This window comes from Eschscholzia californica, unplaced genomic scaffold, assembly GCF_041429995.1.
Source record: "Eschscholzia californica isolate CP2 unplaced genomic scaffold, dmEscCali1.0.p SCAF_3, whole genome shotgun sequence".
NCBI classification, from domain to species: domain Eukaryota; kingdom Viridiplantae; phylum Streptophyta; class Magnoliopsida; order Ranunculales; family Papaveraceae; genus Eschscholzia; species Eschscholzia californica.
The window spans coordinates 43,053,915-43,195,618 of NW_028238420.1; the positions used below are offsets into that span (position 1 = coordinate 43,053,915).

Consider the following 141,704-nt stretch of genomic DNA (forward strand, 5'->3'; position numbering starts at 1 on the left):
GGGGAATGGGAATCACAACCTCACCTCCCCGCTGGGTTTGCTATTACACCTTTTTTAGGGAATCACATTCCCGAGCCCACACCATTCCCGCAAGCCAAACAATGATCTGGAATGTGATTACCAGGAATCACATTCCATTCCCACGCTATTCTCGGGCGTCAAACATGACCTAAGAGTATAAATTGTCAAACAGCAATCTAAGAGTGTATATGTTCTCCAATCTCATCTCTAGGTCCCTAAAATATCTCGTGCCAAATTTATTTGTAGGGAGTGGCCTATAGAAGTTTCCATAGATGATAATTAGTTTATTTCTTTAGGATTCCTATTCAGTTTTTAAAGTCAACAAAAGACCCCATAGAAAGAGATGGTCCGAGACTCGTTAGGAAAAGGGTTCCTATTCTGTTTGGGCTTCCTAAATTCAAGTCGGTCTTCTGGATAACTAACAGGACTCTATAAATAGCAAACGCTCCTGTTCAATAATCATCCATCCATTCACTTGTACGGAGAGAAAGAGAGATTCAAGAGCCAGATAAAGAAAGAGAGATTCTTCAAGGGAAGAAGAGAGAGATGGCTAATCGTATAAGTAGTATTCCGTTTGGGTATTTACTCGTTGTAGCATTCGTGTTACAATTCGTAGTTGGGCAGAGTAGTGGTACTACACATACAGTTGGAGAAGACTTGGGATGGACTATCCCTTCTACATCTGATTATTATTCTACTTGGGCTTCCTCCAAGAACTTTGTCGTCGGAGACACTCTACTATTCAACTTTCCAGGAGTCCACACTGTTGCTGAAGTTTCAAACGCTGCTTATGATGCTTGCAACACTAAGTCTATCCCAATCGGTGGTTCGATTTTAAGTACTAGTCCTTCGACTATTCGTCTCAACACAGCCGGTGCTCACTTCTACATATGTACTGTTGGTGAACTCACACCCTTCGTACTGTCTGATAAGACGAATAGTCGAAGGTGGTGGAAGGTGGTGGTGGAAGGTGGTGGTGGAAGGTGGTGTAACTGTGGTATATCCCATATATCCAATATATCATATATATCATATATTCAATATATATCCCATATTAAGAGAATATATTCTATATTATGTATATATGCTATATTGAGAGAATATATCCTATATTCAACAATATCTCATATATCATATATATCAATATATTCAATATATATCCCATATTGAGAGAATATATTCTATATTATGTATATATGATATATTGAGAGAATATATCCCATATTCAACACTCCCCCTCAAGATGGAGCATAGATGTCAATCATGCCCAACTTGTCAATCGCTTTGTTAAATATTCGTCCGCAAACTCCTTTTGTAAGAATATCTGCAAGTTGATCTTCTGATTTTACGAATGGAAGACATATGAACCCTTTGTCAATATTTTCTCTGATAAAGAACCGATCCACTTCAACATGTTTCATACGGTCATGTTGAATTGGATTATGTGCAATCATAATTGCCGCTTTATTGTCACAGTGCAGATCCATTGCTTTCACAAGCTTAAATCCAAGATCCTTCAATATATTTCGTATCCATAGTAATTCACACACCCCTTGAGCCACACCCCATAACTCAGATTCTGCACTTGATTTAGCAACAACTTTTTGCTTCTTAGCTCTAAATGTTACCATATTCCCACATACAAACGTAAAATACCCAGAGGTTGACCTCCTGTCTGTTATATCTCCTGCCCAATCTGCATCGGTGTATCCCATTACTTCCATATCACCACCTTTCCGGAATAAGAGACCTTTTCCCGGAGATTTCTTCAAGTACCTTAGTATTCGAAAGACTGCCTTCATATGTTCTTCACTTGGATTATGCATGAATTGACTCACGACGCTAATGGAATATGCAATATCCGGTCTAGTATGAGAAAGGTAAATTAGTCTCCCCACTAAGCGTTGGTACCTTCCTTTGTCACATGGAACTTGATCTGAAAATATTCCCAAGTGATGATTTGCTTCAATCGGTGTATCTACCGGTTTGCAATCAAGCATCCCAGTTTCAATAAGAAGATCTAATATATACTTTCGTTGGGACATGAAAATACCTTGACTTGATCTTGCAACTTCAATGCCTAAGAAGTATTTTAACTGCCCCAAATCCTTCATCTCAAATTCCTGCGACAAATAGTTTTTCAGAGCCTCCATTTCCACTGAGTCATTTCCAGTAACAACCATATCATCAACATAAACAATAAGAGCAGTAAGTTTGCCTAACTTTTGTTTTATAAACAAAGTATGATCAGAATTACTTTGTTTATATCCAAATGCCTTCATGCTCTTTGTAAATCGTCCAAACCAAGCTCGTGGTGACTGTTTAAACCCGTACAATGCCTTCTTTAATTTGCATACTTTTCCTACTTCATAATTCGTGACTCCAGGTGGTAACTCCATGTATACTTCTTCTTCTAAGTCTCCATTGAGAAATGCATTCTTCACGTCAAACTGTTGTAATGGCCAACCTTGATTGGCTGCAAGAGAAATGAGTACACGAATAGTGTTTATCTTTGCCACCGGGGCGAAGGTCTTTTCATAATCCACACCATACGTCTGGGTATACCCTTTGGCAACAAGTCTGGCTTTGTACCTGTCAACACTTCCATCTGGATTCGTCTTTACTGTAAAGATCCAACGACACCCAACAATACGATATCCGTGGGGTTTATCAACAAGTTCCCAAGTGGAATTCTTCTGTAATGCATTCATCTCTTCATTCATAGCTTTCTTCCATCGTGGATCTGATAATGCTTCCTGCAAATTACTAGAAATAGATACAGAGGATAATTGATTCATGGTGCATGTAAATGACTTAGACAACCTATTGGTGGACACATAATCAGAAATTGGGTATTTGGCTTTAGAATTAATATCTGGTTTATAAGTAAATTTTGGAATACCTTTAGTAGATCTTTCTGAACGTCTAGGTTCAACATCATTAACAGTGATAGGATCAAATAATACCTGAGGTTCGACATTCGGAGGCATGTCTTCGGTAGATGGTGTTAGAAAGTTGGAGTCACAGGCAACTTCTACTATTTCAGCTTGATCTCCCCCTGTTGTCTGATCCTCTCCATTCTCATTAAATTCATCTTCACTACCCTGATCCCCCCCTGTAATCTGATCTGGTTCACTCCCCTTTCCATCATCACCTAGATTACTAGGCCTATTGAAATTACTTGTCAAATCCTCTAGTTCCTGAAATATATCCCCAATAATGGGGAAGTTTCCTTCACTATCATTTTGTTTCTCCCCCTGAAGGGAAGATCCCATAAAATATGCATCTAATTCTCGAAACGAAACATCTAATGAGATATATACTTTCCCCTCCTCAGGGTCATAACAACGATAACCCTTTTGAAAATCAGCATATCCAAGAAACACACACTTTCGAGCACAATGATCTAATTTTCCTCGTTGGTGTTTAGGTATATGAACAAAGACAACACACCCAAAAACACGTGGTTCTAGGTTTGGCATTGCAGGGATGGTGATAAGGTCATGGAGTTTTTTGAAAGGGGTCTGAAATTCAATGACCCTAGATGGTGTGCGGTTTATCACATAGGCAGCAGATTTTAACGCCTCTCCCCAATAATTTAATGGCATATTCATTCCGAAAAGAGACGCACGAACAACTTCTAACAGTTGTCTATTCATTCGTTCAGCTAACCCATTTTGTTGTGGGGTATAAGCGTTAGAAGTTTGATGTCGAATGCCATTATTTATCAGGAACTTCGCCATGTCATTACTAGTAAATTCTCCTCCGTTATCAGATTGATACACTTGTATCCTCCTTTGGAATTGGGTCAAAACCATCTGAAAAAATATTTTAAATACTTCAAAGACTTCACTTTTATGAGTGAGTAGCGATACCCACGTCATACGAGTACACTCATCGATAAAAGTCACAAAGTAACGAGCTCCGGACAAAGAAGGAATACGTGCAGGACCCCATACATCAGAGTGAATAATACTAAAAGGTTCTGAACTTTTATTGAAACTTGGAGAATATGTAATACGGTGACTTTTAGCAAGTTCACAAATATCACACTTAAATTCTGAAACACTATACTTCGAAAATAACGATGAATTTAATTTCTGAAGATATCTGAAGGAGAGATGACCCAATCGCCGATGCCATAACCAAACATTAGCTTTTGCTTCTTCAATTCCCCCAACTTTATTCACCTGATGAATCCTCTGCTCTCCACTACTAGACAGGTCCAAATAGTAGAGATTGCCCTTTCTAACACCACAACCAAGAACCTGCCGCGTCACTATGTCCTGAAAAATACAGAATTGAGGCCAAAACGTCACAGTACATGCAAGTGCAGCAGTGATCCTACTGACTGATAGGATATTATACTCTAGCGCGGGAACAATGAGGACAGAGTTTAATGTCAGATTTTCAGATATGTCAGTGGAACCTTCCCCAATTACAGGAGAGGAACCACCATTAGCTGTGTATATAGAGGTTTGGGTTGAAGGTATAATGGATGATAATATGCTAGTGTCATTTACCATGTGATCTGATGCAGCAGTATCAATTAACCAAGTATTATTCAAAGAATTTACAGATAAAACACTACCTTTAATTTTCATACCTGACTGGGCAACATTCACTGATGGAGGAATTATAGCAGAATCCTTCTTCGCAGATATGTTTTTCCTAGGTCGCTTTGTAAAATCCCACCATTCCGGATACCCAATGACTTCATAACACTTCTGTTTTGTGTGTCCCTTCTCTCCACAGTGGGTACACTCAAGATCAAGGCATAAGGGTCTAGCCTCATTGTGAGAATTCCAGGAACCTTGAGGTTGTCCCTTTTTATAGTTGACTGCCATAACTGAAGACTCAGTTACAAGTGTCTGGGTTCCCATCACCTGTTTGTGAACTGACACCCTTCGTACTATCTGATAAGACTGTTCCAAAGTAAGTGGAGGGTCTTTTCGAAGAATCTCACCACGCACCTGATCATACATACTATCTAATCCAGAAAGGAACATGTGAACTCTAAGACGTCCTACATATTGTTGTAAGATGGCGATAGACTCAACACTTTTTCCTTTCACATTGTTGCGTTGGTCAATTTCTTGAAAAATTGCTGCTAATTCATCATAATAGGTCGCAATAGATCGACCAGCTTGTTTTGTTGAGAAACACTTCCTATGTAACTCAAAGATTTGAGTTTCATCAGATGTGTCTGTATACATAGCTTCAAGAGAGTCCCAAACTTCTTTCGCAGTTTCCAAACAAACATACCTGTTCATTAGTGTTGTGGACATTGAGTCACACAACCATCCCTTCACCTTATCATTCTCCGAGTACCAATTTTCATATTCTTCATTTCCTTCTGCAGGTTTCGCTTTAGTGCCACTAATATACCCCCACATCTTCCGACCATTAATACGCATCTTCATGACCTTTGACCAAAGGGTGTAATTATTCTCATTCAGGGTATTACCTAATGGAAAGGGTGCATCGATGTGGTTATGAACAACGTGAGGGTTTGATAGTACCATTGTTGCATCATCATTGGAACCCATTGAGCTTTCAATTTCAAGATTCGCAGCGGAATTCAATTCAATTCAATTCGAAATAACCAGGTTCAATTACCGAACCTGCTCTCGATACCAAGTAGAAACTAATAAGTAGAAACTAATACAAATTAATAATAGATTGAGATAAACTCTTTTCTTTTTAATTAATTCTTGTGTATACAATAGGAGATGTTCTTCCCCTTATATAATTACAAAAGTTACATATATAGAATATATTATATAACGTATTTAGTATATCCCATATATCCCATATATCATATATATCATATATTCAATATATATCCCATATTAAGAGAATATATTCTATATTATGTATATATGCTATATTGAGAGAATATATCCTATATTCAACAATATCTCATATATCATATATATCAATATATTCAATATATATCCCATATTGAGAGAATATATTCTATATTATGTATATATGATATATTGAGAGAATATATCCCATATTCAACACTGCACAGATTGGCCCAGGTCAAGGCTACTTCTGAGAGCATTCGCGTCTAAGTTAAAGCGCTCTAGGGTGTCTATACTAAAACATTGGGAAGTTCCGTAGTCATCCCACTTTATTGCCAAAGGCGCACCTTTTAGACAACTAGAAGTTTGAAAAATGACTTGAAGCAAACATAAAAAAGAATAGCATTGTTTTATTTCTGAAGCAAAACTAATGACGAATTAGGCATCTACACATGAATATGAACAAATTAACTAAAAGAAATACAGATGACTAAAAAAAGTGACTTATATATCCGATAAAAAAAACTCTATAGAACTTGTTGTAGTTATCTTCGGACATGGGAAAATGCTCGAGATGTCGAAACTATTGGGGGTGAAAACTTTGGGATGACGGTTTTGACACTCAAAGAGTCAAAGTGACTTATATATCACAGTTAAGTGAGTTATGTTAAAGGCGTTCCCGTAAAACAGAAGTTATCATGTTCTTGTAATCTTCAACCAATAGAAAGAATGAAAAGAAAAAAAAAAAATCAGCGAAAAAACCAAATAGAAAGTGTTGAAAGAGATGTTACCTAGTTTATTATGTCCTCACAATCGTTAAAGGCGCCTCTGAAAACTGCCTTTAACCCTTCCCTACACATGAACTCCTCCCGAATTTATCTCTAGGGAGGCAACTATAGAAATTTCCATAAACGTTACCTAGTTTATTATGTCTTCACGTAAGTATAGGAATTAGAAAGAGATGGTCCCAAACTCATTAGGAAAGGGTTTTCTATTATGTTTTGACTTTCTAAATTCAATTAGTATTAGGATTCTAATGTTTGTATAAATACCAAACTCCCTTCTCCTGTTCCATTCATTCACTTCTAAACACAGAGAGAAAGAGACACTCAAGAGCTACAGAGAGAAATAGAGATTCAAGAACAAGAGATGGCTTGTCGGATGAGTATTCTGTTTGGGTATTTGATCTTTGTAGCATCTTTGGTGCAATGTGCAATTGGGCATACACATACAGTCGGAGAGGAGATGGGATGGACTATACCTTCAACATCTGATGCTTATTCTACTTGGGCTTCCACTAAGAACTTTGTCGTCGGAGACACTCTACTATTCAACTTTCCAGGAGTCCACACTGTTGCTGAAGTTTCAAAGGCTGCTTATGATGCTTGCAACACTAAGTCTATCCCAATTGGTGGTTCAATTTTAAGTACTAGTCCTTCGACTATTCGTCTCAACACAGCCGGTGCTCACTTCTACATATGTACTGTTGGTGAACATTGTATGTTTGGCCAAAAGCTATTCATTAATGTTAACGGTATCAACCGCACCACTACTTCCACTCCTCCACCCACCACTGCCACTCCTCCACACTACACTGCGGCCACTCCTCCACGCTCCACCATTGCCACTCCTCCACCCTCCACCATTGTTACTCCACCTTCCTCCGTGGGAACTCCACTTTCCTCCATGACAACTCCACCTTCAATAGAGACAACTAATACTATTTCGGTGCCACCAACTGAAGGACCCAATAGTATTGACACACGTGGGAATTTTGGATCATCATCATCATCACTTGCCATTGCTAAAATTTCTCTGTCTTTGTTATTTAGTGCAACATTAGTTTTGTTTCTATAGATTTTTATATTGTGCAATTGATTTCTTGTTTATGTCTCTCTCTATCTTCTCTAGTTGATGATTGAGAAGGAGAGAGAGATTTTCTGTACTTGAATATATGAACTTGTGCAGAAGGTTTGTTTTTCTACAACTGATCTCTCAGTCAATTGAAGTACATAACTTGAAAAACACAAATTAATGTTGTAAAATCTGTTTTCCAGTAGTATTAATTACCGCTGCAAGATTAAGGTGGGTCGGTTGCTAATCAGTTTTGGCTCAACGGAAGCGGAACTAATCAAAATTTTGGCCACAAACATGTTTATGAAATCATTATAGTACTGATCTTACCAAACACTTCAATTTCATTTCAAATGAGAAAATCAAACTCGGGTTCTAATTATTTATAACAGAAAGCTAAAAATGTACTCAATTTTCACAAACCCAAGCAACGTTTTGAGAAATTATTCAAAAGATTCAGATCTTCACCATTATCCACTTCAGTCATCTTCTTCATTTGTTCTAGTATCCATTCCCTCTGCAACTATATTCTTCACTTCTTCCTTTTTATGCTTTAAATCCATATGAAAATGTTCTCCTATATACCATACCTAGCCGTTCCGTTATAGATTCCTCTATGATCTGCAACAAAAACTAAATTTGAGGGTGTTTCAGAAGACAATGAAATGTAGAATTCAATTTCTGAGGTGTTTTTCGAATCCAACTTGCCTGAAATCTGACTACTCTGTTCCATCAGCTTTTTCATTTTCTATAGTCTTCACCATTTTCGCAATTTTAAGCGTCACCTCTTTCTTTCTATCCTTAAAACTCACATTAAAGACTTGTCCTATACATATTTCAATAAATAACACATTCTCTATAGTCAGACTTGAACGATAAAAAACACTAACGTAAAACAAAAAAAACATACCTAACCGCTCTATCATATAATCCGCTACGATCTGCAACAAAGACAAGATTCAAAACTTTTAGAGGACAAGGAAAATGGACCTTCACAATCGAAAAAACCACCGGCAACAAGGGAAAAAAACTTTGAATGAACTAAAATGGCACCCACGTCGCAAAGCTCTACTCTTTTTAAGATATTATAAAGTGCTCCATCTATCTCTTCACTGCTAGGTTCTTGGTTATGATTCACAACTGCTTCGCCCTTCCCTGGATTTCATAAAATTGGTTTCATCATTTAGAATACATAGTTAGACTCCATGAGTATCATGCTTAGGGAAAACCAGTCTCGATCGAGCCAGATCTAGATGTGTCAGACTCCAACGAGTCAGACTATTCAGAGAAACAAACAAACAAACATCGCCTTAGGTTTGCGTTTGTAGTCTTGAAACAAAAATGTGTATACCTTTATTGTTTTCAGGAGCAGCTGGAGAGTTGCTGCCTGGTGACTTGCTGCCTGGTGACTTGCTACTAGAAGCCATTCCTTGATTGTCCGTTCCAGCTTGTTGTGCAACACCAGGATAACTACTCGCACGGATAATTGCACAACTAGGTTTAAAGCTCGTAGCATATTCTCCAGAACCATCTCATAATTACCGAATTTTCTCTTTGTACACTTTATTGGCAAAAAATAAAGTCACAAGCAGAATTCTACTGTTATATAACTATAAACTTCGATTACAAAGAAACAAACACAAACTAATCAAAGAATTAGATAGACTCAATTCTACCTGTGAGGTTGCTGTTATTTCTTTGGGACATTCAAGAAATTCGAGCAACTTCTCTCTGATCTCCTGAAAATAGATGAACTAATTATGTAACCAACCATTAAGACTTTAAGGGTAATTAATATATGAGAAGTAAGAGTGAAGTTTGCATGATAATGATATTAACAAACCTTTTCAGTGTCCGAATTAGAAAACGGGATATCGAGCAAATTACATAATCGGAACAAAGTCTCTTTTTCGCATTTGCTAAGCTTTTTCATTGTGTTTTCTCTTTCCTGCAAAAATTTTTGGCTTCTTAATTTAGTTCTAATTGTATGAAGTTTTGATTCAAATTAGAATGAAATCATATCTATAATAGTAACTTAGTACACGAGTAGTTATGAGTTATCGTACCTCATCGTTAACCCAAACAAAGCCTGAAAATTTGTATAAATTGTTCTTTACTGCGTAAAGCTGCAAAAAAGAAAAACCTAATGTTGTTGGTAATGACAAGATCCCATTTCTAAGTATGAAGATCATAACTTTTTTTTTACCTCCAATTCTTTCTCTCCAAAAAGAAGAGTGTGAAGTATGCGTAAGAGGACTTCATCGATCTTTCTGTTTGATAGATTCCAATTAACTGAAATATTCACAAGATTGACGAAAATTTAACCTAAATTCTTATACTGAAGAAGAATTTGATTTGATTGAACAAAAAGTAAGTAATTCAATGGAAGAAGATAAAGAGAGAGAGAGATGTTACCATTTCGAATATCTTTTAGTTGTTTCCCTCGACCCTGCAGATATAATTAATCGAAAAATGGAGCAATATTAGTTGATGAAGCAAGAACTTTAGTTGATGAAAATTGATGAACCAATTCTGTTATTTCTTAGGGTTTTAGTTTACCTTGACAATAACGACATTATCGTCATCATCATTTCCATCATAGTCTTCATCAGGCTCTTCTGTTTCAGAAATTCCTCTGTTTTTCTCCTCTGATTTCTTGCTTTCTTCTTCCTCTTCATCATCATCTTCTTCTTCTTTTCCATTTTTAACCTCTTTATCTTTTCCATCAGAATCTCCCATTTCCTCCTCTTCAGGTTTCTTCTTGGTTTCTTCATTTTCCTCTGAACTTTTAGCCTCTTTATCTTCTTCCTTCTTCTCCTCATCTTCAGATTTCTTCAGTTTCTCCATTTTCTTGCCCCTTCTTTCATCTTCTTTATCTTCAACTTCTGTAATTTTAACCTCAGAATTCTCTTCATTTTCCGATTTAGGACCTGAATTTGATTCTTCTCTACTTTTACTAGCCATGATTTTTGCACAGAAGAACTAAAACCCTAAATTTCGAACCCTAGATTTTGGAATCGAGTTACAGTGTTAAGCTTTGTAGAGAAATGTGAACTACTACTCTCTGATTCTAACAGAAAAAAATGAGCTCTAGTTCTATTCAGTTAACAAGTATTTATAGGCGGTTATTCTTGTTATTTTGTTTCTCTTTGTAACTCAAACGAAGTCGTATGTGATGCCTGATCTTACTCCACGTGTATTAACAAATAGTATTAAAAGTACAAGAAAGCCCTTCTCTAATACACGTATCACCAAAATAAGAAAGGTTGTAGGTTAACACAATAGCTCGCGAAAGATGTTAGTATTCATATTTTCAGTGGCATAAACTGTAGTTTTTGTATTCTAAATCGTTCTCAGAGATTCAAGGATTTCAATTTTCGCGGTGGGAGAAAGAGAGAAAGATTTTAGAGAGAGAAGGAGAGATTTTAGAGGGAGAAGAGAGAGAGAGAGAGAGAGAGAAATCGATTTTGGAGACAGAGAGAAAGAGTTGACGGAGTGAACATGACGAAAAGTTAATCTTCTCCACAATGCGGTGATCCTGATGATGGATTCTGAAGAGAGCGTCTTCAAAGACGGTGGAATTGTTAGGGATTGATCAATCTGCCTTGATTCAGAAGGATTTTTCTGGAATTGTTAGGAGACCTTTAAAACGACCATGGATAATCTTTACAAGAAATCTCCGCTGGTCAAATGTTATCGTTGCTATGAAACTGGGCACTATTCTAATGCTTATCCATCTCGAGGGAAAGTCAATCTCGTCGAAAAACAAACGAACAATGATTCCGTCGACGATAATGTTAAACCGGTGGTAACCAATCCCATAATGGTGATCGTTTTATATTGGTTACTTGGAAGATTTTATTCACTCATTACCTGAAGGAACTCTCAGCAGGAGAACTTATTTGTTACAAGGAGACTCTAATGCAGAAGGTGTGTACTATTGTTATTGACAATGGATGCGTAGAAAATTTGATTTCTGCAAAACTTATCGATTACTTGGAAATTCACACTACCTAAACCACACCCTTACTTTCAAAACCGCGTGGATACAATCAGGCACCGCTACACGTGTCGACCAAATGTATCAAATCTCTCTTTCTATTGGGTTTGAATACTTGGACGACATCACCTGCGACGTCACAAACATGGATATGTGTCACCTTATCTTCAGACGTCCTTGGTAGTCAAACGTGGATGCTATTTACCGCAGTTGTGTTAATACTTACGATTTTTTTAAATAAGAAACTGGTTACGTTGTTGTCGCCCCTTGAGGAAGGCTCTGGAGAACTAAGCTCCCTTCAAAATCGGTTCGCGACGAACCTCTTGAGAGAACTAAGCTAGTGGGCCTCACGACGAAGTGATCTAAAGGGCCTCATAGCCCAGTCTATTAGGTTTAGGTTTGAGAGTTTCTATAATTGAGTATTTCCTATTAAGTGTAGGTTTAGGAGTTTCTACGTTTGTGTGTTTTCTATATTTAAGAATCCTAGTTTGAGTCTATCTAGAAGAGTCTAATAAGTTTCTATAAAAGTACGTCAAGTCTGTCACTGTTATTCACCTTTCAGAGAATAATTAATAAAGTTATCGTATTTCCCTTTATTTTATTAGTTCTTCAATTCAGTTTTAATCTTCATTTCAATTTCCGCTGCGTCTAGATCAAAATTATTGCAATACTTGAGTCTTACGCCGAAATTACCTAAGTTAATCATGCACCCCGATTAGCTGATTTGTGCACTTCTGGATCATAATGAGTGTAAACTTGGTGTAACAATGGTGAAGAAAAATAGTACTCGTATTAGTTAATAGGACAGCCTTCTTATCTATATATATTACATTCTCACACTATAGTTATAGTATATCTACATTCCTTATAGGAATCCAAACCAACATAAGCATTTGAGGGAGTGATTTTGAAGATAACACTAAATGTAAAAAAGAAAGGTACTCGAGTAATAAAAAATATAATACCTAAGTCGTCTCTAGTCCCACTCATTCCAGTAGAAAAAGACACGTGTTAAGATAAAAAGATTGAAACGTGAGGGGGTATGAGAATAGTCTCACATGGAAAAATTGTACTATAGTAATCAAGAATATGATGCGGAAATTGTTGCTTATCCTGTCGAAAAGGGATTCAGATGGCCTGACAAGGTCAAATTGCTGACGTCATGTGAAATTTGGCCTTGTCGGGCCACTCAGACCACTTTTTGTCGGGCCAAATATCATTGCTGAAATAATATCAAAGCCTCTCCACTAATTACTGTTCGGTCTCAGTAGTATTATTTTTTTTTCATAGCTCTTGTTAATCCTTCAAGGTTACTCGGACAATGATAAGTTAGCCAAAGAATCAACTACTTCTAAGCTCGATATGTTGTTTTTTATGCAGACCTGGTCGAGGGAAGAGAAGAATCATTGTTTGGAGAAAACTGGAATATCATTCAAGTACTCGAGTTCTGATCATCTCGCTCACACGATGTGTTAGTTATTTGTTTCTGCAAAACTTTATCAATTATTACTTAGTCAAGGTTATCGCGACTTTGATCACATAACTTCTACCTTAATGTCATTATGTTTGTCGATTTTCTGCACAACAAAAATGATTCTTGTTTACCTAATGGTGTAATCAAAATCTTGTTGAAATTATTGAGCAACTCCAATCTCCATTTAACCTTGATGGTTTGGAACTATCAGAGAAGAATGAGATAACCTTGACCAGATGTTAACTGGGTGTGATTCATTTCATCCTGAACTCTAATCAATTGTCTACTACCATCGGCTCACAGTGGCGAGGTCAAAAAATTCTAGAAGAAAATTTTTAGAAGAAACTTCTGTATTGACTTGTGATATTTTAATCGAATGCATATCTACAATTATCCTCGACGAGGTCTTATTAATTAAATTGTTGATTCTTCTTAAAAGGAAATGAAAAACCCTGCCTGATAATAAATCAGATACATTCAATCGACGAATTAAACAAATTTGATAGTTTTCTTTTAATTCCATTGACTTGTTTGCATTTAATAAGTCCCTTGTGTTGTAATATTGTCTTAAAGTTTCTTAGAGCATTATGCTCACATATGACCTACAATTTGAACTTGTAATCTTTTCTTTCCTCTATTTTATCCAACCACGACATTGGCTAAAGTCAGACGGATTAAACTTTTGTATTTTCTCGAAGAGAATATTTTGTAAGAAAAAAATGATTTCAAGGTCGACAAACACCTAAGAGTATAAATAGCCAAAAATAAAACTACGAGTATATGTGCTCACTGATCTTGATTTTTAGGTCCCCTAGAATATCTCCTGCCAAATTTATTTGTGGAGAGGGGCCTATAGAAGTTTCCATAGATGTTAAGTACTAGTTTGTTCCTTTAGGATTCCTGTTCTGTTTTGTTTGTAAAGTCAATAAAAGACCCTATAGAAAGATATGGTCCGAGACTTGGTAGGAAAAGGGTTCCTATTCTGTTTGGACTTCCTAAATTCAACCCATTCTTACTGGGTAACAAGACTCTATAAATAGCAAACGCCCCTCAATCTCCTGTTCAATAATCATCTATCCATTCACTTCTACAAAAAGAAAGAGAGATTTAAGAGGGAAGAAGAGAGAGATGGCTAGTCGTATACGCGTTCTGTTTGGGTATTTACTCGTTGTAGCAGTCATGTTACAATTCGTAGTTGGGCAGAGTAGTGGTACTACACATACAGTTGGAGAGGAGATGGGATGGACAATACCTTCAACATCTGATGCTTATTCTACTTGGGCTTCCTCCAAGACCTTCATCGTCGGAGACACTATACTATTCAACTTTCCAGGAGTCCACACTGTTGCTGAAGTTTCAAAGGCTGCTTATGATGCTTGCAACACTAAGTCTATCCCAATCGGTGGTTCGATTTTAAGTACTAGTCCTTCGACTATTCATCTCAACACAGCCGGTGCTCACTTCTACATATGTACTGTTGGGGAACATTGTATGTTTGGCCAAAAGCTATTCGTTAATGTTAATGGTACCAACCGCAGCACTACCAGCACTCCTCCACCCACCACCGCTGCTCCACTACCCACCGTTGCCACTCCTCCACGCTCCACCACTGCTACTCCACCTTCCTCCACGGAAACTCCACCTTCCTCCGCAACAACTCCACCAACAAATTCTCCTTCAATAAACACACCTAATATTATTTCGATGACACCAATTGAAGGACCCAGTACTAGTACACATGGGAACTCGGGGTCCTCATCTGTTGCTAAAATATCGTTGGCTTTATTGTTTAGTGCAGCATTAGAATTTTTTCTATAGATTTTTATTTTGTTAATTGTTTTAGATCAGAGGCCAAAGGCTCTTAAGTTGACAATTGGGTTTTATCTGTGATTTGTTAGTAATGAATAAAATTTGTTTTGATTGATTCATCTGTTAAGATCAGTAGTAAACATTCCTATATTTCATTAGATCCACTCCAACTTCGATCATATGCGCGCAGATATATGAGAGGATGATATAAGTACATCAGGGCCATGAATGTACAAAATTTGAAACAAACATACAATTGTCGTCAGACGTCTTTGCATAAGATAATTGATCAAAACAATTTTTATCGTTGTCACACGCCATCCTTCTTTCACTTAGTCCAAACACTTGGACGAAGTTTTTGTTATCCCCACACATCAAAGATGAACCCGCCATCGGAGAAGAAGGTTTCTCCGCCTGGTAGAAAGAGAGTGAGAGGGCTAGTATTAGCGTGTCCCCATAACTTAACGGGCATCTTCGTATCTCCAAAACTGCCCGTTAAATGGTTAAAAACAACACAAGGGATAACATTGTAGTTTGTGAGAATAGTCCTACATGGGAGAATGGGTAACTAGCAACCAAGAATATAAGATATAGGTCCTCTCCACTCATAGCCAATTGATTTTGAGTTGGTTGTGAATGACTCAAAGTGACTTACATATTCGACATAAATAAAACTCTCTTAAAAACTTGTACTAGTAGTTGTCTTTGGACTCGCAAAAATGCTTGAGATGCCCGAACTTTTGGCGTGGAAATGTTCAGACGGTCGGGTTTTACGCCAAAAATGCCAGCCTCCCTATCACGGTTGTTTGACTTGTCACAATCGATTTTGACACTTGAATTTTTCACTAAATTAAATCCTCTGATATCTTATAATAGTAACCAATTTGACTAATATGATTTTCAACCCAATTAAGCCACTGAGGCAAGTCTCATCCGGTTACTAGGGGGAGAATTAACCATCAAAGACTTTTTCAAACCATAAATTTTAAATTTCCCTATTCTATACCAATTTTCACTCCCCAAATATCTCATTTATCTTATTTATATTCTTCTTAATTTCTATGCATTTTCACTTCTTTCGACTCCTCAAATCTTCTAATCATTTCCTACATTTTATTGGCTTCATTAGCAAAATGGTGAGAAGAAATAAGTTTTGATCATTTTGAGCTTGTTTTGATGCCTCATTCATGCATAAAACAAAGAAGAAGATTGATATTATATATTATGACACTTATCTTACACCTTCCCTTAACCTGCAAAAAAAAAAATCATCCTTTTATAGATATGAAGAACCATATTTTCAGTAAAATTAGTTCTCCTTTGATTATATACTCTTGGTTATAAATAAAGAATAAATATAAACTTGTCATGCTGCAAAAAGTTTAGATTTAAGATATTTGCACATTTTTTACACATATTTTTGTTTTCTAGGGTTTCTAATTATTGTATTTGTCCATTAAAAGTTGTAGAGTATTTTCATTAACAACTCATTATTTTCTTTTTTTCTAATATTGCAGGGAAGTTTTAATAATGCTTTTATATTTGGTGTCCTTCACTTGATATTTGCTTGCTTTAATGCGATTGTTGGTGCTATACCGGAAACTTTTAATCTGATAGATTTTGGAGCTAGAGGTGATGGCCTTAAAGATGATACCCAAGTAAAAAAAATTATGAACTTTTTATCATTATAATAAACAAATTAGTATTTTTTTTTGTTGAAGAGACAAATTAGTACTTAGTAAGGGTTTGTTTATTTTTCAGGCATTTATAGAAGGGTGGAATGCTGTATGCCAAGCACAGGGTCCAACCGCAACTCTAGTTATACCCGCTGGGAAAACATTTTTCCTAAGTCCCCAAAAGTTTAGTGGACCATGCAAACCTGAAACCATATTTTTTCAGGTGCAAATAATATTTAACGAAAGTATTTGAAAAAAATCAAACTAATAACACGTGACGATTAATCAGTAATGTATTTTCTCCTCTACTTTTGTATCGACTTAATGTGCTCTTATGGTTTTTATCTCTCTTAATAGTTAATTCCTTTAATTATACACTATAATTTTTTTTTTTTTATTGTATTTTAGTTTTAAGTTTCATCTTTTTAACTTCTCTTTTTCTTTTATAGATTGATGGAACAATTGTAGCACCAAATAGGCCAGCAGCATGGACGGGACTAGATGCAGGCAGATGGATCGTATTTGAGAAAGTAAATGGTATAAATGTACAGGGCAAGGGGACCCTTGATGGTCGCGGTAAAGGTTGGTGGGACCAGTCGTGCAGATACCATCCACAACTAACGGTACATACTTATATAATTTAGTTGTTAAGTTTGTTATCCAACTCAAAACTAATTGATAAAAAAAACATAATATTGGATGATAATATGCATTTCTTCGTTAACTTGGGTCCTACCTAAATTTTGTTTGAGCCAAATTTTTATTGGATCCAAATCTGATGGAATCTATTTTCTTTTTAATATTGACTACTAAAATAGTCATTACAAAGGTATTGATACATCGATGAGATGTAATAAACACGATAATTGTCGAAATACTGCTGGCCTAAAGTCCCACGGAATGAAATGGCCTAAGAGCATCTCCAATGCAAGACTCAATCTTAAAATCTTAAGTGTCACCTAGGATTTTAGAGTTTTTTTGAGAAAAAACCTCTCCAATGCAAAACTCAATTGAGATCTTAAGATGATGTGGAAGCATTAAGTTTTTTAGAGTCTTAAGTGTCCTAGTCATCAAATTTAATTTTTAGACCAATAAAAAGTCTTTCTTTCTCAACCACTTTTTTCTATTAAATGTATGTGTGACATGTGTATCTATTAGAGTTTTTTAGAGTGTTGCATTGGAGAAGGACTTGAATTAGAGACACTCAAGTTAGCCACATAGGAAAGAGAATCTCAATTGAGACTCAACACATAAGCCAATTAGAGTTTTTTTTTAGTTTTGCATTGGAGATGCTCTAAAGCCCACGTAAACTACTTTATTTATACCCAAATTCAATATTCTTGGATCTCCGTATTGCAAAGTATATGCACTTACCAACTGGGCTACTAGTTGTAGGCCTCATGGAATCTACTTATAAATTGAATTGTGATCCTCTTAGAATTTTGTATTTTAGGAGTTGTTAAATAGCCATGGGAAATCTAAATAAAATCATTTTTTTTTTCTGAAATTTCAATTTCTAACCGATCAATGTTGTTAATCTAAGATTTTTATTTTATTTTTCAGGGATGCACCAAACTGGCACCAACTGTAAGTTTAAAAGAGTAATTTTTTTATTTAGTTGTGATAATCAATGATTTCCTTGTAAACCAGTCTTATGTCGATAGGAGAAAAAATGTGATAGCCCTTATTGGGGATTAAACACCATTTTGCAGTGACTCGCTTTAACGTCGCAAGACCCTAAGTGGAAAAGCAGACTCTAGTATCACTAGCTGCTTAGAAGACTCGACCGCACAATCCCTTAACATTTCTAATGTTGTCTCTTCAGTCTCCACTTCTAATGGGTACTTCCGTACTTGGGTGGATTTTCCTTAGAGAATTTTATGTAGTCTCGATCTTTTTATATGTTCTGACAATATAGTCTGTTTGATTTGTATGGATGGATGGACGGGATGGGTGCAGTCGATAAGTTTCTTATCACTAGATAACGGTAAATTGCAAGACATTCGAATTGTGAACAGCCCACAAGCACACATTCTCCTAATGGGTATCAACGGGTTCGATGTTGATAACGTCCATATCAACTCTCCAGAGACAAGCCCCAATACCGATGGCTTACACTTGCAGGATGTCCACCATGTCACCATCACCAATAGTGAATTCCACTGCGGTACTGTCTAAATTAAATAGATTCAAGATCATTTTAAATCAGCTATTCACACGAATCACACAAAATAAGTATTCTGATATTTGACTTCATGAATCAAATCGATCTTGTATACAGGTGATGACTGCATCTCAATTGGAGACCATTGTAATGATATTAAGGTTGACCACGTAGATTGTGGACCAGGTCACGGTGTAAGGTTAGTTGACGATAAAAATATCATTGAAATTCAACGAATGGCTATTCTCATTAACTTACCAAGAAAAATGAAAGAGATGAAATATCGTTGATTGGTAATTGACAGCATCGGAAGCTTAGGATCCTCAGGGAATGAAGTACAAGTAGAAGACATTCATGTCTCTAATGTTAACTTCCACGGAACCACCAATGGAGTTCGGATCAAGACTTACCAGGTAAAAAACTACATCGAAACAAGGTAACGAGGCAACCTCAAAGAACATTATTCTCCTGGTGGCTAGATAACCCTTTCTCCATTGTGGGACTATTCTCACAATCTATTAGTACATGTTTCATAACCTAGCTCTATGATTAACAGAAACACATGCTTTATCTCTTCTAAATTATTTTTAATTATTTATGAAGGTTGGAAGAGGATATGCCCGAGGCTTCTCATTTTCTAACATCAACTTCACTGCGGTCCAAAACCCAATAATGATCGATCAGTATTATTGCTCAGTAGCTGGTGCTTGCAAAGCCGAGGTATTCAACAACATTCTTTATTTATATATTATCTCATTTAGTCCTTTAATAAACTTTCTAAATACTAATTGACTTCCAAATTTTTTCGATGAAGAAAACGGGCGTTCACATTAGCAATGTGACATACGATGGATTGACAGGTACATCAAGTTCACCATCAGCCATTAACTTGAACTGTAGTAATGTGGTTGCTTGTACAGATTTGAAATTCAACTCGATACAATTAACATCAGCAGACCCAAAAGTTCAACTTAGTTCCAACTGCATTAATGCTCATGGAACCACAATTGGAGTGATTAAACCGGGCATTACCTGTCTTCAGAAATAGATGATTAAAAAGCAATGCTCGATATCATTTTTATGATTAAATTTAATATATGTTTGTTAAGCCCATTTAGGGGGCTTACAATTTTGTTTATATTAGTTTTTAATTTTTCGGACTACAATAATTCTTTCGGTTGTATTTGAGTGAGCAGTTATCATTTTTGTAAGGATTTTTTCGTATTCGGCTTATAAATAAAATCAATAAGACCCTCTAATATGCTATTTACTTTTGATTTATTTTATTTAAGGTTATTGACAAATCTTTTACTTAATATTGTTTCAAAAGAGGTACACATTTAAAAGGTTAAAATATTAGAAGCTTAGATTCTTGAGATAGTGAGACATTTTACTATGAAAGTGTTTTTTTAAGGTTTCCTGTTTTTGTGGAAATTGGAACCATTGGGTTGATTTTGAATTGACACTGTCCAATTTGAGAATTTTCAAAAGGACAGTTTGAATATTTAGATATGGAGTCTTAGGTAGTACTTGTTTTTCTTTTTCTCAATCTAAAACATGAGTGGAAGTCTAATTCGAGTATGGTTTAGATATGGAGTCTTGGGTACACATTAGATTCTGCATCTGTTCGTGTAAAATGATTCAGATTTCGACGATAAATGAAAAACTCTTTACTCATGAATTAAGCATTCATGCCCTTTGTTCAAATTTGACTGAATAACTTTCAACTTTGTACTTCATCAAAAAAAAAAAAAAACTTTCAACTTTGTAAGCTTAATTGAGCTATTCAGATTAGAAAATCATGATTCATGACCATGGGGGTGAAGCTTGAAGAGGTCAAATATCCATCACAAAATAGAATTTGATTAAGTTATTAATGGTGGTCTTGATGACTTTTTAATGATTTATTGACAGTTGACTTTATCATAATGAATATTCATTATCCTGATTTGCCTATCAACTGATTAGGTTGGTTTTGGGAGCATAATTTTCTAGTTAAACCAAATAGATTCTTTTCTCTAAAGGAATATTTAATGAAGTCAAAGTACACGTTTAGGTCACCATACAATAATTTAAATTTTACTCAAACCATTAGAAATTGGGAGCGGCTTAAAAGCACCCAAAAAATTGTTGTTAGCACTCCGGAAGGTCAATCTCTTTTGACCACAAACGGTTGTTAGCCCCTGATTATAAAGTACACGGATTGACCTGCCCGGAAAAGTCTAATAAGGTTCGGACTCTGACCAGTCTGACCCCCTTGCTTTGGGATTCAGATTCGGACTGGTCAGCCCAAGCCCGTGCTTAAGGTCCAGAGAAAGAGCTCAGACTGACCAGTCTGAACTCCTCGGATTGGCCAGTTTGAGTTGCTACCATGCTTGTCTTGGGGTTGCTATCATATTTAACCCTAACTTTGCTTCAAGACAAATTATAACCTAATTTGATTGTTCAATATTACATCCAATTTGGTTGTTCAATGTTAAATTTGGATATAATTTGTGGTTTTGGGTTTGATGTTTTGGAATTACTTGTTTTGGGACTTTTTATTTCAGATCTTCACGAAGAAGAAGCAGTTGGTGATAATATGAAGGGGAAGAAGAAGATGATGGTGAATGATTGTTGTTTTAGCCTTTCATGGTGGTTTGATGCTTTAGGATTTGATGGTGGTTCCTTGAAGTGATGATGGTGATGATACGAAGGAGGGGGAGCTGAAGGATATATCATTTTGGTCTGAAGGAGATGTCCTTCCGAAGGAGTGTTCTTCGACGAAAATGACAATGCGCTCAATTTGTCGAATAGGATTACGACGACTTTATCCAAAGGATCATCTAGTCCGGTCGAATTAGGGGTCGTAACGCTCAGCTAGAAGCCTACTACGATTGTCTGATCACTTTGGTAATTCACGACTAATATCGATCAGATCATACAACGGGTTACACTAAAGAGTGGTGACTTGATCGGAGAGAATTGACTAGAGAGAACTAGACAAAAAGTTGAATTAGATCCAGTTTAATGGGCCCAAAAGGTTCGAAAAGAATCTGGACAAAGATAGGAAGAATCGGGACCATAAGAAGAGAGCGGCCAGGCCCAGCCCACTAATGAAGCTGCCTTGGCCGACCACATTAAGGAGTCCCAGATGGGACAGAAATCCCATCTGGACATAGAAAAGGTTTCTGAGTCTTATCTTTTCTGAAGATCTTATTTGAATCCTAATTGGAATATGATTCCTACTCTAGGATTTTCTATATAAAGACTCGTATTAGAACATAAAAGGTGTGGAATTCTCTCAAGAGAAAATCTATCTCTACAACATCAAGGAGAAAGCAGATTTTAGAGAAAAAAACTCACAACTTATCTGTCTATTCAAGAAGAACAGTTATTCTTCTCAACCTTCCATCAAAATCGTAGCTGACGTAAGACCATAAGTCCATCAAATTGTAGAATTATTCCATCAAATTGGAATATAATTTCAGATTTAGTTCAAGGAAAAGCGATTATAAATCTAAATCTCGTGTTTCTTACTTTTATTTTCTTCTAATAGTAACATAAGACCATCAAATTGTAGAGAAAGTAAATTAACTCAAAAGGAATTTAATTTTTCTTACTCTTATTGAAAACATTCGCGGAATAGTATTTACCCTAAACATAAAGATGTCAAAACAATCTTGTGAAAGTATTAGGTTAGAAAAATACTACATCAACTTAATTGTTTTGCAAAAAGAAATTCCCTTACCGAAGGTATAATATTTTTTTTAGAGTTAATTCCTATATGGCTCCCTACTTTGTGACCAGCTTCCTTTATGGTCCCCTTTTTATCGTAAATTCAAATATGACCCTCTTTTTTGAGGTAAATGTCCTGATTACCCTTCTTATTAATATTTTTTCAACATAAAAAAAAAACAACTTGAATTCCACCTCACTTCCTACTCCCCCACACATATCTCTCCACATGATCTCTCTCTCTCCAACTCACCTCTTTCTCTCTCTCCAACTCATCTCTCTCTCTCTCCAAGTCACTCCTTCTTCTCCGGCCGGCGACCTTAAAAAAAAAAAAAAATTTTACCTCTTCTCTCTCTCTCTCTAGAAACTCCGGCGAAGGGGAAACCCCTTCGCCGGAGTTTCTAGAGAGAGAGATGAGGGTAAATTTTTTTTTTTTAAGGTCGCCGGCCGAAAAAATTTTCGACCGGCGACCTTCGTCGGAGAAGGAGTGACTTGGAGAGAGAGAGAGAGATGAGCTGGAGAGAGAGAGATGAGTTGGAGAGAGGGAGAGAGGTGAGTTGGAGAGAGAGGTGACGTGGAGAGAGATGAGTGGTGGAGAAGGAAGTGAGGAGGAATTTAGGTTTTGTTTTTTATTTTATTTTATTTTGAAAATACATTAATCGGAGGGGTAGTTATGACATTTGTCTGAAAATAGGAGACCATATTTGAATTTACGAAAAAAAGAGGGCCATAAAGGAAGCTGGTCACAAAGTAGGGGGCCATATAAGAATTAACTCTTTTTTTTGTGGAGGGATGAAATGAACAGTAAAATGCCCAAAATATCCTCATGGAGATAGTGTTGCACTTTAGGAAGTGAAAGTAACTTTCTTTGTAACATCATAATGTAGGGCTCAAACCTATCAATTATTTATTGCTCTTATAATTGCATTAAGCTTCTTTTTAGACTTTCTGCTTTGTATTCAATCCCTAATGTCAACACCAATACAATTGGGGGATTATGGACTTTGACTCCCAAATCTATCAAGAGAATGAATGTTGCTAAGTCAAGAGAAATAAATGGTTTGGTATTTCTTTTGTTGAAAGGGTTTGGCACTTTGTTTTTTTTTTTTTGTTGAACAGTTTGGCACTTCGTTAATATCCAACTTTCATTATCGTTTCCATATGAAATATTTAATTCGCTCACAAATCGGTTGGCACATAGATGAGACAAGTCAACTTTTTACCTAGCCATTTTTCACTTATTCATGTCAAAAGTAAAACTTTATCTTGAGAAGATTAAAAAAATAACAAGTCCATACGGGGGGGGGGAAGAGTAGAATAAGATAATTTATCTTTACATGCCTTATAATGTCCTCATTATTTTTAGAACCATACCATATTTTCCATTCTCTCTCTACTCATCTAATTATAAATACACAGAGAGAAAGTCCATAACAAAAACCATGTGGGCATAGAAACTCATATTTGGTTCATTCCCAAACAAACAAACCTCCTTACATAATAGAAGAGAGAGAAACAAAGAAGAAAAAGAAAGAGGAAAGAGAGAAAGAAAGGGTCATGGCTGGTCTTCAAAGATCTGCAATTTCATTTAGAAGACAAGGTTCATCAGGATTAGTATGGGAAGACAGATTTGTATCCGGAGAATTAAAGAAAAAAGAAGAATTGGATCAACAACAAAAAACTCAACAAGGAGGAGAAGGAGAAGTCATAGAATTTAGAGAATTAAGAACAAGTAGAAGTGTCGGATCGGCCGGAACTACCCGAATGATGGAACGTAATCGATCGACAGGCGGTGGTGGAACCGATGCCCGCGATAGACATCGAAGTACCGGAAGAGTTTCGCCGACGAAAGACCCACCTTCTCCTAAGGTACCTGTATGTGGATTTTGTTCTGTTTTTGGCAAACCCCATAATACTAGTAGATCCAAAACAAGTAAACGTAAACAATAAGATTCAGTCCCGTGTCGCATCTAGGAAAAAAAAGGTTAAATGAATTTCGTTTTCCTTTGTTCTGTTTCTTGAGTTATTTATAAATTGGTGCTTCAAAATTTAAATCATCAAAAGAGAACACAACATGTATGTATATTAGTAGGGTTTGTTAATTTTATTTTTAGAGAAAGAGATTGTGATTTTGTAGTTTTGGGTTGGTTGTTTTTTTTTCCCCTTTTTCTTGTTTTTTTTTTTCATGTTGTTTTGATAATTTTGGGCACAGTTTTTGAGGTTGATATTGTTTGTACAAATTTTAAGAATCCTATTTCTTGGAAAATCCTTTTGTTTCTTTTTCATATGTGAGTAATTCTTGTGAATGATTTATTATCTTCTTTTTAGGTTGTTCATGTTTTTTATCATTATCTCTGATCGGTTCACCAAATTATATAATCCCCTTTACAATTTAATTAAAAAGCGATCCAATCGATGTTAGCCAATTGTGGAACTAGGTCTTTATGCACTCCTACTTTTGGCAAATTTGATCAAGTCAATATACAAAAAGTACACATTAGTATAAGGTAATTATGGTAAACGTATAAAACATACTTTTCCACTTAAACAAATTAGTATAATTTTGTAGGTGACATGACAATAGGTGGCCGTCACTGATTTTTGTTTCTTCCATTAAATTATCTAACCGTTCTAATAAATAAGTGTATATTACTTTATTTTAAGTTTTCTATGAGTTGGTTATAGGTGGAAGTGTGGAACAATCTCGGCCGACCTATTTATTCTTATTAAATTCTTAAGAAACGGATATATTTGTATTGATTGAGTATATATTTTACAAATTAGTAATATAAAAAGAAATAACTCAACTGAGAGTTACTGTACAAAATTAATAGATTTTTTTTTATTTCGCATTAGAGATGCTCGACAAACAAATCCTTTTGAGCCATGCTTATCCTAGTAAAGGCAACTTGAGTAATGTCACAAGGTGGCTTAAACACAACGCAGTAACTCCCTTACGATTGATAACTAGAAAATTTGTCAGTATATAAGGTCTTGTTTCAGTGGTACTGCACTCACCCCAAAAATATGAAGGTCACGAAACGTAGAACTGATAAATTTATTGATTTGTGTTGGAAATGGCAAATTGATTTTCGGAATAGTTTTATCACCTGTAAGATAGTTTCATGGGCGTTTAAGTATATTCCATCTTTGCAACAAAATATATATTCCATCTTTATAATGTATCCAAATTTTTGATGAATCAATGACAATGGTCTACTCTTTTTTTGTTGTTGAACTTATGATAATGGTCTACTCACTTGTCTAATCCTATATTTAGAACAATGAAGTAACTAATTTTTTTGGTGAAAATTTTCTCAAAGAAATACTTGAGCTATACAATTTAAACAAATGAATTCAATAAGAAAATGTGTACAGGCACTCTAAAATGTGGGTTTATGGCAGAAAACACAACCTGAAATGGCTAACCACTGACGTATTGAATGAGATTTTAGGTTTCCAAACACATAATCTAACCCACTAGCTATGTGTTAGGCTGTTAGCCACGACCCATGAAGCAGGAGCAGCGGCACGCCAAGTATGCGGATGTCAAAGAATAATTAACTCACTGCCATTAGCAGGATTTCGGAGGTTTCGGTTGGCTAAGCAGATGAAGGTCCAATATACCCCTCGCCTTCACACGCCGTTTTATGAGTATTGGGGGTTATTTTGGTCAAATTACATATTTTGATATAAATACTCGCAATGACAATAAAAGCAACCATTTGGAGGTATGACTGATTTTGGTGGTATCGGTGGTGCTGCTGAGGATGAGCAACTCACCTTATAAGCGGAACTGGATATAGAACGAGATCTGTTTGTCAAAATACTTTAAAAAACAATAAAAATACCTTACATTTTTTAAAATCCTTAACAAAAATTTGTCTTTTCTCTAAATACTACTTATTTCCTTGATTCAAATCCACCACAACAACAACATCAAATTCTCTTCTACCATTCTACTTTCTACATTGTCATCTTAAGTTCTTCCATTCGAGAACATTTCTACATTCTGCAAAAGTATCGTGCTTTAGTATTATTATGTCTTTGCTATTTTTATAGAATGTAAAAATGATCTGATTCATGGAGATCAAGGCTAACAACAAAGCATTACAAAGATGTAATCATAATACATCATAGTAAATTACTAGTATGAATAATTTATACATTCTGTGGCAGAGACATTATTACATTTGTAATTTATACTCAAATTATTTGTGCAATATAAGTAAAAAGACAAATATAAAAGTAAAAGAAAGGGTGTGGCTAGCATGCCACACCTCAACCCCCCAAAGCACAAACCGTCTGCCACCACTAAAGCACTCCCGTTACGTCTATAGGCAGCCCATATGTCTCTAGGAACCCCTGTAGTCTCTTCGCATCCGAAAATGTTTTGAATGTACACACTATTTTTTTTTATATGTACGCCCATCTCCCCACTTCGGAAAAAAAAAAACGAGGATATAAGGTGTGTACATACACACTTTCCTTGCAGGCGACTGCTAAGGGCTTTCTTTCTTGTCAGAATGGTGGTGGTGGTTAAGTGGGTTCCCTTTTAGAATCTTTACCTCCAAAACACTTTGACTTGGTCTATATATTTGGACTAAATTTTGGTCTATATTATTTTTTTTAATATGTTCAGCATATTTCCTGAAGTTCTTTTTTATCGTCAATCACTACCATTTTTAGTGTAGATGAAGACTTGTTAAAGAATTGAGATTTGGTGAAAACCCAAAACTGTAACTTTTTGAAATTATTTCTGATGTCTCCGAAATATCTTTTATTTTTCAAACTTATGGAGATCTGAACTGAGATACGTGAAGTTAGTCCAAAACTAATTACGCTTGTTCATCGACCCAACACGCCAGCACCATTGGGATGAGCAGTACGAGAAACTAGCATTGGACGATTCCCATCTTTATCACAAAGAAATTATTATTCGAACTAAAAAAAAAAATCTCTATTTTCTCCACCATTGTTTTCTCTGCCAGTTTCTTTTCTTGTATTTGTAATGTGTCAGACTACACCATAACTTAGCTTGAACACACCCACCACCAATCCATCTAAGGGGGGGGGGTAGTGGTTGGGGACATTGGGGGACATTTTCATGTCCCCCAATGTCCGTGTTATTGGTTGGGGACATTTGAAATGTCCCCAAATGTCCGTGTTATTGGTTGGGGACATTTCAAATGTCTCCAAATGTCCCCAAATGTCCGTGTTATTGGTTGGAGACATTTCAAATGTCTCCAAATGTCTGTGTTATTCGTTCGGGACACGAAATTAGGGACATTTCAAGACAAATTGTTTTTGGGGACATTTGGAGACATTTTAGTGTAAATTTGGAGAGCTTTTGGAGAGAAAATGTCTCTCAAAATATGGAAGACACTTGGGGACATTTGAGTGAGGAAGATAATAAAAATAATTATTATTACCAAATCATATTATAATAATATTATCTTATTATTATATTACTACATTATTGTATTATTATTATTATTACTATTACTATTATTATTATTATTACTATTATTATTATTATTATTATTATTATTATTATTATTATTATTAATATTATTATTATTATTATTATTATTATTATTATTATTATTATTATATTATTATTATTATTATATATTTGAGTAAGGAAGGTAATAAAAATAATAATTATTATCAAATCATATTATTATAATATTATCTTATTATTATATTACTATATTATTGTATTATTATTACATTATATTATATTATATTATATTACATTATATTATATTATATTATATTATATAATATTATATTATATTATATTATATTATATTATATTATATTATATTATATTATATTACATTACATTACATTATATTATATTATATTATATTATATTATATTATATTATATTATATTATATTATTATATTATATATTATTATTATTATTATTATTATATTAATATTTAACTATATTAAATAATAAATATTTACCAATTGTCCATCAATGTCCACAGATATCTACAGATGTCTACGAAAGTCGAAAAATATATATTTGGAAATATTAATTAATTTTTTTTTATTTCATATGGTAAGACAGTAATAATATTAAAAATAATAAATATCAACTAAATATCTATCAATGTCCACAGATATTAACGGATGTCTACGAAAGTCGAAAAATATATTTTCAAAGTAGTAGGGCAAATTTATTTCGTATGATTAGTAAAATAATGATTACATTAAAATAATAAATGTCTACCAACTGCCATCAATGTCCTCAGATATCCACAGATGTCCACAAAAGTCGAAAAATAAATTATTGAAACATGAGTACAGATATATTATTTCATATGGTTTGACAATAATGATAATATTAAAATAATAAATGTCTATCAATTATCCTTCAATGATGAGATAATAATAATAATAATAATAATAATAATAATAATAATAATAATAATAATAATAATAATAATAATAATAATAATAATAATATCCACTACACATTTTGTCCATGGATTCAATATGTTGAAATGTCCCCAGGACATTTTGTCCATGAACCAAATGTCTTGAAATGTCTCTGAGACATTTTGTCTATGAATCAAATGTCCTGAAATGTCCATAAAGACATTTTGTCTACGGACAAATGTCCCGAAATGTCTTGAAATGTCTCTGGAACATTTTGTCTCTGAGTGTCCTCCAATGTCCTGAACCACTACCCCCCTAAATATTTGGATTGCTTGATAGAGAGAAAGGGAGATATATAGTATTAAAGATAGTGATAAAGATGGAAAGAAGGGGAGGGGTTCTAAGGCACAAGCATAAGCCAAGTTTATTATATTTGGACCACTACTGTTTGATTTGTCCATTTCAATCATTAACCATGGATGGACGTCTAGGGCTGTGATTGATTGAGTACTGGGTTGATTTTCTCAATATAAATGTCACAACCACAACAACAAACGAGATACTAATGACTGTGTAGTCACCCTTCCAATAAAACAAAAAAAGAGATATATAGATATATACCTTGTTACAAATGGTCATATGTAAACTGTCTCTATTTCTCATTATTGACAACGGCTTACTTATTTGCCGTCGGTAGTCGTCAAAAATCTTTATTTTCAAAGTGAACCCTAACTTTTTTTAATTATCAATATCATCTTAATTTGTATACAAGTTCTCCACCACCAAAAAAAGTTAACGCGGTTATCTCATTACAGTCCTCGATGAAACTGACCGCCATCACTATCACCCCTACTTCAATCGGAATTCCTTTTTTTAGAAGTACTCCACTATTCCTCTACCTACGTTTCTAGATATCAGACTATCTTATCTTTATATTCCCTTTCTTTCTCTGTTTCATGTGGAAACATTAAATTGGACGAAGACGATATATGTATATAGAAATTGTCATAATAATATACATGTCAAAATTCAAATCTCTTGTGCGCAATCTACCACATACAAGTATACCACTCTATCACACTTTTGTTGTGTGCTAACATATTTTTCTCCTAACTTCATATAACAAGAATTTGACTCTTCGTAATAGAAGTTCCTCTATAAAACCATGGCTCTAAGCATCTACTTCATGAAAGATTAATAAACTTGTTTTCGATTTTATCAGATCTCTTAAGTTTTATGTCGATCCAACTATTAATCAAAAGGATATTAAGCTCATTGAAAGAGTTGAAATGACACCAATAAAATGGCAAAAAAAAAAAAAAAGAAAAAAAAAATCTTTTATATTTCCCTTGTCCATAGTCTTTTGACAACTGTAAACAAAAAACAGAAATTGTTAATGGAAGATAGTGACATTGGAAATGAAATGGATTTGGAAAATAACAAATAATATTAAAGAATTATAAAACATTCTACATTTAATTATTAATAGAAAATGTACATAGCATTAGATACAATTAAATGAATGGCTTTTATGAAAATTCCATTAAGGGTCCCATAACTACCAATAATCGCGATATCGACTAGACAAAAGTAAATTGGAATAATATCATTTTGATATAGGAGACAAGCTGGGTTATATATGAAACTGATTGAACTCTTAACATCTAATGGGTTTAGTTATGTAACTCCGCCTTATATTTGTACTCATCGTCTAAATACAATTACTAATTCAAAACAAGAACGATGTGATTTCAATATCTTCAAGCTTTAGTTGGATATCAATATTTCCAATAACCTGACTTGTTGAATAACTATAAAACAAGATCCTTAGTTTACAACAAGAATTATTTTTGGTTTGAAGGAAACATCCCAAAAATTACTTGTAGGCCATCTATTTGGAGAAATAAAGTTCTCTTTCAAGCAATCACTGTTAGAACTATAGTGGTTAACAGTATAGTGACTACAACTCCCAAATACCAAATACAATGTTACAAATTTCTTGTTCACATATATATAGGAAAATTGAAGCATCTCTTTAACCTAGAAGATGGATAAGTAATATGTTAGGGATTAAGAATTTTTGGAGAGATATTAATCTAACATTTAATATGGATTTCAAAAATTGTAGCGAAATTGAAACGAATTATTGGAAGTTCTAATCATGGAAATCCACATCAGAGTACTGTGTAGAGTCCGTCTGAAGTTTCTTGTTCCCTAACACTATTGATAGTTCATTTTGTTGGGGTCCCTCCTTATAATTAAAGGACTCCTAGTTGGAATAGGATCTCCCTTATTCTTTGTTTGGGGAAAAAATAGAAGTTTCTATTTTTTCAAGCCTAAAAAGGAATTCCTATTTCTATTGGTAAACCTCCCTATTTATCATTATAAAAGGGAATGAAAGGGAAGAGATTATACACAACAACTTCCAGAACAAAGAGAAGTCAGAGAAAGAGAGATTTCTGAAGTGGTTCTTTTAAGAGAGATTGAAAGAGCAGAATATTGGTTTGAAGAAAAGAAGATTATTAATCTTGTGAAGCAATTTAGTTTGTGGTTATCTTCTTCAACCTTTAGGAATCTAGGATTTGTTCAAATCCTAAGGAGTAGGAAATATCTATTTCTTTGTTTCTTTGTTCAGTTTATCCACCATAGGTTTGGTGAAGAGTTGTCCAAGAGTGTTTCTACACATCTTGAAGAATTGTGTAACCCATTATTTAATTATAGTGGAAGATTTCTGGACTAGGTCCCGTGGTTTTTTACCTTCTAGTTTGGAGGGGTTTTTTGCCACGTTAAATAATCTTGGCGTCTCTACTTTTACTTTCACATCGTTTATCTTCATATTCCTGAACAAGTTAATTAGGTTATTTTTCCTAACAAGTGGTACCAGAGCTAAGGTTAGATTTATTGTTCAGAAATATGGAAGTGAATACTAATCGCATGATTAGTTTAGATGGAGAAAACTATTTGATGTGGAAAGCAAAAATGGAAGATTTGTTATACTGCAAAGACCTAGCTGCACCCATTGAAAATCACGGTACAAAACCGATGAAGATAGATGAAGAAGACTGGAAGGTATTAGATCGTAAGGTTGTTGGATTTATTCGACAATGGGTAGAACCCAGTGTTTTTCATCATGTATCAACGGAGACTTCCGCTTATAGTCTATGGAGGAAATTAGAAGAATTATATGATCAAAAGACAGCTGCCAAAAAGGCTTACTTGTTCAGAAAGCTAGGAAAATTACAATATAAAGAAGGAACCTCAATTGCTCAACACTTGAATGAGATGAAAAGTCTAGTAAATCAGCTTTCTGCAATGAAGTTAGTTTTGGATGATGAGTTGCAGGCCTTACTTCTTCTAAATTCTTTACCAGATAGTTGGGAGACATTGGTGGCGTCTCTTAGCAATTCTGCTCCTGATGGCATAATGCGTATGAATCACGTAACATGTAGTTTGTTGAATGAAGAAACAAGAAGGAAATCATCGTCAGACGAGTCTCATTCAGAGGCACTTGTTACAGAAAGACGGGGGAGAGGTAAAAGTAGAAAACCTCATAACCGTGATAAGTCAAGGGGGGATCAAAACCAAAGAAAGAAGTTAGATGTTTTGGTTGTGGAAAAATGGGTCATTACAAGAGTAATTGCAGGAAACCAAAGAAGGAAAATAAAAAGGATGATGAAAAATAAGATAATCTTGCGACAGTTGCCTCAGGTGATGACATTATCTTACTCTCAGGTTGTGGAGACACTTGCTTAAGTATGGCTGAGTCAGAACCAGAAACAACATGGTTGGTTGACTCAGGTGCCTCGTATCATGCTATTCCATGTAAGGATTTCTTTAACTCTTACAGAACTGGTGACCTTGGCAAAGTCAGGATGGGAAACTTAGGTTTCTCAAAAATCGTAGGAATTGGAGAAGTGAAAATCGAGACGAGCACAGGGAGTACATTGATTCTTAAGAATGTGAGGCATATACCAGATCTTCGATATAACCTAATCTCTACCGGAGTATTAGATGATGAAGGGTACCACAGTCACTTTGGTGATGGAAAGTGGAAGCTCACAAAAGGGTCAATGGGGATAGCAAGAGGGAAGAAGTGTTGTACTTTATACAGGACTCAAGTAAAACTGTGTAAAGGAGAATTGAATGCAGTTGAAAAAGATTCTTCCACTGATCTTTGGCATAGAAGACTCGGGCACATGAGCGAGAAAGGACTTCAAATCCTTGCTAAACGACAAGACTTACCGAACATAAAAGGTATAAATTTAAACACTTGTTCTCATTGTTTAGTAGGAAAGCAACATAGAGTTTCCTTTCAAAGGAATGCATCTGAAAGAAAATCCAGTGTTTTGGAGCTCGTTTATTCTGACGTTTGTGGACCTTTAAAGGTCAAAACACTTGGTGGTGCTTTGTATTTCGTTACTTTTATAGATGATGCTTCCAGGAAAGTTTGGGCATATGCCATAAAAACCAAAGATCAGGTACTTGCAGTTTTCAAGAATTTCCACAACATGGTAGAACGGGAGACAGGAAAATCATTGAAGTGCATTCGCACTGACAATGGAGGAGAATACATCAGGTCGTTTGAAGAGTATTGCAAAACCCATGGTATTCGACATGAACAGACAGTTCCCAAAACTCCACAACAAAATGGTGTAGCAGAACGCATGAATCGCACTATTGTGGAGAGGATCAGATGTATGGTCTCAGAAGCTAAGTTGCCTAAAAGCTTCTGGGGTGAAGCAATGCGTACTGCATGTTATCTGATTAATTTATCACCTTCAGCACCATTAGATGGAGATGTAGCTGAGAGAGTGTGGGCTGGGAAAGAAGTCAGTTATGAACACTTAAGGGTGTTTGGTTGCAGGGTTTTTGTGCATATACCTAAAGATCAAAGAGCAAAGCTTGATGATAAAGCCAAGCAATGCATCTTTTTAGGGTATGCAGATGAGAAATTCGGATACAGGTCATGGGATCCAGTCGATAAGAAGATTATTAGAAGTAGAGATGTGGTCTTTCTTGAAGATCAAACTATTGAGGACTTCGGGAAAGTTGAGAAGCATGAGAATCATAGTAATGATCTCATTGATTTAGATCCACATATCTCTTCTAAGGTTATGCATGATAATGCAGATGAAGAACAAAATCATGAAGATGAAGCTCATGAAGATGTTCCTATGGGTGATGATGTTGAGCAAAGAACAGAAGTTCAACATGAACCACCAGTTGAATTGAGAAGATCAACTAGAGAGAGAGCACCATCTACCAAGTATCCTCCACACGAGTATGTGATGGTTACAGATAGTGGAGAACCACAGTGTTATGAAGAAGCCCTAGATGATGAACACAAGAAGGAGTGGTTGAAAGCTATGCAAGATGAGATTGAATCATTGCATAAGAACAACACTGTTAAGTTGGTTGAAAAACCTAAGAATAAGAAGATTCTTAAAAATAAGTGGGTTTTCAAAATCAAAACCGAAGAAAGAAATTCACAACCACGGTATAAGGCACGCCTAGTGGTGAAAGGATTTGGACAAAAGAAGGGTATTGATTTTGATGAGATTTTCTCCCCGGTGGTGAAGATGTCCTCTATACGGTTAGTATTGGGATTGACTGCAAGTATGAACCTAGAAATTGAACAACTAGATGTCAAGACCTCTTTCCTTCATGGTGACTTGGAGGAAGATGTGTATATGGAACAACCAACAGGGTTTGAAGTTAAAGGTAAGGAACACTTGGTTTGTAAGTTAGAGAAGAGTTTATATGGGCTGAAACAAGCACCAAGGCAGTGGTACAAAAAGTTTGAATCATTCATGAAGGATCAAGGGTATCACAGGACGGCTTCAGATCATTGTGTTTTCGTTCATAAATTTCCTGATGGAGATTTGATTATACTTCTACTTTATGTTGATGATATGTTGATTGTTGGTCAGGATGCTAATAAAATTAGCAGGTTAAAGAAGGAACTAAACAAGTATTTCGATATGAAAGACTTGGGTCCAGCAAAACAAATTCTTGGCATGCATATCTCTCGTGATAGAAAAGCTGGAAAACTTTGGCTATCACAAAAAAGATACATCGAGAAAGTTCTAGAAAGGTTCAATATGGACAAAACAAAACCAGTGAGTTGTCCATTAGCCAGTCACTTTAAGTTGACTCGTGATCAGTGTCCATCAATTAGAAGTGAGAAAGAAGAAATGGACAAAATTCCTTATGCTTCAGCTGTAGGAAGCTTGATGTATGCAATGGTGTGTACAAGACCGGACATTGCATTTGCAGTTGGAGTAGTAAGCAGATTTCTTGCTAATCCAGGCAAAGAGCATTGGTTAGCAGTGAAGTGGATTCTGAAGTATCTTAGAGGTACGTCTAAAGCTCGTATATGTTTTGGTAATGATAAGCCAGTATTAGTCGGTTACACAGATGCAGACATGGCAGGAGATGTAGACTCTTAAAGGTCCACATCAGGCTACTTATTTACATTTTCAGGGGGAGCTGTGTCATGGAAATCTAAATTACAAAAGTGTGTAGCTTTATCTACTACAGAGGCAGAATATATTGCCATTACAGAATGTTGCAAGGAGATGTTATGGATGAAGAGACTGTTAGAAGAACTTGGTATGAAACAAGATAATTATGTTATTCATTGCGACAGTCAGAGTGCCATCCATCTCAGTAAGAATTCTAGTTTCCATTCAAAGTCCAAGCATATAAATGTGAGATACCAATGGATCCAAGATGTTCTTGAAGACAAGGTGTTGAAGATCGAGAAAATCCATACTGACGACAATGGTTCAGATATGATGACAAAATCATTACCCAAAGGCAAACATGAGCTATGTAGCAGTGTTGCAGCTTTGGGGATGGTAGGTCCCTCTTCATAAGTCGGGAGGGGGAGTTTGTTGGGGTCCCTCTTTATAATTAAAGGACTCCTAGTTGGAATAGGATCTCCCTTATTCCTTGTTTGGGGAAAAAATAGAAGTTTCTATTTTTTCAAGCCTAAAAAGGAATTCCTATTTCTATTGGTAAACCTCCCTATTTATCATTATAAAAGGGAATGAAAGGGAAGAGATTATACACAACAACTTCCAGAACAAAGAGAAGTCAGAGAAAGAGAGATTTCTGAAGTGGTTCTTTCAAGAGAGATTGAAAGAGCAGAATATTGGTTTGAAGAAAAGAAGATTATTAATCTTGTGAAGCAATTTAGTTTGTGGTTATCTTCTTCAACCTTTAGGAATCTAGGATTTGTTCAAATCCTAAGGAGTAGGAAATATCTATTTCTTTGTTTCTTTGTTCAGTTTATCCACCATAGGTTTGGTGAAGAGTTGTCCAAGAGTGTTTCTACACATCTTGAAGAATTGTGTAACCCATTATTTAATTATAGTGGAAGATTTCTGGACTAGGTCCCGTGGTTTTTTACCTTCTAGTTTGGATGGGTTTTTTGCCACGTTAAATAATCTTGGCGTCTCTACTTTTACTTTCACATCGTTTATCTTCATATTCCTGAACAAGTTAATTAGGTTATTTTTCCTAACACATTTCCAAATATCGTGCCCACAATTTAGTTTCATTATTAGTACAGTAGGTAAAAACCAGATGTGGCTTTCCATGATCGTATTTATTCTATTTTAAAAATGTTCTATTCCATACTATGTCTCCAAATTTTAATATATTGTTTCATAATGGCATCCTATACTCTGTTTTTTTAATGAATTCCTATACTAGTATTATTAGTCTATTATTGGCTCAAATTACTCTAAGGTTAAGTATTATAGGCCACTCACATATTTCACCTCAAAAACGTCCGAGTGCTCCTCCGTTTCAAAAAAATTAAATTCAATTTGAATATATCTTTTGTATTTTAGTGTTTATGGATTATATAGTTGTAGCATGGATTGAGATACACAACCATAATTTTAAATTTGTCCTTCAAATTAAGAACTCATCAACTCCATGTCAAGTAATGAAAAGAGAGTATGGAGCAATCCTGCTAGCTTTTGAATGGGTAAAGTTCTACTTTTACAGAGTAATTACAGAAACAAACTTCCAATTACCCCTATCATTAGGGGAAAAAGCATCAATCCGAAATCTAGAGCAATTTTTCTAGCTATCAAAGAGCTTCTGCACATCTTTTTAATCTATTCTTTTTCTTTTACTGCACGGATATATGTACATGCTAGGAGAGAGAAGAATGTTATAAGTTGGTATTTAACACCGGCCCACGTAATACCACATTTTTTTGCAAAAAATAATATCAGAATAATTTACCGTCTTTTAACTTTGATGTATCAGTCCGCAATTCAAATTACATAATAATAATAAAATAAAGTTTGTTTTGGCACAAAAAAAAAACTTTTGGGTTCCTAGTCGAAAAATTTACACCTAAACACACATTTAGTCCACCCCAATATTAATATAGGATTTTAAGTCAAAATAATAATTATAATGGATATTTAGTCCAAATTGACCCATCTCTATAGAAAAAACAGATCTCTATAGAAAAAACAGATCTCTATCATTTCTATTTAATCATGATACCCATTATAACCTTTCATATAAGAAAAAACCCACTTTTGAAAACCAATCCCCAAAAATTCTCTTTCTTTTTTTTCTCAGATTTTTTCGATTGATTTCAAACTTACTATCTGTTTCGTAATATACGCGTTATTTAGTATCAATTACTTATATTTCTACAACAAAACACATTTAGTATAGTTAAAGTATGTCTAGATGTCAAAGTTACAGCGCTTTTCTGTTTATTGATTCTTGTTTTGTTTTATAAATAACGTGTTATTTATTGTTAAAGTTTCATACTTTATTTCATTTTTTTTATATATGTCATGCATGACACAGTATCTATCAACAATGTTTCTTTTAAAATGAAAAATGACTAAAATCTTATTTTCTGAGAAATTAAATTTTAATCCATTTTTTATTTTTATTTTGGGCTTAAAACACGCAGACCTAAAAAAAAATTTGAACTCTCAAAGCAAAGGGGTTAGCATATCTTATTTTGTTGAGGTAGAATGTCTTTTTCTCTTTGTTTGCTAAAATTTTTTTTTGAAACCATTGAAACCATATTTCATTCATAAGTGATAAAATCACAAGTTACATGGATATAATTCTTATTTCTCTCGGTTCAGCAACATGAGAGTTACATAAGTAAATTCTCAGAATTTCGAATGTAAAGTGCCTCATGAAGTGAGAGAAATTGGACTAGACACTGACGAAATAAGAAAGAAGAAAGAAGAAAGATGAAAGGATCCTAAAGATCACAGATGAAAAGACCCTATAGGTCAACAAAATAACTGATAATACAAAAATAAAGAAAATACTAATTTTATATTCCCGTCGCTTTCGCCGAAAAATCGTCATTGTCGCCGAAAAACCGTGAAAACCGCTGTCATCATCGGAAAACTGCCACCACCATGGAAAAACCGCCATAGGGATACAACCTACACTTGCATTATATGGGGAGGATTATTTTTGGAGTAGGAGGAAGCATTCTTTCTCAGAAACACCAGAATGAACTTTCTTTGCCACCCAATCTTTCATATATCACCCAAAGTTTTACAAGCAGTAGATTTCTTACTTTTCTCAAAACTCTTCCGACCAACCACAACCTTAATACCACCGCCACCATTATTCCCGGTAGAAATTCCACCTTTTGGAACAATTGGAAACCTCAATCGTCTATCCCAATTCTAATCACTCTCTTCCTTATGTAAATCATTAGATTCAACAGACTTTTAAGGGTAAATAGAATCGGTCGGATCACACTGACTGAAAACTGATAAGAAATTAGGGCATCAAGAGATTGGCAAGGAAGTAGAATCGAGAAGATTACTGATGTCTACCATGATGAAAAGAGAGTGAATAGAGTGAAATTAGGGCAAATGCATTTACAAATAATGTTCCTTACCACTTTATTAGAAACAAAGAAAGGAATCCGGCGAAGGGAAGACCCTTCGCCGGAGAAGCAATGAAAACTCTCTGATTCTTCTCTTTAGAACGGTAGGCTAATAGTTCACATCAATAATTAGGGCTAAAATTATTGATGTGAAATAAGAATTGGTTACAAAATTACTAAAATGTATCCTAACTAGAAGGGGGACTTGTAGGGTTGGGTTGGCTAATAGGTTGGAAGAGGATAATACTATCTAGGTACCTATGTTTGGTTTCTAGAGGCATAAAGTGAACAATAATATGCCCTAAAATTGCTAATGAGTTCAAGCAACCACTAACCCTAACTAGGGGAAATAGAAGTGTAGAACAAAAATATTGTACTGATAATGCCAGGCATTTAGTTAACTATTTTCTTATATTCAGACAGGTGGCAATAGCTTTCTTTAAAGGGATATAAGATGGCAAGTATTCTTTAAAGGTTCAAACCTCCATAATTGGATATGGGTACACAATGCAGTTATGTTCTTAAGATCTTATCTTGTGGAACTTAGTGAGATTCAATCTAACGGCTCATCTTTTTCATATATGATGTGTAACTCAACAGATGGAATGTCACTTTAGTCTTTTGTTTTCCCCTAACTCAATTAGATTCTAATATATGAATAAATCAACAATAGTTTTCTAATACGACTCTGATATAAGAGACTAATCGTATCAGACAACCACTAACGTGTAACTAAACGGTTAGGAGTACTATTTGATAAATGTTTTGTTGTCCCCAATTTTATTGGATTGTAATATATGAATAACTAACAATATTTTCTAGTACAACTCCCAGGTAAGAGACTCGTTGCATCAGAGTATCAATGACAAACAGATGTATTCAACGTTCATCTCAAACTCAACATGTTAATTAGTCAATAATCATTCAATTCTACCGATAAATACAAAAATACGGCTAATTAGTAAAAATAAAATATGTCAAACCAACTTGCAACTATCACTATCACTAAAACAAACAAATAGAAAATATTATACAAATAAATCCAATATTTTGACAAGAATCCCACCATTTTGTTTTCCTTGACTAGAGGCAATTGCACATGTAATGTTCCTCATTTATATTATTACTATTCAAACTTCCTCTAACCTATACACAATATCTTATTCTTATGGCCATGTGTGGGGGTACTTAGCCCTTACTCCTTCACATTTACCCCACACTCATTTATATAACTTAGTAAATGAAGAAACCCATCCTCTTCAATTTCTTCTATCTAACACCTTCATAAATGGATCCCCAAAAACTCCATAGAAGAAAAACATCCATGAATTTCTACAGTACAGGAGGTGGAGGTGGTGGAGGTGATAGTGGCGCTGTCCCATCCACAACCATGACCACCGCCGGAAACCGAACACCCACGGTAGCACCAAAGGTAAAGAAACAAACATTGTCATTGCGTATTTGGAATACATTGAGCAGGAAACAGAACAAAGGGCAAAATGAGATCAATGTCAACAATCTTACAAATAGTAGAAGTTTAGTTGTACCTGAAATCCCAGCAGAAGAAAGGGATAAAGAAATGATTGAGCCAAGGAAATCCGTTTCACACACCGAACCAATCAAGTCGAAAAACTTGGTCTCGGAAAGCATCGACGTTATCAAATCACCGGCAAGAAAGTCAGTACCGGATCCCAAAATGATCGAACCAGCTAGGAAGTCGGTATCGGATCCTAAAATGGTCGAACCAGCTAGGAAATCGGTATCTCAAGAGCCGGGTAGGAAATCAGGGTCGCACGAACCGGCTAGGAAGTCAGTGTCACACGAGCCAGCAGCTAGAAAATCAGTGTCACAAGAGCCGGCTTGGATATCACTGTCTCAAGAGCCTGCTAGAACATCAGTGTCATACGAGCCGGCTAGGAAATCAGTGTCTCAAGAGCCCGCTAGAAAATCGGTGTCATACGAGCCTGCTAGGAAATCTGTCTCACAAGCTGAAATTATTGAGTCTAGGAAGTCAGTCTCACACGTCGAAATGAACGTTAAATCGGTAACGACGTTTTTAAACGTGAAAGTAATGGCCGTCGATATGCCGGGGTTTATGCAAGTTCATGCTTTCAAATGTGCTAAAAGAAGTTACGAATGTTTAGACAATTTTAGTTCTAAGCACATGGCTTATAACATGAAGAAGGTATATACTAGCTATCTACTCTTTAACAATAAATATTTTTACTATGCTTTTTCTATTTTTATTATATTTTTTACTTTTTTAATATATATGTTTTTCACTTTTACATAGTTGATTCGTTTAGTTGTCTACTGTAAAAAGCTTAATTGAGTATCAAAACAGAACGGAACATGCTTATGGAGAAAAAAAAATCATTACTGAAAAATCTCATCATGTGATGAACATGTTAAGGAATAATATATCTAATTTTTTTAAAAGATATATATATATATAATTAGAATCTTTGTTAGAAATGAACCTTTGTAGAGTTAATCACGATCGTTCGTTTATGAGCGACTGTAATTTGGCTTGCATTTAATCTATTATTCCTCGATGTATTTACCATTTGTTAGATTTTAACTTCATTTTTATCATTTTGTAGGAGTTCGATCGGGTTTACGGGCCTGCCTGGCATTGCATTGTTGGATCAAGTTTCGGATCATTTGTGACACATTCGACTGGTTGCTTCATTTATTTTTCTATTGAAAACTTGTTTATTTTGATATTTAAGACTAAAGTTCAAAAAGCATTAGAGTGATTAGGGTAATTTTATTGATCAATTTGAGTAATTAGTTATTGTAGTCATTATTTATTCTACACTCAAATTTATAGGAAAATGTTCATCCTCCTTTATATCCATTCATGCTATTTTATAGGCCCAAAATTACAAGAAGCCCAGTTATGATTTTGTGCCACTTTGATTCCATCTATAATGCAAATATTTTCTTTCTTTTTCTATGGGGTTGTAATCCAGATTTGTTGGAGAAAAATATCTAAACTTGCTTATTAATTGTTTATGAGAAATTTGGTTTCAGTTGACTCAAATTATTAGGTTAACTCACTAGAAAAAGAGTATAAATTTGAGCTCTAATTTCTATTTAGTTGATATATCACCAAATGTGTCTCTTGAGAAATTGGCTTTGAATTTTTATAGAATTAAGGGAGTGGATATATCCTAATAGGGTTTTCTATAATTTAATAAATACAAAACCCTAGAAGATAATGATCAAGGAATCATATTTTGAAGTAAGAACAGAAATAGTTACCTATTATCAAGATTGGAGTTTGGACTATTAACGTTTAGGAGAGAGAGAGGGGACTCTAGGGACCATGTCTCTAATTATGTGATGAATTTGTCTTGGAAACTTTACTTGTAAAATTGCAACTTTGGGTTTTTATAGAGAAAGCTTATTTGCATCAACTTGTACTTGGAAAATGAAAAGAACAATCTCAGTGAATACAATCTTGAATCATGACATTTCCTAGCTAGCTGGGGGTTTTACATTGTGTGTAAATTCTATTTTATTTTATACTTTCCTAGTATTAGTAATTTTTGAGCAATATTAATGAAAGGCCGAGGCTTTGGGGGATCCAAAATAATTTTTGGGAATAAAGATTCGGTCAATTAAGATTGACTAAAGAGACATTCTCATTCTTTTCTTTTTTGTTAACAACACGAAAAGAAAAAAAACAAAAAAGAAAATTACAACGAATTACAAAAAAGAGGGTTGGGAATCCCAGACTTGACTCGTCTTCCATCACCTTGCCCATTTGGCTAAGTTATCCGCTTTGCCATTGGCTTTCTGTGGGGTAAAGGTGAAAATTATTTTCTTGAACATTGCGGCCTGATCAAGTGCTTTCTTCATGTTAGCCTTCGCTTGCCATTGAATGATGTTGTTTGGGTTCTTCAGATGTTCAATAAGGTTATTATTGTCACTTTCGATGTGAACATACTCTGGACGTAGCTCCGTTGGCCATGTAAGACCTCGTAAGATTGCTTTTGCTTCACATTCTTCTGAGTTTCTACCTCTTATTGGTTCGGCTAGAGCGTTGATGAACTGACTTTGAGAGTTATGAGCTATACATCATATTCCTGCTATATCTGTCAGATTTGTAAAAGAGGCATCGGTGTTGATTTTAGTGTAAGGTGTTGCTGGGGGATTCCATTCTTTATTACTTTGAGATTTTTGCCTCGGTCCCGAGTTGGTACTTGTGTCGGGCATATCTTGGATTTGCTGGATGATTTGTTGTGGGTTCGGATTATGTTGACTACAACAGTAGTCGCATCTGGATTTCTATACGAACCACATAATATGGGCGTACTGTCTGGTTTGTTCCGTTGTCCTATTTTCCCATGTCATTGTCCATTCTAATATGGATTGAATGCAATCCGTTCTAATATTGTAGTGGAACCAAACTTGTCTAACATAGGAGCAATGTAGAAGTGCATGTTCCGTTGTTTCATTATGTTGACAAAGATCACAGTTGGGGGTTTAACCGATGTATTGACCTATTTTATATTTAACTGGTAGATTGTTCGTACAACATTTTCATAGAATTAGTTTTATTTGTGGGCTAGTATTGATTTTCCAAATGGAAGACCACTGAATCTCTGTGATTGCATTTGTGGTTGGATTAGTTCTGATATACCTCTACATCGAGTTGGTAGAGTAATTTTCTGATTTGGTTAGCGACCATCTGATAGTGTCTGGTTCCTGTTCCTGTAAGTTTATCACACGAATACTATTGCATATGTCATTGTTAAAAATACTAGTAATCGTTGTTTCAACCCATTGGTTTTCATGAATCGGTTCATTTACTTTGGTGAGATTAGAGTTGGTTTCGTTAGCTATAGGGGGTTGGTGTCCTGGTATCCAATAGTCTGTCCAAATATTGATGTTAGCACCAATCTGCACTTCCCAGAAGATCATATTGTTGACGACATTAAAGTTCTTCCTAATAGATTTGTAAATACAGGAGTGATGTTGTTTAGGCGGGCCTGGTCGAGGGCTATTGGGGAAGTATTTAGCTTTAATAAGATTGGGTCTGAGATATTTGTCGGAGAAAGGAGATTGTTTGTCTTTCAAGTTCCGAATGATCATTCTTTTGAATTTGGGGTGAGAGTTTTTAGAGAAGAAGATAGTAGACTTAACATAGTTTATCATTTAGCCTGACCCCAAGGTCTCTAGGATCTGTTTAACAGTTTAAGGTTGTAGATATTCTCTACAAAGTTGAGATCGAAAATAATGCAGTCATCTGCAAAAAGGAGATGTTTTATGTTGATGTTGGAGTGAGGGATGGAGAATCTTATGAATTGGTTGGGCCCTTCCTCCCTTTCCAGGAGTATACTGAGGCCTCATGGCCAAGGTGAAGGAGAAGGGCGAAGACATTCTCATTCGTAGTCTAAAAACAAATCTCCCTGCATTTTACTCCAGACATTCGTCTTCACTTCACTTCCATCACCACAACCATAAATTCCAACCACCACCATCACTTCCTACGACGGAGCACCACCACCAACATAACCATTTTTTTCTTCTCTCTCTCTCTCCCCTTCTTTCTATGTGAAATATTGATTTCTTGAATGATTTACTCTTTTGAATCATCCCATGGACACATTCATTGCTCGTATATACTTCTTCAAGATTAATTTTTTTTTTTTTTTTTTTATATTAACCAGGCAAGACCATAGTGAGAAAATATTTCATTTCTTTCATAAGTGGAAGATATATATATTATATATATAAGGCTAAAGGACACAGCAAAATGTGATCTTTATTGCCAGCACACATAAACCTAATATCTTTATTATGCATAGATGTCTCAAAAGGCAAGCTTGAACATGTAGTGATGCAGGTACATTGTTGCACTCATTCAACCATGAGATAGAGAGTTTGTCTTCCTAGACATGTAGAGGTGAAACACAAGGAATCAAGTGTTGTTGTTGCTGTTGTTGTTTTTGTAGTTGTTGTTGTTGTTGTACTACTTGAGGGCGGATCCTGCAGACGACTTGAGAATACGCTTGTATTGACTCCTCTGTGAGTGGTATAACTGGAAGGTTCTCGCAGTTGCAAATCTCAATCATAAAGCCATCTGGATCATGGAAGAACAATTGATCAACGAAGATTCCACCTTCCTCAACGGTCGTCGAGAGGTAGTTGATACCCATTTCAGTCAATTTCTGTTCAACTATATCCATGTTCTCACACTGCAGAAGGGTAGTTTAGTCATTTGAGAATAATTTTCGTTACAAGGCAATGTAATGAAACTCTTGAATCTATCAATCTTAGAATGCAAGTGACTCGAAAAACTAGCTTGAATGGTCGAACTTCTAGTTTCTTGCCGGACTAAAAGCTCAATTATAAGATAGTATGTAAGGAGGTACATATGACGGACAACGTACGATGAAAGCATCGTTCTGTTTTACTCCGTTTGACTTTTTGAGATGGTATATTTATAAACATGAAGTACCAATGAACAAATTTAGCTACAAATTTATTGGATTTCCTTATGGTCCACTGACATAAGCTAAAAGAATCTCTTTTGGCAGTTAAATGTCTCAACCATCATTATGAACTTCGTAAAATAAAATTTAATGTCACTAGTTAGTACAAACAAAAATGTGTACCACAAGAAGGAAACTAAATGTTTCACATAATTACTTATAGATGATTTTTATTATGTTTATATTATTGAGTAAACCGGTACATGTTGATTGATCAAATGTATTTGGTTACTAGTCAGCCATTTAGGACCTAAACACAGCTACTTTTTCTTCGATATCAGTAAGATTGGAACTTTAGTCTCTTTAATAAAGAGATGTACATGTTCTTGTCAACTAAAATGCATTTCAGAAGAAAAATTGTGATCTATTAATTAGGATTCTTAGCACTATATACGTGTATAGTTTTAGAGCGCCGCTGTTGGTAGGTGTACGACTTATGTATGCAGTGGTGGATGTGGCCTTTTAGAACAAGGTTGGGTGCTATGTTGGCTAACCCAAGAAACCTTTGTTTCTTGTTAGCAATTAGTAGTGACACCTTGCTATAATTTAAATAATGATGTGTTAGAGAAATAGCAATTAGTATATGAAAATGATAGGATGCCCTCCTACCTTAATCTCTACCTTACTGCTTCGTCTTCATCGGATAAGAGGGATGAAGTGACAAGATTGTCGTTCAGATCATATTATCTCTTTTGTCTTATTTAAACGGTACGAACGAAGTAAGGTGGGAAGTACATATAATATTGTTGGTTTCTATGAACTTTTTTAAATCTAAAAATTTCAATTTAGTTATTTATTTTGTTTTGTGTTAGTACTTGTGTAAATTTACCTGAAAGGAAATGTGATTATCTTTTGGATTAATCGTAGTTTTCGTTGGCATACTATCTGGATCTTCTGACTGCAAAAGATGTATGCCGATGCCATAATTGAATAACCTAAACACAAAATAAAAAAAACAGTTATTAATATATTTTTAATGGACTTTTAAAAGGGATATTTTCTTTACACTTGCCATTCCTAAATAATTAAGGACCATAATTTTAACAAAAATTAGGATAATTTGTAAACTTAATTATCATAATATATATTTTATATATGAAAATTACCAAGCTCCATTGAAATCAAATGAACCAGGCCTCTTGATAGAGATAAACCCAAGAACATTTTGGTAGAATTCAAGAGATTTCTCAATTGATCTGCAAACAAGTGAGACATGATTCATTGATGTAAGTGATAAAGGATTTGCCATGGCTTCCAATATTAATCACCAAAACTGAAATATCAGAGAAAATAAAAATAAGAAAATTAAATTAGAAAGAATTGATGAAAATGATGAAAACTCAAACTAACAATTGAAGCTAGGGTTTGGTTCACCTTTGGATATATATACAATGAAATATTTTACTAATAATAGAACATGAAAAAGGAAAGATAAACAACAAAGAGAAAGAAAGAAAGAGTGGATAAAATTGATGTAGTCCCAGCTTTTTACGGCTCTTCTCATGTTGAATCCGAAATGGTGGTGAAATTTATAGAAAATTTTCATGCCAAGTGTCAATTTATGACTAGTTTGACAAGTAGATACCATGATGCTGACATGGATCCAATTCAAGATGTCCATTTCAACCATTTTGAAAGAGACATAGCACCTTTGACAACTTGTATCGACATCCAGGGTTATTAACTGACTACCTAATTGTCGTTTATGACAAATTAACAGAGACTATTTTACGTATCCATAATGATCACATTTTTCTAGTTTTCTTTATGGGTCACGAAGACTCGATCATCTCCACACGAGTGTTTCACAAAAATAAGTACAGACGACATCACATCACTATTTTTGTAAAATTTAGTAATATGCAATCATCTTTTGGGTAATGAAAATGTCACCGTTGACATCAAAATCATAATACATATGTTGTCGCAAAAGGGTTTGGCTATGATTCCAAAAAAGACTTAAGCCCAAGCTAATACAAATTGAAATCACAATAGTCAACTCTAACTAAAAACATTTTATATATATATAAGTTTATCATCTATACAAATGTAAATTGTAAATAAAGCCCATCGTGTTAAGTTATTCATGTTTGAAAATTTAATCAAAGTTTTTTTTTTTTTTTGAATAAGTCAGCAGGTTTTAAAGGAAAACCAGAAACTCAAACAAGAAAACAAGAAGAAAAGAAAGAGACCCAAGGTCTAACAAGCTAGAACATCTAGCAAACAAAACAGGAGCTACAAATAAAAGCTACTTCATTCTTCTCATTTTTATCTTCAAGAATTAACCGTTGGATATCCTCCCCAAGTGCTGCCACACTTAAGAGAACAGTGCCCTGACCAAGATGAGCTCTAGACAGCAGGTCTGCAACACTAAACAAAAGTTCCCTACAAATTTTATTGTGGTAAAAAGTATCACTCAGTTTTTTTCAAGTCTTCATGGCTCCTTGGGTTTTTTTTAGTAATTTTCAATTGGTTTGCAAAGAGGGTTGCAATTGCGTGTAAAAGGGGTGCAAAAATTGTTGTAAAAAGCTTTGAACTTTAACTAAACAAAATTCAAATATTTGAATTTTTAACAGAACATAATACAAAAGTATTTTTTTAACTTAAAAAATTTAAACCAAAACCTTCGACCAATTTTATGTTATTCCTAAAAGTTTCTTATATATTAGCTAAGGTGTATACCATTGCTACATTGTTTGATCTTTTTTTTTGTAAAGGTTCCGAAATCTACTACTTAATTCCTTGAGGTTAGAGCTTCCTATTGATGCAATGCGACCCGTACATTAAAAAAGGTAATATTTTTTTTAGAAAACCTAACACTTATGTGAGATGAAATCATCAATGAAGGGGGTTTTAGTGTTGTTTAACTATGCCACATTAACTAGTTAAGATAGTAAAAAGAGTATGACTAATGTACTTTGTCTTTTGTTAAAATTCATAGGTTGTTTTGGGACGGCATCCACTTTCCTTCTTTGTTGTATATACTTTAGTATATATTTTATTTTGAAAGGGTATATTATAAGTGGGGTTAACTCATAATGTTAATCAACCTAATGACTTAATCGGATCGCCAAGAGGTGTTAGGAAATAGGGACAAGTTTAATTAGAAAATGACTATTTAAGTAGTAAAAGATTTTATAATAGCTAAAAAAGCAAGTATCTTTCTTTATTAACTAAAAGTTATCAAAATATTATAGCTAATGATATATCAAGTTTAAAATAATTTGAATAATTAGTAATCAGGTCATTTTTTATTATTTTACTTCCTAAAATACCCTCACATATTAAAAATCACTTTCTTTCTCAAAAAGCTTTAGGTTTTTTTTAGCTACTGACTGAGAGATTGAATTGCTTGAGCAAAATAAGAGGCAACTCGTTTAACTGAACAACCAAACGGATAATAAAGTTGTGAAATCTCAGGTAATAGATTACTAGCTAGATCAAGATTATCAATTGATAAAGCTTCTGCACAATGTAATAAAATACCTAAAAGACGTAAACTGTTCGATTCAGATTCAGAATTAAATACTAATTCATCGTTTTCTTCTTCATCCTCATTTTCTTCTTGGTGTCTGTTTGATTCCTCATCGGGAACAGATTCTGAAATGGAATTATGTTTTCTCTTTCGCGGTGGATGATTTTATTCATCTTGTTCAATAATTGAAGAAGAAGGAATGAATTGTTGATGATCAATGATTCGTTTGGTTTTCATGGAAACTTGCATAATAAGTAAAAGAAGAGATAATGAATGATAAATGAAGGTTGGGTGATAATTGTTGTTGTTGTAGTTTGGATTGGTAACTATTTAACTGAGAAGAAAAGACAAGTGAGTAGGAGAGAATTGCAGGAATAAAAAGAAAGGGGGGTATTGATGTTGATTTACTGAGATTCTCACCAAGATGATGCTTAATGCTTAATTTCTGTGTGGGTCTATCACTGGTGTCAGGAAGTTGTTTGATGAAAGGACTGAGAGAGATGTTGTTTCTTGGACAACTTTGATTTCCAGTTTTTCGATGCAAGGATTCTATGAAGAATGTTTGTGGGTTTTTAGAATGATGGTTGATGAGTTAGTTGTGCGGCCCAATGTGGCTACTGTGGTTTCTCTAATGGTAGCTGTTGCAAAGGCTTTAAGCCATGTGCACGAGCTTTTGGAGCCGACCAATTTGATGGAGAAAACCCGGAAGAGAGCAAGTCTAAGAGCTCATTCTTCAACTGGTGGTACTTTGGAGTTTGTGTTGGTAGTAGTTTTTCTCTCTTGATTTTAACATACATTGAAGATAACTTGAGTTGGGGTCTAGGATTTGGCATTCCATGTATAATCATGACAATAGTTCTTGCCGTTTTCTTGCTTGGGACTATTAATGGAGATACGGAAAATCCATTGTTTAGAATAGTTCAAGTATTCATAGCAGCAGCTAAGAATTGGAGAGCTACAAATGGTTCCTCCTCTGCTGCTCATTTAGAGGGGGAAATTGGAATCTCCGATCGTATTCATGTGGGTGCTAATCAATTCAAGTAAAACAAATCACTTAATTTCACTTTCACATTTTGCATTACTCCATTTCGTCGTTAAGCTGTTCTCAAATCAATTACTAAATTTACAGATTTAATCTACAGGCTCTTTTTCCATGATTGCTACTGCTCTTGATATATGTCTTGATGCATATGATGAATAGAATTGTTCTCTATTGATAAATGCATGTCTTTGCCCGTTCCAAAAGGAGTTTAGTTGCAGGTTGAGAATTAAGAGGTTTTCTTATTTGGTGGTTTTGTTTGGTTGTTGATCATTTAATACTTTCCTTATATGAACCAGTAGTGTTATCTCAAGTTGATGTTAATTATGCAGGAGTTAGTTCATACTCATTCCCATATTTATGATTTTAATTGTCCCATTATAAATGCATTTTGAAATTTGGAAATGTTCCTGACATTCCCATTTACCATTTTTTTCTTCATGAACAATGAGATAATTCCACAATTAAATGATTGTCAAACTCAATACAGGATTATATAAAAAATATTCAAAAAGAAGTAACGATGAATATGCGAAGAGTTCTAATGAATTGGTTGGTTGAAGTTGGATCGAAACCAAAAGTTGGCTTTAAGCAATTTGTGAAGATGTAAACGTGTGCAAACTGAGTTTGTAATGTCGCAAATGCAAACTCAGTTTGCATTGTCGCACATGCAAACGCCGTTTGCAAAATCGCGAATGCAAACACATGTTTGCAATATCGCAAATGCAAATACATGTTTGCAGAACTTATTTGCAAACGTTTGTTTGCAAAACAGATCGTTGCAAACAGTTGTTTGCAGAACTTGTTTGCAAACACTTGTTTGCAGAACTTTTTTGCAAACACTTGTTTGCAGAACAGATTGTTGCAAACACGTGTTTGCAGAAAAACGTAAGCGAAAAAACACCATTTTTTTTTGGGTTTTTTTTTTGGAAAAAAATATTGAAAGTGGATCTTGTTAGAAAGCTAATGAAAAACCATTTCTAAATATATAAATTTTATTGAAATCCGACATCTCAAACAAAAGTTATATCGATTTAAAGTTTAAAGAAAAATAAAAGAATTTAGTTACACAAAAAGACAAAAAAGGGTGATTTAGTCTTTGTATACTTTTTGACCTGAATAATAATTTTCAAATGTTTTGTGCTTTTCTAATTATTTTCAATATTATTTTGACCTTTCTAGTTATTACCTCAAGTTTAATAGGGCAATAAACCATTAAAACCGAGCTTCATACTTGTGTCAGGTGACTTCTCCGGAAAAAACACATCGAATTGAAAGAGACCAAAAATGACAAATTAGAGGTGCAGTGTCAAACATTTATAAGAGATTTTCACTACTTGAAAGCTAATATTATTAAAGACGAAGTAATTAATGTACACAAATTCAAAATAATTTGATTATCAAGTAGTATAGTAGATTCAAAATACTTTGAGTATGAAGCAGTATGGTAAATTGTAGAAAATGACTCTTTATGTAACTAAGTTGTTTTCACTCTTTTTCACTTTAAATCATTTAACTCTTCCATACATGTGAATTTTATGAAATTTGTATATTTTGAAAGAATTTTTTATAATTTCTCGACAAAATCTACTTTTTATATTAAAGAAAAAAGATGTAAAATCGCCATTTCTTTTGTAGAACTTTTTTCAACCGTATTTGCATGTTGTTTGCAATAAATTTCAAGATCGTCTAACTTGCGAACGATGTTTGCTAAAGGATTGGTAAAGTTGTTGTATTCATAAGTGATGGGCTTAGAAAGTTTCCTAAATAGGTCTACACCCGCAAGTGCACGGGTTTCAAGTTGTAATAATTCCGGTAAGACCAGTTCGTTCCTCAGAGACTAGTTAAACTTATTCTAAAACTAGGAAGTAGTAAGATTTTAGAATAAAATGATTTGGTTTTGGTTTTAAAATAAAATGAATAAAATAGAATTACGGAAATGATAATGAACTCAAATGGGGAGAAGTCAAATGGGAGAGAGACTAAGGTTTCTGAACTTACCACATAAAATCAGTTGAAGAACCAATAATTAAAAGAATTAAATCTCTCTTTTTATAACTCAGAATTTCGGATAATGAACTATCCTCATTCCGGAAGATGTTTTCGTTAAAACCCCTATTAGAAGATTGAACATGGTTTCATCATCAACCCTAGATAGACGATTATCTAATCATAATACGAGATTAAAATAAATATAAAGAATAAAAGAGAAATAGGGAGGAAAACATAACTTTTCTCACTGATTTTCCACTGGCAGCCAAACGCACCTTAAGGAACAATTTTTCTTCTGTTTTTACTGTTTTCCAAACAAACAGACCCTTAAGGAAATTAATTTTCTCGTCTTCTTAGAAAAAATTTCTTTGTGGGAAAATTATTTTCCCAACTGTTTTCTCGTCTTCCCCACTGTTTTTTTTTCCTCTCTCTACTGTTTTCTCTATCTCTTCTCACTCTTTCTGTTTTCTCTTAATAGCTACAGTAAATAAGAACAATAAAAATCAATCCAAATAGAAAAAAGAAGAAGATGGAAACTCTGTTTCTTTTCTCTCTCTACAATCTCTCTCTTCTCTCTACTGTAATTTCTTTCTCTACTGTAATTTCTTTCTCTAATGTAATCTCTCTCTCCCAAAAAAAAAAGAATACAAGAAAATAGAAAAAGAAAAAATCAAAAACAAGTGATGATGATGATTTTGGCCGATCGAGCTCTCTCTCTCTCTAATCTTGCTGTCTTATCGAGCTTGAGAGGATTCTCCCATTCCGAGATGCCTCCATAAGTTGATGAAGCTCTCTTTTATCTCAGAGAGAAAATCTTTCCCTCTCTAAAGATCACAACCACCCCCTGAATCCTCTCCAATCTTCAGCTCTCTCTTATCTTTATTTCTCAGTTGAGAGAAAATCTCTCTGTGATATTTAATCTTCTTCCTTTTCTGACTTTTCTAATTGAGTACTTACCGGTTGAGAGATTGAGATAGAGGAAAAGAAAGGTCCCCAATATTATTATTTTTTTTTTTTGGAAGTCGATTACGATCTACGTTAGTCGTTACATTTGGCATTGATACATCAAGGATGTGATAAGCTCGATAACCACCCACTTCAAACTAGACACGACCGGGACTATAGCCCAACTAAACATGGCCTAAAGCCTAACTAAACCTTATTTATACCCTAATAATCCCAAATCAAATTACCAAAGATTCCACCTTCTCTGAGATTCGAACCTGAGACCTCCAGGGATTTCTGGAGTATATGTCAACACCTTGGAACCACTTGGGCTACCAACCGTTGACGATTCCCAATATTTTGGGCAATTCGGTTGAGAGATCTGGGTAGTGGTGTTAGCTGTCGAGAGGGACATATCTGGTGCATCGCGGAGCACCAAAGAAACTTGCAACGTGATCTCAGATGGTCTTCAATTGCGCGCTTGTTCCAGCAGCCGTTACATCTTCCGTAGGCAACACCCTTATCTTGTACCGCGGTACACGGGAGTAGCGCCTATAATGGATGCTGAATGTGACCAACTCTTATCCACCAATGTACCGAAATAATTCAAATAACCGTCAGATTGCTTGCCACATGGCTGCTAGCTGATTTGATCAACCCTCATTAACTCCTATCTTTGACTTGGCCTAAATTTCTCATTCAGATTCCTATTTGACTTCGTCTTCGTCGTTGGACTCGTCTTGGACTCTACTTTCATCCGAGCATCGAAATCGACCAAACTACCAGAGCACCATTAGCACCAAATTACCGAAATGCCCCTAATATGTCAATCTCCCGATTTTAATCGTTTTTCGCGTTCAATTCCATAGAAGACACCTGGGTAAGAGAAACAAGTAATTCATGAGAGTAACTGCTCGAAATGGACTAACTAACCCAAGTTATGAGACCCAGATGTGACATTTTCATGTCTCATCAATAAGTATTGTTTAAAGAAACAAAATTCAAGAATTTTTATTTATTTTATTTTATTTTACTTTTTCAAAAACAAGTGTTATGTTATCGTGGCTTTGTATAAAAATCTAAATAAAAGGTCTAATTGAAAAATGTAACAGGCGAACTCTGAACTTGATATTTCAATGTTGTTGTTGAAACTTAAAGGTCCTTTACTGAAAAACAGTAGGATATTTCAACAACAAAAAACAATAGGATATCTTATCAAGACATGAATCAAAGGGGTACCACACTACCACATAAGCACAAAAATACACATAGGCTCAATTAGGGGTCCTTGTGAGATACACACACTCTTCTTTAAACAGTACAATATGAATATGTTAAGAATAATACGAGCTCATAAACTATTAAAAAAACAACATTAATAATAAGGGGATTTGTTGGTTGGACATCCTTTCGTATAATTGACTTGTTTGGATTCTCTTTCTCTAGTGGTGCACTTTGACTCCCTTTTTATATAAAAAAAAAGTTAAATATAACCGTTCAAGAGGGAAAAAAATACTATTTTACTCAAAACTTAACCTGACCCAAGCTAAGTACGTAATCCAAGAGTAAACTAAACCTGTGAGCTAACCCACGAGCTGAGCTGACCCAGGAGCTGACTAATCAGTATGTTTGAGCCGTAGAAAAATTCGAGAAAGAGAAAACAAGCATAAGAAAGATCGACGTTCCTGGCCGTTAGGGAAGGAGATAAAATAATCACAAACATTTCATTATCACCTGACTTCTTGATGAACAAGATCCATGGACTTCGTTATCTACAAAATGGTAACTTATCTATGTCTAGATCGTTTAGAGTTCATCTAGGTGGTGATTGTACCATTAATGTTTCTGGATTTTCTATCATGTTTTGGCTTTGATTTTCATGATTAGGGTTAGTTTCAAGGTTCCTAATGCTTTCAATGCCTTTTTTTTCATGAGTTTTAGATGATTAGCAGCTTTTTTGGTGAGTCTAATAAGCTAGGGTGTCCATAGCGCAACATTTATTATATAAGGACAGTGAGAATGTATTTAAGTGTAACTCTAGAGACGGAATACTCCCAGGTGATCCGATCAAAAGAGAGTCCAAAGTGCAACACTGAGAAAAAAAGTCGTGACTTTGGATAATAAAGAAAAATCTCTGGGGAATAAAAAATTTCTACAAAATTGGTCTAACTAAAATTGACTTTATTATTTCTTGTTGTTACAGGGCTTTAAATTTTGAGTTAAAAACAGAATTTAAAAAAAAATCCCATAAAAGAATTTTGAAGGTGTTGTGAAAAAAAGAGGGAAAAAAATATAATGAAAATATAGACCAAGAGGTAGAGACAAGTATAACTAGAGTTGTATTCATATGTTTGTAAATGATTTCTCTACTTTGATATATTGGTTCTATGATACGTTGGTTTGATACATCTTCTTCATTAGCAAGTAACCTCTTTATATTGGCATTTAACTAGAAAAGTTACATAACCAATAGTCATACAATAATGGAGTTTGAATACAAAAATAATGGTGGGAAACTAATGGTGGTGAGAGTTACAAAGTGTGGTGGTCATCCACCATAAATCAAATATTTATAACACTCCCCCTGGATGTCCACCACATCAGACATTGTCTCATTAAAACCTTACTAGAAAAACCCAACGGGACAATACCATAGTGAAGGAAAAAAAGTACAAATTCTATCTATCTGTACATCTTTGATGCCCACATAATCTGCCTCATTAAAACCTTGTTAGAAAAAACCCAGTGGGAATAAATCTTAACGAAGGAAAAAGAGTACAATATGAAAGTATAGAATACAGTGTCTTCATAAACTTGTTCCCCCTCATGAAGGTTGAGGGCATTGTTCAACTTTTTATCGTCAGCTTCCTTTTGGTATACACAAAAATATAATGAGTAGCATTTGACATTTCAAGTTGCATCTATATAATGCCTTAAAGTTCATGTATACTTTAAATGGAAGCTTGTTAAATCCTTTCGGAATATCAATTGAAGTCACTATTTAGTGATTCGTATTTGTGTATCATATATATCAGTAAGATAACTATAACATCTTGTGAAATTGATGTTATTATCACATTTCGTTGTACAATCCACTTGACACGCATAAGAGGTGTTAAATTCATCATTCGATGACTATTGTTTTACAATAGAGTTGTCTCGCCAAAAGCTTGTCAGGAAAATCCGATCGGGCAAAACCTGAACGAAGGAAATAGACTACAACTGTTAGAAAATTAAAACAATTTTCAAGTACGCATAGTTGCCTTTAAGGTTGGAGACTTTTAGTATTTCAGAACATATTTATTTTCAAATTTTTCTTTACTCGAATAATCTTTTTCAATACTCTACTATCAAACTTTGATAAACTCTTCAGGAGTCACAATAGGATTTATCAATCCTTTATAATTCAACTCTAACATATGTCTACTTCATTACCTTCAGGGTAACTCTTGGTTGGTGCTTCGAATTCATGTCTGAAGACATAAATATTTTGTAAGAAAAATCCATAAATAATGAACTATCTCATCAAAATTGTACCAATTACTTAGAGTAACTCGGGATCAACATGCTCCCAGTAGCTAGTATTTTCATAAATACATCGTCTGAAATGATTTATTTGATTTCTCAAATTTTAACATCATACATAGTTTAATAATCTCATGTATGTGCCTAAGTAAAAGGCTAATGTCTCTTTTTACACATATCCTCTTCAGGAAATTTTATTAGGAATATAAATCACATTCATTTCTAATTTTATAGCCTCTTCAGGAGGATTCGTTTATAAAATTATTCCTCCAGGAGTATATACTACTTTGGCTAGCTTTGATCATTTTCCATGACCTTTATCCGTGTATGAGAATATTAAGCTGTGAAACTATTAAAATTTGGAGGTATAAATCTCCGTATATTGATTCCAAATGAGGGGACTCGATCAATATCAAGTATTTTACGACATTTAATATAAGACTTCCTCCCCCTAATGTTGATAGATTTTCGCCTTATTTGTGCGCACATACTTCGAGGATGTGACAAAGACGAAAGAAAAATCAATTGCTTCAGGCAGATTTTGTTTTCTATTTTCATATAATATGATCTACAGAACTAAAAATGTTATCTAATCACATATTCAGGTGTGAGCAATTTATTCTAATATCACAACTTCAGATGTGATTGATTACATGTTAGATATATCATCTTCATGTACTTTTTTTTTCTACTTCATCATCACTTTCTCTTCGGGTGTAATTTTCAAGCGGATATCAATTTACTTTGGAGGAATAATTTACCTTGACCTTACCATTATCATCTATGTAATTCTCATATCTTTTTGATATAGTTTATTATGTCTCAACAAACATAATATCAATGGTTAGAGATAAATAAGAATAATAAGAAAGTTCGAATAACAACAAAGAAAAATTCAAATACCTTGTAACTTACCAATTACAATTGAACAAACTTACCAACCTTTTGTTTGTTTATATTTTGATCAAGGAGATGGATAACTTCTTCTTCCCTTCAATCATGGAGCAATTCGTGCTGATAACGTGTTGTGAAAAATAAAAGAGGGAAGAAGAAATATAATGAAAATATAGATCAAGAGGTAGAGACAAGTATAACTAGAGTTGTATTCATATGTTTGTAGATGATTTCTCTATTTTGATATATTGGTACTATGATACATTGGTTTGATACATCTTCTTCATTAGCAAGTAACCTCTTTATATAGTCATTTAGCTAGATGAGTTACATAACCAATAGTCATACAATAATGGAGTTTGAATACAAAAGTAATGGTGGGAAACTAATGGTGGTGAGAGTTACAAAGTGTGGTGGTCATCCACCATAAATCAAATATTTATAACACTCCCCCTGGATGTCCACCACATCAGAAATTGTCTCATTAAAACCTTACTAGGAAAACCCAATGGGACAAAACCGTAGTAAAGGAAAAAAAAAATACAAATTCTATCTATCTGTACATCTTTGATGCCCACATAATCTGCCTCATTAAAACCTTGTTAGAAAAAACCCAGTGGGAAAAAATCTTAACGAAGGAAAAAGAGTACAGTATGAAAGTATAGAATAAAGTGTCTTCATAAACTTGCTCTCCAATTTTGTTTTCTTTCCTCTATCTCTAGCTGTTATAGAGAGAGAGAGAGGAAAGAAAAAAAATTCTAGAGAGAGAAAATTTAAAAAAAAAAATTAGTATTTGAAGGTCGCCGGCCGGAAAATTGGTCGGCCGGCGACTTTCGCCGGAGAAGATGATGAGGTGGCAGAGAGAAGATATGAGATGGAGGAGAGAGAGAATATGATAGTTAATGGTAACTTAAAAAGGGGGTCATATGAGAATTGTTGATAAAGTAGGGGGCTAGGCAGGAAGCTGGTGATGGGCCAAGAAGGTTACCCTAAATAGGTCACCACCCGCAAGTATACGGGCGTCAAGTGGTAATTCCGGTAAGACCGGTTCGTTCCTCAGAGACTAAGTGAAACCTATTCTAAGACTTAGAAGTAAGACGGTTTTTGTTTTTGAAAATTTAGTTTTTGGTATAAAATAATAAAATGCTAAAACAAATGTATGAACTCAAATGGGGGGAAGATGACCTAGGGTTTTTGGAATCCATCTTAACATGTATTAATGATTATCTAATCAAGCATATCTTCTTTATCACTCAAGTTTTGGTAACCGAATGTACCAAACCCCGGAAAATGTTCTAATTAAAGCCGAATAACACTAAAGTCTAAACTCGAAGTTTTAAAATAAAAAGTCGCAACTATTAACTATCAATTTATAAGCATGACTCATTAAAGGACTTAACCTAAACATGAGCCATCAAATCAAAAGCATAGCTAATGAAGAAATCTCCCTATGTCAACACTAAGAATTTAATATTATAACGATTAAGGCATTTAAGATATTAAGCTATGAAAAGGATTATCATCAAAATATTTTCAGACTTCATCAAGAACCCTGAGTCAAAGAGAGTTAGCTAATCATGATCAAGTAACTAATAAGTATGATGAATAGAAAGGAAAAGGAGATGAACTAAACTTTTTATCGCGGGAAAATGATTTTCCTTCTGTGAACCAAACACTCCCCTGGAGAAAATAACTTTCCAGCAAAGTTGGATTGTTATTTTCCAGCAGAAGTTCCGATCCAAACAGGGTCTTCTCCTCTAACAAAATTTCCTCTATCCTATTGTTTTGTTCTTCTTCAAACCTCTCTACTGTTTCTCTCTTTTCTTTTCCTTTCGATCCAAAAATCAAACACCAACCCAATAGAAAGAGAAGATATTGATTAAATTAAGAAATAGAAACAAACTCTCTCTCTCTCTCTGATTTCATTGGATTTCTCTGTTAATCTCCCTCTACAATCACTCTTTCTCTCTCTATTAATCTCTCTCACTCACCACTCTGTTTCTCACTTTCTCTCACAAAAAGATAAGAAATACAGAAGATGAAGATGAAGAAGAAAAGATGAATAAGAAATGCTCTCCGTTTCTTCCTCTACAATCACTCTCTTCCCTCTCTCACAAAGAAAAGAAAAGTTATGAAGATAAGATGATGACAAGTTGATGATTCTCTATTTTGTTTGACTACTCTCTCTCTCTCTGATTTTTCTGTTTTAGTTGAGCTTCAGAAAGGAGATGATCCCCCAAATGAGAGATGATTTTTAGTCCCAGCCGAGTCTTGCTTATATAGAGAGAGACTCTGTCTCTCTACAACTTTCTTTCAATATCTTCAATCAATCTCTCTCTGAGATATGAAGATTTCTCACTTGCTCACACCCTCCTTCTTTGTTTCTTTAAAACGAAAATAATCTCCTTGTAATAGCTCCAGATACCTCTTCAATCTCCCTGTGATCTTTCCATTCTTGGTTTACAGAATCAGAGAAGAGATTTTCTTTCTCTCTCTAGAATTCGAATTAGAATACTCTCTTTGATAGCTCTCGGTCTCCACCTCTCTCTATTTACTGTTTGAATTTCAAGAAAGAGAGAGAGGTGAATATCTTCTCTTCCCGTGATGTCTTTCTATAGGGAGAGAAGAAATCCTTCCAGCCGAGCTCCTCCCAATTTCTATCTCTCTTTCCATCAATCTCTTTATCTTTCCATGATTTAATATTCTCCACTTTCTCTTACCTGTTATCTTTAAAAAGAAAGAAGATAAAACATGGAATCTTTTTAAAAAGAGAAAATATGGAAAAATACCCTTTGGAAACAATCACGTGAAGGTTTGTTTGCTGGAGTTTTAATGAGAACAATTCTGTGTATCATGGAGCAATCTAAGAGGATGAGCCCACCACGTGGCATTGACCGTATTTTGACCCAAACTTGACATGCTATAACTTTCTCGCGGAGACTCCGATTTGACTTCCGTTTTCGCCACCGAGTTCGTCTTTGACTCTAATTTCACATGAGCACTAATATTGACCAGAATACCCTTGTCATTAAAATGACCAAAATGCCCCTCAAGTATGTCTTTATCACGATTTTTTCGCATCGAACTCTGTAAATGAAACCTGAGAAAGAAAATCAAACAAATCATCAGAGTAATCGCTCGAACTGGACTAACTAACCCGAGTTAAGAGATTCAAATGAGACATTTTCATGTCTCATCAAACATCCCCAAAACTTAGATTTTGCTAGTCCTCGAGCAAAACAGAAAAATAAAACTAAGCCCAGTTCACCACTTTCGTAGGGAATCACGATTGCACTTAGCTCGTGCAACAAGCCGTTAAACCTCTAGGTTACCCTAGAGGACGAGTTTTGTCTCGTGAGGGTTTGCAGTGAATGTACCCACAAAATTCAGTATTTCAAAATTCATAAGGGTCCAAATCTTACATGGACTGAAAAATGTTCATCCAGTAAATTTTCGAAAGTTAATAGAAATGAAATCCAAGTCGACCAAACCATACAGACGCTAAAAATCTCTTCACTAGTAATCAAGACTCGAAGTGCATGTGACCAGCCAATATGAGTATCATTTCGGTTCTGAAAAGACAATACCTTAATTACCGTCTCGATACATTTCGCCTCGACTACTGCCTCACGGTCATACGCTCAAAAATTAAAGTCACTCAGAAATGGTTCACTCAATGTGCGAGTATGAGTATGAAGGAAAACTCAACACATTACAAAAGATGGACTAAATTTTTCGTAAACGACTGATCTCATAGGAAAGAAACAACCACTAATACGGAATGGGGAAGCATACCAAACTCTTCTCACCTGATCTACTTTCTAACAATGCTTCCTAGAGGTCGATATACTAAAGATGAACCAGAACTCCCGAGAACTCGACGTCTTCAAATCTTCAAGAACTACTTTGGGATAAACATTTAAACACAAACAAACAATTTTTTTCTTTGACTTTTCTATTTCTTCTTCTTTTTTTTTTTCTTTTTTTTCACAGGACTCATAATACAAAAACCACTTTCTTGGTACTACTATTTCCTTGGATAAAATTCTCTATACTTTGCTTCATGCCTTATTCTCAGGGTTCTAAATGGTGAATGGAGTTCCTATCTTCCTCTAGTTGACATTGTTTTCAAGTTTCTCAGACTACAAGAGAAAGGTTCGCTTCCTGATGACATCCCTAGTGGTTGTAAAATTTGAACTCAGGAGATCAAATGAGTTCTTCTTTCAATATTGCGAGGTTGAGTAGCTCTTCATTCTACTCAGAATTAGCTCAGAAGAGATCACTCAAAACAACAAGAAAGGCTCAGATTCTCACATAGGTTAAGTCTCCACTAATGATCGATTAAGTTCTCTCAGAAAAGTCAACTCTTCACCTACCTAACACTCATATGGCTAGTGCACAGACAACTGCAAGACTCGAAATTCATGGAAAAACCTTTAGCAAACGGATAGTCCAACCAACTAGACTCTATAACTATTAACAAGCAAAAACAACTAGACATACATTTTCAATCCAAAAATTAAAAATTTTGAAAATTTTTGAACCCTTTTGAATTTTTGAAATAAGGACTTAGCAAAAAATTCAATCCCCTATCCCCAAACTTAAACCGAACATTGTCCTCAATGTTCTGAAGACTATGCAAAAAATAACAGGGTGAAGGGAGAGATATTACCCGATTCAGCGTCCTCTGCATGGGTTGCCTCCCAGAAAGCGCTAAGTTTAACGTCTTCAGCCAGACGAAACAGATGACTTGAAAAATAGAAAAAATTAAACCTACTGGATTACAAAAGTGTAACTAACTGTAAACCAATAATCGATACATCTGTGGGTCTACCCAAAACACAAAGTTTTCAGTGAACGATAGTTTCACACTTAAATAAATTGGTGATAGTGTAGGTGAGACTATCAAAAAGGAAGGGCAATCCCCAAACTTAGACGATAATAAGGTCGTTAAGTTTGGTACTGCACGAGAGAGTGTACAAAGCGGATAGAAAGGGTCTTCATATGGATGATCGACAGAGGGAGTGAGTGTTTCAAAATCTACACATGGTTTTGAGGGACAAAATGCAAAGTAATCTAGAGGACTATCAATGACACCCGGACTTAAACTAGGGTTCTCTAAAACAGGTACTTCGGGTTCCTTCAATGGAGAAATCCTACTATCAGACTCACAATCCATAGAAGTCGAGTTAGATAGTCCTTCTATAATTTCTTTTATCATGTTATCATTGGTGTCCCTAAAGAATTCTAAATCTTCGCCTAAATCAGGCGAGTCAATCCTCTCATTTAGCAAATTGGTCAACCATGATTCATCATCCTCAGTTGAGTCAAACGACTTCAAATCATCTTCAACTTTAGTGAACTCTTCATTATGGTCTGAATGGATTTCAAGTAAGATACAATGAGAGGATATCTCAATATCGGGCTCCATCGTTTCTGAGATTTTAGTCTCAATAACGATGTTGTCGGGAGAACTATACTCCTCTAAAATTGTATCCTCGTCATCATAGTACACAGGACACTGTGGACCGTACTCTACATTCTCATGGTGATCTTCTTCTATAATACTGGTTGTTATTTCTTGTAGAGGTCTACAGATATTGTCAGTCTTTTCTTCTAAAGTCTGACAAAACTCGAAAGTACTCTTTTGAAGATCACTAACAGTTTGGGTCAATGAAGATGATCCTAAAGATGGAGAGTCAATAGTTTCACCGTTATCCCACTGAAGTTGAGACACGTGTGGAGCAGAAGATTCTCCATTAATCTTCCTTAGCGCACTCATAGACTCTTCATGAACCTTCTTTAACATACTCATAGTTTCGGCCAACGAAGATGATGCTAAAGATGGAGAGTCAACCTTTTCACCGTTATCCCATTGAGGTTGAGACACGTGTGGAGCAGAAGATTCTCCATTAATCCTCCTTAGGGCACTCATAGACTCTTCATGAACCTTCTTCAACATACTCATAGTTTCGGCCAACGAAGGTGATGCTAAAGATGAAGGATCAATAGTTTCACCGTTATCCCATTGAGGTTGAGATACGTGTGAAGTATAAAATTCTTCGTTATAATGCATGTAAGAGTCATTAGTTTCAATGTTTTCCCATTGAGGTTGGGACACATTTGGAGCATAAGACTCTCTACTATAATGCATGTAAGGTGATCTATCAGGATATCTATAATATGGTTCATAACCTTCTTGAGGTTGATAATAATCCCTACGACCATCATTATGCACATTGTCTCTAGGATGACTACTACTATTCTGCCCATTTGCTAAATACCACCATGGTAGATATGAAGAACTCTCGTCCCTTCTGCCATTATGTTGGGACCACGATCTATCCATTTCTCATCAATATTTTTTTTTTTTTAAACACGAAAACCGAGGAAGCACTACGAAGATCTTATAAAAAGTACCCACCTTTATTAACTAACCCTTTTTTAGTATAAGGGTTATTTTCCTAATAGCCCCTAACTTTGTCAAATATTCCCATATGGCCTTTTTTTCAGTTACCGTTAGCAAACCGTTAACTAGTCATCACCTTCTCTCCTCCATCTCATCTTCTCTCTCTAGCACCTCATCTTCTTGCCACCTCATCATCTTCACCAGCGAAGATCGCCGGTCGGAAAATTTTCCGGCCGGCAACCTTCAAACATTAATTTTTTTCTTCTCGCTCTCTCTAATCAGATCTAGAGAGAGGAGAAAAAAAAGGAAAAAAAAAATTTGAGAGAGAGAGAGAGGAGAAAAAAAAGTTATTGTTTGAAGGTTGCTGACCGAAAAATTTTCCGGCCGGCGACCCTCGCCAGTGAAGATGAGATAGAGGAGAAAAGGTGATGACTAGTTAACGGTTTGCTAACGGTAACTGAAAAAATGGGTCATATGGGAATATTTGACAAAGTTAGGGGCTATTAGGGAAATAACCCTTAATATAACTCAAAATCTAACATAATGAACTATTTAGATTTCGGAAGATATTCTTCATTAATACATTTCAAAAATCATGTAATTTTAATTGACTAACATATAAAGACTATACTCTTTAACTATCATTCATCAATCATCATCAAACAAGCATATCCATCTAACAACTTAACAAAAGCCTAAAATATCTAATTCTGAAGCATGGATAATGAAAAGATTACAAAATCTATATGGAATGACAATTAATAAACGTTAAATCTCAATAGAAGGATTTATTTAATTAATAAGCATATTTAAAAAAAGGGTTATTTCCCAAATAGCCCCTAACTTTGTGACCAGCTTCCTGCCTAGCCCCTAACTTTATTAAATATTCCCATATGACCCCTTTTTTCAGTTACTGTTAGCACACCGTTAACTAGTCATCACCTTCTCTCCTCCATCTCATTTTCTCTCTGTGCCACCTCATCATCTTCACCGGCGAGGGGCACCGACCGGAAAATTTTCAAGCCGGCGACCTTCAAACATTAATTTTTTTTCTCTCTCTTTTTAAAATTTTTTTTCCTTTTTTTTCTCCTCTCTCCGAGGAGGAAAAAAAATAATTTTTTAGAGAGAGAGAAAGAGGAGAGAAAAAAAAATAATGTTTAAAAGTTGTCGGCCGGAAAAATTTTCGGCCGACGACCCTCGCCGGTGAAGATGATGAGGTGACAGAGAGAGAAGATGAGATGGAGGAGAGAAGGTGATGACTAGTTAACGGTGTGTTAACGATAACTGAAAAAAGGGATCATATGAGAATATTTGACAAAGTGAGGGGCTAGGCAGGAAGCTGGTCACAAAGTTAGGGGCTATTTAGGAAATAACCCAAAAAAAAACCCAGTATGGGTTTCCTCTGCAACCCTATATACAAGATTAACTACTCATTAAGTTTAGAGACATATACATTGATAAAACAAAATATATAGAAATAAATTAGACAAAGAAAAAAAATTACCCAATTCCTTGCTCCAAATTGGTTCCAAGTATGATCCAAATTATGCTCCAAATGCAATTAATAGCACTTTGAGAATATGTGAAAGTAAAGAGGTTTAGAAAAGAAATTAGAAAGGAATTGGTTGTAGAAAAGAAATGGGGAAAGAAAATGAGGTAGAATTAGAAATTAGATCTAAAATTTAGAATAGAAAGAAATTGAGAAGAAGAGATGAAGGTGGCTAAGATGGTAGAAGAATATGATTTTAGGATTTTACTACTAAAAGAGGGAGGGGGAGAGAGAGGCTAAGAGGATGTGTTAGAGAAAAATAGAGAATTTAGGTTAGAGAAAAATGAGAGAGACCTTTCGGTACTTATTTATATTGGTTGGTACCTAGGGTTTTAGAGGATAATTGAAAAGGGTACAATGGGAAGTTCTAGTGAAAAAAAGGTCATTTGTCAATTAGTTATAGGTTGGAAATTAGGTTGCCTAAAAAGGAAGGCTAAATGGTAAATTGCAAAACCCTAATTCTCAAATGACAACGTTCGTGACAGTTGGGTGTTATGACGCAACTACGGTGCTTCGCGGTCGTTGAGAATGGTGCGGCATCAGTTGAAGAACATTGGATCTTGACGCGCACGGATTTGGACGCCTCTGGTTAGGCCACGCGTGGAGCACAGAAGCTAAGGGACTTCGGGTAACACAGGAACATAACAATGTGCAGACGCTCCGCAACTGTCGGATGAGATTTGCGACCACAACCGATGGAAAAGATTAAAACATAGGTGCTGGGCCTACGGGACTATGGTGCATCAGAAACACTAGATCATGATTTAGGCGCGTTTCCTTGCTCACCGGGAATACGGAACTTAGGTACGACACTCTCCACGATGCGTCACGTGTTTTCTGCTATTTCCCTCGGCCTTTGACTTCACCTATTTCCCTCGTTCGGCCTCCGAGTTAACTTCCGTTTTGTCCTACGGGCTCATCAGACTCTACTTTTCACCTATTTACTGACCTTGACCAAATTACCAGAATGTCTTTGACTCTAAATGACCAAAATACCCTCAGGGTATCTTTTTTTCGTTTTTAACCGGTTTCACCCCTAACTCTGTAAAATACACCTAATTAAGAAAACCAACCCTTTTATTATAATAAAGACTCAAAACGGACTAACCCGGCTGAATTAAACGACTCATATGGGACATTTTCATGACCCATCAAGGGGAAAAAGACTTCGAAAAAAATAAAAAATTTTACTTAAACTTATAGTTTTATTAAGTTAAGATATTTCTTTATTAAATAAAGTTACTATATATTTATTAAATAAATATTTTATCTATTTACATAATTAAAATTTTAGATTAGTGTATTTAATCTAACTAGATAGAACAACATAATTCATAAAGACAATATTTACTTCTACAGTTTTTTTATAAACTTATCAATTACCAAATAATTTACAAAGAAGTATTTAAATCAATTAATAAATAAACTGATCACATTTTTAAACCTAATAAATTCTAGTGTTTGTGCCCCCACCTCCTACAGTTGCACCTACACTTCGAGTGATTGTACTCTCTTGGCTGCAATCCCTACAATCCCATCCCACTTTCGCCCTAACCCTGATTTCACTCAAGTTACCACGCAACTGCCCCCAGCCCAGACAATTGCACAGCTCGCAAAATTGCCTCTACGGTTTTTATATTTTAAATAGTTACTATATTTAAGGAATGATAAAGTATTTCAAAATTCATTAATTTATATAAGAAAATGTATAAATATAAGACCAAATGGTTATTATTTATTTAATTATAAAAGTATTTGTTTTTAAATAGCTATAGATTTATTAAGTATTAAATAAAGATATGATATAGTTATTAAATAAATGTTTTATCTATTTATAATAATTAAACTTTTATATTAGTGTATTTGAAAAAGCTAGATAGAGTTACATAATTCATAAAGACAATATTTCTTATAGAATTTTTATAAACTTATCAATTAGCAAATAATTTACAAAGAAATATTTTAATCTATAAATAGAAAAACTAATCAAATTCTAAAACAATTATATCGATATATAGTTAAGACAATAATCAACAATGACCCAGGTTACTACACCCTGTTATGAATTGAAAATATGAGGGGAAGAAACACACATCAAATGATTGAAGAACAAATGGAGTAGAGCTCAAATCTATAGAAAACTCATCATCCCTCTTTAGGCAAGCCACTTTCTCACTCTATAGAAACTCAGATTCTCTCACCATTTGATCTTTAGATGAGTTCCATCTTTCTCAATCAAATTGGTATACTCTATAAACGATCTCATTGATGCAACTAACCAGACAATTTTTTAACCTTCAAAGCAATCACTAGATGTATAATCAATTGATTCAAACAATTGCAATAAACAATAAATCCAAAAGATACAAATAACAAAAAAGATCCAAACCCTAAAACCTCAATCCCCTCTTTACCTTCAACCATCCAACATTCATCGCAGACCTTGCAAAATTGAGAGAAAGAAACTGTGAGAGAAACCCTTAAAAGAAAGTTAAAGAGAGAAAGTATTATTTACATTATGAGATAGTTCCGTGAATCGTGTGTTGCTTCCCGCAAAAGCAGAAAGCAGAAGCCACAATTTGTGGCTTCTGCTTTTTTGCGATAAAGCCCATTTAGGGCTTTTAAAAAGCCTTAGCTTTTGTTTGCCAAATGCGAGTAAATCAATAGGCACTTTATAATTCGCTAAAAGCTGCTTTTTTTTATTGATTTTAAGCTACGCCAAACGCGGCCTAAATGTCGCCGGACAATCAACAATAAGTATTTTCGTCTTTTTATACCATATATGAATTGAAAATACCAAAATACTCATTTCTTACTAGTTAATACTACACTTTATATAATTATAAATATATAAATAGATAGTATGTTTATTTAATAAATGTATATATATTGGATTAATTTTAACAAATAAATATCTTTTATTTATAAATATAAATTTATTTAAAGGGGAATACTTTTTAATTAATAAAACCAATACAAACTTTTTAGTTGTAAAACTTTAGTCGAAACAAACATAATGATATAATATTTATAATTATTTGTCATCAATTAATTATTTTGTTAATAAAATAGTTAAATGCAACATATTTTTATCTTTTTTTGGTAACCAAACTCGTATGAAAAAATGTTGTTACTAATTTTGCATAGATATTTGAAGTTCGAATGCACTGAAACAACCAAAAACAGCACCCTTAGTTCAGTGTATGTTCTTCTTTAACTAATAAAACTGGATACTAATTCTTGGAAAAGAAGAGTTTAACAACTATATCACTATAGCTAGCTTGGGAAATAGAGAAAGGATGATTGAGAATAAGTGAAAATCTATATCTCTGAAAGTGTCCAGAGAGAAAGAGAAAATAAAAATGAGACGTATGAAGTCTTTATTAGTCTACTAAATTACAAAACGCGTCGCCAGATCTGTTGTTACTCATCAAACCACATCTATTATTCTTTAACAAAAAAACCACATCTATTACAATAATATTAATTGACAAATGTTACACGAAGTTGTAGAATTGCTCCACAAAACTATTTACTAGACACAACCTCTTTTTTCTGTTAAATTGCTAAATAACACAAAAACCAGTTCTATTGGTTTTATTTAGCAAATATTTTCTTGAATCTTAAATTTTTAAAGACAACTATCTTTTAACTCTATAAAACAATTTACTAGACATAATTTCTTTTTATTAAGTTTTGAACAAAACTAAAATTTGTTTTATTGGTATTTTCTAGCATATGTTATATTGAGAATCTTAAGAAAACTCCAAATTAAACCCGAAAAATTATAACTAAGGGAAGATTAATATTTGTTCAATGACCAATATAGATATATTGAAGGAAGACTGAATCATTACGAAGAATATTGTGGCAAGGTCAGTGGTGGACCCAGAAACTTTTAGTTATGGGGGCACACTTTAGTTATAATAAATGGTGAAAAAGAAAATACAGTATCATGGTTGATGGTTGGTTGTCAAATTACGTTACCAACCTTAGAAAAGATTACATAAGTTATTGAGTAATAGGTAAATTGTCCAAAATTTATGTGGTGTTCAAATTAGTAACCCTTATATGTTATGAGGACATTCTCAACGAAGTGCATGGGACTAAAATTTGAATTATTTTAATAGTAATCTCAATATAGATAATTAGTCATACTAGTTAAATTACATAAAAAAAATTATGTATAAAAAGATGAGAGTCCCTTCGCTAGTTAAAGAAGTCTCGTAATTTATGTTTATTAATAAGGAGAGATAAGTGTTAGAGATAAAAGATACATTAAGAAAGTCAAAGACAAAAATAGGACATAAAAGTATATGGAGACAAAGAAATAACTCACAAGATGGAATGTTGATTGAAAAAGTATAAGCCGAAAAAATTAAAGCGAAGTACTTAAAAAAATAAAATAAATTTAACTAGTGAGGGGTTTTGAACCCCTGTCAAATAAGTCTAGCATACCATCCTTCAACCAAGTGGCCAAGCTCTATTCTGTGTCAACTTCATGTGTTTGACTCTATTTGACAACAATACATCATCACGAACATTTTATTTTTGTGCACTCTAGAAGAGAATACGCGTAACTCCGAGTCCGTGGGGGCACGTGTCCCCACGGGCCCCTATGTAGGGCCGCCCCTGGGCAAGGTCATTGCTTCACATTACCTGATATGGGTTGTTTATTTGCTACTACTTTCGACTGTGTTTTATGCGTGCTCTCAAATAAAGAATATATAACTTATACACTGTTAAGAGAGGGTGTCCCAATACAACCAAAAATTGGTGTACTTGATATATCTGAGAGGGGAAACCACTTTTTGAAGGCAATACATATATATATATATATATTATATAAAACACAATGGTGTTTTTTGAGCTCGACCGTAGATTTATGTCTGAGATATTCATGATCGTCCGATTTATTTCTAATCTAATGACTGATTTTAAATTTTAGAAAAATAACCACCCACCCACTATTCTCTCCCTCCCACGTTTTTTCACAACTCTCCTTTAAACATCCTATAATCTCTCCACATGTTCAGAAAATTAGTTACAAACCACCCACTAAATTCTCTTCCTTCCCACTTCCTACTTATTTTCTCACGAAATTATGAAATTATGCCGTGGCGGAGGCACGGGCTATACCCTAGTATATATATATATATATATATATATATATATATATATTATATAAAACACAATGGTGTTTTTTGAGGTGGACCGTCGATTTATCTCTTGGATATTCACGTCCGTCTGATCTTGAGGGGTAATTTATTGATCTAATGGCTTGACTTGATTCAAAACTACCCATACTCAATTTCAGTTTTCACTTTTCTCACCCCGCCCAAAAATAGAATAACTACCCATAAGTATCTCTACCATTCAAATTTAGTTTCATTTTCTAACTTCTTACAATCTGGTTTTACTTTTATACCCTCATTTTCTTTTTTAAAATAACGACATTTTTAACTTCAAAAAGTTCACTCTAAGGTTATTATTGACATTTAGATGTAAGTATGTAACTCTCATTAACTTTCTCCCACTAATTAAGTAACTTCCTAAAATAACTACCCAAAAATCTTCCCTAAATCTCTCCTCCATAACCTTGGTCGAGTTCATTTATCCTCCATATATTCTTGTAAGGAGTTTTCTTTTTTTCTTCTTGGTTGTGTGAGTCTTTTAGGTTCTAATTTTCTTCTCAGTTTTGACAATTGAGTTTTTATTTTCATTTTCAGATTTAAATGAAACCGAGTCTTCCATTGTGATTTAGGAGTCCAATGGCTTTCATCGCTCACGGTAAGTCCAATTTTAATGTCAAGGTGATCTTTAGCGTTAACAATTGAGAGAGCGTCATTATGGTGTTAATAATTTCTCTCGATTATTTTTATATGTTTGATCTTTGTGTTAGGATTAAATATATGGGCGGTTTCTTCGTTTATCTATGTCATCTTCAAGTGTTTATCTATGTCATCTTCAGCGACATCTGAAATTTGCTCTTTACTATGTGATTGAATAAAGATGAAGAAAAGATTACTAATGTGTCTCATGTTTCTTTTTTCGAGGGAGAAAAAAGATGAAGAAAAGATTACTAATGGAGAAGATGAATTTTGTATTCTAGAGTAGATTAAGTCCCACGTTTTAACAAAATTATCTTTGAAAAACGATGTTTGATCTTTTGTTTTCGAGATGAGCGAAAGTTGTATAGATTCTTCAAGGAGATTAGTGATATTGAAAAGGTGCATGTAATTCTTCATTATTTTGTATTTGTTATTTTTGTGTCTGGGATATTCGTATTTGTCGGATCTTGATCGGTAGTTTATTGATCTAATGGTTAAATTTGAATTTGAAATCCACTGTAAGTTTTCTTCCACGTTTTTCATTCAAAGTGAAATTTACGGTTATTTATTTCTTTCTTTTTATCGATTTTTTTGTCATCTTTTATTTTTTATTTATTTTGTTGCAAGGTCTTCTCTCATCTTCAAACAAGAACATTACCACCCAAATCACCCACTTCCCACGTATCTCTCTCCTCCCACTAACTACTCAAAATTCAAATTAACAATATTTTTTGTCTCACGTATATATAACAATTAACTTCCTACTCCTTAATTATTTAAAATTTTTTTGTTCTGACTTACTTTTTTGTTCTTACAAATAATTATGATTTTTATTTTCAGGTTTAAATCACTGTCCAGAGGTGTTTTTCTTTTTTGTTGAAAGGCCGCATAGGTGTTTGAAGAATGAGAATTAAAATTGTTGGGGTTGCATATATACCTTATGGGGAAAAAGTCATTTTGAGGAAGTATCTTTAAAAGTTCACCAATTATGTAGTGAAATTTTCCCTAAAGGTTTCCTTTAAAATTTTAATTCTTTTGGCAGAAAATATTGCCTTTGTTTTCTCCATATGTTTTTGTTTTACATCTTTCTGTATTCTCTCAACTAATAATTCAAGTTAATATACTAACAATCCAAGTTGGTCATTTATAAAATTCAGTTACTTCTACAGAGAATAGTTGGTGATTTTGTTCACACATGTTTCATAAAGAACCAGTTGTGGCTTTAATCTCTAGAACAATTTCATTTAATTTTACTAAATTTTTGTACTATGGGGCTCCTCAGTTTTCATTATTCTTTTTTTCTTTCGACTATGACCAATTATTATTTAATTGTTTATAGTTACTCTATTCTCACGGCTAATTGAGAGAAAGATCTTCTTTTATTTGTGGTACGTAATGTAATTTTTATGTGTATTTAATCAGTGGTTTACATAAAGTGCTTCTTTTGATTTAAATTTTACTTTTTGATACATAACAAGTGAAATTTCTTTTATGAAATCTGAAGAGTTTTTTCTGAAGGATCCCAGAAAGTTGGTTACACATTTTAATAAATAGGTGTCCACCGACGCGGTAGATCCCTTTTGGCTAACGCCGTTGTTAGTATATAATGGAAGAATATATGATGTGTCAGTGAATCTTTTACGGTCAACATAAGTCGGGTCGAACATACACTCAGACGTGCATGTACCATTGTTTCTATTTTTTCACCACCTGGGATCACACAGGTATCTGTGATTCGCATGATTGCGAATTACAGACACCTGCATAATGTCGGATGGTGAAGAAGTGGAAACATTGGTACATGCACGTCTGAGTGTATGTTCGACCCGACTTATGTTGACCGTAAAAGATTCACTGACACATCATATATTCTTCCATTATATACTAACAACGGCGTTAGCCAAAAGGGATCTACCGCGTCCGTAGGACGCGGTGGACACCTAGTATATATATATACTAGGTGTCCACCGCGCCCTACGGGCGCGGTAGATCCCTTTTGGCTACGCCGTCGTGTCTATAACATGAAGTAGTACGTACTCATCGAGGTCAACTATGTCGCGTTGGTGTGTGTATCAAGATCGTGTATATACCCAGACGTTTATGCGTCGAGGAATTCATTTCTAGACCATCCAACATTATACACAGACCTGTAATTCGCATTAGCAATGCGAATCACAGGACTCTGATTAATCGTAGATGGTCTAGATATGAATTCCTTGACGCATAAACGTCTGGGTATATGCACGATCTTGATACACACACCAACGCGACATAGTTGACCTCGATGAGTACGTACTACTTCATGTTATAGACACGACGGCGTAGCCAAAAGGGATCTACCGCGCCCGTAGGGCGCGGTGGACACCTAGTTGGGTAATAATTTCCTCATATAAAAAATACTTGAAAAACTTGTACCGGAGTTTAAAATAGAACAGAAAAATTAATATATCTATACCAAACCATAAAATTACTTGAAACATATTATTTCCAATACGAAGGAGAAAGAATTAAAAAAAAATATGAGCAACTAAATTGAAGAACAACTATTACCTTGGAGGGCATATTTATAGGCGCCTCCTTCCTTCACAAATTCTCTCCCCTATAACAATTATAGGGGGTATTTAAAACTTTCCTTACCTTAGAGAGGGAGATTACAAAAAGATGAAAAAAGTAAATGAAAAAATAAATCAAAGAACAATTACTGTAGGAGATTACATTGATATAATTAAAGATAATAATAAGATTACATTGATAAAATTAAAGATACAGAGAAATGTTTTTTTTTTTAGTGTTAGATGGTTCAATAAAGACTATCTCTTCAATATCCACATCTTTTGTGAATTCTTTTTCCAAAAGGAAGAAGTTCAAACGAAATATTTAGAAAGAATTTCATTAAAAAAGAATTATGAACATTAAAGAAACGTCCTCATTATGAATCAATCCTGGTCGATTAAAACAAAAAATCAACCCTAACCCTTAAATCCCAACATTTCTTCATCACTCTTTTTAATGTTCATAGTTTTTTTTTTAATGAAATTCTCTCTAATTAATGGGGTAATTTGAGGGTGGACTTTAAACCTCAAATGTCAAAAGAAAAAATATCAGGAAAAAAAACTCGAACAAAGAAGAGAAAAATGAAGGGTGCCTTCATTTAACAAAGAGATGTACATAATCAGACTAAACTCAGAAAAGATAAGTTAATCCAAACAAATAAGAAGATACGTCCAAAATTTCTTTTGTAGATGTTTCGAGTTTGTAAGACCTGTAAAAAGAAACAAAAAAATTAATTAATATAATAAATTACTTTAATGAGCATTGGAACAAATGAAACTAATGAAACAAACGAAGAAAGGAGAGAGAGTTCTTTCCATGGAGAGAAATTAACAAATGGATTAAATTAAAAAAAGTTGGGATGAACTCAGGAATCAATCAACAATATCATGATCTTCTACCTGCATTGAACAATTTGAATGACATCAATCAACAACACCATCCAAAACAAATCAATAATAGTGATAAAGATGATCGAACAAAAATAAAGTATAAAGAAGACACTAAATTGTTTTTCTCATTAAGGTTGGAATCCATTCATCACCTCCTGTACATGATCAAGTTTCACATTAAGGTTGGAATCCATTCATCACCTCCTGTACATGATCAAGTTTCACATTAAGGTTGGAATCCATTCATCACCTCCTGTACATGAACAAAATTTGAAAAAAAAAAAGAGTTAGAACATAAAAAAATATCATGGAAACCTTCTGCAAACAGTAATGTAACATACAAAGATGTTTTTCTTCTTTCTATAAATTACAAAACTAATTAAGATTAGAAAATTAAAACACCTATCGTGGTCGACCACGTCTTAGTGGTGTGTGTATCTCGGGGTATTGCACATCCACATATGAATAAATCACGAATTTCATTTAGCTTGTAAAGAATGTACATTATGTTCAGTGAAGAGACATAGATTCTACATAGTAAAAAAGTAAGAAGTTAATAATATAGTTAAAACCTTGACATTGACGTGTTGATGTTTAATTAATCCATTAAGATTGTACTGGCTGCAAAAAAAAAAAAAAAAAAAATCTATTGCAAGTCAGTGAAAAATATAAGGAGTGAAGGAAATCAAGAAACAATAGGGATCCAAAATACAAACGGAGATCTCTGCCATTAGTAACGAAGAAGAATTCAATTTAAATTTTGAATAACTTTAACAGAGATATAATTAACTTTAACAGAGATATAATAATTTACTTTAACAGAGATATAATAGGCGGTACGTACATTTTCTTCTTAAACCAACTAACATAACCAGTCAAGAAGGAAAAAGAGATAGATCAATACATAGGAGAAAAAAGATGAAAATTACAAATGGATTCAAAAGAGATACAGAGCTAGGGTATACCAAGAATAAAAACGAATGAGAGATACAGAGTGAAAGAAAGTATTTGAGAAAGAAAGTATTTGAGAAATAAATAAGGGAGGAGAATATATCATGGGTGGTTAGAGAGATTTCCTCTCCACTGATTTCTCCAACTCCCATGATCTTCTCCATGTTGTAAGATTTTATACATGTAAATGACTATTATGGTCTTTTAGTTAATTACATAGAAGTTAACTTAGTTTGTAGTTTCTCATACAAATGAGGGTATTAAAATCCATAGGTAGTTTTGGTAAGTTACATATTTAAGTTTAAACGTATTCTAAAAAAGAAAATGAAGGAAGTTATATTTAGTGGTTTCAAACTCATTTTGAATCGTTAGATTGTAAAAACCGTAGATGAAAATCGAACGGAGCTGAATATCTCAGACATAAATCTACGGTCGAGCTCAAAAAACACCATTGTGCTATATATAATAGATATATATATATATATATATATATATATATATATGTGTGTGTGTGTGTTGGAATTGATATTGTCAATCGTGTGCATACGAATGGGGATATTGGGTTCTACCTCTAATTACAACATGGGACGCTCTGATTGTAATATAATTTGTTATGATTTTTGTTAATATTTGATTAACTTTTTAGCTTAATGTTCAATTAAAACTTTTTTATGAACAATTAATTGTAGAAATATTTCTTGTCTAAAAGAGAAAATTGAACCCCAACATTATTTGGAGGAAAAATTAGGTTATGTTTGGTTTTTTGCTTTTAATGTTGGTTTAGCAATTTAAAAAAATATGTAATTAATTATTATCAGTTATTTTTATCCAGTAAATCGGAGTTGTGTATAACCTGAAAAAAAAATTCGGTTATACTTAATTTTTGTTTTTGGTGTTGCTTAGCAATTTAGGACACTATTTTAATTAGTTTTATATAGTTATTTTTGTCCAGTAATTGTCTTTAATAGTTGCGTATAGTAGCATTCTATTAATTTGTATTTTTTGCTTCTATAAATAACAGATAATTACCTCACCCGAAAGTAGTAAATTATTTGAACATATAGTACAATCACGATCTCCGTGTTTGTAATTCACTTTGATATTTTTTTCCAACTGAAGACAAAATTTGAAGAAACATTCCAGTAACAAATTCTACTATTATTCTTTTATTTTGGCACTTCACTATTTATGAGTACTAAAACCACCAATTTGTTGATTTTTTATATCAAACTCTGAGTTTAGCTATTTACGTTTAAACTAAAGCTCATTAATATCATGACTGGTTGAAGTAGTTGGAAAGCCTAATGCGAAGAAGAATTTGGGCCTCTGTTTATTCTAACTATAAAAAGAAATTGTCGTAACGTTCTCATGAACTATTTTTTCAACGACATTTCCGTTGTAGGTTCTTCAATTAGATCAGTAAGTTCTACATCAGAAATACCCGTTGTAGAATTCTCTGACGGTATAATTTTCGCAAAGTATTTATTAAGCGAACTTTCGTGAGATATCGTTAGTTACTCTAACCTCTTTTTCGTTCCTCTTTTAGCATGCCACTATCTAATTAAATTTTTTTTGTATTTCCCATATAAAAATATTCCCTACAGATTTTACAAAGAAACATGGATGCCCTAGCGAATTTATTACCATAAATTTTTTCTTTATTCTCCAAAACCGCGGCAAAAAAAAAAGAGTCCAAATAACAAGTAAATTTATAAGAAATTAAGTCCAAACAACAAATCTCCCTCAACAGTACCACTGTCCGGAAGACCATGATTGCATATTGATGGGCCTATAAAGGTTACCCTAAATAGGTCTCCACCCGCAAGTATACGGGTGTCAAGTAATAGTTCCGGTAAGACCGGTTCGTTCCTCAGAGACTAAGTCAATCTATTCTGACTCCTATAACTAATTTGGATTCACTTCGGTGTAAAATATTGTGGTGGGAAAAATAATAAATAATTCAAAATGACGGGAAAATAAAGTGTAAAGAGAAGTTTTATATGGAGAAAGTCTAGGGTTTCGGAATCCACCTACATATGCGTAAATTATTGCCTAATTAGTGACAACTCGATCTTCTATAACTCAAGGAGAGACAAATCTATCATCCTCGGAAAATACAACTTTCTTAGAATAAAATATAATGTTTTGATTTCAAAAATAAATATTCAAGTGATAATCTAACTATTAACTATCAAATCCTAAGCATGAGACATTAAAGACACTTAGTCTAAACATGAATCATCAAAATATAAGTATAGTTAATGAAAGACATATCATGAATTTAAATAAGAAAAATCAATTTATCATTTAACAGTACTTCGAAGATATTAGGTATGAGTTGAAAAAGTCAGACATTTACGCGATACTAAGGTTTCATCCTAACCCTAGATTAGATAAATTAGCTACTCATCAATAAAGAGATCATAATCATGGTGGGAGAGATAAAAATTAATAACATTAAAGAAAGAAAAAGATTCGGAGAAGAAAACACCTTTTTTCGCTCTTTTTTTTTCCTTCTGCGCAGCCAAACAGAACCTTAGGGAAAATTATTTTCTCGTCTTCCCGGAAACGATTTTCAGGTGAGAAAATAATTTTCCTTCCCTGGTTTTTCTCTTCCTTTACTGTTTTCTCTTTATTTCTCTTTCTATACTTCTCTCTTTCTCTCTCTAATAGACTCAGGAGCCCTCTCTTAATCTTTATAACCGAGTATATGAAGAAAGAAGAAGAAAAAGATGATAATGGAGTTTATAAATAATTCAATCTTTCTCTCTCTCTACAATATCTTTCTCTCTCTTAAATCTTTTAATCTAACCTTCTCTCTAAAGAAAAGAATCAAAAGAAGAAGAAGAAGAAGAAAAGAACTACAAATTTTCTCTCTCTCTAGCTCTCGGTTATAAGCTTTAATGGTGGAATGGAGAGATGATGGTGGTCGGTCCTTCTCTCTCTCTAAACTCTTTCTCTTTCTTTAGCTGTGGAGAAGATACCAAAACCCGAGAGCTCTTTTTATTCGAAGCCGAGATGTCTTATAGCCGAGAGCCTCAATCACTCTCTTTCTTTCCATTTCTATGAAAATCTCCTATAAGAACGTTTCTCTCTCTCCATAAATAGCTCTTCTCAATCGGCCAGCTCTTATTTCCTCTCTCTCAAATTCAATCAACACCGACCCTCCTTCCATTTCTATTCTCTGTTGAGAACTCAACAAGGAATGAAATCCTTGTTTTCCTTTTCTTTCTTTTTTTTAAAAAAAAAAAAAGAAAACAAAGATAAGAGAAGAAGAAACAGCAACCGTCTGATCTGGTTGCATCGATTCAAGCTCCGTCGGATTTGCGCAGGGAGTACTGAAGTAAGAATAGGTAATGCACCGAATCATGTTTCTAGGAAAGCCCAAGTACCGTCCCGCTTCACCAGAATGTATCCCGCTTACGATCCGTGCCTCAGATCTGTTGCACTCCTGCGCGCCACATGTATGAGGGGTTCTTTGCTGACTTTGGTTGACTCAGCTTGACTCCAACTTTGACCTGCTCCATTTATCGCATCTGGATTCCGAATTGACTTATGTTTTCGCCTATGAGTTCCTCTTGGACTCTATTTTTCAACCGGATACTAAAATTTCCAGAACGACCAAAGTTTCAGAATGACCAAAATGCCCTCAAGTATGTCTTTCTCCCGATTTTATCCGTTTTCCGCATTCAACTCTTTAAAAGACACCTGGACAAAAGAAACGCACAATTCATTAGAGTAACTGCTCGAATTGGACTAACTAACCTAAATTAAGAGATTCAGATGAGGCATTTTCATGACTCATCACATATCCTCAAGGCCATGAAGAACTAGACAACAACTTTTGATCAACCTTGTTACATTTAGGATTCTTAAAAGTATGTAAATCTTATATTGAGCCCTAATTTCAGCGACACTACATGGGTGGCCCGTGGCCCCATGATTTTTTATAGTATATGTTCTTTTTTTAATGTTGATTAATGGATGAGTGGTAATATGTGCCCTTTTCTACTATAGAAAGCATATATTGATCAAATTTTACTGTCATAGATAGTAAAATTTGATCTTTTGTTTCTTCTTTTAGTTTTATTCCTGTTATTGCATCTTGCTAGCTTATTTGTGCCATCTCTATTTAGACCTTTTGCCTATTGTTTCTATGTTTTTGACCTTTTGCTTCCTGTTCACCTGTTATTCTTCGTTAGTTTTTACCTCTGTCCTTCCCTTGTGATTGCTCTATTCTTCTATGAATCCCTCTTACACTAACAATGAACAACCTATTGACATTTCCATCTTAGCCTGGAATGTCAGAGGTTGTGGCAATTTCACCAACCGTAAGCATCTCCATAATCTAATTTAGGAACACAGGCCTGACATAGTGTTTTTGTCAGAAACTAAATGCATCAACACGAACTTACATAAGCTCTTTAACATGAATACTAGCTATAAGCACCACACGGTGGAACCAGCTAACAAGGCTGGGGGTCTGGCCCTATTTTGGAGCTCTGATATTCAATTAGACATTTTAGAGGTCAATCCGAATATGATTCACACTAGAGGCACCCACCTGACCCATAATTACAGTTTTCACCTAACGGGCTTCTACGGAATGATAGCCCATAATGATACCTTGGGTCGACTTGTCTAAGCACATCCCCCATAATGATAGCCCATGGGTGCTCATAGGGGACCTCAACAGCATCCTCCACCTGAATGAAAAATTGGGTGGAGTAGACACCCACCCTACCCAGATTTCCAAGATCCATAATACTATCAATGAGTTGGGCCTCCAAGATCTTGGTTTCAGTGGGTCTCCTTTCACCTGGACCAATAGGCAGTCGGGAGACAATCTAATCTCGGAGAGGCTTGACCGGGCCCTTTCCAACCAACATTGGCTTCAAGATAATCTCAACACTCTTCTCACTCACCTCCCGGGTATGGGATCGGATCATATACCCATTCTTCTTACTACCATGAAAAATTCCAACCTCGGACATCGCCCCTTTAAATTCATTAGAACCTGGATGGCGCATCCCGTGTGCGCTAAATTCACCAGGAACAATTGGAGCACTCATGTCTTCCAATCCAATCCAAACTTAACTCGCTTGCTATCAAGCTTTCTAAGTGGAATAAGAATGTGTTCGGTCATCTCGAAACCAAAATAAAAGAACTTACCACTAACCTGCAACACTCTCAGGACTCTTCCTCCTACCAGAACATCTTGGCCTAGCTTGAAGACTTGTTCCTCAAGCAAGAGAGTTTTTGGAAAGAAAAAATCTCGGAACGCCACCATTATCCTTGGTGACCGCAATATTAAATACTTCCACTCCAAAGCGATTCACCGGAATTGGAAAAATCAAATTAACTTATTCAAAAGAGCTGACAACTCTTGGGTCGACAACCTGGCAGAAATTGCTTCCATAGTTTCCAATCACCTCATCCAAATTTCTACCTCGGAAGGAACCAACTTATCCAACCATCTACTCAACCTCTTCACTTCTCAGGTTTCTCAGTCTGACAATGACATCCTTAACTTCATTCCCCCGGAAGATGAAGTTAAATCGGTTGTTCTCTCCCTGAAACCTGATGCGGCTCCTGGTCCCGATGACTATCCTCCTCTCTTTTATCAGGCAAACTGGGACAGTGTCAAAAAAGATCTGCTGGAGATGACGACCAATTTCTTTCGTATATCCCAGCTACCACCTCGGGCCAATCACACCCACATCTGTCTTATCTCCAAAACTAAAAGCCCTCAATGCCCGACGGATTTCAGACCCATAAGCCTTCTCAACACCACATACAAGATAATCACCAAAATTTTATCCAATCGTCCCAAAACCATTCTACCATATATCATCTCTCCCTTCCAAGCAGCTTACATTCCGGACAGACAGATTACTGACAACATCATTATTAGTCAAGAGATTGTCCATTCGTTTCAAAAAAGTAAGAGGGCCCAAAAGTTACTTCGGGCCTAAACTTGATATGTCGAAATCTTTCGACAAAATCGAATGGAATTACATTGAAACCATTATGAGCAAGCTGGGTTTTTCTAACCACTAGATTGGGCTCATACATTCCTGTTTGTCCTCCTCCTCTAAGGCGGTTCTTATTAATGGGTGTCCTAGTGCTTCCTTTGATGTCAGTAGGGGCATTAGATAAGGAGACCCGCTTTCCCCTTTCATTTTCTCTCTCGCTATGGAAGGTCTCAACCGTCTTCTCGAGAATTTAAACACCCAGGATCAATTCTTAGGCTTTCCTATTACTAACTCTGATACCATTATTAGGCACCTTATCTTTGCTGATGATTGTATCATTTTTGGGCAAAACTCTCTTGAGAACATCCACAATCTCAAGAATATCCTTCGCACCTTCAGCCAAGCTTCCGATCAAATGATTAACTACTCTAAATCTACGATCTTTTTCTCCAAGAATTCGCACCCGAAATTCAAGAGAATAATCATTCGGGCGCTTAAGGTGCATCAATCCTCCTTTATGGACAAGTATCTTAGCACCAACCTCTTTATTGGCGCCAACAAGAAACAAGACTTCTCATCCCTCCTGGGCCAAATCCAAGGAAAACTGATGTAGACGCAGCGGAATAAATAAAGAACAATAAAATAAACTATGAACAATAAAGAAAACTATAAGAAATGATAAAATAAACTAAAATTCTTAGGGTTAATTCCGTTTTGGCCCTCGATTTGTGACCAACTCGCCGTTTTGGCCCCCATAAGTGTCCGGCAGTTCGTTTTGGCCCCAAAAATTTCCTATTTGGCCCCAAATTTTATCCAGACTCCCAATTCTACCCCGTTGGCATTTCTGTAATTATATATATATATTTTTGTTTGTCCACCTCATCTTATCACTCCTCCACCACACCACCTCCTCTCCACCTCACCCTTCTTCTCCGACGGAATCTTGCCGGCCGGAATAAAAAATTCCGGCCGACCACCTTATTAGAAAAAAAAAATATATATATTTCTCTCTCTTCTTCCTCCTTTCTCTCTCTTCTTCTCTCTCATCTTCTTCCTCCTTTCTCTCTCTCCTTTCTCTCTCTTCTTCTCTCTTATCTTCTCTCTCTCTCCCTCCTTTCTCTATTCCGGCGAAGATACCTTCGCCGGAATAAAGAAAGGAGGGAGAGAGAGAGAAGATGAGAGAGAAGAAGAGAGAGAAAGGAGGAAGAAGATGAGAGAGAAGAAGAGAGAGAAAGGAGGAAGAAGAGAGAGAAATAAAATTTTTTTTTAATAAGGTGGTCGGCCGGAATTTTTTATTCCGGCCGGCATGATTCCGCCGGAGAAGAAGGGTGAGGTGGAGAGGAGGTGGTGTGGTGGAGGAGTGATAAGATGAGGTGGATGATAAAGAATGGTGTGATGTGTTTTTTTTTTGTTTTTAACCTTTTTCACAAATAATTCTGTTTTGGCCCCCGAGGATAATTTCGTCAAAAATTTAGCCCTTGGGGCTAAAACGAACTGCCAGACACAATTGGGGGCCAAAACGGCCAGTTGGTCACAAATTGGGGGCTAAAACGGAATTAACCCAAATTCTTAATAACTTCAATGGTTTTTCTCTTCAAGGTAAATAATAACATAGACTAGATCTCCTTTTATAAGATAACAAACCTTCCTAGATAGACTCAAACTAGGATTCCTAAAATAATAAACTACTCAAACATAGAAACTTAAAAATAAAGAAATATCAAATTAAAGTAACTTCTCCTATACTAATTAAAACTACTATTATGGCCGAATAGGATGTGGGCACGCGTGGACGTGGGCCCACATGTTTATGCGCCTGCATCAGCACCCTGTTCCCTAGAAGGTTCGTCCCGAACCGATTGTTGGATGGAGGTAAGTTCATCAGATCCTTTCGCAATCGGCAACAAAGTGATAATCTTCTTCCATGGAAACTCATAAACGTTCAAACGGCCCTTATAAATAGCATCCACATCTGACTGCCAAGGGCGTCCCAAAATAATATGACAAAGATCCATATCGGTAACATCACAAGTAATGTCAGATAAATAGAAAGAGCCAATAGATAGGGAAAAGGTACACATTCGATCAACACGGGTAGCAGTACCGGATTGAATCCAAGCAGTATGATAAGGGTGTGGTTTTTGAATAGTAGGAATACCCAAGTAAGCCACAAGTTTGGAAGAAATCAAATTCTCCACACACCCATTATCAATAACAATCGTACAAACTTTGTTCAAGACTGTTCCTCGTGTAACAAATAAATTTTTCCGTTGAGAATGGTCCTGTTCAAGAGGAGTAAAAAGTACCCTACGAGTTACACGGTCACCTGAATCTGAGTCAATATTGACATGATCGATCTCCTCATCCAAGTAATCCTGTTTCTCCACCAAATTTGCCTTACCACGTAACGGGCAATTATTAGAATAATGACCTGTTTCAAAACAACGAAAACACTTACCTGGAGGTTGTTTTTTGTATGGATTTTCATGAACATTCTTAGATCCGTCATCCGTTTGTTTTGAAAGATCAGTATCATTTGTAGGTTGTCGAATATAATTAGTACGATTGTAGTTCCCCCTATAAATAGATCGAGAATCTGACTCAAAAGAACGAGCCACACTAATACATTCTGAGACGGAAGAGAAAGGACGAAGGTTGACAAGATCCTTAATGTCACCTCGAAGGCCATCTTTAAATTTTTCCAATTTCATGGATTCAGTATCGGGGAGATTAAGCCTAGTACTTAAACGCTGGAATTCGGAGGCATATTCTTCAACTGAACGTCGTCCTTGACGACAACGAAGATATTCCAGACATAACTGATTTTCGTAATCAGGAGGGAGGAAACGTGCCATCATAAGTGGTTTAAGTTCAGACCACGAGGATACGGGAGGAAGATTTGATAACCGTCGTTGTTCAGATTCTTGTTTCCACCATGTCAAAGCTGTTTTTGAAAGATATCCGGTGACACATCTAACCTGTTCCTGTCCGTATACCTGCATAACATCAAAGAAGATTTCCAATCGAGCAATATAATCCAAGAAGTTTTCAATGTTGATGGAACCGTCATATGCCGGGACGTCCATTCGGACACGGTACGAAGAATAAGTCGGTGGCGAATCTTGATCATCATCGGGGTGATGGTCGTCGGGTTCATGATAATTGGTACGTGGATGAGCAAAACGGTTACATTGCATGGACCTGTTATGGTTTGGTTCTTGATAGGTGGGACGGTTTTTGGTTCTATCCGGTTCATAAGGGTGTGGTCGGTTTTGTGGACGGGTTTCATGACGGTAAGGTGGATAGTCGGGTTCAATGAGGTGTTGTCGGGTTTGTTCATGAAGGTCCTCTCGGTTATGGTGGTGGGTTAAGGGGAAATAAAGGTCTCGGTTATGAGAGGAAGACGGGAAATCAGTGGGTCGGTTGATGATGGGTTCGGGTAGGTGGGTAGTTGTCGGAAAATTGATGGGCATGGTGAGTTAGGGGTTCCGGTTCTTGGCGATGGAAGGGGTGGTGGCTATCGGTTCGTTGGTTCGAAGAAGATGTTCCTCGGTTTGGCGTGAGATTAGGAGAGACGACATGAGAGTGTTGACGAGTGGGTGTTTCTATGTTGGTTTTTGAGGGTTCGGTGTTGCGGTTTTGGTGGTGGGTTTCGAGTGGAATGGTGTTTGGTGAATAATATTGCCGAGGGGTATGGAAGGGGTATGGTTGGGTTATACTCGGGTTGGTAGTAGAGTGGTGGGAGAACGACTCTGGTCGGTTTGACGTTTGTTGATCGTTGAAGGAAAAAGGTGGTGTGGTTGGAGTGGTTGTAGGGTTTATATATGTTAATGGGAAAACCGGTGAGAGTGGTGGTGTAGTGTTGATGTGAATCGGTGGGAGGAATGTGGTCGAGCATGGGTTATTGATAGGTTGACCGAATAGAGGCATTGAAATTGGTGTGGTGGTGTCAACGGTTGAGTTTGTGGTGGTTGGAGGTGGTTGTGGTGATGATGTTTGAATTGAAGTAGAAGATGAAGGAGTGGTGGTAGAAGAGGGAGACTTACATATGCTTTCGAGTTGTTTAGATAACTTCATGATGGAGTCATTGACTTGATCAAATCGATGATTGATATTGTCGAACTTTTCCATATTTTCCTTCTTGTAATTTTCGAAAGCTTCTTCCAATTTTGTAACCGAGGATAACTTCTTGTTGATGTTGTCCCATTCGGAGGCAAAAGTTGGTGTCTTCTCTTTGATTGTTGTAGCAGGAACGGTAGGATTAACCATTGTGATTGGTTAAAAAAAATGGCTCTAAATACCACTTGATGTAGACGCAGCGGAATAAATAAAGAACAATAAAATAAACTAAGAACAATAAAGAAAACTATAAGAAACGAAAAAATAAACTAAAATTCTTAATAACTTCAATGGTTTTTCTCTTCAAGGTAAATAATAACATAGACTAGATCTCCTTTTATAAGATAACAAACCTTCCTAGATAGACTCAAACTAGGATTCCTAAAATAATAAACTACTCAAACATAGAAACTTAAAAATAAAGAAATATCAAATTAAAGTAACTTCTCCTATACTAATTAAAACTACTATTATGGCCGAATAGGATGTGGCACGCGTGGACGTGGGCCCACATGTTTATGCGCCTGCATCAAAAACTCTTTAAATGGCACACCAACCTCCTCTCTCAAGCTGATCGCTCGGTTGTCATCTCGACAATCGTCGCGGTCGTTCCCCGATACCAAATGCAATGGTTCTTCCTCCCAAAAGGTATTAGAAATAGAATAGAGACCCTCCAAAGGTCTTTCTGGTGGGGAAAATCCAAAATTATTCACATGATCAACTGGTCTCGCATTTGTAGCTCCTGCAAACTCGGAGGGCTAGGTTTTCGTCTCCCTAACTTAGATAATCAAGCTTTCATTGGCAAACTGGCTTGGAATCTTATAAACAACCCTCAAGCCATTTGGGTCAAGATCATCGAAGCCAAATACTTTCCGAATTACAATCGCCCTGTTCCGCCTAAAGCGACTCACTCTTGGCTGTGGAAATCCCTCTATAAACATTATACCCAGATTTCTGGCTTAATCTTCTGGGATATTAATCAAGGATCCAATATTAACATCTGGCATGATTATTGGATACCTGATCATCCACTTCTCATTCAGAACCCCAGAAATGTCGAGATCTCTCAGGTAGCCCAACTCATTAGTAAAAATACTTGGAACACTAGGTTGATTAATGAATGTTTTGATGTGAATATTGCTAATGTTATTCTGAGTATTAACTTACAGGTATCTAAAGACGATGAAGCAAAATGGTCCTAACAAAATCAGGTCACTATACTATCAGCTCGATGTACTATCATTTGAGAACTACAAGTAATCGGAATAACACCGAACGAGTAGAATGGAATTTTATTTGGAATATCAATACAACTCCTAGAATCAAACTGTTTCTATGGAAGTGCTGCACCATGAGTCTCCCGATTCGGAACACAATAGGTAAATTTATAGGCCATATCTATAACTGTTCTTTCTGTACGGAAATTGAATCTCATAACCATGCACTCTTACATTGCACCTTTGCTAGAACAATTTGGTTTCACTTTAGTATTCGAACAAATGTAATTACCGAGGTCCATGATTGGATTCTTTCCTGGAAAGATTTGGACGAAGATACGACAAGCTTATTCACGAAAATTATTTGGTTCATTTGGAAAGCTAGATGTGAAAAATGTTTTTCTAACATTACTCCTACCCCGTGGAGCATAATCACTAAAATCATTTCTACCCCAACCAAAATGATGAAAGTAATGTCTACAAAGGTGACAAAGGAAAAATAAAAACCTTCCTGGAAGCCCCCCGAATTTCCATTTTTGAAATTTAATGTAGATGCTTCTTTCACAAGTTATTTAGAATCTGCAGGTATTGGTTGCATCATTCATGATAACAAAGCGAAATTCATATTAGCATTCTCAGATACTGTTCGAGGGCAAAATGCGGAAGAATGCGAATCCATAGCCATTCTCAGAGCTATGCAATGGGCAAAAGAACTACAAGTCAAACACATCCATATTGAAAGCGACAGTCAAAACGTGATCCAGCACATTCTAAACAACACACAAAGTGCAATGGCAATCAAAGAAACAAATAGAGGAAATCAACTCTCTAAAAGATGCTTTCATCAAAACAAAGTTCTCATACACTCCTAGGCTCAACAACAAACAGGCGGATGCTTTAGCCAAATGGAGCAGGAAGAATAATAGAAAACGTATTTGGAAGGATTCTTTAGAGCTTCAGAGCATTGTTTAGCTCGCTTTTCTGTCAACAAAAAAAAAATTACTGTCATATAAAAGCTGAAGTTGGTATTTCCCTCTAAATCATCTACTTCTCCTTGTTACTCTCTTTGGGTTTTTGGCGGAGGATTGAGGCTTTGCGAGACTTTTTTTCTTTTTTGCTTCTTTACATTTCATAAGATATGTTGTGTAGAAATGATCCCACACTAGCTATAGGAAAGGTAGTTGATCATTTTATGAGGGAAGGAAAATCTCATGTCTTGAATTTGTTTTAAAGGTAAGAGAGTCCCTGCTAAAAAAAAGAAAGGCAAGGGAGTCCCTAAATATATGAGAGCAAAGATCACAGTCACATTATTGGCCCTCCCAAAAAAAGGGAACAAGTTATAATAACAGCCTTCCTGAGGAAATTAGCATGACGCTTAAATAAGGAACACGACACCTTCTGGATAAAATTTCTTAAGGGAAAATATTTAAAAAATGCGTCTATTCCTGAAAAGGCTAAACCCGGTAACTCCTGAATTTGGAAATCCATTACCAAACACCACTCCTCCATAAAAAAATCGTATCTTCTGGGAGGTTCATAAAGGTGATTTTATTAACATATGGGAGGACTACTAGATCCGTGAACACCCTCTGCCTATACCCAACATTCATAACTCCAATCTTACTAAGGTTTCCCAACTTATAAATAATCACCAATAGAACAATGATATTCTCATCAGAACTTTTGATCCAGATATGTGCAACTTTATTTGTGCTATAACTATTCAGGAAAACGAGCATGATAAAATTCAGTGGCCTCTCACGAAATCTGGTCAGTTTACTATTAGCTCGATGTATAGGTTACCTTAGGGAGATGCAAGTTATGAAAATTAATTGGTGTTTTATTTGGAATATTGATACCATCTCTAGAATCAAACTATTCCTTTGGAAATGTTGTACGAACAGTCTACCAGTAAAACATCGCATTGGTTAATTCATTGGAAACCAATTTCTTTGTGCTTATTGTAAACAGGAGGAAAACCAATACCACACTCTTTTACACTGCTCCTATGCTAGATTAATATGGTTTTATTTTAATATTTGCTCTGACTCTATTCTCTCAGTTACAGATTGGATTTCAACTTGGCGAAATAATACGACCTCAGATGAAATCAACAAAACCATTACTTATGCAACTATTTTATGTTATATATAGAAAATTAAATGTGAGTTATGCTTTAAAAAAACACCCTTACCACCTTCACCAGATTTGAGACTTTCGTAGTGGATATTCTCTCAAAAATCAGACAAGAGTTTTAGAAATGCTGGCAAACCTCGAAAAGGGGCAAGAGGTATGAGGTGAAGGCAATGATGATTGGTGGCGACATTGGTGGTGACATTGGTGGTTGACCAAGATGAAGATGAAAGTTTTTTTTTGTTATGTTGAAAGGCAATGCATTAAAATAAGAGTCTATTACAAACGAAGAAGATAATGAAGATGTACCTTTTTCTGGTTTACGAGAGCTTGTTCGACTATGGTCCAAGTCAAGTAAGACGAAGAAATTCGGTGTGCCCATATATAAATTCCGTTCTAAGAACTTATATCTAATCTTGGCCGTTGAGTTGTCACTCAACTGTCCAGATTAGATTATCGTCTAGATGGGTGACCATATAATTACTGACCTTTCCAGGGACTGTTTCTAAAAAGTTTGACAACTCCTCAAATCTTCTCCATGTGCTTACGACCAAAGGCAACTAACAATCCCTCCTAATCGATTCGAACTCCATTGACGATATCACTCAGGTCTCTCTCTCTCTCTCTACCCAGCCAGATTCATAAGATCTGTTTTTCCTTTATAATTTTACAGAGGGGATCTTCATTTTCTCTCTCTATATCGATAGATCTCTAGATTGATCTCAATACCTGTGGCTAAGTTGTCCAGATCGATCTCTCTTTCTCTCTGTAAATCTCAATTTCTTATTTGAATTGCTTCAACTTGCAGCTTTTGGAGCAGATATATTCAATTATTGACTACTTTGCTGTTGAAATTCAGAGGTAATTCCATGTTTTTTGTCCACTGATACACATTAACTTGAGGTTTTCAACTTTTCTGGAACAAAATCAATCATGTTTGTAAATTTTTTTTTTTTAAGATGGCTTGGTTTAGAATCAGAAATGGCAATAATTTTTAATAGAATAAGATGGGTCTGAAATTGAATTTGAAGTGGGTTTTACTTACAGAAGTTAGGGTTGGGATACTTTTACTACATACTCTGATTTGTATTTACATTCCTTCTTTAACTATGCCTATTGGATTGTTTATTGTTCTTAATGGCTTTGTGTTTTGTGTTGGGCAATTTGTTTGGTTAAGTTTTAACATTATACTAGTGATGTGTTTTGGCATAGGGGAGAAACCCAAGTCTTTAATCCGGATTAGCTCTTCGTGTTCGTAAAAGAGAAGGTTCAACTCCACTGGAGGTACCCCACTTTATTGTCTTCAAAATGAAGCAAAAGTAATCCGTGTTTGTCTAACTCTGTTTTTGTTATGTGGATGCAACATAGCTCTTCGCCGTGATGGCGTCTGTTGTTATAGATGTGATGAGAACTGCATCGAATTGGGTCCCAGGAGCCTTAAATGCACCTTTTGCCCGAGCTGTTCTTTTTGGAGTGCCTATTGGCGGTAATCTATCCAAATACACCGCTCCTAGAATTTCTCCGGTTTCCATTTCAATAATTTTATTTGTTTGTTTTCACCAATTCTAATGTCGAGGTTCGTTTCTCTTTTGGGTGAAGGACATTATGTTGTAGAAGCTGTTCTTGTCGTTGTTATTCTATTCCTACTGCTCCAGAAGAGTTACAAGCCCCCGAAGAAGCCATTGACAGAGCGGGTTGGTTGAACAAGTCTCTCTCCTAGTTTTTTTCTCTTTAATTTGATTGCTTGGTCCTTCTTAATTTTTATTTGCATTCTTGAAAATTCTGGTACATATGTTATACTTATGATATACAAATCTGTCAATTTTTCTCTTTTCTCCGATTGATTTTCTCCCTCCCATTTTCCTACTAAAACAATAGATATCTAATTACCTAGAAAACTTATATTAACTCATTCCGAAGTTTAAGCAAATAAAAGTAGCAATTATAACTAAGATCTTTAAAATGAGTTAGAAACACATTAGTTTGTGCTTGCTCCCATATTAGTTGGCTTTCGGATTAGCTGTTTTTTCTCGGTTCACATCATTCTCTCCATCAGAAGAGCTTGTTATCGAGCATAAACGTAGGAAAATATTAACCATAAAGTAACATCGCATGATTGGTAGCCAAACAAATTCATGACATTATCAAGACTAAGAGTTTGCTCTTGATTTTCGCTCTCACCTTTTCTTTTAAACCTGTCGACTTTAATCCTTTCATGGTTCTTAGACTTCCTACTTTTAACACCATTAGTTTTTCCTTTAAATCTAAATTAGTAGGTGGATGTTCTTGTTTCTCGAGGGGCTGCTGCTTTTTGGAAAGATTTTTTCTACTTCTGAATATGGTTGCACTGTATGATGAACTGTTGAATCCTTTCCTTTCCGTAAGAATCCCTGCGTTATTGTAGTTATTTTGATATGGCTTCTTCAAGATGATATAATGCATCGTGTATTGCATTTTCTTCTCCATTGCTCTCATTTCATTCTTGATCTAATCTTATCTCTAAGGAACAGAGCCATATTCAGACAGAACTAACTTTGATAATATCCTAACTTCCACACTCTCTCTCTTTTTCTTCTGGGTGGAAAGAAAGCAGTGACATCTTTCTCTTTCATATAGGGACTTTACCCTCAATTCGGAGGCTTTATTCAAATCTGTAACTCTAGCTGATTTTCCTTGTATCTCATACTTTTTATACTTCTTTTATTATCAATTAAATCATTCTTCACTTTGTTTTTTTTCTTAAATCTTATCTCTAAGTTTTCACAACAACTAGAAGTAGCAATTAGTTGATTACAGTAAAATAGGATCTTTTGAAGAATTGGGAGCCCTTTCGTTTGGTCGTCTGGGTTGTGTGAGCTCAGACCTTGCTCCTTGGTCTAGGTTCACACCATTACGTAAGCAAAGTAGATAACATTTACGTTTTCCTAGATCGTAACCTCCTCAATAAGTGAACGTCTATCCGACGACGCTATAGTGGATGAACTTTCCCGCCAATGTGATTTTCATTTGATCCTGTTCCACTGGATCTTGATGTATTTCCTTGAACATCTAGAGGTACCTAATCCAAGTATGTGGTTTCTGCTCCCATTCACTGCCGAAACTGTTGTTTTCATGTAACTACTCTTCAGGTTGCGCTATAGTTATTTCAACCTCTTATAGTATTCTTGTTTATTTTTCTTTTCATTTAGTTACTGCAATACAGTTGTAATATTTGCAAAGCATAAGGAACGAAAATCGGCCTCGCTTGTTTGTAGGAAGTAGATGAGCTTTGTGAAGACTGGGTTCCAGAATCTCTAATTCCCCCTATTACAGAAGAAATGAAATATGAACCTCCTGTACTGGAAAGGTGAATATCCTTACAGTTTTTGTCTTTCTACGCGACATTTTACTGTCTCTTTATTTTTGTCATGTAAAGGTACATAAATGCATGTAAGCCCACCTTTTTATTCTTGTCCATATCCTTGATGACAAGTTACTATACACCATCAGGGCTTGCTGTTATGGAAAACTATTTCTCTAATGTTGTAATTTAAGAATTAAAAACGATGCATCGTTCCTCGATCAATGTTCTCCTAAGTTTATTATTATTAATGGTGAAACTCAAATCTAAATTGTGTGGGACCTCAGCAGAAGCTTTCACCTACAAGATTACGCCAGAACCTCAACCTTTGTCATCAGATATCACAGTTGTTCATAGATTTTCCATTTGATGCAGCGCTGCAGGGCCTCATGTGGTTATTGAGGGCAAAGAAGTTGTTAACTTTGCTTCAGCTAATTATCTTGGATTCGTTGGACATGAAAAGTTAATTGTGAGGACATTGCTACTTTTCTTTTTTCCTGTTTGTATAGTTCTGCTTTTTTTTTGGATTTATACTAAGTATTAATAATTTATCTCTTTCTCAGGATGCGTGTACTAATTCCTTGGATAAATATGGTGTTGGTTCTTGTGGTCCTCGGGGATTCTACGGAACTATTGGTAAGATTTGTATATCTCCATCATTTATAGATTGAAGGACATCATCTTATGAACTTGGTTGATCTTGTGGAGCTAGTCTCTGTGATTAACAAGGTTAACTTTTTCTTGATAATACACCTAACATATCTACCTACTAACAGTTTTCTTTTGATTAGATGTCCACCTTGATTGTGAGGCCAAAATTGCTAAGTTCCTAGGAACTCCTGATTCAATACTCTATTCTTATGGCATTTCAACAATGTTCAGTACCATTCCAGCCTTTTGTAAGAAAGGCGACATAATTGTTGTGTAAGTATGTTGCCTCGAATAATCTTTAGGCGTAAGCATAATTTCTTATTAGTTTCAAAATTTTCAAATGTAAGTGTTCCTTTTTTTACAGGGATGATGGTGTCCACTGGGCAATACAAAACGGGCTTCATCTTTCGAGAAGTACCATTGTGTATTTTAAACACAACGATATGCAGTCTCTAGAAAGTACTCTGGAGAAAATCACTCGAGAGAATAAGCGAGCAAGCAAGATACGGCGTTACATTGTGGTTGAAGCTCTATACCAGGTACCATTTCATATATTTAGAACATGAAAGCTTGCGATTTACTTGTGATGGACCAATTTCTTGTTATAATTTCCAGGATGATTTAAGGCCTATTTCTCTCGGAATTGTTTGCTTTATTAGTAACAGTTTCCATATAATGCTATTATTAATTCTTAATAATTACAGAACTCCGGGCAAATAGCTCCATTAGACGTGATCATCAGATTGAGAGAGAAGTACCGTTTCCGTGTTCTGCTGGATGAGAGCAATTCTTTTGGTGTGCTTGGTGAATCTGGGAGAGGTTTAACTGAACACTTTGGGGTCCCGGTAGGTATACAGACTTTTCTGTTTTCAACGTAGAAACCAAATTTATATTTATATTTCTTATGGTTTAAACTGTAGGTTGAGAAGGTCGATATTATAACAGCTGCTATGGGGAATGCACTAGCTACTTGTGGAGGATTCTGTACTGGAAGTGTTAGAGTGGTTGATCACCAAGTACGACCAATAAACTTACATATAATTGATTTATCAGAAAACAACTTTTAAAAGTGGTCCTGCACTTTTAATCTTCTTTTTTAAGTCAACAATAAACTTTAGATTTTTCACTACTCCTCTAGTTTCATTTGCTTGGTATGATGCCTTTTGACACATTCCCTCTCCTTATCGCATCTTTATCCCAGAGGCTTAGTAGCTCCGGCTATGTCTTTTCTGCTTCTTTGCCTCCTTATCTTGCAACTGCTGCAATTACTGCTATCGATCTTTTGGAGGAAAATCCCAATCTGACAACATTATTGAGGAAAAAGGTTGCTATCTTATGGCGAGGTAAGTTATAACCGCACAACTATCGTTTGTTGTGCGAGCAAGTGCATTTAATTTGTAATTGGGTTAATAGTTTACTAAGGTTCAGTCTATATTATGACTTTTCGAGTTACAAGATAAATTGGCTAATTTTTTTTTATCAAATGGATGTGTTTGTTAGTTGAAGAACTTATTCGAACTAAAAAACATAAATACATACTAATAGAACCAAGTGAAAATGAAAATGATTTTGTTGTGGCGAATGTTGACTGCAAATACATAGATAACAATCTTAATGATCCAAATTCTAGGCCATGTTTCAGTCTATGTTGTCTGGGGCGTTGGCCGTGGCTTAAAGAGGATCCGTCGATCGCCGTAACTGTATAGCTTAAGCTATTTCCTCGAACATGGCCACCCAAAAAACTAAACAAACTACCTAAGTTTGTTTTTACATTAATTTATTTCTATTTGGGCGTATGCAGGTTTGTCAGAAATACCAGGTCTCTCAATTGCAAGTGATCCATTATCACCTCTTATCTATCTCAAGCTAAAGAACTCAACAGGTTCCTACAAGAAAGATACAGACCTTCTTGAACAAGTTGTCCATCGTGTAGGATACCCAACTCCGCAAATCAATATGATTAGTTTTTTGTTTAAATTTTTGGTTGGTTCTTGTGTTAAAAAGAAAATGTGATCCATTTTTGTATATAAAATTCCGTCTTAATCTTTCGGGTTTTCCTCATTGGTTCATTTACAGGTTCTGAAAGAAGATGATGTGTTAATAGCAACTTCAAAACGATCCACACTTGATAAGTGTAAACTTCCAGCAGGCATCCGGTTATTTGTTTCTGCTGCCCATACCGAATCTGATCTACTGAAAGCTGTGGATTCCCTGAAGAGAAACTCGGAGTTATTACTTCTTGGTTCCAAGTAACAGGTGCATATCTGGTATTCTGTTATGTTTGAAGCATGAACAACGGGAAATGTAGTTTTCTGCATAAATTGTTTTTTTGTTCTTCTCTGATTTTCGATTTTTAGTGTATCGATTGTTTATTGCTTTTGAAGCATTTTGTTTGTTTCTTGAACCCAAGAAAACGTTATTGTCGTGTTTTCTTGTCTCATTCACTGAATATATATTTTAAGCTAGTTGTGTCAATGGATAAACTGATCATTCTTTCAGTCTAACATCGTATCTTTCTTAGAACAATATTTTTTCTCGTTTCCAACTCTACTGGTGTCAAACGTACTGGCTGAGATGTGCAGGGCTGTGGCAAAAGCACCAGATCAGCGAGCTCAGCATGAAAATGACAGTGCTCAAAGGGCTAGACCACCTAAATGGGCTGAAAAGCCTAAGGTGGTTTACTTTTCTTGTCCGACTCTCCTTACCTAAGTTCAGCTATTATGAGTCAGACATTACGAGTTAGATAATAAAATAATCTGAAATTTGATTCTGGTTCGTTCAGACCCTGAGCCAAATTTCATATTAGTATTAGAGAAAAAAAAACAAACAGTACATGTTGTCGATAGGGGTTGGGGCGGGATTAAATTTGTTTTGGCCTCTCCTTGGCAAAAGTGTGCAACAAACTCGGTCCAACGACGCTGAATCTGACCACAAACACAAATTTGTCAACTATTTTTAACCCCATTAAGCCAATTTGCTCAAGAAATAGGATGTTTTGTTGATCTATCTCAAATAAATAACTAAATAACTAGATGTTCTCTTCCCAAAGTAAGAGAAGTTTTCTTTACCCAACTTAATGAAAATCACCATTCAAATTTCTTTTGAAGTACTGAGTCTATCATGGGTTACATTTCCCACTAAACAGTTAAAAATTATCTACCTTTTGTCACACTACCAGACACTAACGTACCATCATTGTACCAGTGTCCTACCATCATCACATTACTAAGAGTCTAAGACACCATCTAGATCCCCATACCTCATACCATCACTGCAACACCGACCTAACATCATCGCCACCGACCTAAGTCCATTTCAGTTTTTCATTCTTTTTGGTAAGGGATGGGATTGTGTTCTTTGAAATGACAATTTGTCGTTGTTAAAACTACATTTTGTGTAGTAGTTGGACATTCACACAGTATTTCGGAGTTCATGAGCCCAATTATTAGTAGAATTGAAAATCCGAGAACCATTGATCTTAGGATAAATTTAATAAGGTTTAGACTTCTACTCGTGTTTTCCCAAAAAAAAAAATTGAGATTACAAGTTAAAGGGTTCTCACCTAGCTAGAAGTCCTAGGAGAGTCCCTACCAAATCGGTTCGAGTCCCTATCAAATCGGTTCGAGTCCCTATCAAATCGGTTCGAAAGAATTCAGGACCATGAAAGAGTTCCCCTATAAGGGGGGTAAAATTGTCATTTTGATTTAGGTAAACAACAAGGGTAAAGATAATTTCCCGCTATTTAAGGCATTAAGAACCTCGAGATTAATCTTGTTATTTTTTTTCCTCTCTCTCATCGTTGATTAATACTCCAGTGTTATTCAGTTTGAAAGTTAGGGTTTTTAGTTTTCAGCTCCCGCAATGGAAGATATCACCAATGGATTGAAGAACGTTAACATCTCTGATACCCAAAACCAGAACCGGATTCAGGTCTCCAATACCAAAAAACCCCTCTTTTTCTATGTTAATCTTGCCAAGGTAAACCTAATCTCTCTCTTTCTCAGTTGTTGACGTTTTGCCTGTTAGGGTTTGAGATTGTAAACGTTGGGTAGTTCAGTTTCTAGGCTTCTAACTCAATAAGAATGGGTATGTGGTGATTTCGCTTGTTGTTATAGGATTATAGTGTGCTAAACCAGAAGATTCAAATATGAGTCCTTGTTTATGAGTATTGATTATTGACTCTAATTGAGGGTTTTAATTAATTATAAGGTTATTGATTTCTAAATTGTTTTTAACAGAGGTATATGCAGCAACATGGAGAAGTAGAACTTTCTGCTCTTGGAATGGGTATATTTTTTTCTTCTACTTCCTTACATGATTTTCTAGAATTAGTCCAAAGCTTTATTTTGGTTGTTAGTCATCCATGTTAATTAGGTAATTAATCTTTTACATGAAGCTCATGAGATTGTATCTTCTTAAAAGTGTTAAAGATCCAATTCCTAAAACTGTGATTGGGCTGGTTGATTCATACATGACTGTGGGAATTACTTGTTTCTACGTCCTGAAAATATTCTGTTCATTTAGTTTATTGATTTCAATAGATTTATGATTTTAACTTGCGATGGACACGTAATAAAACAAGCGAGAGCCAACTATTACTAAGTAGAGAAGAGTAAAGATGATAAAGGTGATGTCGAGGCGTCAGGAACAATGCTTAGAGTGAAATATAGGGTTTTGCCTCTTTAAAATTCGATTGTTTTTTACTACATTCCAGACTGTTGTCTACTTTTCACTACGGACACGTGCATCGATTGTTACTTTTCTTTTGTTGATCGAAAGGACATTACATAGTCTTTCGGTTGAATAATTTTTGTTTGCCTTGCATTTACTTCATTCATTATTGAGTATTAACGTCAAGTAATGATTTTCGTTTTGCAGCTATTTCAACTGTCGTCACCATTGCCGAGATTCTTAAAAACAATGGCCTGGCTGTCGTAAAGAGTATAAAATTCTTAGCTCTCCTACATTTTTGGTTTAAATTTTTGTACAATGCCTAAGCTCAATTTTTATGATGAAATTCCCACTTGCAGAGATTATGACATCTACTATTGATTTGAAGGATGAATCAAGAGGACGACCAGTTCAGAAAGCAAAAGTAAGTCTTTTTTTAATTTTCTGTCCTCTACTACGATATTTGACTTGAGTTCAGTTGACTCCACGACATAAATATGTAATGACTATGTTTAAGTAGCTCGGGCTTAACGTCTTCGGACAAAGGCCAATTTTGGATCATAACTAGTCCGAGGCTATAATTCGGCGGAGTTTTCACTAGGGCTTACGAATTCGTTTCTATATATATGCCCATCTTTATCTATATGTATATGTATATTTATACAGAGACCCAAACTTAACCCTAAAAATCAAATCAAACTCCAGCTGTTTGATGTATACATATAAACTAACTCGGGTTTGGACCTCCTCTGGCAAATCCTAACTACTCTTAGCATTGATGATAGCTGTGGAGTTAACTGCCTGAGACTGCCAAGATTACATGTCCATTATTAGTTCCCTCTGCTATGAAATTTTAATACGACTCCTCTTCTGACATTTTCCCTGTGGGGGTTTTGTTTATCTAGATTGAGATATTACTTGGGAAGACAGAGAACTTTGATGAGTTGATGGCAGCTGCAGCAGAGGAGAGAGAAGCTGCACGAGCTGAGGAGCAAAGCTGAGGAGGAAGAATCTTGAAGCATAATTTCTTCGCTACTATCTGCTAAATGTGCTTTACTTTAGTTAGTTTTCTTTCTTGATTTATGGATGTGGTGTTTGCTCCATGTACCTATATTTCCTTAGGAATTTTAGCACGTTTTGCTACTCAAATTATCGAACTATTGTTTATGCTTATGTCTACTTGTTTCAATACTAAATGGCAACATATCTCCACATGAACCAACAAAAGATAAAACACAGAGAGAAACTCAATAGAGTTCTACAGCCCATTTCAAGTTTTATTGTGATTGAATCAAAATTCTGAAACTTCTTTCCAAATACCCTTTATTAGGGCTTCTTCTTGAATGAAATTCCTGCAGCAGGATCAAGTTTCATACCACTTGGTACCAGTCCTTTATAAAGACCTGAAACTCCTTACTGTTCAAGTATACAAGTAAGACTGTAAGAGCATGAAGCATGTTTTTATACACTTGGGTGTCCCTAAGAGCCCCAATTTTCATCTTTTCCGTGTCTTTGGGTGGAAATGTTGCAACGTTCCCTAACTCATGCACAAATTTATGTATTATAAGCACAATACTTTTGTTTTTTTTTTGTTGAACCGTAGCACAATAGTTCCAATTAAGCTTGGAGTTAAACCTGTATGTATTACTCCTGGTCCTTTCTCTTGGATAACTTTCGTGAAAGCATGTAAAAGATGATTCGGTGAGGCAAACTATGACTGCGTGTGATGCGAGCCGAGTTCTATAACCAGCTCGAGTGGGTACGTTACAAAGTTCCCTAACTCGTGCACAAACAAGCTCCTCCAACCGGTGGCAGTGGGATCCAAGTTTTGTGTTAAACTACTTTAACTGTAATTGTATCATAAGCAAATAACTGCATAAAATGGATCTTCAGCCCTTCACATGTGACCAAAAAGGAGACGTTGACCGTGTTTCTTTCTGTTCTCGTGGTGCAAGTCTTAATGGTCTGAAATGGCCTCAAAATCAACCTCTAGATCAGTTATTCACTAAATGGATACTTTCATCATAATTTAGCTTGTTATATCTTTCATGAATCCCAACTACTCAAAAATTTCCTCAACAAAAAAAAAACTACTCAAAAATTAGCATTCTGGTGATAATATTAGAGAATAAATATGTCAGCTCTTTCTTTAACTTCATCAGAGTACCTAAACAAATACCTACTACTCTAAGAAGTACAACCAAACAAAAAAAACAAATCGAAATACTTCCTGAGAAGAAAAACGAAAACCGCACCTCAATCGAGAAGAATCCTATATGATCTCTTAATGTTTGTTATATAATTTAGTTTCGATTCTATTGAACTTTCTTTGAATTCTTCGACGGTTTCTTTGGTGGTCCTTTCGAGGATTTCTTGAAGGGTTTCTTTTCTGGCTTCATCTTGCTTGGGGTCGAAGAAGACGGTTTCCTGTCCTGCTGTTTCTTGTTCTTTCTTTTCTTCTCGATCTTGTCATTGAACATGTTCACAGCCTGTTCACGAAAACATACATATAATCCTCATTCACCCAATCAGCTTAAGCGAAATTTAGTTTACCAGTTGTTCCACTACCGTGGGATGAAACGGAAAGTACAGCTTACCTTATTTACGTCAAATATCTCATGAGAGTGCTGGGCCATAAGCTTGTTCAGAACCTTATCAGTCTGCTCTTTTTCCAAGTTACCCATTCCTCTTCCTTCGGCAACGGGAAGAAACTGAACAAAAATAAATAGGTAGAAAAAAGTTTTACCATCTCGAGTCTTGTTTTGCGACTATGTGATTGTAGAGTGGTTGTGAGAGGAAGAGAGAACAGTTTGCAGAGAATATATGACAACTACTAACCTTTCGGAATTTTCCGGGATGCTTAGGAGGTTTCTCTCCAGGTAGCTTTTTGTCGAATTTACCACCACTAGCTGTCGAAGTTGCCGCCATTCCTGCAACATTCTCTAGCTCATTCTTACTAGCTTTCCTTGCTGGATTTTGAGTTCCTGTGATAGGCAGTGATGTTGCGGAAAGTTGAACATGACTGCACCACAATTCTTTGGTTAGGCCACAAACTTCACTCTAATCATTCACTTTAACATCCAACAATTCGAAGTTCATAAATAACAAATTTGAGGGGTTTGGCATGGGATAGGATCAGACTTCCCATATCCTCATCTAATCCAAGACTTACTCAGGGAGATCAGCTGATACAAATAATTACCATGATATTGACAAACAACTACAACGATACGACATGACTAGTTTGGGTACTTCGGCTCAAGATGGTCGACACGTTGAATCAATGGTTAAGTTCCAATCACTGGCAGACCAAAGCCTCGACCGACATTACAAACGGGTTATAGTGACACTTCTCTATGATAATTACAGAGGACGACAAAATTTTCCATATAATTGATGAGTTCAAGTTGATGAACAAACTGGGAATTTAAACACAAAAGTCACGCGTAGAATAGAAGATTGAAAAATAATGATACTCTTGTAATGTTCATATGTTTATGGTACAATACCTTGGCAAAGCACCAACTTTAGCTGCTTGTTTCAGATTCTGCATCCGGTTCTTTTCTTGCTTTTCAACTCGTTTCTTCTTTTCCTCTTGCCTCTTGGCAAACGGATCCACTCCTGGCTCTGTCAAAAGGGCAACAAAATAAGAATTACTTAAGACAAATTTAGGAAATACTATATTCTTCTCCTCTCTATCAGAGGCACAAAGAAGACCAGCCATCACAAGAGGCTATGCAGAATGTGTATAAAGCAGAATCTAAAGATCTTAGAGTAATAATAAAGCTAAACCAATTACCATCAGTACTCTTCGCCTCAATAATTGGAATGTCATTGTCATCATTAACACGATCATAGCCGTAACGACGCTTCCAGCCTCGAGTCTGTTCATCATACACTATCTTGTCTTTCTTACGGTTTACAATACCTGCAAAGAATGTCAAATGAGCACCAATCACATCAGATTTGATTCTAGGAAAAAACTGAATCCAAACCATTAACAGTGAAACTATTTAACAAATGGAAACACAGAAACCATATTAAATTTTATTTTTAAAATTTGGCAACCCCCGTAAGTTATATCACTAACCTTTCTTTTTAGCGAATTCTTCCCATTTTGTAGGTGGTGCGGGCCTTGGAAGCTGTATAAACAAATAGGATATTTCATAAATTTGCTCGTATATAACAAAAGGAGAACCACTAAAACGTATGCCAATAGAGATCCATAGTCTATAAGGATTACATTAACCACTTAAAAACGTCTCCACAAAAACATTTCAAGCTATTCAACTCCGATGATGTTTGTAATACGAAAGGAGGATATATGAAAATCATGAAAACGCAAAAACACGTACATTTGTAAGAAAAAACTATAGAAAAACAAGGTAGCATACATGTTTCTCCCTTGGCAACCTCGTCGTTGGTGGAGGCAATTGAACTAAAGGCCCATCTTTATCTTCTGTTGCAGGTAAGTTGAAAACTTTATCTGCAATTTTTTGGACAAGTTCAGTTGCTTTCTGCAAGCATTCCTTCAGTAGTTCTTCCCTGGATATAGACGAAGAAATCATGATATATAACAATTCTCACTTAAATATATGTTCTTATGATACTGAAATTCTATTGGCCAGAATTAACAAATAGTTACTACTATCTTCATTTTAGTGTTGGCAACTCGAGCAAAAAATAACTAAACCTAAATTAAACAGTCCTGAAAATAGAAGATAAACAGCCATAAAAATAACATAAAAGAGAAACCTTTAAGCTAAAAAACCCAACTTAGAATACAACCCACGAACCAAAATCATAAAAACAACAAAACCCACAAAATAAAACCCCAAATATGAACTACTCAGTGATTTGTTACCAATAGAATATGAATTAAAGGCAAGACCTTTATGCACTAAAGAACTACAACATCAACATCTCAAGGACATGAAAGGAACTAAACCCACAAACCCTAAAGTCGAGATTTTTCTGGAGTTAGTGATTATAAAGAAGATTTCACAAACCTCAAACTGATACCTCAGAAAAATAATGAACAATTTAGAGATTGAAACAAGTGAAAGGAGGTGAAGATGAAAGATAATAACCTGTTAGAAGACAGAGAAGGTTGGTGATTTGGGTCGAAGGCTAATAGGTTACCCAGATCGATCTGGCATGATTTATCTGCCTCCATTGACTCCATTAATTTTCTCGCAAATACTTCAATTTACTGAAGATGCTGTGTTTTGCCACTGAAAGTGGCCGAGAAAAATCAAGGAGTGAGAAACCCTAATTTGAGATATATAGGGTTTAGAGAGGTTAGAGGCCCCCCCATTTTGATTTTTCGTAAAAATTTTAAAATGCCCCCTCAAACAAACACTCCTCTTGTGTTTGACCCAAAATCAACTTTATTTTTCTCTCAAAATTCCGTTCCTTCTATAATAATTATTTGAAGTCTCTGAAGTTGAGATAGTTTTTCTTTCTATCTCTAAACTCGTCACTAGACGATTATAAATTGGGTAATCTCGATTTTTTTTGTCGGAATTAGGTAAGAACTCTTCAATGACTGAAAGAGGATGTTCTTTTATAACTTTTATTTGGGTTTTAGTTGGAATCAAGAAGTCTTAACTACGGTGAACTCTAATATAGAAAAATATTAAGTTTGGACTATTATTCAATAAAATATCAACAGATACGAACCAATTTTGTTCACGACAGTCAGTTGGACCCTTCCGCCCCTACAAAAGACAGTTGAAACGGTAGATACGAGTTGATTTTGGTTCCAAAACCGCTTCGAGCCCACCGACTAGGAGGAGTTGACAAATATAGTGTTGTTATAACTTCCACTCAGGCTTTGGAAACCCATGTAAATTTGTCAATCAGACAGAAGGTCCACAATTTGTCTAACTTAGAGTTTGAACCCCAAAATAAAAATCCCTGTTACTTTTTAGTAGGTTACAATCTATTTGCGAGCTAAATTTGATGAAGACCAAGTTTACCTACCTACACGCTACACCCACCTAGGATTAAAATTTGGGAACAAAGAACCCTATCTTTTCTTTATAATGATAAATGACATTGTTGTGAGGCAACCTGACATGGATGGAAGACGAAGTTATGTGCTAGAGATTAGGCACTAAACCATTCTTCATAATGCATCCAGACTTCATAATGCGTGAAAAATCATAAGATTTGAATTATCAAAACAGGTCGTATCATTTTCAAGTTTGTTTTGTATAAACTTGTGGCATGTAATCAACTCAATACTTGTTGTGACAATGAAATTTTGCAGGTCTTGAACTCGCAACATGCAATATCATTTTCAAGATTGATTTTTGTGATCCTAGAAATACATGTTATCAACACGATTTTCTTCTTTCATCAAAAAAATAACACGATTTTCTTTACAATGAATGTAGTATCTGTTACAAGGGACTAGACTCTTAATGATGCATTTTAAGCTATTAAACCTTGACTTGCTAAAACATATTATATTACTAATGTTTCACAAAGCTGATTTACACCATCGTATAATATTATACATATTTTTTCGTTTCCCAAATTCGAATGCGACTGCCATTGCAAGTGAAATAGTTTTTCTCGGGACTAATACACAAAACAGTGGTCGTGCCGGAGTGGTTATCGGGCATGACTAGAAATCATGTGGGCTTTGCCCGCGCAGGTTCGAATCCTGCCGACCACGATTTTTTTTTTTTTGTTCCCATATCAGTTTTTTGTACAAAGAAGTAAAGATGTGTGACAAAAACTAAAAATGAACCCGACGTGAATCGAACACGCAACCTTCTGATCTGGAGTCAGACGCGCTACCATTGCGCCACGGATCCTGTTGATGTTGTGATTCGTTACTAGAGACTATTTAATTTAGTTAATCTACTTGTGGAACACAACCAAGCCCACGGAATTTAGTTATCTTTTGTTTCTCCTCAACTCGCGCCACCACTTTTCTTCACGATAAGGGTAGCTGATGGGTTGTGTCATTGTCAACAAACCCTTGAATCTTCTTTTTTTCTTTTTCGTTTTTTTTTTCAGGTCTTCTTCTTCCACCTCTTCTCCCAAGTCCCACCACCACAACTCTGTTCCGACGAGGGGCCTTCCTTTCGGCAGAACATAGAGAGAGAGAGAGATGAAGATGATGGTAGTGGTGGTGAAAAGAGGTTGAAGAGAGAAAAAAAATAGATTTCTAGTGAAGTTCGCGGCTAACAGCTCTCTGTTGACAACGTGAGACAAATAGGATTAGTGTTTGCGGGGAAAATCTGGTTTGATACCTAAAAGTTTTCTTTTTTGTTTTCTCAAAACATATACAAATTTATAATGAGAACATGTCTCCACGTTAATAAACCTCAACTAACTACTTCCTTACTTTACAAACATTTGGCTAAACGCCTAAACGGCTAAACCTATCTCCAACTAACTACTTCCTTGCCTATAGAGACCATCCTTAAGTGGGTGAATTTCTGTCTCAGATGTATTTTCAGAATAATGGCTCCTCAAAACTTACAGAAACTTGGGAGGGTAGTGAATTGAGCCTTGGGGAGTCTGGGGAGGGCAAGTTCGTGGGTCCGGTCCCCCGAGCAGTCTTGGGCCTATCTTACCCAAAAAAAACTAGCTGAAGAAGTGAGGTTTTCGTCACTGGTATAAAGTAACCATCAGCCTTTCCTCCAACATAGTTCAACCATATGGCATGAGATAGGGTTCCAGTTTTCTTCTTCATTCTTCTCATAGTTTACAAGGTTTGTTTCAATCCTTTTCTCATTGGTTTCTTCAATTCCAGAATGTAAGTTTGAAGAGGAATCAAACCCTAGCAGAATGTACTTCATGGGATTCTAATTTCACCCAAGAGAAGTTAGAAGCCAAAAGCATAAATTTGAAAGTGTCATGGATATCCGAACAACTTTCTCGGCTAACCTTAAGCTCAGATGGCATAACTAGGTCTATAATAATCTCACAATGCTCCCTTTTACTTAACATGTAACCACATGACTTTCGCTCTTATCTTGTATTTGCTAAGGTGGTGTCCGTTTATCTTATTGTCTAGATCTAACCCGCCCGAGTCTAACTTGTTTTTATCTCATCGTTACCAACTTTGCCCCGAGAAAATCGATATAGAATATAGAACATAGCATATTAACACTACTGAGAAGATAAATAACTTAAATAACAAGACTGAATCATAGAAAATTAATAGGTATTCAAATTTCCCAATAGAATGAAGGGATCCTACAAGTTCACAAGAGTAACTCAAAATCAAGAACAAGAAAAAAAGTAAATCTAGCTCCCCAAGATCATAATACAAGTAAACTAAGAACACACACATATCTAAAATAGTCAAACCAACAAAAAGAACAAGAACAAAAGCTTGTCAAGATCAAAAACCTGATTTCAAAATCTCATTCGAATCCGTGGGAAAGCAAAACTAAGAGAACCCATCTTCACCGATCTTCGAAATTATCTTTTCTAGTCCATCTTGTTTCACAATTGAGAATTGAAATGCAGTTTACTCTGAAAAGTAAATCAAAATCAAGCCTCTGAATCATCTTTCTTACCATTTCCTAATCCTTCTCTATCATCCAACAATTTTCCGGATTCTTCATCACTAGGCGGCTCAGCCTTCTTTTGTGCATCTTTATTAGTAAGTGCTTGAAATTTTAAGTAATTATAATAAGTAACACCCAAGAATGCTAATCCATATCCAATCAAATTCATCATAGTAACAGTATCTTTGATAATCCTCCATGAAAATCCAATCAATAACCAATCTTTAACAACACCAGCAACATTCATGGTAAGAGCTGAAGTTTTACCCACTAACAAAAACACAGCCAAATTCAAAGCAAATGCACAAGAAGAATTCGTTCCGAAAATCACCCAATCAAAATGAAAACTTGATGATTCTTTCAAAATGGGGAATTCAACAAATACCCATGGTACAAACAAGAACACTAAACAACATGGAGCAACATAATACAAAGATGTAATTGGATTTAGGGTTATACCTTTAGAAGTAAGTAAGATTTGAATTAAAACCAATCTAGTAGCTTCAAAAGCAACAGCAGTAAGTTGAAGAATAACACCCCAAGTATCAAACCTAGCTTCCCCATAAGCAGCAATAGCAACCCCAAATGAAATTGAAAGCATATTAGCCATTGTTTTAGTTTTAAAAGATTCTTTTTTGAATAAAACACTGATTGAATAAACAGCAACTGGCATTAGGGCTTTTAACATTTGAATGAAAGAAACAGATAAATAGATATAAGCAGAATTAGAGAACCAAAGAGATAGAGAATAAAGAGCACCAATTGGAACAACAGAAGAAATATAAAGTTGACGAGACATTGAAACTGGTTCAACAAGTTTGAGTACACGAACAAGGAAGAAAGCTAGGGCAGAACAAAAAGACATGTGGATCATGGTTAGAGAAATTGGGAATGGCCAATCATACATCTTTTTATCAAGTATGTATTTGTTGTAAACGATTACTGTGAAACTTAAGAAGATCCATATTCCTACGTAAGCGTAAGATAGCAAGATCTTCTTTATTACACTCTCGCTTAAAGAACCTCCTCCTCCTTTTCCCATCTCTGTAAACAAACCCTAATTGAGACTCAAAATTGAGCTGCTCAAGAATTGAGAAATATACAGAGAGAGAAGAAAAGTAAGGAGATCTGAAAATGTCAATGTGAAGAACAAGAAGAAGAAGATTGATTTACAATAAGTCTCTCTCTCTCTCTCTTACTGCCTTTCCTGTATGCTGACTTTCTCCTTCTACGTTTCTGTCGGGATTAAGAAGAGAATGGGAAGTGAGAGAAATAGACAAAGCCCAGAAAGTATATTTTTCTAGTCCCTAAATTTGCATTTAATCCTTAAAAGGGTTAATTCCTATTGGGCTCCAAGATTTGACCAACTCTCATTTTGACCTCCAAACTAACAGTTACTTAAGAAAGTATTAACTACAATTTCTCTGTCATTTGTTAGTTCTCCCTAAATGTTTTTAATTTTGTTAAGTTTTAGAAAGAGAAAGGGGAGAGCGATAGATGAGAGAGAGTGAGAAAGAGTACTAAATGGCATTGTTGGTATCTTCGGTGAAGCCTCAGAGCTTAAGCAAACCAAAACAAGCAGAATAAGAGAGAGATAAGGAGGAAGGGTTGGTTGACTTTCTCTCTCTATGTGTGAAGGAAGCGAGGAGGTCAACCACCCCTCTATGTTTGTAAGTTAAAATTAGTTGACGAAAGAAATAAGGAGAAAGAGTTGGTTGACTTTCTCTTTACCTCACTCTGTGTGAAGGAAGAGAGCGGGTCGACCACCTCCTCTCTGTCATTATTATCTCAGAGAAAGAGAGGATGCACACGACAACTAGTCAGGTTCAATTGTCTTTGTACTGTTGATAGTAATATTTTTTCCCCATATGCAGAGATCGTAAGTTGGAAATAGCTGGTAGTATTTTTTTCATAACATATTTGAAAATCTTAAAGTAGGCATTAAGATCATAAGATTGCTATTTTGCAAATATACCTAGCTAAAGAAACAAGTTAGGGGGAAACTGCGCATATGGTAGGCTCAATAGCATTTCTCCGAAAATGGATCCAATTGCCTTTGGAAGTAGTCATTCATTCTACATTGCTACATTATATTACATTAACCCGGTCCTGAAAATGACTCTGGCACGAAGATTTCTAAATTAGAACAAACTCAAAACTAAGGGTGTAAACTGTAGCTTCTTATATCAGATATAGATTGATTTGTATCTGATAAATATCGATGGATATCAACTTGCCGGTATTTGAATTTGAATCCGATAATCTTGTTAGACCTCTAATAATCTGATAAGCTTATAAAAACTTTAACATTTTAATACTTTTTAATTTGTTTAGTAAACATCAACGGAAATAATTTAATTATTTGATTATAACTACTATATAGTTTCTTACATTTAAAACTATGTATCTATTTTGAATATAAATGTAATATTTTTGACTTATAAGAATAAGTATAACCGAAGGAAAATACACAATTATTTTTCAAAAAGAACTAGTAATAGGATTGTTGGAATCAGAGTCGATTTTGGCTCGACCCGACTCGTCCTCAGAAACGGAATACACCAATGTGTTTGTCTCGTCGAGCTCTTCAACTTAGAGCCAAGAATCCCTCAAATCCGATTCTAGATGAATGAGAAATTCAAGTCTAAAGTTTGAACGAAGATCGGTTAAGTTAGGGACTGAAACGTCCAAAGTTAGATTGGGGGCCATCTGGGAGAAGCAAGCACGTCCAGATCTGGACGACCCGCGTTCCACCCGAGTGCATCGAACGGTTGCGCGCTAAACTGTTCGAGATAACGTTGGGACGAAGCTAGACGCGTTGGATCAACAAGATCTAACGGTTGGCGTTCCACCCGCGTCGGGCAACAAGTGGGATACGCCCAAAGCTTCATCTAACGACCAAATTTCTCATCTGTTGGGCATGCTTCGGGCCGCTCTAGCTTGATCTAACGATGGGCGTTTCGTCTGCGACTTGAAGCTAGATCTGACGGTCCAAATTTCAATCGAAATTCCCAGTTACCCAAATTCATTCCAAATATAATCCAATTCATTCTCTTCTTCTCTTCTCTTCTAAAATCAGTATTCTGGTGTGTCTGGAATATAATTTTGATTTTAGAAATATTCTAATATATCTAGGATTCTGAAGAAATAAGTCTCCGAGTGAAGTCTTTCGATTTTCTTCTTTTCTTCTCTCTTGGAATCAGTATTCTGGTGTGTTTGGAAAATAATTCCACTTTTTGAATTATTCCGGTGTGTCTGGAATTCGAAAGAAGCATCTTAATGAAGTTATAACATTCAAGTGTCTAGAAGATCTATTCGTATCAGTCCAAGAGCTCATATTATTTACGAAGGTTCGTACGCTTTTAGAATATGGAAGTACCATCTTAAATTCTGAAAGGATAGTCGTTGTATCCCGAAGACATACACCTTAACTGTTGGTACTATTACGGAGGTGCAAAATATCTTAAGGAAAGAGAATTTATTCTCGCCCCGACTACATTAATTTTGTCTATCTCGGTTAATCCGAAAGGAGGATTATTGATAATCCCCTGATTGTCTATCTCTCTATAAATTAGAGAAAAGAAGTTCCCTACTTCAACCCAGACTTTGTCTTAATCAAACCAAGACAGAAGTAAAGTGAACTTAAATCATAACCACATGAACAACAAGGATATCGACCGAATCAGATGTTATCGTGTTCGTATCCGAATCCTTATCGGATAACTATTATTAGATATGGATTCAGATATCTCAATCTTGAATAGTTTTTTTCCTATCGAATACATTCTCAAATCGGCTATTAAATTTTCGAATGTCTAATTAACCACCATAACTTTCAACAAAAAAAAAAAAAAAAAAAAAAAAAAAAAAATTAACCACCATAATATCACGGAGGAAAAGAATAATTTGAACATATTAATGGAAAATTGGGATGAAGGGGCAGGCGGGCAGGAAAAAGTATTGTATTGTGTTTGGTAGGATGAATGATTGAATAATGGGCTACGACTTTTCCCCATTCAAATTGGTTTGTCACGTATGGGAAGGTGAGGCTCCATTATTTTGTCACCAATGTTATCCATAAAATGTTGATATCAAGAGAAAAAGTAATTAGTTCAATAAAAAAAAAAAAAAAAGAAAAAATAATTATGCAACATTTGATAGTTCAAGGTCGATAATGTTGACATAAACTCCAAAACTCTATAATTTTGAGTATGTGAAGTAAATTTGAGAGGAAAATATTGGTAATAATTGGCAAAATGACCTCAAGAAAAGTAGATATGAAATGTGAAGACATATAGTACTACCACTCTCAACAAAAAAAAAAAAAGTCATATAGTACTACCCGGCCGATTAAAATTCCAAACAAATTTTTTTTTTGTTGTTGAAGGAAATTCCAAACAATCAAACACCAACAAATATAAAAAAGAATTCAAATATCTTGAACAAGAAAGAAATTTTTAGGTTTTGCTTACCTAACCGTGCAAAAGGCTTTAGAATAATCTCACGTCTTGTCCACATGACTGACTATGAATTCAAAGTTCAAGTTGAGGACAAGTTAGGGTAGGGGCACGTTGCAGTCTTATTCTCAAACATTTGAATGGAGTTGAAAATATGTATCAAATCTTTTCTTGATCTTGTTAGCTTAGCAAGAAATCATCATCAATAATGTGCCTGAAACTTATTACGGGTTTCTACTTGACCACATTCAATATATCGTCGTAAACTGATAGGGCTCGTTCCGGTATGTAGAATCACTCATGTGACATTCATGTTGTTAATCTTATAATCTTCGTATTGTTAGTTACATCAAACAAGAATTTAGAAATAGATCCTTTACTATATCTTTCTTTTTCGAAGAAGAAATTAATTATGGATTAAAAATCAACCTAAAACACGTCACTTTTTGACATTCTGGTAAGATGATCCAAATGCAGTTAGATCGAAGAAAAATTAGTTATACCTCTATAATGGAGTTAGATCTAAGAAAAATTACTCTGAAATACACGAGTTTTTAGCCGAAAGATAAGTTATGCTTAAGAAGAATGTTACAAAATCTGATTTATTACAGAGATATAAGTTCATGCTAGAGCTTTCATTATGCAAATAAATCGCACATAAATATAATTCAGATTCAAACTCAGATCCCTCAAATAAACGTAAGCCGGCCACGCTTGCTGTTTTACCTATTTCGGCTTGATCCTTCAGCAATACATGCTTCGACGGCAGCTATGACTTGACCGTTATGTTTGTGACCTCTCATGATGGCTCTGACCTTCCTAGCCACTTGCTGTTTTATAACATCTCTTTCTGTCTTCATAAGATGCTTATTCTTATTCAATCCTTTGATAAATCTTACAACAAAGTCACCAGAGCCACCACTAACCTTCTCGAGCTTTGCTAGCTTCTCTGCAACTTGCAAATAAGAAACTCTCTCTATAAAAACTTTGTTTCCCACTTCGACGAGATCTAGTACACAGTTTACGCAAATTTCCCTTGTTTTAACTGATTTACTATCTATCGAATAAACGAATTTATCAAGAAAACTTCTTTGGAGGATAATATTCATTACTAGTTGCCCACCTTGTCCGAAAAGCATTTGGTGAAGAGCTGAATATGCTGCATCTTGTAGTTCGTCGATATTAGATAGCATCATTGTGACTAGTTCAGGAACAATCTCATATTCGAGATATTTACGGACACATGGCTCTCCACCTGTACAAGCTAATTTCATTAGTAGAAAAGCAGATTGCGATCTTACCGAGTTTCCTTCTGATTGTCCATATTGTAATAACTTTGCTAGTCTTTCGACTAATGGTCCTTGAATTATCATATCACGAATTCTAGGCTCGTTTGCTTTTTCAATGATTGGAACTATATCCTGCATTGCTTCTAGTACTTGCTTCTGATCTCTGTCGAGAAGTTTGAGAATGGGATCGTCAAATTTCTGAGGTTTTGATGAACTCGCTTCGTTTTTGTCTGGCGAAACATATTTCTCGATCTTTATCCTTAAATCCCATGGTAAAAGGTTTAGTGTAGAAGGACGAATGGATCTCTTGACGAGTGGGCCTCCTAGCTCATAAAACGCCTTCAATGTCACAATAGCATGATGTTGAGCAACTTCTGAACCATTATGGAGAAGCCTAATGAGAGCTTGATCAACTCCACAAGCAAGCATTTTCTCTATTGCCTTTGATTGACCAGAGTTCATCAATGACAAAAGTATCGCGAAAACACTCTCATGACACTCTTCTCCACTGGGAGTGAGCAAGTTAGCCAATTGGTTTATGGGTATAGATCGAAGGACCTTATCAACTGTTTCTGAGCTCCCACATTCTGCAAACTTTGCAAGGACTATCGAAATATTCGTTTGGATAATGGGGTCCTCACAGTTTCCCAGTACACCTGCAAAATTGTTAACTGCGCCAATAATTTCGAAAGATCTCATGTGTTCGACATAATCGTTCTTACTGAATATATTTGTGATAGCATTTGCACACCCGGCAATCAGACGAGGTGAACCACTTGAGATTAAGTCTGCAATTCTTGGCCTCAATAAGTTACTAAACCTCACTCGACTTGCTTCGAGTTCGGAGATGGAATTGCTAGCCGCGAGAGCTTGAACTACCGAGTTTATGGCGATAACTGCATAATTTTCCTCTGATACATTAAGGAAAGATTTCAGATTTTGCTCAGCAATCTCTTTAACTCTTTCTTTACCAAAGACGAAAAGCCATGGGGCAATCAATGCAACATTTTCTTGGGTAGATCTGGTTATTAAGATATCAATGGCTTCATTAGTCTTTCCGTCAAGATAGAGAGATACCATGTCATGAACTTGATATAATGGAGAAGAGTCGGCTTTCATCAAAAGAGATCCCTCGACGAGTTTGCTTACTATGAGAGGGAATAAGCTTTCTTTCCCAAGTACTAACCACAATGCTTCTAGGCAAGCTTCTGGTATGGATTCAACCCATGATAATGCTGAAAGAGCTACGAAAAGTTTTCTTGGATTTACAGTCATGGCTTCCAAACTGAACTCGAATGAACCGAAGATTGTTAATGTGTTGTCATCCTTCTCAGTTGCATATGAAATGGGTCCTGGTTCAGATTCTGCATAAGTATGTAGATTTCTAATGGCATTTTCCCATTTCTCGACTCTTGTTTCTTTCTTTAGAGCCTTACCCATTACAGCAATTGTAAGTGGGTGATGCCCACAGCATTCAAGCAACCTATCTGCAACACTCTACAGAATAAAAGATGCGGTTTAGTGAGTATGAGAAAAAAAAAAAAAAAAAAAAACGGAAAATAGAAAGGATCACAAAGAGTTCAGTCATTTCCTGCTTGTATAGCTAAGAACAAAGCAAGAACTAATAACAAGGAAATGATTTAAGTAGAAAACAAGCATAGAAAGAAAGAAGATATAAAAAAATTCGAAGCACGAACGTAGTAGATTGTTTAGTTCATACCGGTAGCTCATCTTCTTTGAGTTGGCTGTAAAAGAGAAGATTTGCTTTACTTGTTTCCTTTACGTCTTCTTTGCATATTTCTACCTTCTCTGCCTCCGTTATCTCATAAACAGCTTCGTTTCTTGTGGTCACCAAGAATTTACAACCATTATCATATAAGTCGGCAAATCGTGATACTATATCTTGCTCCCAAACATCATCCAAAAGAATCAACAGGTTCTTTGAAAGTAAAGCTTCTTGCAGCTTGGAGCAAACATAGTCAAGATCCCCACTACCGTCATCCTCATACTTCTCCCAAAACCCAATCACGACCAACAATTTAGATATTTTCCTCGTAAGACGCTTATGGTACTCGTCTGTGTTGTTACTACAAGCACCTCTACTGCACCACTGCCCGAAACCGAGTTCAACAGCGCCGTCATTGAACTTCATTGGCGGGCTAGAAGCTACTTGTCGGGCCAAACAGGACTTTCCCATACCCGATAACCCCACAATTAGGATGACTCGCTCAGAATCATCTTTCTCTAGTAAACTTCTCACTAACTGGCTCTTATTAGAAACCGAGTAGCCCTTTTTAGTAGTGATTCTCAATCGTGCAGGTGTATTTTCGGCTGTTAAGTCTATTGCTTTCTCAATTCTGTCGGCAATCTCTTGAAATGCAAGCCACTTGTTCAAGTCATCCGTTATCGTGGTGACAAGCTTCAATATTGGATCTCCTCCTCCTACTATAGTATTCAAAAAGATGTTTTTAACCTTAACACCCCTACGCCTATTTTTTAACACGATTGTCTTCGCATTTCTTATGTTGGGACGTAATTTATCGACTAACCCATTCAAGGCTTGAATCTGTTTTTCTAATTGGGGATTATGGAGTTTGTTTGCGTGTTTTTGCTTAAGATGATCGGTCAATTGCTCAAGCTGGCATACAAACTCATCTAGCATTTGAATGTTTTTGGGACCTTCTTCAATGTCCCTAGAGGCTTGTACTAATGCACCAACTACATTAACCATGCTAGTAACTATATCTTTAGCTGTGCAAATAGCTTGTAATGGATCCATCTTTAGCCCAAAACTTCAACTAACTATATTTTCTAGTTCCTTGACCTAAATAACAAATAAAGATCCAATCTTCTATAAAAATAGAACTTTTATAGAATTATACCACTTGATCCACAAAAATGTATAGTTAACAACATACCCTTTTGGTGGAAAAAACCAACTTTGTCACCTCAGAAACTACTTGATTTCTGCAAAAGAAAGAAAGAAACAAACTTAAGGCAAAAACAAAACAAAATAAAGAAACGGAAATAACAATGTTATCAATCATTGATAAGTCCTTGTAGTGATTGAGAAAATAACTAGATTTGGGATGGAGTTCTTTACCTTATTATAGTAGTGAAACTATAGTAACTCAACATCTGAAGAACAACTTTCAGTATCCCACACTTGATTCATCTTCTTAATAAGAACAATTCCAGAGAGGGAGAGAGAGAGTGAGGATTACTAAAAGGAGTCAAGCTTTCATAAGTCAATGACAAAAATGACTAAAATATTGTTTGGGTTATTATTACCAGGGAATAATGGGCCAGGCATGGACAGTTGTTATTTGACCAAAGGCAAACTAGTAAATCTTTTGGAGCCATCAGTTTTTCAGTCCACATCCCCCATACAAATGAGTTTTTGGTCTGAAAGTGAGAAAATATTAGCACTCATTATTTTTATTTTATTTTGAGGTTGATTTTGTTTTGACACCCATTTGTGATCCATTAGTATGGCTCCCCTTACTCCAAAAACAAGATACACCCTTGGAAGACTCTGCGTCAAGTTAATCAGGACATAAATACTCCTTGGATCTTGATAGGGGATCTCAACTGTATCCTAGACCCCACAGAGAAGTCAGGCGGATCCCAGGAATCCAATTCCATCAACACTAGGATCAATGACATCATTAGTGAACTTGGGCTTACGGATGTGGGTTACCAAGGCTACCCCTACACGTGGAGTAATAAGCAATATGGAGATAATCTTATTCAAGAAAGATTAGACAGAGCTCTTGCTAATCTGAATTGGCTTCAAAATGTTAAATCCAAAGGAGTCATTCATCTTGAGGCGGTCGGTTCGGATCATAAACCGATTCTTTTAGCTAAATTAGATGTCTCTCACAGTACTCCCAAGCCATTCAAATTCCTCAGGACTTGGATGTCGCATCCCGAATGTTTTGACTTCATCGCTGATAATTGGAATCAAATCAAGACTAATCACAGGACGGACAATATTCAGAGCAACTTAAAGAAACTTAGCAATAAACTGACAAATTGGAATAAAAAGGTCTTCGGAAACATCGACAAGAAAATTAGTCAAATCATTAAACAGCTGCAAAACACTACTACCAAAGAGGAGAATAATAGGCTCACTTTAGCTCTGGAAGAGCTTTATCTGTTTCAAGAGAGTATCTGGAAAGAAAAATCTAGAAACAATTTCATCAACTTAGGAGACAAGAATACCAAATACTTCCACGCCCAAGCTATTCAGAGAAATAGGACAAACACGATTCGGGCCATCAAAGACAATAACGGAGACTGGAAAGAAGAAATAGAAGACATCCATGAGACGTTTAAGAATCATCTTCTTCACATTAACACCACTATCCAGCCTAGAGTGGAGGAGGACATGGCCAACTTATTCCAACCTACCATCACTCATTTACAGAATAAAGACCTTACTAAAATCCCTAACATAGAAGAGATCAACTGGGCCATGAAGAGTCTGAAGAAAGAAGCAGCTCCAGGGCCTGATGGGTACCCCCCATACTTCTTTCAAACTAATTGGGATACCATCAATGAGGATATCTACGAGCTAGTTCAAAACTTCTTTAAGACTACTTGCTTACCCCCAGGTATTAACCATACTCACATCTGCTTAATCCCCAAAACACACATCCCCCAAACACCTGCTGATTACAGACCGATTAGCCTGCTAAACACTACTTACAAAGTCATCACCAAAATTCTGGCGGAAAGATTTAAATATACCTTAACCAACATTATCTCTCCGTTCCAAGCAGCTTATGTCCCAGGGAGACAGATTACAGATAACATCATCATGGGTCAAGAGATAATACACTCCTTTAAGAAAATGAAAGGTCCGTCAGGTTCTTTCGGCCTAAAATTGGATATGTCCAAAGCTTTCGACAGGATAGAATGGAATTACCTCATGGACATAATGCGAAATCTTGGATATCATGAGCACTGGATCCAGATGATTAGGGCTTGCATCACTAATGCCTCTATGTCTGTTCTTATTAATGGCCGCCCGGGTCCAGTTTTCTACCCCTCTAGGGGAATAAGACAGGGAGATCCGTTATCCCCGTTTCTTTTCACTTTGGCCATGGAGGGTCTCAGTCGCAAGCTGATGAGAAATGATAGTCCAGATAGATTTGAAGGTTTCCAGGCCGCGCATAATAACTTTGAGATCTCCCACCTTCTTTTCGCAGATGACTGTATCATTTTTGGGAAGAACAATATAGATAACATTCATATTCTCAAAAAGATTCTCCAAGATTTCAGTGAAACATCAGGGCAGATGATCAATTACGCTAAATCCAAAATTTTTTTACTCTAAAAATTCTCATCCTAAGTTCAAGCGGCTTATTATGAAAACTCTTAAAGTTAAATATGCCTCTACGTCAGAAAAATATCTTGGAGCCCAATTATTCATCGGAGCCAACAAAACTAAAGTTTTCAAAGAGCTGCTAGACCAGATTCAGAAGAAGCTCAATAAATGGAATCACTTATTTCTGTCACAAGTAGGTCGTACTGTGGTCATTTCTTCCATAGCCGCGGCCGTACCCCGATATCAGATGCAGTGCTTTGCCATACCTAAAGGTATTTGTAAAAGCATCAAGGCCGTTCAACGGAAGTTCTGGTGGGGTAAGTCTCATGGTATATGTACTAAAGCTTGGGACACCATTTGCATCCCGAGGAAATTAGGTGGGCTAGGTCTTCACTTACCGGACTTAGACAACACGGCTCTTCTATCTAAGATGGCATGGCGTCTTCGCTCTAATCCTGAAGCTATGTGGGTCAAATTGCTGAAATCGAAATACTTCCCCCTCTCCAACTCCCCAGGCCCAGCTAAAGCTCATCATTCTTGGATGTGGAAAACGATTCGTAAAAGCCTGGATCAAATCGAAGACCTAACCACGTGGGAAGTCCAGTCAGGGACTAATATTAATATCTGGAAGGATAACTGGATCCCTGGCATTAACGGACCTATCCAGAACAATAATCGGTCCAATCTGGTAAACGTTGCTCAGCTCATCAACAATGATACCTGGAATAATGAAGTTCTAAGAGACAACTTCGACGATAACACTCAGAATATGATCAGAGCTATTCCGATTAATAGTACAGGAAGGGACCGCCCTATATGGAAACTTACGGAATCGGGCAGATTCACGGTTGCTTCGATGTATCAGCACCTCAGTGTCCATATCAGTAATCCCAACGACAACAATCTAAACTGGAACTTCATCTGGTCTTTACCAGCTATTCCCCGCATTAAACTCTTTATTTGGAAGATCTGCTCCAAAGCACTCCCGGTGAGACAAAGAATAGGAAAATATATAGGCAACAACTTCAACTGTCCTAACTGTAATCAACCATAATCCATTGAACATGCTTTACTTCATTGTACTTTAGCTAAAAATATATGGTTTTATTATAATATTATCTCGGAAAATATTTCTTCTGTCTCTGATTGGATATGCTCGTGGGAAGACAATATTAATCTCAGTTATACTTACAACAACACCCACTTCTCCACTATTCTGTGGGTCATATGGAAAGTGAGATGTGATCACTGCTTCCAACATGAGATAATGGACATGAATGCTATCTTCAGAATGATTGACAATTTCCCTAAATGCAATACTAACCACAAAAGTTGTAAACATCGATCACGTGCGACTTGGCAACCGCCTAATCATAATTTTATCAAGTTGAATGTTGATGCATCTTTTACTACTCTAAATTCTAATGTGGGAATTAGTCTGATCGTTCACAATGCAGATGCTAAATTTATCGAAGCTCAGGTGAAAACAACTAGAGCTAGAAATAGCGAAGAAGGAGAAGCCCAAGCAATTTTATTTGGCCTAGAATGGGCCGCAGAGAATAATCATAAGAATATAATAGTAGAAAATGATAATGTCAACCTCATAAAACATCTCCAGAATAGAAAACATTCCATACACTGGCAATCTTTTATTCATGTGCAGAAAATCCAAGATAGACTGAAAGAATTTGAAGAGGTGAAATTCAACTACATTCAGAGAGAGGGAAACTCTAGTGCGGACGTCCTGGCAAAATGGTCAAGAAAGAAGAATACCAATAGAATCTGGAAAAATGTACCTTATATGTTAGTTTCGAAATACTGTAATAACTGTGTGGTTTAATATATGAATTTACTTTAACAAAAAAAAAAAAAAAAAATTTGTGATCCATTAGTTGTTTGGGCACTTATAAGTGTCAAACAATTGGGCGAAGTTTTTATTTTTATTTTTTCCAAAAATACCGGTAGAAGGTAAATTGAAATTAATTTTAAAAGTGTAAAAATATCAATGTCCACGTCATCTGTCTTTCTCTCTTCCATCAAGCCTTTATTTATACTACAAATTAGGTGGGACAATTCAGCCGGTTTCAAGAAAGAAAAAAAAAAAATCTAAAATTCTAAACGAAAATAATAGATTTTATCAAACTTTTTGCGACAACACAACTTTTTCATCTCCACCCACTTTTGACCACCACCAGTTCTCTCCATTCTCTCTCTCTCTCCCTCAGGCAAAACCAGAGACCGAAACAGAGTTCAAGAAACCAACAAGTATCATAGTATTCGTCCTTTCCTAAAATGGAACTTTAGGGGACACACGAAATTCTCAATCGAGGGTTTTAAGATTCACCTGAAGTCATCTTTGTCTGAGATAAAGGGGGTTCCAACGAATGAAACCCTTCCTTCGCCAAAACAGAGAAGATGATAAAAATAGTGGAAAGTTAAAGTTTTAGTGAGTTAGTTATTTAGCAGAGAGGATAAGAGAAAGATCTGAGGAAAAAAAAATGAAAAGTGAGCTACAAACTTTACGGATGTAGAAAAAATTAATGATGGTCATAAAAGAAACAAACAAATTCCAACCCAAAAAGTTATCCTGCTTTTAAGATGCGACATTCAAGATTGAAAACTATCGTATCTATAGATTAAACCCACGACCTTTCAAGTATTATACCCCCGTACACAACCAACCCAGCTATACGTTGTTGTGCCAAAATACTATAGTTTTTTGTTTAAATTCTGTGTATGTCTCTATTTTTACATCATATTTGTGGAATAAAATCAATTTAGAAGTGTAAATTTGGGCTAAACTCGTCTATCTAAAGACACTTTAGATTAAATGCTCATATTTGGTTTGGACTGGACTAAATCTTTATTAAGAGTATCTTTTGAACTACAAACAAAATTTTCTTATTTTTGGTAGTATAATACTACAAATTAGTTGGTCGATTTGAATCACGTTCAAATTTTATTACTTCATCAAAATAATTTGAGTTAATTCCTATATGGCCCCCTACTTTGTGACCAGCTTCCTTAATGGCCCCCTTTTTTTCGTAAATTCAAATATGACCCCCTATTTTCAAGTAAATGTCATTACTACCCTTCTTAATTTTAAATTTAAAACATTTAAAAAAACATTATTTCCACCTCACCCCTCTCTCTCTCTCCACCTCATCTCTCTCTACAACTCACCCATCTCTCTCTCCAATTCACCTCTCTATCTTTCCAACTCACCTCTCTCTCTTCCAAGTCACCTCTCTCTCTTCCAAGTCACCTCTCTCTCTCCCTCCAACTCACCTTCATCTTCCCCGTTTAAGGTCGCCGGGCGGAAAATTTTCCGGCCGGCGACCTCCAAAAAAAAAAAAAAAAAAATTTCCTCTCATCTTTCTCTCTAAAAACTCCGGCGAAGGGGGTTTCCCTTCGCCGGAGCTCGTGAACAGACCAGATCGGTCTGTTCACGAGTAGATCTTTCAAGGTCTGCTCGGGAACTCACGAGCAGACCTTGAAAGATCTGCTCGTGAACAGACCGATCTGGTCTGTTCACGAGCTCCGGCGAAGGGAAACCCCCTTCGCCGGAGTTTTTAGAGAGAGAGAGATGAGAGGAAATTTTTTTTTTTTTTTTTTTTTTGGAGGTCGCCGGCCGGAAATTTTCCGGCCGGCGACCTTAAACGGGGAAGATGAAGGTGAGTTGGAGGGAGAGAGACAGGTGACTTGGAAGAGAGAGAGATGACTTGGAAGAGAGAGAGGTGACTTGGAAAGATAGAGAGGTGAATTGGAGAGAGAGAGATGGGTGAGTTGTAGAGAGAGATGAGGTGGAGAGAGAGAGAGGGGTGAGGTGGAAATAATGTTTTTTAAATGTTTTAAATTTAAAATTAAGAAGGGTAGTAATGACATTTACTTGAAAATAGGGGGTCATATTTGAATTTACGAAAAAAAGGGAGCCATAAAGGAAGCTGGTCACAAAATAGGGGGCCATATAGGAATTAACTCAAATAATTTTGGATGGGTGATTGGAGTAGATCAATCATTTTTTTTTCTTTTAGTATCAACATCATATTGATTTCATTTTAGAGTATTTCAACTGGTTTATAAAAATGTAATTAATAAAAAGTCATAGCAATGAGTTGTAAAATTGTGACAACTTATTAATATATTCGCATTATGAAAATTGTTCGTTCAGACGAGATCAAAGAATAGTTTGTCAAGTTGTGGTAATATAATAATCCTAATATGAATACTTAATAGACCATTTATTTAGTCAAAACATTAGTAATCTGAAGATTTTTAACACAAATCTCAAGGATTTTAAGTTTTTGATAATCGGAGGGTTAATTATTCTTGGAGAGTGCTATAATGACAAAAAATTCGACTTAATTTATGACTCGATGACCCACCTCCACTAAAAGACAAAAAAATTAAAGTTTGATCACGATCTAGACCGTTCTTTTACGCTGGTGAGTCATTGAGTCATTAATTAAGTCGAGATCTTAAGTACATTTAGCATTTCCCATTATTTTTTGGGTCAATTCTCCAAAGGAACAACCTTGGTTAGCTAATAACCATCTTAGTTAACTCCTAATTTTGTTTAGTTGATGGAATTGTTTTCTCTACTCTCTTTGTCTCACCTTTTCTCTTCCTATGTCTCACCTATTTCTTGCTCCCTCCCCTAATTTCTCTTTTTTTTCCATCTTTCGGAGTTCAACGAACTTTTATCACGCTCACTTTTAAATTACCGGCCCCAAATATTTTACACAAGTATCACTATCACTATGACATAGAGTAATAAATTGTTATTATTTAATAACACTAGGTTCCCACCCCGCCCTACGGGCGGGGTAGATCCCTTTTGGCTAACGACGTTGTAGTAAATCACAACAAAAATATATTACAAAATAAATAAATCAAAAGACTACTATTCACTTCTCCAGATAAGTAGATTACAACAAAAATAAACTAAATCAAAAGAGAGGAATAACATATAATAAATTTCTCTAAAGACATAGATGACAACTAATGTAAACCAAAATACAAAAATATAAATACCAAAGAAAACAAAAATACAAATAATGAAGATCGAAGAAAAATTTCTACATTTTTTTCTCTATTCTCTACTTCACTGATCCTTTTGTGTTTCTTGTAACCATTTGTTCACACTATTTGTTCACTAAATTGAAGTTGACCGAGAAATATAGAGCAAATGAAGGATATAACCGAAAATGGTGATTTTTTTTGAAAAAGATACCAAAACTTTGTTCGGATAAAAAAATATATATAGCAGTAAGTGATATTCACTTCAAAGCGGTTACAAAAGATTTTCTCCCACGATCTTCTTCAGAGTGGTTACAAAAGATTTTCTCCCACAAAAAGATTTTCTCCCCACTAATCTCTTAATCCCAGAATCCCACCACCTTCTGAAAGAAGAAATATTAACCGACTTATAAATAGGGAGAGAAATACGTGGGTAAAGAGAAATAAGTGGGTAGTAGTTATGGTAGGGATATTTTTACCAATTTTAGTTTTTATATCATCCGTCGGATGTGTTCCCAACAAAATCTCTAAAATAAAAGGGACGGTCAGACTTATCGCCTGGATAACTGACTGAGTTGTTTTAATATAATAGATTACATCAGAAATTCATAACTCTCTCTTTCTATAGACACATCATACATTAGCAAGTTGAAGTAGTTCGATTTGACACAATTAAAAGATTATAAAAAAAAAATCTTCGTTTCAGGATCTAAATAACATCTTAGCATATGAAATTAAAAGTTTGAAATGTATGATTATGTGTTTTTCTATAATCTATAAATCAAATAATAGGACCCATAGAAACCTACAAAATTGGATGAAGTTACCCTTTATTCAAAATGAAGGCAAAATAAATGAACTATACCTTACTTAACAATAAAGGGGTGCTAATATAAGATCAAAAGATACTTCAATTAGGAACCCCTAAAGAAGTATGCAAACTTGGTTGAAACAACAATCCTTTGATAGGAAAGTTTTCTAATTTTTGTCCCTTAATAGAACCACAACCTTCAATCATAGACAATTCCCATATACCCTTTTCACAAACTTCTCTCCAAACCAACATCTCAGACCCAATTTCTCTATACAAATACATAGCTTCATCACAACCTACACATCTAATTCTACTCCAACTTTTCTTTGACCCGAAAAACAACTTCGCCAATTCACTTGGCACCTTCTCAACAAACACCCATTTATCCTCTACACCAAGCTCCCATATCCATCCTTCTCCTTCAACGGTTCCACCTACTAGTGTCAACATCTCGTTCCGTTGTACTAACCCCGCAAATGCCAATGAATTTGCCATTGGTACATTCAACTCTTTCCACGTACCCGTCTCCAATTCGTAGCCTATCACTTTGTATGCGCGGGCAGATGTTATCCAATATAGGGAGCCTATCGAATATACACTCTCATTTGAAGTCCAAACCGTTAACTTAACCGCGAATTCCATCGGTACCAACCCATGTTGTTGCCAATTTCCTATTTCTGAGTCATATATTTCCAGTGTACGTTCATAAGAGTTGTTGCCCGATGCACCCCCTGCCACATAGATTTTAAATGTGGGACTATTTTGGTCCAAATCCGACACGCTTACACCAATAGCCGGTTTGATTCTAGACCCAATTAAGGGTGGAGGAAAGATCCAATTTTGTTTGGTCAATGGGTTACAAAGACCAAAATGAAATGGTGATGAAATTGAAGAACTGTAGAGAACTAGACTTCCAATTGAAGCAATGGGATGAATTGGAAGTGCAACGAAATCAAGAGAAGGAAAGTACCAACGATCCAAAACAGGGTTATAAACATAAGAAGTATGTCCACGGTTTCGCGTAGGCAAGGCTAAGAACCAAGGAGGATATCCATGAGACGTCGATATTGCGTGGGTAGAGACGTAAGTCGAAGCACACGTGTGCCAGTGCTTACAAACTGATGAAGCATAAGCCAATGAGTCTGGTGAGAGGAAAGAGAAAACCTTGGCCAAGATATCAAAAGGGAGTTGGTTATACATAGGAAATTAATGGATGGCAAATTGGCAATGGTTGTGGTGAGAAGATAACTGAGAGAGAGAGAGAGAGAGAGAGAGAGAGAGAGAGAGAGAGATGGAGGAGACTGGAGATGTGTGCCACAATGACATTAATAAGTTGAATGTCTGACTTGATACACATGTGAATGAATGAAGAGAGTTGTTGCAGTTTTCTTATTTAATATCAGAAATGCTCCAGTTTGGGGAAGAATCCAAAGAGAGTTGAGACTTGAGATCATCTTGAGTGGGCCCAGTTATTACAATAGTTTTTGTCTCTTTCCTATAGAGTCTAGAGTTTCAATTGAATTAGTGTAATCTCGATGATATTTCTTTTTAGATTGAGGTAACCTCTAGATTTAAATAAATTTTAGATCTCATATGACATCAGGATTGTATGTTAAAGCAAAGATCTCTTTGAATCGGGTTACCTTTGATTGCTCTGTTTGTTTCCAAGATAAGATAGTTTATAGATTTATGATGCGTTTGTATATATGATTTTAAAGTACAATTTGCTTCTTTTAGAAGCCAGTTTTTTCAGAAACCATTTTTTTGCTGAAAAAAAAAATGTTTTTTAGGAAAAGATAGTTTGTCTTTCTGGGAATAACGGTTTGTTACAGATGATTTTCGGAAGAAAACTGACCATTTGAAAAAAAACGCTTTTCGAAAAAGAAATGGTTTCTTTGAAAAAAACTTTTAAAATAAGAATTTAAAAAAAATTCAAATAATTAATACCTCTTATAGTTCTTTTTATTTACAAAACAAATAAAGAAAATCATTTGCACTCTGTGAATCCATGAAACTATAGATCCGAGAGACCCATGAATCTGCGGATTCATGATTCCTTCATCCAAACACACCATTAGTGACTCTGGCATGCGATTTTATATGGCTATGTATTTGTAATATTGATCTCAATTTAGACGATAATCACCTCATTTAAAACTTAAACCAGGACCTCAAAAGTGGATGTAAATCACGTAACAAATGAGAATCTCTCATTTGCCGCAACAAATAGAACAAGAGGAAGTGGGAGGAGGGGATAGAGAGGGAGGACGAAGAGAGAGACGAAGGGAAATAAATGATTGTGTTGGTTAGAGGAGGTGGTGGTGGGAATTGGTAATCTTAAATGAGGGAAGAAAGAGATGAAGTTTTGTTGTTCTAGAATATATTACAAAACCCATCATTTTGTCTTTAAAATAGGATGCTACTATATGCAACTTTAGTTTTGCTAAGGACAACTATTAAACAAAAATAACTAAATAAAACTAACTAAAATTGTGTCATAAATTGCTAACCAACACCAACACCAAAAATTAAGTATAACCGAATCTCTCCTCCATTCTATACGCAACTCTAAAAAAATTATTACACAAAATAACTAAATAAAATTAATTGAATTTTGTCTTAAATTGCTAAATCCAACATTAAAAGAAAAAAAAATCAAATATAATCGAATTTTTTCTCAAAATTCAAATTTCTATTACCATAATTAATTATTCATAAAAAAAAATTATTCGAGCATTAAACTAAGAAGTTAACCAAATATTAACAAATAAAAAAATATTATATTTCATTCAGAGCATTCCATGCTGTAATTTGAGGTAAAATCCAAAGAAAAAAAATCAAATATAATCGATTTTTTTCTCAAAAAATCTTGGGTTCAAATTTCTATTACCATAATTAATTATTCATAAATAAAATTTATTCGAACATTAAATAAAAAGTTAACCAAATATAAACAAATAACTAAAAAATATTATATTCCAATCAGAGCATTTCATGTTGTAAAAATCATACTACATAAAATCACTATGTATATTTTTAAGCTTAGTTTAAACCTTAATAATGTATATTTCATAAAATAATATTACATAAAATCATACTACATAAAAATAATGTATATTTTTTTAAAACCTATAACACGTTTAAGTATTTTTTTTTTTTAAATATTAGATAACACTAATACAACCAATTTTATTTTTGTTTAATAAGTTAATAAAAGAAAAAAATGGTGTCTAGTAAATAATTTTGGGAAGTTAAAACATAGTTGTATTTAGCAATCTAAGATCAAATAATTATTTGCTAGATAAAACCAATAAATCGATCTTTGGTGTTGTTTAGCAATTTAATAAAAAATAAATGGTTGTGTCTAGCAAATAGCTTTATGAAGCAATTATGCAGCTTCGTTTAGCATTTGTCTTAAAATATTACTGTAAAGATGTGGTAACTAATGAGTTGTGGAATTGCGGCACTAGTTATGTTTGTGTTCAAAAGAACAGGAATTGATAGTTCACCTTTTTTTTGTTGAAATGTATTGCATTAATTAAATAAAAAAGTTATTAAAATATCTATTAGCTAAAATACACGGGACATTCGACCACACTTTGTTTCGGTAATTCTTCCTCGCCCATCTAGTCAATTTGTCTGCATTATAATTCAGCTCTCTCCTGGTATAATAGAATTTGATCATCTGAAAATCTTTCATGTATTTCTTGATTTTCTTTATGTGAGTGATTGATTGCCATTGCGCTGCATGCTTTCCATTGTGTAGATGATGGATAAGATTGATGTCATCACTTTCTATGATGATGGAAGTATGATTCATCTCTTTTGCCCATTCCATACCAAGTAAGATTGCCATAGCTTCGCTTTCTTCACTATTTCTCGCTCTGCACGATTTAACTTGTGCTCCAATGAATTTAGATTTATCATTATGTGCGATAATACTGATTCCCATATTAGATATGATATTAGTAAAAGATGCATCAACATTGATTTAGCAGTATTTGGAGGGGGTTGCCATTTATCATCAGTTGAAGGGATATTCTTTTTATTATGATTTTTACCTGGTTTTTTGATTAATTTCGGGAAGTTTTCAATCATTTTAATAACTTGATGCAGATCATTGATTTCATGTTAGAAGCAGTGATCACACGTAACTTTCCAAAACACCTATAGAAGTGTAGTGAAGTGAATATTTTCTTTGGTGTAACAAAGATGTCCATTATCTTCCCAAGAGAAAATCCAGTCCGAGATGGATAAGATATTCTCCGAGATAATGTTAAAATTAAACCATATGTTTTTAGCTAGTGCACAGTGTAAAAGCGCATGTTCGATAGATTCCGTGATGTTGCAATTAGGACAGTTAGAGTTGTTACCAATGTATTTGTCGATTCTTTCTCTCACCGGTAAAGCTTTGTTGCAGATCTTCTAGATAAATGTCTTGATTCTTGGAATTGTCGGGAGATTCCAAATGAATTTTCAGTTATGTGTACTCGGATTGATAGCTATAGATCTCCTGATTAAGTGCTGGTACATAGAGGCTACTGTGAATCTTCCAGTCTTGGTAAGCCTCCATTTCAGTTGGTATTTTCCTTCATTATTGACTGGTATAGCTTTGATGAGTTCTTGAGTGTGTGTATCAAAGTTTTCCCTGAGAATATCTTCGTTCCAGTTGTTATTAGTGATCAATTGAGCAACTTTGGTGAGAGGAAAGTTGTTGACATTATCAATTGTCACATTAAGTTCTGGGATCCAAATGTCTGTCCAAATATTCACATCTGGCCCTGAGTTCACTTCCCACGTGGTGAGATCATTAATAATATTATATTGCTTTCTAATGGTTTTCCAGTTCCACGAGTGGTGATTTTTAGCCGGCCCCGACGTATTAGTTTTGGGGAAGTATTTCGCCTTGATTAGTTCGGCCCATATGGCTTTTGGTTCAGTTTTAAGACGCCACGCCATCTTAGAAATTAAAGCTGCGTTATCCAATTCCGGAAGATGAATACCTAGGCCTCCCTGACTTTTCGGGAGGCAAATATATGACCATGCTTTGGTGCATATACCTTTAGACTTACCCCACCAGAAGTTCCTTTGAACGGACTTGATGCTTTTAGTGATTCCTTTAGGAATAACAAAGCATTGCATCTGATATCGGGGTACGATTGCAGCTATGGCCGTTATGACCACCGTGCGACCAGCTTGGGACAAAAAAGAATGACTCCACTTGTTCAGCTTATTCTTAATCTGGTCAAGAATATCCTTGAACACTTTAGTTTTCTGTGCTCCAATAAATATCTGCGCTCCCAGATATTTCTCCGAAGTAGCCGCCTGTCTAACTTTCAGAGTCCGCATAATGATACGCTTAAACTTGGGGTGGGAGTTCTTCGAGTAGAAGATATTATATTTGGCATAGTTAATCATCTGGCCTGAAGTGTCACAGAAATCCTATAGGATATCCTTGAAGTTGTGAATATTGTCAATAGAGTTCTGACAAAAAATGATGCAGTCATCAGCGAAGAGAAGATGAGTAATCTCCTGATCCAAGTGAGGCGTAGGAAACCCCTTAAAACTATTTTGGCCCGTCTGTGACATTAATCTCCGACTGAGTCCTTCCATGGCGATCGTAAAAAGGAACGGAGATAGAGGGTCTCCTTGTCTTATACCCCTAGTGGGGTAGAATGTCTTCCCCGACCTACCATTAATCAGTACAGACATAGAAGAGGAGGAAATACACGAGTGAATTAGCTTAATCTAATGATCATCATATCCTAAACTTCTCATAACATCCATCAGGAATTTCCATTCAACCCTATCAAAAGCTTTCGACATGTCTAACTTAAGGCCAAAGTAACCCTGCGCTCCTTTCAACTTTTTAAAAGAATGGATAATCTCTTGGCCCATAATGATGTTATCTGCAATCTGCCTTCCCGGAACATAGGCCGCTTGAAAAGGAGAAATGATGGGGGTTTAAAGTGGCTTTAAGTCTCTCCGCTAACAACTTGGTAATTACCTTGTAGGTGGTATTGAGAAGGCTAATAGGACGGTAATCCGCTGGAATCTGCGGGGTAGGAGTTTTGGGGATAAGACAGATATTGGTGTGGTTAATACCTTGAGGAAGATAACCAGAGGAAAAGAAATTTTTGACCAACTCATTATATCTTCTGTAATCGTATCCCAATTAGACTGAAAAAAGAAGGGTGGGTACCCGTCCGGGCCTGGAGCAGCCTCCTTCTTAAGACTATTGATAGCCTAATCTATCTCTTCCGAATTAGGGATGGTAATGAGATTATGATTCTGATCAGAGGTAATGGTGTGATGAAACATACTGTGGGTATTAGGATCTTCTCTAGGATTGATAGAGGTATTGATGTTGAGCAGGTGTTCAGTAAAAATATCTTGTATATCCGTGATCTCTTCTATCCAATCTCCATTATTATTCTTAATCGCCCTGATCTTGTTGTTTCTGTTGCGTTGAATAGCTTGGGAGTGAAAAAATTTCGTGTTTTTATCTCCTAAGTTAAGAAAAATGAATTGATAGTTCATATTGGGCCATCCAAATAGTTTGAAGAGTTAATGAACAGGGTCGGTCCTGACTTTTCGTGGCCCGAAGCGAGATCTGAAAATGTGGCCCTTTCTATCAAATTGTTAAACGTATAAATGTATTACAGGAAAACCGTAGTAGCGGAAAATAGTTTCATCATATTTATATAACAAAATAGTTTTTTTGATAATTACATCACTGAAATTTTGTTCTTCTTAAATTTTTCGATGCAAAGTCACTAACAATCGTCGAATAATCAAGACTGTCAGCCATATCCTTCTCAATAGATAATATAGCTAACCCATTTAACCTTTCTTGCGACATAGTAGATCGAATATAAGACTTAATCAACTAAGAAAAACTTCTTTCTGCAGAGGCAACAGTAACTGGTATTGTTAACATAATTCTATAAGAAACCTATGTGTTCGGGTAACAACCTTTCGTATCTTTCAAAAAATCTAGCACTTCAATTGGTCTTTCGATCTCATTTGGTAAAAGACGCTTCAACACTTTTAGTTCAAAAAATAAATCTAGTCCTTCTATGTCACATGACTCATTATGCTTGAAAAAGGTTTCAAGGCGAACACATGAATCTCTCAAATTACCATCATCTTGGGAGTTTAACTTTAATAGAAAACCAAATATTTCTTTGTACTTCTGAAATTGTTCGAATCTACACTTAAATGAAGAAATAGTTTGATCTAATATGTATATGAAGTAATTAACTCTAAATGCTTCTTCAGGTGACATTGATGGATCTTCACACGAATTCTCGTCAAACTGTTTCTTTCTTCGAATAATACGTTTTTCCCGAAATATTGCTTCAACACCCATTTTAATCGTAATCTCTTTAGCTTCAACCGTGCCTTCTTCAAATCCTACTTCTCTATAGTCTTTAAGATAACGAATGAGTCCATTCAATTTCTTTAATGCGACATTAATATCTATATCTTCAGTTTGAAGTGTTTTGCTAACAGAGTTTACCGTAAACAATATATTATGCCAAATAACCATGGTAAGATAAAATTCAAAATTTTCAAAGTCTTGTTTTAATATATTTTCGGCATCATGGTACTTTACTATAAAGAGGTACTAATATAAAATCAAAAGATACTTCAATTAGGAACACCATAAGAAGGATACAAACTTGGTTGAAACAACAATCCTTTGATAGGAAAGTTTTCTAATTTTTGTCCCTTAATAGAACCACAACCTTCAATCACAGACCATTCCCATCTACCCTTTTCACAAACTTGTCTCCAAACCAACATTTCAGACCCAGATTCTGTATACAAATATATAGCCTTATCATTCCCTGCACAACTAATTTTCTTCCAAGTTTTTCTATAACAGAAAAACATATTTGCCAATTCACTTGGTACCTTCTCAACAAACACCCATTTATCCTCTACACCAAGCTCCCATATCCATCCTTCTCTTCCAGAGGTTACTAATATTAGGGTCAGCGCCTCGTTCCGTTGTACTAACCAGAAAAATGGCGGGAATGAATTTACCGTGGTCGGTATATCCAATTCTTTCCACTTACCCGTCCCCAATTCGTAGCCTATCACTTTATATTTCAGAGATGGAATTATCCAATATAGGAACCCTTTCGAATATACACCATCATTTGAAGTCCAATGGGTCAGTTTCATCACGATTTCGGTCGGTATTGAACCAAGGTTTTGCCAATCTCCTACTTCTGAATCATACATTTTCAACACAAGTTCGTAAGTATCGTACGTTATACCCCCAAACAAGAAAATCTTAAATTTGGGATTAGTCGGATCCCTATCTGCCACGACCACACCTACAGCCGGTTTGATTCTATAATCAATTAAGGGTGGAGGAATGTACCAATTTTGTTTAGTCAATGGGTTACAAAGACCAAACCTTAATGTGGGCTTCTTTTTTGCAGAAGATTTATAAAGAATTAGGTTTCCAATTGAAGCAATAGGAGAAATTGAAAATGAAATAAACTCAAGAGAAGGAAAATACCAACGACCCAAAACCGGGTTATAAACATATGAAGAATGTCGTCGGTTTGGTGTAGGCACGGCTAAGAACCAAGGAGGATATCGGTGAGACGTCGATGCTGTTCCGGTAGAGACACAAGTCGAAACACAATGGTGCCATTGCTTGCAAACTGATGAAGCACAAGCTAAAGAGTCTGGTGAGAGGAAGGAGAAAACCTCTGTCAAGATATCAAAAGGGAGCTGGTTATACATTTTTTACTAAGAAGAAGATGATGCTGATGGTGGGTGGTGGTGAGACGATAACTCAAGAGAGAGATAATTGAAGAGATACAAGAAGGGCGAAAGTTGAAACCTTTTTCTTTATCAAATTTCTAGGTTGAAGCAAGAAGAAACAGTATTCTTCCCAGAAAATCAAAAGTTTGAAACTCAAACCCTAATTGCAAAAAGAAGTAGTAGAATACCAAGCAACTCGATTAGATTGAAGCTTAAATCAATTTGCATCCTGTAGGCTGTAACCCTGACTGGAGTCTTGGGATAAATTAGGTTTGGGAACTTCTAGAAACACCGACATTATTGTAATTGGCGCCCCCTTTCACTATAATGGGCGCCGGCTTAGATGTCCCTCAATTTTCTTAAAAATATATTTATTAAATAATATCAACACTTGATTGTCTCAGTGGTAAATTTGTCGGGCTTTAGGCTACATGTTGTTAGGCTTTAGGCCCCTTTAATTATTGGTTTAACTTAGGCGATTATTGTTCGTAATCGATTTCTCAAAAAAAGAAAAATTATAAGAAATAATATATTTATACTAATGTTTCAAAAATATACTTTTTGGCTTCCATAGACATCTGTAGATATCTATAGACATTTGGTGGTTATAAGAAGTAACCTTCACCTGTATATTATTTTTGCGGACACCGACGACGTCTTTGGGCTTAACTTGTGACAAAAGAGACAAAACACACGCGAGCATAAGATCTTAGGGGACACCGGGATGGTGCCGGCCTAAGGGGGCTCCGACGATCACGTCAGTAAACTTGGCAAATGGTAAATAGGAATTGTTTGAGCTATCGAGTTAAATATGTTGTCTGAGCAAGACGATCGTTGGGAGAAAAGGTGATACAACCGGGTGTATGCTTGCCTAATTCTCTGGTCGTCGAGTGAAATAAAGCTCTTGCACCCCTTAGTCGTGTGGAGAGAGAAAGAATCAGTCGCCTTCCTTGATCAGGTGATTGTCACGAGAGAGAAACATCACTCGTCTTCCTTGATCAAGTGGTCGCCAGGAGAGAGAATGATCACTCGTCAACTGCTTGATCAAGTGGTCATCAAGAGAGAGAAAGATCACTCGTCAGCTGCTTGATCAAGTAGTCGTCGGGAGAGAGAATGATAGTAGCAGTAGTTGGTTGCCTGCCAGAGGTTTGGATGATCGATGTGAGAGAGAAAATAAGCGGTTAGCTGATTGCAAGTGAGTTGGATGTCGGGTGTTGTTATCCGTCGTTCTCCCCCTTAGTCGATGACCAGATAATCCTTATATAATGTTTCGTGGTCAACTGCCTTTCTTAGTCAACTGTCACATGGTGGGTTGTCGACTTCAATGTGGTAACGCACGGAGCTGTCACCATTTATATGGACATCGTAACCCCTTGACGGGTATATTCGGGAAATTATCTTCTTGAATGACTGCAACGCCTCCCCAACGGCTTTACGAAGGGAGGTCTACTGAGGAGGTGAGGACGAACCTCATTATCTAGAGCTGGATGTACTTTTGTATTTTGGTCTGCTGAGGAGGTTAGGGCAAACCTCTTTATCCAAAGGTTGGATGTACTTCCGTATTTCGGTCTGCTAAGGAGGTGAGGCCAGACCTCTTTATCCAGGGATTGATGTGTTTCCATATTCTAACGTTGCTTCGGGGTGCCGAAGATAAATGGGTCAGACCCATTAGTCATTAATTCATGGATTTGGTCACCGTATAAGCCCATTAATCGTGAATTTCTGGGGGCGCTCTTGGTGACGTATTTTGGCTCATACAGAAACTATAATATTATTATAGTTATTTATAGGTGGGTGTGGGGAAATAAGAAATTATCCGAGGTAAAAAATTGTATAGGGAAGATGTGAGTTTTGACGAAATTTTCTGGAGTACAAAATTGTAAAGGGAAACTATAAACATCTTCTTCTTCCTTATCTCTGACCACCAACTCCGGCCAGCACCACCACCATTTTCTCCACTTTTTTCTTCCCCCTCTCATTCCATCACCTATCTTTCTTCTCTCTTACCAGTCTCCCTCTCTTTCGTGTTACTCTCTTTCTCTCTCTTCTCCCCTCTCACTATCACTATCTCTCCAGAAGTTGTACCCAGAAAAATAATGTGATGATTCTATCCATCGAATTGCCCCATTTTCACCTAAACCAAACACCCCATCTAGATTCTGATTGGTATTAGGTTTATATCCAAACATACATTCGGCAAAGCATGATTTCCAGTCCCAGGTCTGCAAAATTATGAAGAAAATAAATTTATTAGAAACTTGAACTAAAAGCTAATATGCTCAATCACTACAAACTAATTCAAGTTCAAATCCAGTATTTCTATGTTCAACAAGTTCAACCCAAATTGCACAATTGAAAAGAAATCGATATCAAGAACAAAACTCATGTTGAACCAAACATCTACTAAATTAAAGAACAAACCCTAAAACCAGAAAAGTGAAATCAAAATAGACAACTTTGTTCAACCAGAGATCCTCGTAGATATAAAGAATGGTATCTTCTCTCTCTAACCAAATCTCGCAATTCTCAACATGTTCACGACACATAATCGATTTTCCCCCATTTATCAAGATGTAAGACAAGGGGGCCTTGTTTGGATTCAGATCGAAAAGATTCACCACCCAGCAAAAGATGGTGGTTTGTGTTGTGGTGGTGGTAATGGTCGTAGTGTGCGGTGGTGAATGGGTTTATGGAGGTCGTGGTGTGTGGTGGTGTCGGTGTCAGTGTTGGGTTAGTGGTCTGACTAGTTTGTGAAATTTCTGGCTTGTAGTGGTGAAGTGCCCTGTGGTGGTGTTGGGGTCTGGCGGTGGTTCGGTATTTTTTGGTGGTTTTATCAGCGATTGTTTTGGTGGTTTTGAGACAATTTTTTTCTAAAATATAGGGACATAAACGTCATTTGATATCTTTTAGAAATTAGGACAACGTTTCCGACTTGTTTTGAAGTCTGAAATATGTGAGTCTTTTTCAGCCCATTCAAGCCTTGGCCCAATTCAATCAAATTTTCGGATTTTTTCAAATTCCAAAACAAACATCTGAAGTTCCAATCTGATTTCAGATTTGAAAAAAAAAATACAACCCATAAGTATGAATGAGAGATTTTAGGTGTATCTTATATTGGGGCTATAAACTTTGTCTTTAGTTTGGAAGTTTCACTTGAAAAATCTTAACACCACTTCAGAAGTTTCTTCTTAAACTTCCAACTAACTCAAAATATGGACGATTTAAGTGAAACCCTTGAAAGAAATAAATGAAGAAGATATGTAGGAAAATCAAGAATTAAGAACTTATGGCAAAAGAAACCTTCGTTACAAAGATTGTGAAAGATGAGATGGGTATGTTGGAGATCATGTTTTTTTCAGTAAAAAGAAAAGTTTATGGTGGATGGTGGCCGCCAGCCGTCACCCACAACCCAGAACTAGTTGTTGAAGATAGAGAGAAGAATTAAAAGATGAGGAAGAAGATAAGGCACGAGAGAAAATGAAAGAAGAGATCAAAGATAACAAAAGAAATAAATGATACTTTTAGTATCTGAAAATATGGACTTTCCAACATTAGAAGTTTTGGAAACTGAAAAGAAAATATGACTTTCCATCCAAGCATTGATCATAAACGTGGGAGTCAAAAAACAAATAACTTCAAAAACTTTCAATTTGGATTGGATGGAAAATTTGGCCTATTTGTTTTGTCTCTTCTGCTTCTTCCTAAGTCCCCACCACTATTTCTTTTCCACGCTGAAAAGGGTCACTAGTGTACGGCTGACGACTTTTAATATTATTTTTCTTTAGATTTTTCTCTCCTCCGGCCACCACCACCATCATTTATCTCCTCCTCCATAGCTCTCCCTTTCTTCTTCCAATCTCTCTCTCCTCCACCTCTCTCCAACTGTTCTAGCGAAGGGGAAATCTCATTCGCTAGGACATCGATTAGTTTGGAGGATTTCCCGAACCACTAAACCAGTGGTCGGTATTCCAACATATGAGAACCTCTCTTTTGTCGGAACAAATAGAAGAAGAGGGAGACGGAGGAGAGAGTGTGTGAGAGATGAAGGAAGAGGAATGATGGTGATGGTTGGAGGTGGTAGTGGTTGAAATTGGAGGCATGAGATGAGGAAGAATATTAAGTTTTCTTGGTCCAAAAAATTTGACAAAATCCACCTTTTTTTTCTTTTTTAATTTGTATCTTGAAAAATTATTTTATTTTCCTGAAGTAAGGCGTCTAAAAATATTACTATAAAAGATGTCGTACTAATGAGTTGTGAAATTGAGTCCCTAATTATGTTTGTATTCAAAAAATTACACAATTGATAGTTCACATTAGATCACCAAAATAATTTGAAGTCTTTGGCAGGTGTTAGGTTTAATGTAAGGGATCTCTTAACGTAATACTTCTTTGGTAGCAAGAAACTAGCCAAAACATAAGTAACCATAAGATTTTTCTTTGCTATACACAAACCCAAGGCTTAAGGAAGAAGCTAGATCTAATCATAATCAATTTGGAGTCTTGGACAAAGTTTGAGTGAAGAGTTAATGAAATTTACCTTACTTAACAATAAAGACTTACTAATATAAAATCAAATGATACTTCAATTAGGAATACCTACACAAGGATGCAAACTTGGTTGAAACAACAATCCTGTGATAGGAATGGGTTTGTATTTTTCTCCCTCAACAGGATCACAACCTTCAACCATGGACCATTCCCATCTATCCTTTTCACAAACCTTTCTCCAAACCAACATTTCAGACCCAATTTCTCCGTACAAATACATAGCCTTATCATTCCCTACAAACCCAACTCTACTCCAAATTCTCTTCAACCCGAAAAACATCTTTGCTGATTCGCTTGGCACCATCTCAAGAAACACCCATTTATCCTCTACACCAAGCTCCCATACCCATCCTTCACCTTCAACAGTTCCGCCTACAAGGGGCTGGATATAGATGAGGTATGTCCACTTTGTAAAGTAGCTGAAGAGTCCGATGAACACTTTTTTTTTCAATGCTCTTATTCTCTTAAGGTATGGACAGATCTTCTAATGTTAATGGGTACTAGGAAAAATGCAACAGGGTGCTGGGCTGATGAAATTGAATGGTGTGTTAACACTTTCAAAGGCAACTTCATTATAGGACGACTTGGTAGCATGGTATTTATCGGGTTCTTCTATCACATTTGAATCGAACGCAATAACCGAGTCTTTCGTAGAGAGGAAAAAACAGAACAAATCCTATTCAGGCAAATAGTCAGCGACATCAAAACAAAGGTAATGACGTGGAAACGTAAACCGAATGGGTTGGATGGTGCTCAACAGATCTTAGAACGATGGAATCTGACTGTACCACTATCAATTCAAGTATCGAAAACTTGTAAATGGGCAGGCCCTAGTATGGATCAGACTCTAATCAATACCGATGGGGCATTTGATGATGTCTCAGGTGGTTATGGTGCGATCTTGGGAACCTCACGAGGTGAGCCTATAATAGCAGCAGCAGCATGGTCAGAGAGGAGGTCGGTAATTATGCATGAGATGCAGGGAATTTGCTTAGGATTAAAGCTAGCGGCGAAATTTGGTAAAAGACGAGTGAAGATCGCTACGGACTCCTCCCTTGCTGTTTCGATTTTGTCTTATGAGGGGAGGAAGCCTCCCTGGCAACTTATCCGTGTAGTCCGAGAAATATGGGAGTTATGGAGGCAAATGGACGAATGCTCTATCCAACATGTTTACCGAGAAATCAACCAAGCAGCTGATTACCTATCGAAAATGAAGCCAGTATCGGGATATATAGAGATGTTACCACATAATCTACCTGCTGACCTTCAGAAGATTGTAGATGACGACAAAAGAGGAGTTATTAGAGTTCGGCGTAGCTAGTTAGCAAGACAACATTTGCTCTATTCTTTATTGTTTATTCGTTTATTTGTTTCTCACTTGACTTTTTGATGTATTATTGTTTTTTCTCTAGTTTTTTCTAGTCCTCTTTGTTCGGGTTCGGGCCCTTTATTCCCGCTGACAAATTCAAATAAAAAAACTCTTTCCATGCACCCGTCCCCAATTCATTGTTGGAATCGACTTTCCAGCAGGAACGTTTTTTTCCCTTTTGACAAGGTTCCCTTTGTCAAAACAACTCAAATAACGTACCGTTGCGTTCGTCTTGTCGAGGGCTTTAATTTCAAGCTTTGGTTTGCTCAAAACCGATTCCGTATGAATAAGATATTAATTATCGAAGTTTGGGTTTAAATATGGAAATATGTGAAATATTTAAGGAAAGTCCCATATCGGGTAAGTTGAAGGAATATGTAGGGTTTATAATAAGCTGCTCTCCCATACTATAGTATGAATGAAATAAAGGTCCAACGATTTGCGTGGTTTGCACCACGCAAACCACACACGCGCGTGGGCGAATGGGCGTTTAGGGCGCATTGGGCGCATTGGGCGCTTTAGAGGCGCCCGCACGCACTTTGCACTTCGCACGTGTCGCTAGGAGCATAGAAGCCTTTATTTTATTTTAATACCAAAGGCAATCCGACGGACAAGATTAAATCTACATCCGACGGACCAGATTAAACCCGTGGACCAGTACCTCCTTTCTTCAAGAGGGTTGTGACGTTTCCCCCCAAAAGTGAGGGTTGTGATTTTTCCCTCCAAATGTGACTTTTAACAAACAGTCACCTCTCACCTTTAAATAAGCCATGAAACCAGACTTCAAAATTCACTTCGAATTAAGAGAGTTTAAGGCATTCAAGAGTTTTCAATACTTACTGACGTTCGAAAGAGTTTTCAGATCTAAGTACCTCCGATCCGAAAAGGTAATCCGTTGTATCCTGGGAGACAAATCGCCTATACTGTTGGTACAATAAACAGGGCGAATTATTGTCTTAAGGAAAGAGATCACTCGCCTCGGTTCTAACTAATATAATTTCTGTTATTTATCCTCTTTCTTATTTTATTAGTTAAAGATACAATTTGTATCTGAAATTTAAAAACAGAGTACTAACCTTCTGTTTTTCATTTAAGGAATTTTAGTTAAATACTTACGGTTTATCTCTGAAAAATTTCAGAAGGATATTATCATTGTTGAAAGAAACAAGACGATACTATAGTATACAGATTGAACAACAATCTTAAGACAATAAGTTATTTTGATTTGTATACTGAAAGGTATATTCTGTTTTTCAGAAAAAATGGCAAGCAATGTTGAGTCAGGAATGAAATCAGTTGGTCCAACCACTCATGCTGAAAAACCCGAGAAGTTCTACGGGATTGATTTCAAACGCTGGCAACAGAAAATGTTGTTTTATCTGACTACCCTTGGGTTGGTCAAATATTTAACAGAAAGCAAGCCCGTGTTGAACGGAGATGGTGATGTCCAACACGTATCAGCAATCGAAGCATGAAAACATTCTGACTTTCTATGCAAGAATTATATCCTTAGTTCCTTAGATAATGGGTTGTATAATGTTTATTATGTTATGGATACTGCAAAGGAGTTATGGGAAACTCTAGCAAATAAATATAAAACTGAGACTGCTGGAGTGAAAAAATTCATAGTAGGGAGATTTCTTGAATTTAAGATGACTGACATAAAGTCAGTAATGTTACAAGTTCAGGAATTCCAACTCATACTACAAGAATTAAAATCAGAACATATGGTTACAAATGAAGCTTTCCAGGTCAGGGCTATGATAGAAAAATTACCTCCTGGATGGAAAGATTTCAAAAATTATTTGCGTCACAAAAATAAAGACATGTCCCTTGAGGAGTTAATTCTAAAACCCCGAGTGGAAGAGGACAATAGAGTTGCAGAAAAGAAAAATGAAAAGTCTTCTTCTGATTCCAAGTTTAATATGATTGAGGGTGGTTCAACACCCAACCAAAAGCGTCAACGTCATCCTGGTCAAGAAGCAGCCACAGGTAAGTCAAATAAACGAAAGTTTGAAGGTGACTGCTACACTTGCGGCAAGAGAGGACATCTTGCAAAAGATTGTCGTTCGAAAAACGGCAAAGTCAAGAAATATAAGAAGTCAAAAGGAAAGATCAAGGCAAAGAATCAAGTTTCTGTAGTAGAAGACAATGAGCCCTAAAATCTATGTGCTATGGTGACGGGAGTAGAAGACATTTCTGAAAAATTTCAGAAACTTAACTTGTGTTCTATGATTTCTAAAGTAAATCTCGTCGCAAACTCTATGGAACGGTGGGTTGATACGGGAGCAACAAGGCACATCTGTGCCGACAAAAATCTTTTCTCAAACTTGTTGTTCCGGTAGAGATACAAGTCGAGACACACTCATGCCATTGCTTACAAACTAATGAAGCATAAACTAAAGAGTCTGGTGAGAGAAAAGAGAAAACCTTGGTCCAGATATCAAAAGGGAGCTTACTGAGCATTTTGACTAAGAAGATGATGATAATGGATTAATGGTGGTGGGTGTGAGAAGATAATTGAAGAGAGAGAGATATGTGTGCACACACAATGATACTTATAGACTTTAGAGTATCTAGAAACAGAGAATTCACATGTAAGTGAGCAGAGGTTTTGTAGTTTTCTTATTCAATGTTAGAACTACTTTATTAAAGAATCAATAGAGAGTTTGGATATTTGTGACAACAATAATATTACTGCCGAGCTAGGGTATAGAGTTTCAATTGAATGAGTACACAATCTCAAAAGATATCAACTCCATATCCCCTTTATATAACATGAGGGTTTCTTAAAGGCCACTGTTTTGGGGAAAACATTAAAGTTTTCGGGGAAGACGGTGGAAAACAAAAAAAATTAAACCAAACACTCCTTTTATGTAGCCGGAAAAAGTCGCCGGCCGGATGTTGCCGGCGACTTCACCATCTTCTCTTCTCTCTCTCTTCTCCCTCTCTTCTCTTTCTCTCTCTTCTCCCTCTCTTCTCTCTTTCTTCTCTCTTTCTTCTCTCTTTCTTCTCTCTTTCTTCTCTCTTTCTTCTCTTTCTCTCTCTTTCTTATCTTTCTCTCCGGCGAAGGGGAGGAGCCCCTTCGCCGGAGCTCGTCTGGTTTGATCAACAAACCAGACGAGATCTGGTTTGTTCTTCAAACCAAACTCGTCTGGAAACCAGACCTCCGGCGAAGGCTCCCCTTCGCCGGAGATGGAGATGAGAATAAAAAAAAAAAAAACTTTGTCGCCAGAGATGATGGAGTCGTCGGAGATGGTGGAGTCGCCGGAGAAAAAAAGAAGCTGAAAAGGATTTGGTTGTTTGGGGGAAATAAAAAAATCAATTTTTTTTTTGTTTCCACCCAAAACTTCACACCCCGAAAACTATATAGCTTTCCTAAACTAAATGAAATTAAAATGTAAAATCAACAACTTTTAAATAAATAAAGGCCAGCGCTTTGGGGAAATCAAAATAGTTTCCGGGGTGTGAAGACTTTGTCAAAAACTGGTCAGCTTTAGTTGACCAATATATTTTCTAATTGTTAGGGGGAAGCAAATTTTTTGACCATTTCTTCTCCATTCCGGCAAGGGTTGTCGGAATCCGGCCACCACCATCATCACCAAAATCCGGCCACCACCATCTACGAAATTGCTCCGGCCGTAGTGCATCCACTCTGAAACCCCGGAAGTCACAGGACTGAAAGTCGGTGTAGGTTACCAAAGAAATAACATACTAAACTTACTTTTTCTTTAACAGATTCTTCCCTCTCTAAAATTCTTTGTTGCTTGTTAGAAATACTGGCATTTGCTTCAATTTCACTCACAAGTGGAGTTCTCCACTCAAATTGGAGATGTGATTATGAGCATGATGAGCAAAAAAACTAGTAGCATAGGTCTGGACATGATCACAAACAACACTCACCTAACCTGTAAATTGAACAAACTGAATTAGACAGAGAACAAATAGCTACCAAAGAAATTGGAAATTTTATACAAGAATCCTAACTTATGGTTTTATAAACCCTATAATCATGGTAATCAATCGATTCACCTAACACGAAAACGACTTCAGAAGAATTTCAA

General features: G+C 35.6%; 14 protein-coding genes, 3 long non-coding RNA genes, 2 other non-coding genes and 2 pseudogenes across 26 annotated transcripts; 9 read left to right on the forward strand and 12 right to left on the reverse strand.

Annotated features, from left to right (window-relative positions):
* Positions 1–4,878: 4,878 nt before the first annotated feature.
* On the reverse strand, positions 4,879–5,570 carry LOC147550548 (uncharacterized). Its single transcript, XM_086668467.1, has 2 exons — positions 4,988–5,570; positions 4,879–4,946 (listed from the first exon to the last, which is right to left on the reverse strand). Exons 1-2 carry the CDS (start codon positions 5,568–5,570, stop codon positions 4,879–4,881), a joined length of 651 nt encoding a protein of 216 aa, XP_086524593.1.
* A 2,441-nt stretch (positions 5,571–8,011) lies between these two features.
* LOC147550549 (uncharacterized) lies at positions 8,012–10,857 on the reverse strand. 3 transcript variants are annotated; one of them, XM_086668883.1, is made up of 11 exons: positions 10,245–10,857; positions 10,101–10,134; positions 9,892–9,977; positions 9,752–9,811; positions 9,529–9,633; positions 9,362–9,424; positions 9,037–9,246; positions 8,743–8,840; positions 8,596–8,626; positions 8,394–8,511; positions 8,012–8,306 (listed from the first exon to the last, which is right to left on the reverse strand). In XM_086668883.1, the coding sequence occupies exons 1-8, from the start codon at positions 10,647–10,649 to the stop codon at positions 8,820–8,822; spliced, it is 984 nt and encodes a 327-aa protein (XP_086525009.1). In that variant the 5' UTR covers positions 10,650–10,857; the 3' UTR covers positions 8,012–8,306; positions 8,394–8,511; positions 8,596–8,626; positions 8,743–8,819. The 3 variants fall into 3 exon arrangements, with proteins under 3 accessions (XP_086525009.1, XP_086525010.1, XP_086525011.1); XM_086668884.1 differs by having other exon boundaries at positions 8,012–8,220; positions 8,390–8,511; positions 10,245–10,785; XM_086668885.1 differs by having other exon boundaries at positions 8,012–8,318; positions 10,245–10,771.
* A 5,084-nt stretch (positions 10,858–15,941) lies between these two features.
* Positions 15,942–20,078, forward strand: LOC147550550 (polygalacturonase-like). The gene is made up of 10 exons (XM_086672237.1): positions 15,942–16,104; positions 16,486–16,626; positions 16,730–16,867; positions 17,094–17,267; positions 18,208–18,231; positions 18,604–18,811; positions 18,926–19,007; positions 19,113–19,221; positions 19,412–19,528; positions 19,623–20,078. The coding sequence occupies exons 1-10, from the start codon at positions 16,030–16,032 to the stop codon at positions 19,854–19,856; spliced, it is 1,302 nt and encodes a 433-aa protein (XP_086528363.1). The 5' UTR covers positions 15,942–16,029; the 3' UTR covers positions 19,857–20,078.
* Positions 20,079–23,941: 3,863 nt separating this feature from the next.
* LOC147550551 (MAPK kinase substrate protein At1g80180-like) lies at positions 23,942–24,852 on the forward strand. The gene has a single exon (XM_086672410.1). The coding sequence runs from the start codon at positions 24,083–24,085 to the stop codon at positions 24,473–24,475; it is 393 nt and encodes a 130-aa protein (XP_086528536.1). The 5' UTR covers positions 23,942–24,082; the 3' UTR covers positions 24,476–24,852.
* A 14,862-nt stretch (positions 24,853–39,714) lies between these two features.
* On the reverse strand, positions 39,715–40,969 carry LOC147550552 (uncharacterized). The gene is made up of 2 exons (XR_015238896.1): positions 40,371–40,969; positions 39,715–40,196 (listed from the first exon to the last, which is right to left on the reverse strand). It is a non-coding gene; the product is annotated as an uncharacterized LOC147550552 (long non-coding RNA).
* LOC147550553 (uncharacterized) lies at positions 40,021–41,780 on the forward strand. Its single transcript, XM_086672475.1, has 2 exons — positions 40,021–41,008; positions 41,427–41,780. Exons 1-2 carry the CDS (start codon positions 40,112–40,114, stop codon positions 41,580–41,582), a joined length of 1,053 nt encoding a protein of 350 aa, XP_086528601.1. The 5' UTR covers positions 40,021–40,111; the 3' UTR covers positions 41,583–41,780.
* A 2,735-nt stretch (positions 41,781–44,515) lies between these two features.
* LOC147550554 (glyoxylase I 4-like) lies at positions 44,516–46,833 on the reverse strand. 2 transcript variants are annotated; one of them, XM_086671128.1, is made up of 4 exons: positions 46,704–46,833; positions 46,436–46,602; positions 46,159–46,264; positions 44,516–45,032 (listed from the first exon to the last, which is right to left on the reverse strand). In XM_086671128.1, exons 2-4 carry the CDS (start codon positions 46,576–46,578, stop codon positions 44,727–44,729), a joined length of 555 nt encoding a protein of 184 aa, XP_086527254.1. In that variant the 5' UTR covers positions 46,579–46,602; positions 46,704–46,833; the 3' UTR covers positions 44,516–44,726. The 2 variants fall into 2 exon arrangements, with proteins under 2 accessions (XP_086527254.1, XP_086527253.1); XM_086671127.1 differs by lacking the exon at positions 46,704–46,833 and having other exon boundaries at positions 46,436–46,682.
* Positions 46,834–70,787: 23,954 nt separating this feature from the next.
* LOC147550555 (uncharacterized) lies at positions 70,788–71,948 on the forward strand. 2 transcript variants are annotated; one of them, XR_015238705.1, is made up of 4 exons: positions 70,788–70,947; positions 71,214–71,506; positions 71,616–71,669; positions 71,829–71,948. It is a non-coding gene; the product is annotated as an uncharacterized LOC147550555 (long non-coding RNA). The 2 variants fall into 2 exon arrangements; XR_015238704.1 differs by lacking the exon at positions 71,829–71,948 and having other exon boundaries at positions 71,616–71,775.
* Positions 71,949–74,135: 2,187 nt separating this feature from the next.
* On the reverse strand, positions 74,136–75,853 carry LOC147550556 (uncharacterized). Its single transcript, XR_015238616.1, has 3 exons — positions 75,004–75,853; positions 74,584–74,684; positions 74,136–74,440 (listed from the first exon to the last, which is right to left on the reverse strand). It is a non-coding gene; the product is annotated as an uncharacterized LOC147550556 (long non-coding RNA).
* Positions 75,854–89,133: 13,280 nt separating this feature from the next.
* LCB1 (long-chain base1) lies at positions 89,134–95,321 on the forward strand. 3 transcript variants are annotated; one of them, XM_086667441.1, is made up of 15 exons: positions 89,134–89,435; positions 89,635–89,687; positions 90,021–90,110; positions 90,195–90,312; positions 90,426–90,520; positions 92,081–92,172; positions 92,542–92,635; positions 92,730–92,802; positions 92,958–93,090; positions 93,182–93,356; positions 93,522–93,662; positions 93,738–93,833; positions 94,019–94,160; positions 94,619–94,746; positions 94,894–95,321. In XM_086667441.1, the coding sequence occupies exons 4-15, from the start codon at positions 90,207–90,209 to the stop codon at positions 95,068–95,070; spliced, it is 1,452 nt and encodes a 483-aa protein (XP_086523567.1). In that variant the 5' UTR covers positions 89,134–89,435; positions 89,635–89,687; positions 90,021–90,110; positions 90,195–90,206; the 3' UTR covers positions 95,071–95,321. The 3 variants fall into 3 exon arrangements, with proteins under 3 accessions (XP_086523567.1, XP_086523569.1, XP_086523568.1); XM_086667443.1 differs by having other exon boundaries at positions 89,219–89,435; positions 90,004–90,110; XM_086667442.1 differs by having other exon boundaries at positions 89,245–89,435; positions 90,039–90,110.
* Positions 95,322–96,523: 1,202 nt separating this feature from the next.
* LOC147550558 (uncharacterized protein At2g34160-like) lies at positions 96,524–98,661 on the forward strand. The gene is made up of 5 exons (XM_086667077.1): positions 96,524–96,795; positions 97,056–97,104; positions 97,696–97,758; positions 97,848–97,912; positions 98,394–98,661. The coding sequence occupies exons 1-5, from the start codon at positions 96,679–96,681 to the stop codon at positions 98,487–98,489; spliced, it is 390 nt and encodes a 129-aa protein (XP_086523203.1). The 5' UTR covers positions 96,524–96,678; the 3' UTR covers positions 98,490–98,661.
* An 897-nt stretch (positions 98,662–99,558) lies between these two features.
* Positions 99,559–103,020, reverse strand: LOC147550559 (ribosome biogenesis regulatory protein (RRS1) family protein). The gene is made up of 8 exons (XM_086667078.1): positions 102,579–103,020; positions 101,883–102,033; positions 101,579–101,630; positions 101,288–101,416; positions 100,998–101,115; positions 100,327–100,510; positions 100,086–100,199; positions 99,559–99,977 (listed from the first exon to the last, which is right to left on the reverse strand). Exons 1-8 carry the CDS (start codon positions 102,671–102,673, stop codon positions 99,804–99,806), a joined length of 1,017 nt encoding a protein of 338 aa, XP_086523204.1. The 5' UTR covers positions 102,674–103,020; the 3' UTR covers positions 99,559–99,803.
* Positions 103,021–104,091: 1,071 nt separating this feature from the next.
* Positions 104,092–104,173, forward strand: TRNAS-AGA (transfer RNA serine (anticodon AGA)). The gene has a single exon. It is a non-coding gene; the product is annotated as a tRNA-Ser (tRNA).
* Positions 104,174–104,243: 70 nt separating this feature from the next.
* On the reverse strand, positions 104,244–104,315 carry TRNAW-CCA (transfer RNA tryptophan (anticodon CCA)). Its single transcript has one exon. It is a non-coding gene; the product is annotated as a tRNA-Trp (tRNA).
* A 1,347-nt stretch (positions 104,316–105,662) lies between these two features.
* Positions 105,663–107,301, reverse strand: LOC147550562 (putative sugar phosphate/phosphate translocator At4g32390 pseudogene; annotated as a pseudogene). Its single transcript, XR_015238457.1, has one exon. The product of XR_015238457.1 is annotated as a putative sugar phosphate/phosphate translocator At4g32390 pseudogene (transcript).
* A 3,732-nt stretch (positions 107,302–111,033) lies between these two features.
* LOC147550563 (uncharacterized) lies at positions 111,034–115,188 on the reverse strand. The gene is made up of 3 exons (XM_086669284.1): positions 114,875–115,188; positions 113,492–114,738; positions 111,034–113,268 (listed from the first exon to the last, which is right to left on the reverse strand). Exons 2-3 carry the CDS (start codon positions 114,548–114,550, stop codon positions 111,205–111,207), a joined length of 3,123 nt encoding a protein of 1,040 aa, XP_086525410.1. The 5' UTR covers positions 114,551–114,738; positions 114,875–115,188; the 3' UTR covers positions 111,034–111,204.
* A 7,844-nt stretch (positions 115,189–123,032) lies between these two features.
* On the reverse strand, positions 123,033–124,272 carry LOC147550564 (F-box only protein 6-like). The gene has a single exon (XM_086668468.1). It carries the CDS (start codon positions 124,134–124,136, stop codon positions 123,033–123,035), a length of 1,104 nt encoding a protein of 367 aa, XP_086524594.1. The 5' UTR covers positions 124,137–124,272.
* Positions 124,273–130,589: 6,317 nt separating this feature from the next.
* LOC147550565 (F-box/kelch-repeat protein At3g61590-like) lies at positions 130,590–131,702 on the reverse strand. The gene has a single exon (XM_086668469.1). The coding sequence runs from the start codon at positions 131,700–131,702 to the stop codon at positions 130,590–130,592; it is 1,113 nt and encodes a 370-aa protein (XP_086524595.1).
* A 5,284-nt stretch (positions 131,703–136,986) lies between these two features.
* Positions 136,987–137,592, forward strand: LOC147550566 (uncharacterized). Its single transcript, XM_086668470.1, has one exon. The coding sequence runs from the start codon at positions 136,987–136,989 to the stop codon at positions 137,590–137,592; it is 606 nt and encodes a 201-aa protein (XP_086524596.1).
* A 1,310-nt stretch (positions 137,593–138,902) lies between these two features.
* On the forward strand, positions 138,903–139,802 carry LOC147550567 (uncharacterized). Its single transcript, XM_086668471.1, has 2 exons — positions 138,903–139,080; positions 139,162–139,802. The coding sequence occupies exons 1-2, from the start codon at positions 138,903–138,905 to the stop codon at positions 139,800–139,802; spliced, it is 819 nt and encodes a 272-aa protein (XP_086524597.1).
* A 1,508-nt stretch (positions 139,803–141,310) lies between these two features.
* Positions 141,311–141,589, reverse strand: LOC147550568 (uncharacterized; annotated as a pseudogene).
* Between the last annotated feature and the right edge of the window lie 115 nt (positions 141,590–141,704).

Bases quoted from the DNA above. Each gene is read 5' to 3' on its own strand.
- LOC147550548 (XM_086668467.1), bottom strand. From the start codon at position 5,570: ATGGGTTCCAATGATGATGCAACAATGGTACTATCAAACCCTCACGTT. The intron at 4,947-4,987 runs GTGAGATTCTTC...ACTTTGGAACAG, and splicing joins TATGTATGATCAGGTGCGTG to TCTTATCAGATAGTACGAAG.
- LOC147550549 (XM_086668883.1), bottom strand. From the start codon at position 10,649: ATGGCTAGTAAAAGTAGAGAAGAATCAAATTCAGGTCCTAAATCGGAA. The intron at 9,978-10,100 runs GTAACATCTCTC...TGAATATTTCAG, and splicing joins ACTAAAAGATATTCGAAATG to TTAATTGGAATCTATCAAAC. The intron at 8,841-9,036 runs GTATACACATTT...TATGAAATCCAG, and splicing joins TGCTCCTGAAAACAATAAAG to GGAAGGGCGAAGCAGTTGTG.
- LOC147550550 (XM_086672237.1), top strand. From the start codon at position 16,030: ATGCATTTTCACTTCTTTCGACTCCTCAAATCTTCTAATCATTTCCTA. The intron at 16,105-16,485 runs GTGAGAAGAAAT...CTAATATTGCAG, and splicing joins TTGGCTTCATTAGCAAAATG to GGAAGTTTTAATAATGCTTT. The intron at 19,222-19,411 runs GTAAAAAACTAC...TTATTTATGAAG, and splicing joins TTCGGATCAAGACTTACCAG to GTTGGAAGAGGATATGCCCG.
- LOC147550551 (XM_086672410.1), top strand. From the start codon at position 24,083: ATGGCTGGTCTTCAAAGATCTGCAATTTCATTTAGAAGACAAGGTTCA.
- LOC147550553 (XM_086672475.1), top strand. From the start codon at position 40,112: ATGGATCCCCAAAAACTCCATAGAAGAAAAACATCCATGAATTTCTAC. The intron at 41,009-41,426 runs GTATATACTAGC...ATCATTTTGTAG, and splicing joins TGGCTTATAACATGAAGAAG to GAGTTCGATCGGGTTTACGG.
- LOC147550554 (XM_086671128.1), bottom strand. From the start codon at position 46,578: ATGGCAAATCCTTTATCACTTACATCAATGAATCATGTCTCACTTGTT. The intron at 46,265-46,435 runs GTAATTTTCATA...TTTTGTGTTTAG, and splicing joins TTTGATTTCAATGGAGCTTG to GTTATTCAATTATGGCATCG. The intron at 45,033-46,158 runs GTAAATTTACAC...ACCCTTCTGCAG, and splicing joins ATAATCACATTTCCTTTCAG to TGTGAGAACATGGATATAGT.
- LCB1 (XM_086667441.1), top strand. From the start codon at position 90,207: ATGGCGTCTGTTGTTATAGATGTGATGAGAACTGCATCGAATTGGGTC. The intron at 93,663-93,737 runs GTAGGTATACAG...TTTAAACTGTAG, and splicing joins CTGAACACTTTGGGGTCCCG to GTTGAGAAGGTCGATATTAT. The intron at 94,747-94,893 runs GTAGGATACCCA...GTTCATTTACAG, and splicing joins TTGAACAAGTTGTCCATCGT to GTTCTGAAAGAAGATGATGT.
- LOC147550558 (XM_086667077.1), top strand. From the start codon at position 96,679: ATGGAAGATATCACCAATGGATTGAAGAACGTTAACATCTCTGATACC. The intron at 96,796-97,055 runs GTAAACCTAATC...TGTTTTTAACAG, and splicing joins TCTATGTTAATCTTGCCAAG to AGGTATATGCAGCAACATGG. The intron at 97,105-97,695 runs GTATATTTTTTT...TTCGTTTTGCAG, and splicing joins ACTTTCTGCTCTTGGAATGG to CTATTTCAACTGTCGTCACC.
- LOC147550559 (XM_086667078.1), bottom strand. From the start codon at position 102,673: ATGGAGTCAATGGAGGCAGATAAATCATGCCAGATCGATCTGGGTAAC. The intron at 102,034-102,578 runs GTTATTATCTTT...GTCTATATCCAG, and splicing joins CCTTCTCTGTCTTCTAACAG to GGAAGAACTACTGAAGGAAT. The intron at 100,511-100,997 runs GTATTGTACCAT...ATTGTGGTGCAG, and splicing joins AAAGTTGGTGCTTTGCCAAG to TCATGTTCAACTTTCCGCAA.
- LOC147550563 (XM_086669284.1), bottom strand. From the start codon at position 114,550: ATGGATCCATTACAAGCTATTTGCACAGCTAAAGATATAGTTACTAGC. The intron at 113,269-113,491 runs GTATGAACTAAA...TTTATTCTGTAG, and splicing joins TCAAAGAAGATGAGCTACCG to AGTGTTGCAGATAGGTTGCT.
- LOC147550564 (XM_086668468.1), bottom strand. From the start codon at position 124,136: ATGTATAACCAACTCCCTTTTGATATCTTGGCCAAGGTTTTCTCTTTC.
- LOC147550565 (XM_086668469.1), bottom strand. From the start codon at position 131,702: ATGTATAACCAGCTCCCTTTTGATATCTTGACAGAGGTTTTCTCCTTC.
- LOC147550566 (XM_086668470.1), top strand. From the start codon at position 136,987: ATGACGTGGAAACGTAAACCGAATGGGTTGGATGGTGCTCAACAGATC.
- LOC147550567 (XM_086668471.1), top strand. From the start codon at position 138,903: ATGGCAAGCAATGTTGAGTCAGGAATGAAATCAGTTGGTCCAACCACT. The intron at 139,081-139,161 runs GTGATGTCCAAC...TTAGTTCCTTAG, and splicing joins GCCCGTGTTGAACGGAGATG to ATAATGGGTTGTATAATGTT.